The sequence below is a fragment of the Sebastes fasciatus genome, chromosome 1 (genome assembly GCF_043250625.1).
Source record: "Sebastes fasciatus isolate fSebFas1 chromosome 1, fSebFas1.pri, whole genome shotgun sequence".
Taxonomy (NCBI): domain Eukaryota; kingdom Metazoa; phylum Chordata; class Actinopteri; order Perciformes; family Sebastidae; genus Sebastes; species Sebastes fasciatus.
The window spans coordinates 18,689,281-18,823,334 of NC_133795.1; the positions used below are offsets into that span (position 1 = coordinate 18,689,281).

The following is a 134,054-nucleotide window of genomic DNA, read 5'->3' on the forward strand; positions in this document are numbered from 1 at the left end:
AATATATTTATCTTAATCATATTGACTATTCACCAAACAGTTCACCAAAGGTCATTGTGCCATGTTTCCACAGTCTGTGGTATATCATCCATTCTCTGATGGGGTTTTAATGATTGATTTCCTAACATAACAATTTATAATTGATCATATTACAATATTATGTTAATTTTGCTACATTTAAAAATTGGGTAATTACAGACATAGGCAAAATCGTTGGTACCCTTCCGTTAAAGAAAGAAAAACCTTAAACTTCTGAATAATATGTGCAGCTGTAGTCACAGGAACATCAGGCTGCTTGGAGATGGTCTTATAGCCTTTACCTTTAACATGAAGGTCTATAATGTTCTTTCTGATCTCCTGAGACAACTCTCTCCTTAGCTTTCTGTGGTCCATGTTCAGAATCAGAATCAGAATCAGAATCAGAATCAGAATCAGAATGGTGTTTATTGCCAGGTGTAAGAGGTATACACTAGGAATTTTCTTTGGCATTTTTGGTGCGAGACAAACTGTATAATAACAAAAGAATAGATAAAAACAAAAGAATAGATAAAAAAACGTTAGAATAAAATAATAAAAATGTACAATTTACAAATTACAAATAAGCTATAAACATGATATAAAGATAGTGCAAATATTGAGAGAGGGGGGAGAGTCAGTGTCGGCAGGGGGGGGGGGCAGTAGTGTGTGTGTGAGGGAGAGACAGTCACAGGGGGGCGGATGGGCTGTTGGAGAGCCCCACTGCCATGGGGAAGAAACTGTTTTTGTGACGTGAGGTTTTGGTCCTGATGGACCTTAACCTCCTGCCAGATGGCAGAGTCTGAAAAAGATGGTGTCCAGGATGGGAGGGGTCGGCCACAATCTTCCCTGCCCTCCTTAAGGTCCTGGAGGTGTACAGCTCCTGGAGGGAGGGAAGGTTGCAGCCGATCGCCTTCTCTGCAGCACGGATGACCCGCTGCAGCCTGGCCTTGTCCCTGGCGATGGCAGCGGCGAACCAGACGGTGATGGAGGAGGTGAGGATGGACTCGATGATGGCCGAGTAAAAGTGCACCATCATGGTCTGTGGCAGGTTGAATTTCTTCAACTGCCTCAGGAAGTACATCCTCTGCTGGGCCTTACTGGTGAGGGAGCTGATGTTTAGCTCCCACTTGAGGTCCTGGGCGATGGTCGTGCCCAGGAAACGGAACGACTCCGCCGTGTTGACTGGGGAGCCGCGCAGGATGAGGGGGGGGAGCGGGGCTGAGTTCCTCCTGAAGTCCACTGCCATCTCCACTGTCTTCAGGGCGTTCAGCTCCATGTGGTTCTGGCTGCACCAGGATGCCAGATGGTCAACCTCCCATCTGTAGGCAGACTCGTCACCCTCGGAGATGAGGCCGATGAGGGTGGTGTCGTCTGCAAACTTAAGGAGCCTGACAGATTGGTGTCTGGAGGTGCAGCCGTTGGTGTACAGGGAGAAGAGCAGTGGGGAGAGAACGCAGCCTTGGGGGGCACCGGTGCTGATGGTCTGGGTGTCGGAGACTTTCTTCCCCAGCCTTACGTGCTGACTCCTGTCAGTTAGAAAGTCAGTGATCCACCTGCAGGTGGAGTCAGGCACGCTCAGCAGGGAAAGCTTGTCCTGTAGCAGAGCTGGGCTGATGGTGTTGAATGCGGAACTGAAGTCCACAAACAGGATCCTGGCATAGGAGCCAGGGGAGTCCAGGTGCTGGAGAATGTAATGAAGGGCTAAATTGACTGCGTCGTCTACAGATCTGTTAGGTCTGTAGGCGAACTGCAGTGGGTACACTGCAGTGTGGTACACACCATGATACCAAACAGCACAGTGACTACTTTTCACCCTTTAAATAGGCAGACTGACTGATTACAAGTTTGAAGACACCTGTGATGCTATTTACAGGACACACCTTAGTTTAACATGTCCCTATGGTCACATTATTTTACATCTTTTCTAGGGCTACCATCATTTTTTGTCCAGGTCAGTTTCATTAGTTTGTTTTTTAAAATGATTCTGTTGAACCACAATTAAAAAACAATGTCTGATTTTCATTAGTTCATTTTCAGTAAATTTTTATTTATTATTACTTTTGTCAGTTTCAAGTTATTTCAGTGACCATTGTGGGTTTTTCTCTCTTTAACGGAACGTTACCAACAACTTTGCCTACGTCTGTATATGGTGGTAATTCCAATTTACCCCCCTCTGGGCAACACATTCACATCATGCCCACAGCAGCAGCAGCAGCTGGAGGGCGCAGTGTGTTTAGGTAGAGAGGTAGAGAGGACCCACCCTGGTACCACACACACACAGAGAGACAGACAGGCTGCTGCTGCTGCTGCCGCGTCGCTGCGGAGGAGGACGCTGTTCACGGAGCGGAAGATGAAGATGGCGACTGTTTGGAGGCTGCAGAGGAACCTCCGGAGCTGATACCGGAGAGAAGAAGATACACAACTCAAGAGCCCCTAAAACACCACATCTACAACAACGGTACTATAACGAAGCTGCGACAGTTCAGCGGTGAAACTGACAACAACATGTATCAACATTAGAGGAGCTAACTACTGCAGCTAGCTAACGGTAGCATAGATTAGCAGCAGAAGAGCTAGCATGCTAGCATGCTAGATGGGTGTAACGGTAGCAGAGACTGTTGTCGTGTCATTAAGATACTTAAGAAGTTGGGGGTTAAACTTAAAGGTATTTATACGTAAACACGTGTAATATTGTTTCTATAACGTTAAACTATAAGCTAAACATTCACGTTAGCTTGGATGCTCATGATCAGCCAGCTAGCGTTAGCAGCCAGAGCTAGCAGCAGATACTGTCTAAAGGATCAAACGTTAAATCCAATAACATCCACATTGTATGTTAGTCAGTGTGTTTTTAGCATCCTTGTTTATGACTTATCACTTGTGGTTTCCTAGGTGGTTATCGTACCATAGATTTAGAATAGCACTTAGCATTAGCAATCCCACATTTGACTTGGTGTGTGATAGCTAGTCACAGCTAGTTAGATGTAGCTTACTGGTATCAGATGGACGTGCTGGATGTGGAGGGACCAGCTGCTAGAGAGTCTAGAAAGGGCACCACCCAGGTTTCAGACAATGGATGTGACAATTAGGACTGCTGAGCACTAAATGTACACTAAAATGTTATGCTGGTTTTTAGTTTTGCAGTGTCATTGTTTGTTTTTTTGGGGGGGTAGGAAGAAATCTTTTTCCAATTTTGTTTTTAAGAGTTCATCCTTATTTAATTTTGATTTGCAGAAATCATATAAATAATATATATATAGGGGCAGATGTGAAATGGGTGAGTCTATTAGAATAAATGGTGAATTTGAACCTGCTGTTACAGTAGTAGTTAATTGTTACCAGATGGTCATCATGTTCCTGAACATTAGTACATACATTTACTAGCATGTCTCCCCCTGTCTCAACAGACAATAATGTCCCGCTCCCCTGATAATGAGGATGGATGCTTTGTTGCCATGGATACAGAGGACGATGGTGGAGAGCCTGCTGGGATAACAGAGGAAGAAGAGGCAAACATGGGGTCCTGCCGACAAGAAGGGAACATGGACAGCGGTGCCAAAGGAGGAGGGAGGACAATGGTGGAGTTGCCAGAGGAAGTTCTTGAATATATTCTGTCCTTCCTCTCACCTTACCAGGAGCACAAGACTGCTGCGCTCGTATGTAAGCAGTGGTATCGCCTCATCAAAGGTATGCTTCATATTTACATAGGCTTGTTTAAAACTGAATCGTAAGGTGGACTGGTTAATCTTACAGTGGGTGGGAGTGAGCATTACACTATGAGCAGAGCAGTGAAATGGAGAGGGAACGTTTAAAAACTCATTTAAATGCGCTGTTTGTCCACATTTTTTGTGTTCCTGTTGCTTACAAATATTTTATCTGATCTAGGTGTTGCTTATCAGTGCTACCACGGTTTCTTGAGAGCTGTCCAGGAGGGGAATATCCAGTGGGAAAGTCGCACATACCCATATCCAGGAACCCCGATCACTCAGCGCTTCTCACACAGTCAGTATTTGCTGCTTTACAACACTTTCATGTCAAAATAAGTTACACATCATTTATACGCTTTTTCACAGAAGTAAAAAATACAGAACTTCAGGTTATGCATCTAACATTTGAAGATTTTTCAGTGCGGTTTTAGGTGTGGATCAGATCAGTGTAAGAAATAGGTATTTGCCCCATAAAACACAATCAAGGGGGCAAAAAAAATTGTAATTGTAAATGCCTCCAAATTTCAAACATCAGGGTAAAAACTCGCACAAAATCTCTCCTTGAAAATATATTTTATTTTCTACCCTGTATCAGATTATGAGTCCAGTGTGCAGCATTTTAAATGGCTTCTGCCTTGTGCCAAGATTAGTGATTCATGAAAAGAGCAACATCAGACACTTAATCAATTTTGCTATCTGATGGATTTCAACAACACTTAAAATAGATTCAATGTTAGGGAGACAACGGACGCTTATGTTTTCAGTATCAAGCTGATGCAAACCTTTTTACCACCAGCTTTTACATTTTGAACAGAAATGCTCTTTAGTCATTTGTTTTTTGAGCTTTAAAAACACTGATTAGTGATAAAACATTGAATTGTGCATGTGACATCCAGTTTCACACAAACAAAAGATGTAAAAAAAAAAACACTCAAAAGCTCACTGTTTGCTTTTACATTGTGGTTAACTCTTCTGTTTTTGGGTTGCAGGTGCATGTTATTATGACTCAAACCAGTCCATGTATGTGTTTGGGGGTTGCACTCAGAGTAGCTGCAATGCTGCCTTCAATGATTTGTGGAGACTTGACCTCAACAGCAAGGAGTGGATCCGCCCTTTAGCCTCAGGTACGAGCAGGTTGCAAGCAGTAAAGGCCGACAGGAAACACAAATGGGAGCTCCTTTTACGATATGGCGCTCCGGTAAAAAAGTAACTGCAAATGGGGCTTATGTAAGGGGAACTGTGGGAGGACGAACCACATTAAGTGAATATAGTAGTCAGATGCTCAGCAGCAGCAGCTGAGTACACAGTATTTGAGGAGGTGGTAATAAAAAACAAAGAAGCACTGATGAAATGAGATTGTAGTGATTTTTACTACTTTCATTTTATTGCTGCAAAGCTTATTGTGCCTTTTTATGAAATTGCATGCCAAGGCTTAAGAGGTCGAGATGTTAAAAGATAAAGAGCATTTAGTGTGAGATATTTGGCCTGCTGCATCATAAAATTAATGTTCATGTGTTTTTAAAAAAAATTGTCACTTATATGTGAGGTGGCAAAATAATTACATAGTCTTACTGTGTGCCATGTTTTCCATTTCTGTTCAGCCATTTTCACTTATGGCATTAAGTAAGAGTCGTCTTAAAAGCGATCGGTCAAATATTATTGATGTATACATAAATACAACATCAGGCATATTTAGCTACAATGTGAGTCATATCTTTGCTCTTTTCTTTTTCCAGGCTCTTATCCCTCTCCTAAAGCTGGGGCAACTCTAGTGATGCACAAAGATCTGTTAGTGCTGTTTGGGGGATGGACTCGCCCCAGCCCATATCCACTGCACCAACCAGAAAGGTTTTTTGATGAAATCCACACCTACTCTCCTTCGAAGAACTGGTGAGAGAGACTTCAATACCGGGAGTTAAAGGATGTAGTTGTGAGAAGTGATGGACAAACTTTGTACAGTTTGACTTTAGCACTCATTATCTTTTTCTCCCTTTTTATGATTGGCCTTTTTCTGTTGTTTCAGGTGGAACTGCATAGTAACAACACATGGACCACCGCCTATGGCTGGCCACTCTTCCTCTGTGATTGGAAACACCATGGTGGTGTTTGGGGGATCACTAGGAGCACGGCAAATGTATGAACATTTTACTTGTATTTAATTAGACATTATCCAAAACTGAGCTGCACAAATTAAAGATGAAATCTGTAACCTTGCAAAGGTGTTAAACCTCGTTTGTAGACAGTAAAAGTGTTATTGACTCCTCAGATGACAGGTTATCGTGAGTATATGATTTACTGAAGGTGATGAAGTTATATCACCTTCAGTAAATCATATACAATCACTAGTTACGCAGGTGAAACGGGGAAAAAGACTTGAAACCTAAAAAAACAAGTTACTCAGGACCTGTTAAACATCCTGTGTAGACGGGCTGTTAGAAGACCTGGACAGATCTAATTTGACAAATCTGATCAACATTCCCAAAAGCGAGTCCACAACCACCCTCCACCATATAAATGGATGAAATGATATTTTAAGCCTTAAACATTGTAAATGGAAGTGTATTAGTGAATAAAATCTTTGGCTGTCACACCTCACCATGTTGTCGTCCCCTCTGATGGTTCTGATCAGGAGTAATGAAGTCTGGGTTCTGGATCTGGAGCAGTGGTCCTGGTCCAAACCACCCATATCTGGCCCGTCACCCCACCCGCGAGGAGGCCAATCACAAGTAAGGCTTCAGCATTTACACTTTTTAAGGTCTGACAATAAAGTTGTTATTCAAGGTGTGAAAAATGTTTTTAAAAATGAAATGAAATAATACCTTTTAAATGTTTTCTTATTAGATTGTGATTGACGATCAGACCTTGCTCATCTTGGGAGGCTGTGGCGGTCCTAATGCAGTAAGTTATTTTTTCACTCTAGTATCAGAACAACACACAGTATCTATATCTCCTAGCAAATATTCCATGTGACTATAAGTGACTACAGTTTTGACTTATCCTGTTGGCTTGTGTGTTAAAGCTCCTTAAAGATGCCTGGCTCCTCCACATGGATTCACCGCCGTGGACGTGGCAGCATCTGCAGGTGGAAAACGAGGACCACGGGGCCCCGGAGCTGTGGTGTCACCCAGCATGTAGAGTAAGTGTTTATCTTAGCTGTCAGTCCTGTTCTGCATGTGTCTGTGTGTGATTATTAGATTGATCACTAATGTATCTTTTTTTCCTCCTCTTGTTCATTTACCTCAAGGTGGGCCAGTGTGTGGTGGTTTTCTCACAGGCTCCGTCTGGCCGTGCACCACTCAGCCCAAGTCTTAACTCTCGGCCCTCCCCCATAAGTGCCACGCCTGCCCCTATGGGCCCCGAACCGCCTTCCCTGCGCTCTCAGTCTCCCGTTCGGAGCGGCGCTGCCGGTGTCGTCCTGGGAGCTGTTGAAGAAGCTCCCTGTGTAAACGGCCGATGGGGCACGCTGAGACCTCGGCCTTCAGCGAGAGGAAGTGCCAGAGAAGGGAGCCCATCCTCTCCCCAACAGCCGTCTCCGTCACGAGGCCCAGACAGCCCTCCTCTTCCTCCACTTCCCCCGTTATTAAATGGATCCTCCCCTTCACCAAGGACCAGCCCAGCCCAGGCTGCATCTCCTTCCTCTCGCCCTCTCCCATCTGCCTCCACAGACTATGGCTGGGAGTCTCCCCCCTCTGCCGCTCACCACCCTGAGGTGCCCAGCACCAACGGCCTGCATACACCTCCTGCAGGCTCCCCACACACTCCCCCAGGAGCAGTGTCCCCCGCTGCCTTACGACGAGGTCTGGAGGCAGTGAAAAACAAATCTTCCTCCTCTATACCGTCCTCATCATCATCGTCTTCCCTTCAGACGCAGGGGGCTTCTCCTGGAGGAGGAAGTGGTGGTAGTGGTAGTGGAGGAGCGGGTCCTTCTGGAACCCCTCCGTCATCATCCTCCAGCCCTCCACAGGCTGCTGCAGCTGATGGACACGCTATCCCACCTATCGCACGGCGTCTTGGCCATCACCCTCCCCAAAGCTTGAACGTAGGGAAGCCTCTGTATCAGTCTCTCAACTGCAAGCCCATGCAGATGTATGTGTTAGACGTGTCCAGGGCCAAGTCTGCCGGGGTGGTGTCCTGGAGAGTTTACGGGAACGGGACTCCCGCCGCGGTTACAGGGCCTCCTGAGACCAGCCTTCACACAGTGGTACAGGGCAGGGGAGAGCTCATCATTTTTGGGGGCCTCATGGACAAGAAACAGAATGTGAAGTACTACCCTAAAACCAACGCCTTGTACTTTGTACGAGCTAAAAGGTAGTGCAGCTCCAGGCGGGATTGTGGGAAGACAAACGCTCCACCCTGTGACCACACAAGGGAATTGACACACAAGGCCTTTTTCCTTTTGAGAGGATTATGGGAAAAGAACATAATCATTGTTAGATGTTCCACTTCATAAATTCACTATTCTCCCTTCTGCCTACTGCAAGCATTCAAAATAAAACACTTTAACTACACTTTGATAAAAAAACATTTGATTGAAAGAGAATCCTGGCTGTGTGTACGGGTGTGTCAGTATGTGTGTGTGTTTGTGACTGCAGTGATTAGAGAGAATATTTTTTGTTGTTCCCCAAAAGGTGATCAACCAACCAATAACATTTCTGTTTTTTCTGTGTCGCCCTCCTCTGAACTCTTGAAAGAGAGGAACTCTGGGGGAACGGGCGTTTGACTACCTTGCTTTTTGTATCACTCTTTAAGCCTGCAATGTTTACAATGAAACGGTGTGGGTGTGTGTGTGTATGTGAGTGTCATGTGTGCACGGCGGTGGTTAAAAGTTGTTGACTAATGTGTGTCGGAGGCCATGGAGGGTGAGAGACGTGGCACTGTACTATAAACATAGTTAAACAATAAAGGCCTCCATGTCTGCTCTGTCACAGTCCTAATATTCCTGCTCTGTGTGAGTTTTGACTATCAAACATTTCTGCATTTGTTGACAGACAGATGTCACCATAAGGTCCATTCGTGGCTGCTCTGGAGCTTCCAATCATATCACAATCTTCTCAAATGGAGTTTGCAGAGTTGTAATTGATATTGAGATGTTTATACTTCCATATAAACTTTCAATCTCAATTCATAAGTCAATGTGGGTGAGAAGTATGGAAGAAAAGAAAGGCCATAATAATTTGAATTGTTATGAGCAACTGAAAACCTAAATGTAAGATGTAATAACTACTCGGTGTTAAATGCTCCTAAATTAAAAGCATTCAAATATTTTCCTTTGAAAACCATCTCTGAAGTTCTTTGGTTGAATTTTTCTTCTTTTTTTTAAATTCTTGGTTTGTTTTCACAAATTAAAGTATCCAATGTTCAAAGAACTGTTTCAATTTATTCGAATTCAGTCATTTTTGGATCTAAAAACTTTAAGTCGAGACAATAAAATCAAGTTGCTCAAATTGGTTTGGTTTAATTTAGACACCAGAATTAAAGACAAAAATTGCCAAGCCTGAATGTCCTAGCTTCTGATGCGTTCATGTCATATGGGAGTTTTTGTCATTACAACTTGTAAATAGCGTTTACGTCACATTAACTTCCAAGTTGTGATTACGACTTGGAAACGCCAAACAAATATGGACGCCTCACATCAGCCAAAGCCCTTCGTTCAATGTAATTGAGCCCAAATTTATGAATATGTTGTATATAGTTTTTTAATTCTCACACGACCAACTCTGTGATCATACAGCCCTCTCTGTGACGCTCATAAGTTGGGGAATCTTTTGTTATTCTCTACCGTCCATCCCGTATGACCTGTACGCGGCTTTTCAGTCGCTCATCTGAACTCTTTCTTGGATCATGTGACTGACGGAATTATCCTCGGTAGCCTGGATGTTCAAGTTTGAATTTTTCTAAATTGAAAAATTACTTGGAACTTTGAGACCCAAAAAATATTTTTTTTTTTAATATACATCTGAATTTTCTTTCTGAATATGTGATAACAATAATAAATAAATAAATAGTGATTTTGCAATTTGAACTTAAAATAACCTTGAAAATTCAAAGAGGAAAATTCAATTAGGGCGGTCACAATATCAGATTTTCCCTAAATGATTATCTTGGCCTTGAATTCATGATTACGATATTATCGCGAACATTTGAAAATAATAAAAATGCTATGTCAAATTCGCCGTTAAATTGTTTATTGTGCCTTTTGTCTCTTTTTGGCAAAATAATTGCACTAAAACATACAGCTATATATATATATATATATGTATATATATATATATATATACACTCACCGGCCACTTTATTAGGCACACCTGTTCAATTGCTTGTTAACACAAATAGCTAATCAGCCAATTACATGGCAACAATTCAATACATTTAGGCATCTAGACGTGGTGAAGACGACTTGCTGAATTTCAAACCGTGCATCAGAATGGGAAAAAAAGGGGATTTAAGTGACTTTGAATGTGGCATGGTTGTTGGTGCCAGACGGGCTGGTCTGAGTATTTCAAAAACTGCTGATCTACTGGGATTTTCACGCACAACCATCTCTAGGGTTTACAGAGAATGGTCCGAAAAAGGGAAAATATCCAGTGAGCGGCAGTTGTGTGGACGGAAATGCCTTGTTGATGTCAGAGGTCAGAGGAGAATGGGCAGAGTGGTTCAAGATGATAGAAAGGCAACAGTAACTCAAATAACCACTCATTACAACCAAGGTATGCAGAATACCATCTATGAATGCACAATACGTCGAACCTTGAAGCAGATGGGCTACAGCAGCAGAAGACCACCCGGTACTAGCAAGGTGTACCTAATAAAGTGGCCGGTGAATGTATATATATATATATATATATGTATATTTTAGTGTAATTATTATATATATAAAAATGATTTAAGAGGCACAGGATTATGTACACAATATTATCATATGTGTATTATTAACATGATATCAATAATTCATTTTTAAATGTCACGGTTATGGTAAATACCGGTATATTGTGATACCCCCTAATTGAGAATATAAAGACTTTTTTTTTATTTTATTTTTTTTCCAATTCCAATGCTATAAATCCAGTGGTATTTACATTTTAACATTAAGTATTAAGTAGTGATTACATGTCACAGCATTACGTGTTTAGTTTATATTGTCAAATTATTATGGCTGTTCTTTGCTTCCATAAGAAACCTTTAAAGTGCTAAACCACTCTATCTGCTGAGGAAGATCATGTGAAACCATCGAAAGCTCCTGAACAGCTACACATTGACCCTTGTGGTGAGATTGTTTTAGTCCGCTGCTGTTTCCCAAGATCAAGAATGAACTCTCAATTGTTGCATTTGATTTGTTCATAAAGAGGCATTGGGAGTCATATTTGAGTAGTTGTTATAGAGCTGTAGAAGAGCGCACTCTAGTGGCTCTTCTGCATGCAGCACATCAAGAAAAGGACTCATACATGAGTCACCTCAACAAGAAGCATCATGTTTTCCAAATGTAATTTATAGCTGACACATGCTTCTGAGCAATCTGGGAATTTTTAACAGCTCTACCACATTATTTCCTCTGTTAACTAAATTTTTGTGCTCAAAATGTCTCTAAAAACAGTTGTTACTGTAAGAAAGTTTAATGTGGTGCAGGAGTAAAAGAGAACACAGGTTTGTTTGTTTTGTTTGTGAGATTATCCACTCTATATCCTCAGCAGATTAACCTTGTTTAGACACCATTTGGATCCTTTCCCCCCAGACACTACACCTCCCTCTTTGACCAACAATAACCTTTTACCCAGAGAGCTCCTATAGGACCAGAGAGGGGGGCAGTTCAGAGCAGAGCTGTGTGATTGGTGCAGACCTGGGATGTGGCGATGTGGCAGACAGGACTGAAGCTGTATTGGCTCTGGCAAGAGGCAGTGGGAGGAGACTCTGACAATGAATGTGCTGAGGACACATGTTTACAATGATGGGGAGAGAGGAAGAATGGAGCTGCACAGGACCTCCAAACACTGTGAGTTTCTGAATGAAGTCACCAAATTCAAAAGATATGTTATTACTTTTTCAAAAGGCATGAGAGAGGAGTGTTTCTATTGGAGCGTGTTTAACCTCTGGTACTTGTTCTGTGCTTGGCTGTGTAGCTGTTTGTTAGTTTGAATGAATTTGACTGGAGAGGTGTTAGACCTGTTAGTGTCAGGTGTTCTTGTGCACACAACTCAACTTAAAGATGTTGTACATCTGTTTTTTTTGTGTTGTTGAATTTTGACATGCTGCAAGTTTAGCGAGTTAAAAAGCAGGAAATGTTTTCTGACATGTTTTAGAATATGTTAGTCATTTGAGTTTCCACTCTGAGTCTTTCTCTTGACACTGTGACGTCATACGGGCTTTTGTAACCACACCTGAACCTGAAATGTTGCTTTCAACGTGATTAAATTCTCTTGCAGATGGTGCCTCTTTTGAACAGACTGACAGTCAAGGAAGATCCATGAGAAAGTCACAACAGAAGGACACCAAAGAAGCGCATTGACCTGCATTGTCACAGGAGCACCATGCAAAACACATTTGTTATCACAACAGCTGATAGCGTTTGTTTCTGACTTCACTGTTCTGTACCAAGTGTGACACACTCTCCCTGTTCCCTAACAAACTGACACCGGTCGTCACAAGGACAAACTCTCCCCAGGGATGACCAGCGCTCAGCTGCTGAAAACTTCCCCAGAAGAGTCTGTGTTCGGTGCCCAGCCGTCCCACAGGATGGCATCCACCGTGTCCACTGTACCCTGCGGTGTCCTCGGACGCTCGCCGCCCCCTCCGGCCGTCTGGCCTCCTCTGGATTTCGCCCTGGGTGCTCTCGCCTGCTGCGCCGCCTGTGTGTTCACCAACCCCCTGGAGGTTGTAAAGACCCGTCTGCAGCTTCAGGGAGAGCTGCGTGCTCGGGGGTCCTACCAGAGACACTACCGTGGGGTCCTGCAGGCCCTCTGGGTGGTGGGCCGCACAGACGGGCTCCGGGGCCTGCAGAAGGGGCTCTCGGTGGGGCTGATGTACCAGGGTGTGATGAACGGCGTGAGGCTGGGCTCCTACTCCTACTGTGAATCTCTGGGCATCACCTCCTACCACGGGGGCAGTCTGCTGTCAGGGGCCGGGGCCGGGGCGCTGGGGGCCCTCATTGCCTCGCCTGCCTACCTGGTACGTTTACTAAAGTTTCTCTTTTTTATTGCATCCTTTATTGCAGGCGTTCCCCACATTTTTGACCCCTCATCACATGCAGGGTGCATGTCTGAGAGTGCTGAGCAGTTCATTTGAAGTGATTTTTACCCTCTTAATAGTTAACTTTAATACATATAGGTGATGTTAGGAAGGCAGCTTTGAATTAATACATATAGGTGTTGATGGGAAGGTAAATTTGAATTTATACATATAGGTGCTGTTAGGGAGGTAAATTTGAATTAATAGTTTTTGGGACCTTGAAGAGGTAAAACTACACAGTATTTGGCAAGAAAAGAGCAAATATTAGAGAAAGGTTTGAAAAAGATGCAATTTTGTGTAACACTGTTAATCGTCTTGCGACCCCTTGATGGGTTCTTGGCTTCTATTGGTCATTATAAGTCAGCAGCTCTATAGGTTTTTGGATTAAATCGATATAGGTGTTATAAGCCATTTGTAGTTAAAGTTATAATGTGGCCAGTTACTGTATATTACAAAGATGTATATGTTCAAAAGATCACAGTCACAACAACGATGTGATTTCTGTGTTTTTGTGTACATTCAGGATATATTGATGTTACTGTTTGCGCATAATGTTGAATGTATGCGAGTCAGAACATTTCAAATAAGTCCCTCGAATGTTTGTACGAGGTGTCAGCCATGATGTCATTTTGTAGTATCCATGTGAGACCAGTAGGTCAAAAACTAGGTTTAATAGGAAATTGAAACCCCATGTACCACTGAGAGGGGATCATCCGATTCGGTTACACTCAACCTCACACACACACACGTTACTAAATAAGTTAATTAACAGCCAAACAGCTGACATTAAGAAGACAGGGGAGCTCCTGTGGAAAGACGATATGGGTAATTGTTTTCTGTGGCAAGTTTCATATATATTATGCAAAAGGTTTCATTGTAACACTCTTTTTATTCAAACAGACCGTACTGTTTGAATAACGCCAACACGCTGGGCATCATCATCTGTGACCAGATATCAGACCATGTTTGCATTTGGTGGTTCGACTTCATACACACGTCAGCTTTGTAAACAGATTAGTGACGGGCACTACTGTAACGTTAGATTACAGTATTAAATTACACACTACAAAGATTGTGAAACTTTGTAAAGCAAGAGGTGTTCATAGTTCATTCATATCAGTCACTATTGGACGCACTTTATACGCTACATTTCAACAGCTCACATTCACTCACTTACCCAAACAGTATGTACACTGGAAGATGCTCATTATATAGACATGTGAGTATTGTTTGACGATAGAAATGTCAACCTATCCTTTAACAATAACTCTTTTGAGCCACTAACGGGAAATATAAAGGGGAAAGTCACTAAAAGGAGTTTGAAGGGGAGAAATATGGAGAACAACAGTAACTTCCTAACTGCGTCAAATAAATGAGGGGTGTCACATTTTTAATGAAATGAAAATTGGAAAGCCTAAATTCAAACGTGACATCGCAAACCCTGAACAACTGCGTTGTAATTCATCACAATCGGAGACAGGAAAGCGAACCAGCTCAGTTTCAAAGGCGTGTCAAATGTCCTACGTCTATTTTTATCCAGCACGAGGGCTCGTGAGGCAAAGTGACATTATATGGGCGTGTGTGTTTAGTCACAGATGACGTCTAGTTTAATATCAAGAACACAAGATGGAACAATATGATCATTAAGCTGACTTATCTTGTCCACATGGATGAGTGATGTATCTTTTCATTATCCACCTGCTCCGCCAGCCTGTCCACATCCAGGTCCCGTTCAGCTCTGTTTGTCAGATTGGACACAGATTTAATGTGCATCTATAAAACAATCAGTCTCTTGATTTACAGCACGAGTTATGAACGTCCTCTGCATGTCCTTGTTCATACGACAGCCATAGTGTTGCTGTTTTCCTGCCTCAGCTGTCGGTCAACACATTTAAAACTATCTAACCTTTTGCACCGTCATGGAAAGAAAATATTGTTTTACAACGCGTTTGTCTTGGTCTCTAAATATACCCTGCACTCTGCTTCAACCTACCCACTGCTGCTAAAAATATACAGTATCTTGTGGCCCCTTGCTGTGTGTGTTGGCAGTGAAGGAAGGACGGCTGAAGGTTATTTTATTGACACTGTATGAAATCAAGTAGAGCGGCCTCTTGGTTTTGTGCTATACCTGCTGTTTGATTGTTAAGGTTTGGAGCAAATTAATCACCGAGGTGTTTGTTAAGACACGTTTGTGACTCATACCTGGTGAACATTAGCACAGTTACCTGCAATTGTTACATAACTCATCCTGGCATCTGACTCAGACTTTATCCGACTTAGCGACAACAAGTCTGGTTTTGTCTGCACTTAATATCTTGTGCAAACTGAATGCACATTAAACCTTGTTGTGTTTGGCGTTTTCTTCACAGGTGAAGACCCACCTGCAGGCTCAGACTGTGGAAGCCATAGCAGTAGGCCACCAGCACAACCATCTGGTAAGACGGACATGTTCAAAGTAAGACACATGAATACATTATACGTTTTTTTTATCTGGAATTATGTCATACTCTAACTACGTATTATACTGTTTAATAATGCATCATGTTTTATAGAGTGATCTTATATTTTGTATGCAAAATCTAAAAGCACCTGCAAACCCACAGTCCACCCAATAATATGGAGAACGGAACCTGCCAAAATAAAAAATTAATTAATTAATAAAGAAATTACTTAAATATGTCATTAAATATAGCAAAAATAATATTAACAATAAATGCAGACATTAATTAATTGATAAAATGTGATCTTAATATTTCTGTTTTAATTTGCACCTCTATTTATTTATCTTTGCATTAATTCCCTTATTTATTTATTTACTCTGCGGTTTATTTTTCCCATTTATTTATTTATGTATCTATTTTAATACAATTTTAAAATGTATTTATTTTAATCTATTTTTGCATTTATTTTTAAATGTATGTATTTAATATTCACAGGTGCTTCCAGTTATACTAATTAGATGTCCTATCAGGACTGTATGGGTGTGTGTATACACTGCGCTTGATTGACAGCTCCCCCACCCCTCTGTTGGTTATGTTGAACCTGTTAAAGCGGGACATCTTGCCCTTATATCGTTCTCATCTGTCAAATAAATGCATTTTATTAAAAAGAATAATATTTCCCTCTGAAATATAGTGAAGTAGAAGTATGAAGTTGCATAACATGGAGATACTAAAGTGCAACTTTGAGATATTTGTACTTGAGTAAATATATTTAGTTACATTCCACCACCATATTTTGGTTTTAAACTTTGTACTGATGCCACATAATGTTAATGTATAATTTGTAGGGGTGGATAAATACAGCAACATACATTTATACACGCAGTATTAAACTTCTGTTATAAGCAGACTACTCTGCGCTGGTATGACTCAGAGTTAAATGCATGAAAAAGGCGTTTTAATCCATCAGAAACACATTTCTATCGCCACATGATAGAAAGACATGCAGAGTATCATTAGGTGCCAATGCGTTTGTTTTCTTCCATTACAGGGCGCGTCTGATGCCTTTGTTACCATCTATAGAAGAGACGGTTTAATTGGTCTTTGGAGGGGTGTGAACGGGGCCGTGCCTCGAGTCATGGTGGGATCAGCTGCTCAACTGGCAACCTTCACCTCGGCCAAGGAATGGGTGTCACATTCCCAGGTAGACGTGATACACAGCTGACATTGTAACACAACAGCTGCCACCGCAGCGTCAGCCAAAAGTCAGACCTCCGTTAAAGGTCCCATATTATAAAAAAGTGAGATTTTCATGTTTTTTTATTATAAAGCAGGCTTAAGTTCTATTTAAATACTGTGAAAGTATCGAAGCGCTCAATCCACAGGGAAATACACACAGCCCGTATTCAGAAACTCTGCATTTGAAACAAGTTGTCAGAATTTCTGCCCATTCGTGATGTCACGAATATACAATATTTAGACCCTTGACACAATTTTTTTACGTGAACATTCTAAATGTGTCCCAGTTTATTCCTGGTTGCAGTGTATGTGAATGTCATCAGCTGACAGGACAGCTCTGTTGCAATTCTGTCAAAATGCGCTAAAACGGAGCATTTCAGACATAGGGTAAATACAGGTATATTCGGGCAGACAGTATGAGGAAAATAAAGTTTTTTTTTAACATTACAGCATGTAAACATGTTCTAGTAGAAACACAAAATACAAGTATGAACCTGAAAATTAGCATAATATGGGACCTTTAATAATCGGTTTCTTTCTTTCCTTGCAGTGGTTTAGTCCAAACAACGGGCTCACGGCTCTGATAGCCGCCATGATCAGTGGAGTCGCCGTGGCGATCAGCATGACACCGTTTGACGTCATTAGTACAAGGCTCTACAACCAGCCGGTGGATGAGTTTCGTAGGGTGAGTTCCCCTAGAAATTTACCTCTTTTCATAAAATTTGTTCTTGCTCAATAATCATACAAAAGCTTGAGCCATTGCTCTGTACATAATGTTTTCTTTCTCTTTTCAGGGGCGTCTGTACCACGGCTTTTCAGATTGTATGCTGAAGGTGTGCCAATCCGAGGGCCTGCTGGGCTTGTATAAAGGCATGGGTCCTGTCTTCGTGCGCTTGGCCCCACACACAGTGCTCAGCATGCTGTTCTGGGATCTGATGAGGCAACAGACAGTGAAGGACAACCAGAGCCAGGGAAGGAACTAAAACATCCCAAAACACCTGCACTTGATTGACTGGACTCAGCTACGACTACTGAAGCGGTCCATCAATTAACGAAACACTGAATTTAAAGCAAATGTTTGACATTTTGGTTAATGTGCTTATTCACATTCTTGCTGAGAGTTAGATGAGAAGATTGATACCACTCTCATGTCTGTACGGTAAATATGAAGCTACAGCCAGCAGCTGGTTAGCTTAGCTTAGCATAAAGACTGGAAACGGGTGGAAACAGCTAGCCTGGCTCCGTCCAACTGTAATAAAGTCCACCTACCAGCACCTCTCACTAATTAACACGTTGAAGTCTAAAAATGTTAATTTGCTGTTTTACGAGATGTTATCACAACAGTGACTTCCTGGAGTCTCCGCTGGTTGCCTGGCAACTGCTCAGAGCCAAGAAACAGGCACGTAACTCGCCTCCATAAAACATTGAATTGTCGTTTTTATACTTCTTTTTGTGAGCTGTAAAGGCGCTGGAAGGTGGATTGTGTTACCTTTGGACAGAACCAGGCTAGCTGTTTCACCCTGTTTCCAGTCTTTGTGTTAAGCTAAGCGAAACAGCAGCTTGCTGTAGCTTCATATTTACCGTACAAACACCAGAGCGGTATCATCTTCTCATCTAATTCTCTGCCAGAAACTAAATAAGCGATTTTCCCAAAAATGTGTAACTATTCCTTTAAGTGAGACTCACTCTGTCCGAAGTGAAGAAGATGGATGAGCATTGAAGCACTTGATAAAATAACGATGCACAGACTCTAACATTTTCAGGAGTTCCTTTCAAATTTCTCAAATATATTAAATATATGCTGTTGAACTATCAGGTTTTACTTTAATACCTCAAATGATGAATTCACAGTAAATGTCCTGGGCTCTCACATGTCGGCTCGCAGCAAAGCTGAAATGAGAGAAGTGAGACCCACGTGACTTTCAGGCACAAATGAAGTGGCGATGAGACGAAGAACAAGTCTGGATTATTAAAACATATAAACTCTGTATTTACATGTTTATAATCCAGTGTGGCTGCTGTGATTTGTCACAGTTTAATTCATAATTCTAGTTGCCTTGTCTGTTATATGTAAAGAAAAACACCTGATAGGAATGTTTTATTTACTGACATATTGATTTAGGTTTTTATGTACAGAAATTGAACCTACGGGTACGTCAAGCCTTTGAACAGCAGTTGGTAATAATAACAATAAAGACATTTTTGTATGAAAAGCATTGAATACATCTGTATCCATTTCTTTGAAATACATGATATCTAAGACGCATTATAAGCAAAGTGTGATTTTATTTAGAGACATTCAAAAAAGTGTGTGATTGCTCTGTAAACCTAATCCCATTTTTGAGAGGACTTCCAGCCTCTTTCATCAGGAAATGATTAGACAGACAACCACACTCCTATCACCTTTGACCTTTAGACCTAAAACATGGAGCACACAGACCTGATGAGCTTAAGGAAACAAAGGCAACGTGACGGTTTGGCTCACAAGAATTCAGCACTTGTAGTTTCTGATCATTGAAGCAGCATGAGTGAGAGATCATAGCACCTTTTTGTGTGTGTCCTTGTTGAGATATTACAAGGAAAACATGTTTTTTCCCTTCTCCTGGATCCTGGGAGCTCCTGAATGGACGTCTTTTGATTCAAACCCAATTGACTGTTTTTTTCAAGGTGAGTTGACCGTATTTTTTTCTTCTTTATGGAAATAAAATAATATTAATTCTCAATTTATGAATAAAGTAGTTTCTTTTCATACTTATTTCTGTTGCTTCAAAGGTCTTGTGGGTGCATGTGGAATATCAGTGCTGTGCAATTTGATGAGAGTTTACAACTTCATCCAGACATGCAGGTGAGTTTATTCTATAAAAATTAGAGAAAATGTATTGTTTTTTTATGTGCAGTATATTCGTTGTCTAATTTTGCTGTCCACGCAGTGATTCTGATACTGAAACTGAAAGCAAACAGAGGTCATCCTCACCTGGCCATTTTCTGAGAGGGACCTGGACAACAGCTCTGCAGTTCTGGTCCTTGACAGTCCTCCTGTCTCTGGTGGGCTCGAGGGTTTCCTCTCTGATAGTGCTGGAGTTTTCTCTCAGAGCTGTTTCTGCCTGGGTATCAGCAGGACTGGTGAGTCTCTCAAACACATGAACAGCTGATAACACATTGATTTAGACTTGTTTTATGTCTATGTGTGGATTTACTTTAAGAGTTCAACATATAGATCTTTCTCACACTGATCTGACATGTTTTCATCCATGCTCCTGTATCAATCTGAACTCAGGATGCCAATGGCAGAGGCCTAGACCTGCTCCTGATCCAGTGCCAGTTCTCCCTGGGCTGCGGCCTCACCTGTACTCTTGACTTCCTCCATAAGGGGGCTCCACGCAGCTCCATCAGTTTGTTTCTGGCTGCTGCTCTCAGCTGGGCACTGGCAAGTGTCAGCCGCAGTCTGTGGAGCCATGTGGCCAAACTCTACCCACTGCATAGCAGAGAGCGTTACTGTGGGAAGTGCATCACCCTCCTGGCCTCTGGACACACCATACTGGCCTCGCTACAGACAGCGGTTGTCTTGGCCTTTGCTCTAGCAGCTGCGGCTTCCACCGCTACGGTTTATGACCACTTCCTGTCCCAGAAGGATGCTCTAAAGTTTTGGATTCCACTGACACTCTGCTACACCATGTTGGTGGTCTACATTCAAGGTGAGCGTCTGGACGGTGGTCCTTTAGGAAGACTTCTGGAGAAAGAAACATTTTTAAATGAGATTAGATTAGATTATTAATCCACCTGTGCACAGTGACAAATCACAAAACAGACACAACTCTGTCAAGTTTCAGCAGACATCAAATGAAAGACACACTGCCACAAAAGTGTTTATATTAACATACAAACTAAAGATATAAAGCAGGTCATAAGGGATGCACCTGGAAATGGGACCAATAAAACAATAAGTATGAAATGAGACCATAAAAAGCGATACATATGAGACAACGCCTTGCAAATGATGTCAAAAATACAACACATATCTCATAAAACAATCATTATACTGTTGCGCAGAGCCGACCCTAGGCATACTGTAGGTGGTATAGGCGAATGCTAGGGGTGCCATCCATCCATACTGTAGGGGCGCCCCGAATGAGGGAAGAAAAAATAATTCAAAATGTATACATTTTACTTTTTTTTTTACTATTTTAATACTATTATTTAAAAATATTAACCACAACAACATAACTATGTAGCCTATTAAATAGGCCCTAATAAATAACAAGTGTTAACCTTAAATTCATTATAGCGGAAGTTGGAAAGACTGTTCAGGTGTTTGGGGAATAACCTACAACATACAGTATTTCTTTTTAGTGTGATCTGTGTATCTTAATCTCAAAGACATAAAGCTAAGCAGTTTCTGTGTGAGTGTATGAACACAATGATTGGTGGTGCAATTGAGCTGCGATGCAAAATCAGCTAAAATCTTGCCGTTAGGGCCGGCTCTGCAGCTGCAGGCACAAAAGATCTTTTAGCATTATTGTGTAACTTTTTGTGTATCATCTTGCACAGAGGACCAGCAGCGGCACACTGGCACACAGGCCCTGCTGCACACTGTCGTGCTGCGACTGGGAGCCTTACTGGTGCTCATGCTGACCGTGGGTGAGTGGTCGGATGTCCTCCACGTCCTCATCACGTTCCTGGGTGAAGCAGTCTGCCTGCTGCCCTCTCAGGACCTGCTGCAAGCCGTGTTACAGGTCTGTGTCAATCATCTCTTGCACTCATAGGGATTTTACAAATATATTTTATGGCTACCTTTTTTTACATTTAAGCTGCAATTTCTACAACATGACTATTTCTGTACTCATTATATAGAAATGTGAAAATTACATTTAATTGTAATGCTTTACCTTTAGGAAGAAGAAGACACAAGCTTCAGAAAACATGAACAGAGCTCCAGTCACAAAACAAGAAAACTCACAATGAAAACATCATCAGATGACAGTTGAACCCGAAATCTACCTCAAATACCAGACACTACCTCGAATGTAAAGATGTGCAAATACTTGATAAATAATCAAATAATAAAAGGACTATTGTGGCCACACTTGGCATACGTTGTGTACTTACTGTTATTGAGTCTTGTTTTAAACAGAAAGAATGAGGAGTTTGCAATGTTGCACCATATAGCAGCTGCTGTTTTCTTGCTAGTATTGACTGTAAGATTAGGAGCTTTAGTGATTACCGCTATAATGTTGCACTGTTTCTATGCTTCATGTCATGAAAAACTAATACATGAAAAGGGATCGTAAAGCCGTTGTAATACAGCATAATTTAATCGATGAATAGCAGAGAAATTGGTCAGGAGTCTGTGTACATTTTAAGATGATAATCATCAGGATGCAACATTGGCATCAATGGCCCACTGAGAGAGACAATATGTCACTAATTAAAGGGATACTCCACCAATATTACACATGGAGATCAGTTCATACATCATGAGAAGTGCTAGTCAGCCTGTGGAAGCAGTTGTTTAATGTGTAATTATAGATTATATAATCCTGTGATTTAATGTCATAGTGATGTCATCAGGGTTATTTCAGGTTTAAGATTTATTTATTTATTAACAGGAAACCTGCATTACAAACTGGAGGTGTGGAGTTTTAAAGAAGTGGGCATGTAAGAGGCAGGAGGGTCTAATGAAAGACAGTGGCCAATTGCATTATGGGAAGTGTAGGATCCTGCTTTTTTGGAGCTGGACCCTTGAAGGTGCAAAATACGGGATTGGGAGCATTTCTATTGCCTCTAAACGGCTCTCAACATCAGTTTACGTTGCTAACGGTGCAAACAACGGTGAAAGTGCTGAAAATCGGTCAGGACGGAGTTATCCGCTGAGACCGCCGTGAGCTAGCCAGTGGGGCACGCTCACATGCACAAACATGCACTAAAAGCATGGGCGACCGGCCCGGCGATGTCAACAAAGCACGCAGAACCTTGGATCACATCACACACACAGAGGGAGAGTGACTTCATTCTCTGCTCAGGTAGACATTACTCCTCTATATCTTTATATATAATAATAGACATTATCCTTTAACACCCTTAACTAAAAGTCAGAATATCTCAGCCTCTGTCTCTCACATTTCCTTCAACTTTATTGCTTAAGTACTCCTTTAACTGTTTCTCTAAGCAGTCTACTACTTGAGATATTTGGGTAAAGTCCCTGAGAAGTAGTTTATCTACCCCTGCAGATGTTTGCAGTTAGGAAATCAACATCAACTGTATTTGTGAACATGCAATTGTCCTTGTTTTTTCCTATCTACTGTGTTTCTTCCTGTTCCCTTCGTTCTATTTCAACTGTTGTCTGCTCACCCAAGTAGATAAAAACTGAAGATTAAAGTTTTAAAAAAAAAAGTATTGTGATGTTGGTGATTAAATTGAAAAGTTGTGCTGTAGAAGCAGTGAAGAGGTTCAGAGGGTTTAATGAGGATTTTGGCTGTAAGGAGGGGCGGAGCGTGGAGGTCTGTGGATTGTGTCATCAGTAGGCATGCTCCCTCCTGCAACCGTGACATCACTGCAGCATTCCTTTCCACAGAGCTGGAACAACAGAGACCCCCATCACTCTCCTCATCTCCGTCTCCTGTTAACCCTCTCTCTCTCTCTCTCTCTCACACACATATTCTCTTCTTCCACACTGACCCACATCTATTAGGTTTTATTCCACATTCAGTTTCTCACTCCATCCTCCCCTTTTGACTCAGGAGGGGAGTAGACCCTACAAGGTTTGGCTCCGGAAACTAACCACAATATTTGCTGATCAGCGGACCTGATATTGCTGAGACTCACTCTGGTGGAGAGCACCAAACACAACAAAGCAGCTTTTTCATAGCTCTCACAGACATCACTCACTGTTCCCCCCCTCCCCTGCCTTTCCTAATACACCAATATCTCCTCTTGCACAATGCCCTGATTCATTGCACTGTAATGCTGCGGCTCCTTTACGGCCACTTTCAACCACAAAAGCTCCATCAGGAGAGCCTGATGAAGCCCACCACATATTATCAGACATCGGTGGGGTACAAATGGGAGCAATGCCATGTGACACTGATAGTGAGTCAAGGCTAAAGTGATATAATGTAGTGGGGGGAAGGGAAGAAGGAAAGAGGGAGAAGAAAAAAGGAGGCAGACTCAATGAGGGAGGTAGGGAAAATAAAGCTGACAGAACAATAAGACAGAGCTGCACAGGAGAGAAAAAGAGGACAGTTTGAGATAGAGAGTTGCTGGAAAAGGCAGGTACAGTCACATCCTGCTGCTGGCATGCAAAAAGATAAAGGAGTGGGAGTGGATGTGTGCCTATTTGAGAGCAAAGACCTTATGAGATACTTTATGATGCTGAATATGTAAAAAGTCTGTGTGGGTTTGGTTTGATTGCCCAACTGTTGCATGACTTCCTTTGTGTGTCTACGTGCATGCCAGGGTGTGTGTGTGCCTGCCAAGTTTTCATAGTGGATGAATGTGTCATGTTTTTTACTGCACTCTGCCAGAGATTAACTGTTCACCTTTTACGGTCGGGAGGGAGGTGGTATTGTCATTCAGCCAGAGAAGGAGGAGGGGTCGACGGACGAGAGTCTGGGAGGGAGGTACAGAAGGAAAAGGAGTGGCCTTCTGCTGATAGTCGCTCTCTCTACCGGAGTAAAGTCTTCTCTCAGTGGCAGCTTACAGGAGGGAAAACAAAACCAGAAGTTTTGAGATACAGAGAGGAGAAAGAAACAAGTCTTCAAACCACATTTCCTCCCAGGTATGTAATGGCAGCTCACAGCCAGAGTGAGTGAAGGAAACAAATGATTCAGATTTGTGCTTTCTGCCTCTAAAACCATTCATTATGGGTAATGAGAGCTGTGAGTTTGCCTCTATGAAGTGAGAGTGAGTGCTCCCACAAAGTTGACTGAGAGGGTGTGTACACTTAGAGTCAATATTATTGAGATGATAATGTCATGTTCAATATTAGTTTTATTCTTACGCTCCAGGGTTGCTCAAAAAGATCAAGTAAGGTGATGATGTGTTTCTATGTTTCTACAGAACTATAAAACAGTAGATAATAACTGTTGTGTCTTCTCGTTTAGGCTGTATGTGGGTTTTATACAGTCATGGCGTCAGCAGTTCCATCAAAAAGGATGGTGTCTTCGTTTTTCATCACTCTGGCGTCTCCTCACAAAGCTACCGTGACACAGCAGCAGCAGCAGCCCGTCCTCCAGGCTCACAGCGCCCCGGCCGGAGACAAGCAGCACGCCGCTGTACGAGTCAGCCCAAGTGACAGCATCCCCTCCGCCGTCAGACATAAGAGAGAGGACCGCTCACAGTCTGAGTCTTATGGCAGTGTAGACAGCAAAGGCCAGACTCGTACGGGGACCTCGGCCCGAACTTCAGACCCTCAGAGCCCAAAACCTGTCCAAACTTCAGACCCTCAGAGCCCAAAACCTGTCCAACCTGGACCCGGCAGAGGAAAGCTGCAAGAGGACGACAGAGGTGATGCAGGTATTCATGACAAACTCTTTTTTTCCATCTTTCTCCATCTAACTGATGGGGCCTGGCTGACCTTTATTATATGTTTTTGACCTGTCCATCTTTGTTTTAGAAGTCCTGACTCCTCCCTAGATACAAATGAGATTATATTGCTTTCCTATAACCAGACCTCTGATACATCAAAGTATGTTTACAAGTCTTGGGGAGCAATACTACATATTGTAACAAAAAGTTGATAATTGGCCTCAGGTGATGTCCCTTGGGTCAGCCTCAGTTGGGGCTGAAGACAACAAGTTTGAGAATTAAAAGAATCTGGAGGTGTGGAGTTAGAAAGAAGTGCCAGACCTCTGTAGGCCGCTCCTCATCTCTGATTGAGGCTAGCAGACAAGTTGTATTGTGGGTAATGTAGGCAACAGGTTTTGACAAGGAAGAAGAAAGTGTGGAATAAAAGAAAATACGATATCTCTGGTTCTGCTACATCAATTTAGATATATTTTTAAACTGTCCATTGTGAGTCCGACAGTGTTATAGGAGTGCAACGCTATTACTCTTTTAATTGGAAACAATTCTTAACCCTCTTCTCACACTCACTGGATTCAGGATATATTGTATGCTATCCGTCTGGTAAAGATAAAGTATTATCTCTGAGGAACAGCTGCTGAATTTGATCACATGAGGCTTTCTCTTTTAGGAACATGCAGAAGAGTTGTCACTTTATTTTGACTCTGAGGAGCAAAACACATGCTGAAGACATAAACTCATAGGCTTCTATTTCTCCCCTTTTTATATTAATTTCTCATTATTATTATTAGTAATCTATTATTTTCTCTTTTTTATTTGTTTTTCTAATTTAATCATTTTTTTGGGGGGGGTGGTGGCATCTGTATGCAGGCATACTGTATGTATGCATGTGCAGGCTATGTATTTGTATATATATTTAGTTGGGTTTTATATTAATCCTATCCTTAATTTCAGTGCTTACTTGAAGCTTAAATAAAAAAGCATCTGTGTAAGTTGCTACAAAGTGGTGTTTAATAGTAAATTTTCTTGCCAAACAGAGCTCTTCCCTCTTCCTCCTCCTCCTCCTGCTGCACTGCCTTCATCTCTGGGAACGTCGCTCTCTGACGAATCAGCACTTCCACCACTTCCTCCTGCCCAGACGCCTCTCTCCCGCCCTCTGACCTCAGGCCAGCAGCCAGTTTACAACAGAGAGGTATGCAGACTTCTGTCATTTACTGTTTTAAAGCACTTGATCCCAATTTTCCTCAAAATATTTCACCAGAAGTAGACAAGTCATTTATTTTCCCACAGTGAAAGATTACAACCTTCCACAGCGTTTACAGATACTGTATTATGTTGAATCATCTGCAAAACACATCATGAAGGAAAAACAGCTGTCTTTTAGATATGACTGAATGATCAAAAACACTTTGTGAAGGAAAATGTGACGGTTCATAAACAGAGCACTTTCCAAACTGTACATGTCTTTATAAGAAACTTTTAGTTCCCATCATTACAGCCGCATCTGTGTAGAAATAATGAAAGTTACAGCAAGAGGTCTGATAATACTTTCGCTTTCATCACTATATACCTATGTTTTTTTACAGTGTGTACCTACTATACCTATATAGTGTACCCGATGACTTATAGATTTATTGTTTGTGTTTTATGTAATCCCTTAAGAGGCACCTCATATCTTAATTTCTGCATAGTTGAATTTAAAATAGTGTTTCACCTATTTTTCACTTTGGTAAAGATGTTACAGATTTAGGGCTTCAATGAGTTAAATCTTCCTACATTTTCCTTCTAGCCTCAAACATGACCATTGTTTGTTCGAAATCAAGCTAAATTGTGTGGTTCACCGTGTGTGAGGCCAAACTCAAATGTGAACTTGTGAACTGTCTCAGTTTAAAGTTTTCATTAACATTGTTCTTTACATTTGAGGTGGAAACAAGTACACCATCTAGTGGGTTAAAACAAGATGAACTATCCCACGGGATCCATAAAAATGGCCAAGACGCGAGCAGGGAGAGTAGAGGTAATGTGATCTCTATTTACACATGTACCACATACACATATTATTATAATCCGCTTTGACATTTTGATGTCTGTGTACGTTGCAGATGTGTGTGGCTTCTGTCGGAAGCCCGTGGCTCTTTCTGAACCTGCAATAGAGGCCTTAAACAGGACGTACCATGACGGTTGCTTCCAGTGTCGATCTTGTCACAATCCCCTGGCTGGTAAACAGTATTACAACAAGGCAGGAATCCCACTCTGTGAAGACTGCTACCAGGTAGATCAAAGTCAAAACGGCCTCCACCATAGGATGTTATTAAAGCTGCAAATATAAATGCAAACCAATGTTTTTTGCATGCTCATTTACTTCAAATCATGAATGCTTTACATGAATGCTAACTGTTGTAATTAGACTGCTGTAATGTTTTACATTTTTGAATTGTGGTTTTCCCATACCTTCCATCATCCATCCATCAGTTAACATTGTGTCACCTGTTTTTAGTGTCAATGTTATCATTGCACGGTGTAGTTACAACTGGAGATTGAATTCAAGTCTGTCTGTAGCCTACCTAATGTAAAAAATAAAGGTAGAGATGATGTTCATTGTGATGGATTACCTGCAATCTGATTTTGATTTTTTGCAAAAATGATTGGAAGCCAATGGTTGCTTGGAAAGTGGGAAAAATATAATGCAAAAATGTAAACACTGTGCTGTGTTTTGTCATATATCATACATACATGAGGTATAAGTGGTTTGTAAATAAGTTAAACAGTGGAAAATGTTGGTATTGTCTTTTAAAATAGAAATGTATTCCACTAACCATTTATGTCTGTCTCTTAGGCCAGCCTGGAGCTTTGCTGGGCGTGTGGGGACGCTATCACAGATCATGTGATCCGTGCACTGGAACGAGCGTACCACCCTACTTGTTTCACCTGTGCGACGTGTAAGAAGCAAATCGGAGAGCAAGCCTTTGCTCAGGGAGAAGTTGGAGAAGTTTATTGCCTCCAGGATTATTACAGGTATGAGAGTTCAAAATAATGGCATCAAGCATCGCATGATAATTTACATAACTCAGAGGTTTTGTGTAACAGGCCTGAGATAACACATCAACAAGAGGACCTATTATGCTTTTCCCCTTTCCTTTAGTGTGTTCTATAGTTTTTTTTGTGAATGTAAAAGGTCTGCAAAGTTACAAAGCCCAAAGTCCACGCCAAAGGGAGTCACTCTCCCCCACAGAAACCCTGCTCCTGAACTGTCTGAAACGCCTTGATTGAAGTCCCGCCTTTTCTTCCGTAACGTGGTGATGTCACCAAGTAACACATTTACCTAGCGACTAGTTTGGCACGCCCTCAAAGAAAGCTAGTTAGAGCGGAGCTGGAGCGGAGACCGAAGAGTTTGGTTTGGTGGACCAACACAACAGTAGGCCAGCTGACAAATCAGAGCAGACTGGGCTTTTCGGGAGGGCTGGTCAGTCAGAGGCTGAAAAGAGGTGCTGTAACACAGCCGGTATGAGAGAAGTGAAGCGTTTTTTGAACATTAAAGCATGTAAACATGTTTTAGTAGAAACCCAAAATACAAGTATGCACCTGAAAATGAGCACAATAGGTCCTCTTTAAAGTCCTTTTAATGAATTCTTCACTTTAAACCACTTTCAACTCAAGGTTGATTTATTGTCATTGTACAACACTTGGTTGCACAAGTAACTGTGTTTGAAAGGTGATATATGAATAAAGTTGCCTTGCTTTGTCTAATATTTTCTTTCCTTTAAAATGTTGTCCATAAAGGAAGTATGCTCCAAAGTGCAACGCCTGCAAAAAGCTAATCATTCCAAAAGAAGATGGTACCGACAGCTATAATGTTAAATGCATGGGACACTCCTACCATGAGAACTGCTACAGATGTGAGGTAGGTGTTCACTGTGCGGACACACTCACAACTATGAAGACACATTAATTAATAAAACTTTCTTATTGTCTGCAGGTCTGTGTCATCCAGCTCTCTCCTGAACCAAATGAGCACGGCTGCTACCCTTTGGATGGGAAGATGCTCTGCAAATCTTGCCATCTGAAGCTGGTTTCTGGCGAGCAATAACACTGGACTAACAGCCCGGGATAAACTGCAACTGGTGGAAAAGTCCAAGTTCAAAGAGATGGGACACGTTGCATGTGCATTTAAGACTCTGGCATTACAAATGTCACACATCTTTTTCCAATAGAACAATAATGAAATATGGCATTTTTTTTTCAATATATCATGCTTTCTAAAGATCCTCTTTTTCTACTTTTCTACTTGATAATTTTGCACTCAATAAACTACAAAATGCACCAAATATATTTATGCAACAGCCTTTGCAATAACGTATGGCAAACATTATTTGAATTTTTGTACATCTCAATCAGTATACTGTTTCGCGATCACATTAACCTTTTATAAAAAAAAAAAACGTTATATAAAAAAGTGTCTATATAAAACTAAACTAATATATTTTATCTTGAGGCAGGCTCCAACATTACACTTGTTAAATTTACACATACATTATCAAATGAGTATTAAGATGTGAATAAAAAGATTACAGAGCACAATAGAACATCCTCAAGCGCTCATTACGGACCAAAACTAGAAGGTGCTCATGATGTGATTACATTCACATTTTTTTTTTTACCACATAAACATCTTTACTGGACCACAGAGCCTGTATTGTCTTTTTTGCCTCAACAATAGAACTATTCACATTGACTTCACATTACAATATTAAAGTCTCATTCAGATCCCAGCCGAATTATTTTTTATTATTTATGTTCTGTATCTCAAAATGACATGTTTGTGGAATTATATTGCTTTGTATCAAAAACATTTATTAAAACATTTTCTGGAAAACTAATTTTGGCATTTCTATTTTTATTCACCACACACAATTTTACTCAGTAAATATCGCAATAGTGGTTTGTTAACCTCTTATCTTTTCTGTCTGCTCTTTAAAGTAGATTACTTTGAAAGAAATGAAAAGTTGAATTCATACAAAATATAAACACTGTTGCTCATTTAATAAACTCTGGGTCTTTTCTGCCACAGTCTTACTTGGTCTGGTAGCTTATGGTGGCTAATATTAGCTAATATTATCAAAGTTTAGGTAGATATTGCTGTGAAACATTACTGAGTCTGTTTGCTCACTTTATGAGTCTTCTCTACTTGTGAAACTAATATATACCATTATCCCACAATTGTCACTTGTGGCTACAGTGTCTGTTGTTCAGCAAAACATATTGTCTCACTTTAAGTGGTCCAAGAGGGACGTGTTTGACTTTTCCTTAAATTGAAGGACAATTAATTAATTATTCAGTATTGCCATCAGTGCACAATGTTTGCACAAAACAATACTTTTCTATGGTTCTTTTTAGTTTTTTGCTAGTGCTTAATAAACAGTAAGTCTATTAATCGGTTTTGACCATCGATTTTGAAATCATTGATCAAGCAAAAATGACACACATTTGCTGGATTTCAGCGCCCTGAGTGTGATTTGCTGCTTTCTGCTCTTTGTCATTAGCCCATAAACTTAATATCTTTGGGTTTCAGCCTGTTTTTGGAAAAAACAAGCCTTTTAAAGACATCATTTTGGGGTTCTGGAAATGTGTGAGCAACATTTTTCACTACTTTCTGACATCTTATAGATTTACCAAATAATAGATTAATTGAAAAAAAAGATTGAAGATTGATATTTAGTCAAGCCTAGTTGTAGCCCTAGTTTCTGCTTGTGTGCACAAACTATAGCCTACTTTGAAAAACATTGACTGGGGTTGCAATGATCAGCAGCCTTATATTCAACTTTAAAGGAATAGTTCAAGTTTTATTAAATAATTCAGCAACAGTTAAACCTGCAGTAGGCAGAATATTTTTGGCATCATTGGGCAAAAATTCCATAATAACCTTTCAGTATATTGTAATTCAAGCGTTCTGAGAGATAACAAGACTTCTGCACGTCCTCATGGCTCTGTTTTCAGGCTTATGAAATTTAGCCCGTGACGGGAGACTTTGGCTAATCACAGGTCATTTCAGAGAGAGAGAGCGTTCCTATTGGCTGTGCTCCGGCTGGTGGGCTGTGCTTGGTATTTTCTCAACAGATCTCAACATGGCTGCTGGGTCACAAACTTTCTCATTTTACAGGTAAACAGTACACTACAAGATGTTTCTGAAAACATTTGAGGTGAGAAACAATCATTACAGTAACAGAATATTGATTCATATTTGATCAGCGCTGCCTAGTTTGATCGGACTTCGTGAGTGATTGACAGCTGCTCAGGGACGGCAAGGCTCCAGCTCGGCTCTGATTGGTTGTTTCCTCCGGTCTGTGAAATCTTGCAGGACACCGGAGGACAAAGAGGCACATGATTTGTTTCAGATTACCTGTCTCATGCACTACTATCAGGATATAGTGACAGTTTTATAAAAAATAACTTTTTAAAATCATATTTGCTCCAATTCTACCCACTGCAGCTTTAAGCATGTATCAAATACTAGCACATTATAGTAATGATAATAATGACTAAGCTACTGGAGTTACCCTGCACTATATTCATTTTTAACAGTCTCTTCTGCACTATATTCACTTTTTTAATAGTCCTGTATCCCAGCTGTTACCCTGCACTATATTCAGTTTTAACAGTTTTCCTCATCTCCTTGTATTTTTATATTTGGTATATTTTTTTGTACTTTATACTTTGCACTACTAACTTTTTTACTGCCTTTTTACTAACATGTTTTGCACTATGGAAATGTGATGCTGGAAACTTGAATGTGCCTCGGGATCAATAAAGTTACTATTCAATACAATATTGCCAATGCGTCAATTCAATAATAAATAAAAATAAAAAAAGAACAAAATAAAGACATATATATACATATATACAATTCATTAAGCAAATTACAATATATAGATATTTAAAAAGAACATGCATGTAAATGGAAGAAAACAATAAAGAAGTAATTAATGTTTGTTGTGTCAATAAAACAAACAAATAAAAAACAATTAATAACAATATATTGCAATATCAAAGGATAAATGTAAAAAAACAAAAAAACAAAAACAAACATGATATCTATCTATCTATCTAATAAATCAAACAAACAAACAAACAAACAAGCAAATAAAAAACAATTAATAACAAATTTATTGCAATATCAAAGGATAAATGTAAAAAACAACAACAAAAAAACTGATATCTATCTATCTATCTATCATTAAGATGATGGAATCTCCTTTTGTGCCACTGGAATAATGTATAATAATCAATAACACTGCTTACCTTGCTTGCAGACAACAACAACATCTCTGCAGACAGACAGCTCGTGTTGCAGTTCTGTTCCTCTTCCTCTTGAAGAACTCGCGTGCTCACTCACTGTTGTGTGTATATCGAGCACGCGCACCACACCGCGAGCCCCCGCGGGGCCGCGCAGCTCGTACCCAAAACCACCAGGAGCTAGTGATGGGAAGTCCGTCTCTTTATAGTGGGACAGATCATTTGGCTCATCTCACCAAGAAGAGCCGGCTCTTTCGGCTCCCAAACGGCTCTTCATTTTACCACTTCTGCCTTTTATAATTCAGCCAAATTTAGCGCTGTTTTGACCTATGATTAGTATGTGTGCACATATGTCACTTAAATTATTCAATATAATTATACTAAACCTTATAATTTCCAGAATACCATAATTTTACATGCTGCTTCGTTTCCGACTGTCACTCATCTTGTCTGCTATTCGCGCACCGTACTCTTCTCTCTTTCTCTCCTCCTCTCCCTCCTGCTCTGTACCTGTAGACAGTCAGCGCGCCGCACACCCCCGCCCCTCCCTGCTTGATGGTATGATTCTTGTCTTTCATCACCTGATTGGTCGCACGGACGTCAATAACACAACATTCAGTCACAGTCAGTGCATGGAGTGCCCGTGGCGCGGAGAAGATCATCCTATCGAGTGACATAGATGTTCATTGTTCCTTCTGCAAATCACATCCTGAAACTTGCTCTCGTTTATTCTGGTCCTGTAAATTTACATGTGAATTGTGGAAAGATGTCAACAATTTTATACTTATATTTTATACTATAGAAATATTATATTTGGTTACAGTGACAAAGACGGTAATGCATTTTTTCTTATCAATTTGATTTTAATTCTCGCGAAGTTTCACATTCAATAGTGTAAATTTACCAAAAAAAAGCCTAATTTCTTTGTATTTATGAAAGAAATGGAATTATATCCGTCAACAATTTCTTCCTCAGAAAACGAAAAAGCAATGAAAACAATGAATGTATGCAATATCTTTAATGTTTTTAAGTGAAATTATTGTCATACTCTCGCGTTATCTTGTTGGTTTCATTTAATTTCTGTTGTCCTTTATGTTTGGCACAGCTCTTTGTTTATGTTTTCGCTAAGCTTCTTCTGTATGTAAATGTGTTTAATGTTTTCTGCTGTTACTATGGATACTGTCATTTTGAAATAATAAAAAAAAAAAAGTGCCTTGAATTAATGATAATAATTTAAAAAACGTCTCTCGGACGGGAGCCGGCTCTTATCGTTCACTTAAAGGAGCCGGCTCTTTGAACCGGCTCGTTCGCGACCGACACATCACTACCAGGAGCGAGTCTCTCCGCGCGTTCCCGTGCGCGGACCGAGGACGCAGCAGCAGCAGCTAAAGCTAAACGGAGCAGCAGCAGAAGAGCTATCAGCTAGCAGCAGGCCCAGATTACTATTCACGGAGTCCTCCGTCGTTCATTTTGTTCAGGCGGAGACCTCCTGACCGACCGGACCAGCAGGGATTAGACAACGTGCACCATCATATGTATGAGTGTGGAGGGGGGAGGAAGAATAGCGCAAGATGGTTCGGGAAACCAGACACCTTTGGGTGGGAAACTTACCCGAACACGTCCGCGAGGAGAAGATAGTGGAGCATTTCAAACGGTAGGTCTACCGTTGGTACCGTTGGTAGGTGACGCAAGAAGAAGGGAACGTCCGTTTGGCTACAGCAGCGCGCGCTAGGTGGCTAGTAGCTAGTAGCACCGGGCTGCAGCTAATGCTAACACGGCTAAGTTAACGTTAGCATGTTTAACTTTTACAAGTCTACGGGTTTCTTATAGTGCTTGCTTGCGCTATGTTGCAACACAGCGATGTTTGTTGAAGCGAAATGTCGAGATTGAAACCACTTAAGTGTAAATGTTTACAGTTTTTATAGCATTTTGGCGAACTTTTAGTTAGCTAAAGTAGCTAGGTGTAGCTAGCCATCGAAGCTAAGCTACCACCCAACCAACCAACCATTTTGTGGGAAGAAGTCGAGACATGATCAGTGCGAGACCAAGAGGCAGCTAAGTGTGGACAAGCAGGGTCAAATAACATGAGATGTGCTATTTTAAACACTGGAACACGTGTGACTCGTGTAGTTTATATCGCTGCTCAACTGGGTTTGTTGGATTACATATTAAAATGTAAATAATCTGCGATCAGTGAGCTCACCGAGCTGATTAAATCAAATGTTAGCAAGTTGTTTAGCAGCTTGACGTCGACAGCCATGCTTTAAAAACACGGCTAAAATATACTCTGTTGTTTTCTAATTTGGCCAAGTAAATTACAAACCAGATGTTGCTCCCTTTAGTAACACAACACAAGTATGTACTAGTTGGATTTAAAGAGAGATGACAGCATAAATGCTTCACCGTGGAACTAATTTAAACCCATGTAATGTTATATATCTATATCGTTTACTTGAGTAACACATAAACAAACTCATAGATGTGCAACACAACAAACAGTACAGTCATAGTTAACAGGAGGTATTGTAGTATAGCATTACTAGTGACAGCTGTGTTTGTGGATTAAATATTAAAATGTAAATAATCTGCGATCAGTGAGCTCACCGAGCTGATTATATCAAATGTTAGCAAGTTGTTGAGCAGCTTGACGTCGGTAGCCATGCTTAAAAAACATGGCTAAAATATACTGTTTCTGTAATTTGGCCAAATTTACAAGTAAATTACAAACCAGATGTTCAGACTTTATTTATCCCCAAGGGGGGCAATTCATTTGTAGCATTCCTAGTCCATACATCCATACATACACCAGACAACCAATAATTAGTTAAGTCAAAGGAAACATATTAAAGGCATGGGGCAATTGGAGGGACACATTACAATAAGAACCATATAAATACATAGGATTATGGCAATAAAAGCCAAAAAATAAGAAACAATATATGAGAACAACATATCTTAAAGTTCCTCTAAATAACAGTCATTTAAAATGGGTATGGTCTGTGTTCAGCAGCTTAACAGCAGAAGGGATAAAGGACTTGGAGATGTTGCTCCAGCTAGTAACGTTACACAAAGTATGTACTTGTTGAATTTAAAGAGAGCTAACATAAATGCTTCCCCTTGGAACTAATTTAAAACCATGTAATGTTACATATCTATATTGTTTACTTGAGTAACACATCAACAAACTCATAGATGTGCAACACAACAAACAGTATATCCAGTCATAGTTAACAGGAGCTATTGTGGTATATAGCATTACTAGTGACAGCTGTGTGTTTGATTGTGCTTTTTATAGTTTTTAAACACTGGCATTGGGACATGTGTTATGTCCCCCAGAGGGGCTGTTTGATTAACGTTAGTACATTAAAGTTTGTTTGGAAAACCTCTCAACACAATAATTGTACCAAATGTGGTCACGAGCATAACAATGGCAGAGACTGTTTCCTGAAGTTCACAGTTCATTCCTGTTTGGTGGCCTAAAGGGAAACTTCAGTGTTAACTTGCTTTTGGTTCATAACTAGAGGTGAATTATTACTGTTTTGCCTTTATTATCAGTGCTGCTTCTGCTCTCTTTACCATACTCTGGCATACAGAGAAACAGCTGCACTTGTGTTAGTATGTAATTTCCTCTTTTGTTTTCTTTGTAATTTCCTCAGGTATGGACGTGTGGAAAGTGTTAAAGTTCTGCGGAAGCGAGGGTCAGAGGGTGGCGTTGCAGCCTTTGTGGATTTTGTGGATATCAAAAGTGCGCAGAAGGCTCACAATGCAGTCAACAAGATGGGAGACAGGGACCTTCGGACTGACTACAATGAACCTGGGTCAGTCCCTAGTGCTGTCCGGGGCCTTGAAGAAAGCTCCCCCTCGAGCAGTCGAGACGTTACAGGATTCTCTAGGGGAACAGTTGGTCCAGTGTTTGGCCCACCTGTGTCCCTTCACACCAGAGAGGGACGTTATGAACGGAGAATAGATGGGTAAGTGGACACGGCCTCCCCTTTAAATCCAGGGGATTCTAAGTATTGGATAGGTGTAAAACCTAATCACATAGTGGGGTTATTCGTGAGGAATAGATGCCTCAAGGGGGTTGCACAAAGGTAATTAGGGATCGTTCCACTTTTCATCATAATTGACTCGCCTTTCCCACGGGATCTCTAAGTAAATTAACTTACACATTATCATTTGGTAAGGTAACTATAATTCAAGGTTTGACATCTGGTTTGGATATTACATCTGTGAGGAATATCCTGGTGAGTTTTGGATTTATTACATTTTGTGGGAAACTACCGTGGGGAGCTTTTGGATACTTTTTAAACATTTTCCTACTAAATATCGGATCTAACCTCGATTTTTACTTGGAATCGCTTGAAACTGGAAGTAAATCCCTAATTATGGAGGATGTACTTTTCTTTGAAGAATCTATTCAGGTAAGGATGTCCCATCTTGTGTTGTCAATTTTTTTTCATCTTGGCCACAGCCAATGGATGGACTACTTTTACCATTTTTTGCAACTGTGGATACGGCCTGTTCTGGATTTAAGTTTTGAACAAGTGGATAGAAGAACTTTACATTTGTTACACATCACAAGAAAGACCAATGTAGTGCATATATCCTAGGCTATCTCAGTCATTTTAGGGTGAGATTAACTATATATAATAAGCACTTTTTGTCCCAAATGTGGAAGCTATACCAAGAAGACTTTGCAAGAACACGGAGGATCCAAACAATAAGTTTGTGGAGCTATTCTTGTTTTGGATTGATGGCCATGAAGACCCATGAAGACCGCATAGTTGGGATGTACCCTCCTGGATGTACGCACCGCACCCCATGTTGGATGTACTGATGTGCCCATAGTATGGATAGGTGTAGCTGCCATTCATTTGGATTACTCGAGTGTGGATGTAGCTGTGTAAGGCCTCAGCTCAGTGAGTAGAAGAGCACCTCGAGTATGTTACAGAGAGCTGAAGACAACTTTTTCTAAGTAACTTGAAATATTGCTACAAAAAGAAGAAGCCTTCCAGTATGAACAAGCGACAAGATCCTTGGATTGTGGAATTAAGACTTGCCTGTGAGCCCATGAGGAGTTTATGTGCTGTGATCATAGTGTCTGTCAAGCTTGTGTGATGTTAAACTACTTGATATTATCAGTGGAATACATTTTTCACCCCTTTTTTTCCAAGTAACGTAACTTTTGGAACATACTGTTTCCCCATGCTACAAGACAAGATCCAGTTGGATGTATTTTCCATTCGGGCACCAACTTACTGTTTAGTCAACCTGGAATTCCCTGAATTACCGTGAAGTTCATCATCTTTTTTTAAAAATCCATATTTATTTATTAAAGTCTCATGTTCCTATAGTTTTTTTTTGTTTTTTTTTAAACCACATGTCCAGAAATCCATAAAGAGGTCCATTTCTGTGATTGTTTTGTTTTTCCCTTTTTCCATCCAGTGAAGAGAATAAAGTAGCCTAACTGTGGATTATACATCAACAATCTACTGGCCTGGTGCTCCACAGTATTTGAAGATAACGTGCAGTGTGAATCAAGAGAAGCGTTTTTGCCTAATTAGATCAATTGATTTTTCCCCTTGCTTTTTCATTCGGGCTCTCACATTCTGATCCACCTAGATTTTATTTGGATTAGTTTCGGTAACTTCTTTTCCAAAAGGTTGGTATTGCTCTGCCCTCTGCATATTTTCTTTCTCTAACATGCCTTAGTGCTTTGTCTAATATTAGGGTTTTGCACTGCTTTTAGGGAAAATATTAATTTGATGCAAGGAAAAATATACATTTTATAAAATGCATATATACAATGCATATATGTATTTGTCATTTCTTTATGCAAGTGCCTCTTTTTTTTCCAGCATCACATAAATACTACAAAGTATAGTTTTCACATTAAATACATTGATCTGAACTGCATGGCATTTTAAATTTCAGTACCACAGAGCTCCTGGATAGGTTGAATATTTAAGAGAAATGTTTGATTTTTACATTTTCTTTTTTTACAAGCAATAGTTCATGAACAGTCAGCCTCTGAAATCAACACCCCTGGACACCCAGAGGAGCCAAAAGTGCTCAATGTTTTTGTTTTTGCAATTGAAAGAGATTAAGAACAGAATTTCAACATTGTTGAATTATGTGATTGTATAAGTAGATCTTCAAAATGAAACCAAGAACATTGTAGTGACAAAGTCTGGGATGGCTTTGTTTCATGTGACTGTTTATGAATTTACAGTATAGAAAACTGTGCTTGTTGATGCTGTCGGATAATTAAATGTAACTTTAGGCTGACAGTTTAGCAAGCGGAGCAGCGCCACACAAGTAAAGTCAGTTTTATTTAAATAGCCCAATATCATAAATCACATATTTGCCTCAACTGGCTTTACAATCTATACAGCATATGACACCCTCTATCTGTAGACCCTTGTCTATATTAGTGTTTACAGACAGTGCCAGCATTTGATAGGTTGACCCCATTATGTCATGTCTTGAAGAGTCAAATTATTCGGCCTATTTGTCAAGTTGTGAGGAATTTGGTATTGTTTTTCTAATCATTGTTAATACTCCTCTAGTGCCGAAAACCGTTTATACTCCCAAATGTGACATTTGAATGAAAATATCATGCAACTTTTGTTGTGAAACTTGTTGCTGAAAAGTTAAAAAGCAGTTCTTTAAGTAAGGGATGTACAGCGAGCCGGTCATTGTTGTGAAAGAATCCCCGACAGGGCGATTTGGACGCCGTCTCGTCGCCCTGAAGGGGATCCTTTCACAACAATGACCTGCTAGCTGTACATTATCCCGCTTATTACACGGCTACTTACTGAAGAAATCAATATTTTGACACAAAAACGGTCTGCCAGAGTCTGACATCTGAACTGCGCCCATAGCAACGGTCTGCTATACATAGCAACAGTCTGCTATACATAGCAACGGTCTGTTATACAGAAATTATAGACAGTGATTGACCATTTGGAATCGAGTATTCAACACAGCCGTGTCATAATTTACGTTTAGCGCTTCTTTCTTCTTAGTTGATCAACTGGAATCCCATAGAAGAGACCAGTTTTTGGTTTTGATTGTAACAAATCCAAATTGACAGAGACATACTAATGATTTTTTACCAAGGCAAGAATGACAGGATCTCTACATTAAAATACCGGCACTGCTCTTTATAAGAGTATTAAGCTGCACAGCTTATCTGGCCTGCTCTCAGCTGTGTCCTTGCTTTACCGACCATTTGGATTTTCACTATTGTGCACTTAAATGCCAAATAATTTAACAGGAAATTGTTTGTTTTGCCTTTTTTTGTTTTGAATCATAGTAACTCTTTCCCCCCCTCTCTACCCTGTTCTTATTTCACAGTACCTCAGAAAGCCGTGAACGTGCATATGATCACAGCCCATATGGACACCATGAGCGCAGTGGCACTTTCGACAGACCGCGTCACTACAACGCCGAGTATTACCGAGATCGTTCCATGTTTGCTGCTGCTGGCCCAGGGAGCAGTGCTATCGCGGGGAGCTTTGAGGCATCAGACCCACATTTTGACTCTAGAATTCGAGACCCCTTTACCCTTACTACTAATTCTTCACGACGTGACCTATACAGAGATGACAGAGGACGACGGGTTGACAGAACCTACCATCACCGTCGGAGCCGATCATCTCATTCCTCACAGTCAAGGCATCCTTCTCCACAACGGACCACGGGACAAACCCCCAAAACTCCTCATTCCCCCAAAAGAGCTCCTTTGTCCCCTGGGAGAGGTCCCCGATCTCGATCTCGCAGCAGATCTTCCAGCTCTGATTCTGTCAGCAGCACCAGCAGCACGGGCAGCGGCAGGTGTGTACATTTGTTTTGTTATGATATTAATGCTTCATGTTTCATGGGTTTGTTGACTGGATTTTGTCATTGGACAAACCATCAATGGGTATCAGCAAATATTTTTTTGACTCAGACAGACAAGTGTCTAATCATTGTTCTCTTTTTTTGTGACAACAGCGATTCAAACAGCAGCTCAAGTGATGGATCTCGGGCGCGCTCCGTTCAGTCGTCAGCCACACACGCGCCTACTCAGTCTTCTATGGGGCTCGACTCAGATGAGCCACGCAGAAGCTTTGGAATTAAAGTGCAAAATCTACCAGTGCGCTCCACAGGTGATTTTCTACAGCCTCTCTCAAAGAGTCATACCAATAACCATTTACACTTTTCATACTTAAGTGTCAGTGAATTGTCATATTCTGAAAGGGCTAGAGAACACCGTCTAGCACAGCGTGATCATGTCCCCATGTTCAGAAATGTACATTTCTGTTATACACAAATCTTATTTTAATCAAATGAACTTTGTGTTATGGACTTTAATGGTTGCCAGAGAGCATTGTTTAAAATTGAGGAAGGAGATTCATCACCTGAACTATTGGTGGAATTTCTAATGCAGATTATATACAACAGTAGTCTCCATGTGTAGTCTCATGTGCCGTTGATAGCCATTTGTATACATCATTAAAAGAATATTTCCCTACTCCTCAAATTTTAAATCACTCTTCAAGTTTGGAATTGGGTAATGTATAAAATATGAAATAAAGAAGCTAAATCTGATAAACATTTTTTATTTATCTTTCAAAATCAATGAATTTCTCAATTATCATTCACATATGTTTTTTGTCTTGCGCTGTATTTTGTGTTCTTGGTTACTTCGTTATAGCCATCCATTTTGGATGTGATCCCACTGGTGTACAGGTCACTCTGCTTCTAATATTTCCCATAGATGTGCTCTTGGCAGTGTACTCATGTGATTATAGCAAAGGTTCCCAGGCCACAATCTTATATTCTGTACCTTTTAAAATCTTTGAGTTTAAACTATACAGTACAAGTATTTACAGTCCAGTTTCAGTAAGAAATTGAGAATCTAGAAAAGTGTAAGCAGTGACTGGTGGAGGAAACAATGAAGTCAGCACTGTGGACAGTATCATTCCCAGGTTTATGCGCAAATTAATTCTTATTAAAACATCACTTTAGATAGCATTTAGACTTTGTCGCTGTTATGATTTTAATTCTATGGAAAATCTGTTCTCAGTACTCCTTTTGAAGATGGGCATTGGATAGTAATCTTTTTTTCCCCTCCACAGACACAAGTTTAAAAGATGGACTTTTCCATGAATTCAAGAAACATGGGAAGGTGACCTCAGTGCAGATCCACGGAGCATCAGAAGACCGCTATGGTTTGGTGTTCTTCAGACAGCAAGAGGATCAAGAGAAAGCCCTTACTGTCTCCAAAGGAAAGCTGTTCTTTGGCATGCTTATTGAAGTCACGGCCTGGAATGGTCCTGGTAAGTGATGGCAAATAAACAAAACAGTATTGTGATGAATGGTTGGTGCCAACAAATGAATTCAACAAACAATATTTCATAAAACCATGTCTTTGTGCTTATGGTGGAGAATATGAGTTTGACATTTAGCAGCATGTCAGTAATGTTAATGATAAACCTCTTCCCTCCCTCAGAAACGGAGAGTGAAAATGAGTTCAGGCCCTTGGACGGGCGGATAGATGAGTTCCACCCAAAGGCCACAAGGACACTGTTTATAGGCAACCTTGAGAAAACCACCAGTTATCAACAACTCCTGGACATTTTTCAACGCTTTGGAGAAATTGTGGTATGCTACCATTTGACTGTACTGTGAATTGGTACGTTTTACGATTGATAATGGTCTCTAATTGTTCTGGGTTTTCTCCTCAAGGACATTGACATCAAGAAAGTAAATGGAGTTCCACAGTATGCCTTTGTGCAATATTCTGATATTGCCAGTGTCTGCAAGGCCATTAAGAAGATGGATGGAGAGTACCTGGGGAGCAACAGACTAAAGGTAGTGTTTTTACAGTTAACAATAGTAACATTTCTGCTCTGTGTAGGTTTTCAATCTAATGTATTCTGTGTATATAATATGCATTTTCTCTTTCTCCTTGAAGCTTGGGTTTGGGAAGAGTATGCCCACAACGTGTGTTTGGCTTGATGGGTTGGCAACCAGTGTTACAGAGCAATACCTCACACGGCATTTCTGCCGCTATGGACATGTAGTTAAGGTAAGATGTTATATTTTTTCTTTCTAAAGATTTGCATCTTTTTAATTTAATGCTGTGTAGTTTTCAAAACTCTAAATGTATGTTTTTGTGCTTTTATTTAGGTTGTCTTTGATAGATTGAAAGGGATGGCCCTCATCTTGTACAACAACACAGATTTTGCTCAGGCAGCTGTAAGGGAGACCAAAGGTTGGAAGATTGGTGGCAATAAAATAAAGGTAAACAATAACAATTATTGGGTTTATTAATGAAACATATTTTTCATGTGTGTATGTATATGAATTTATGTGTTGACAACTTATTTATTTAATTTAATTATGAAAGGTGGATTTTGCAAGTCAAGAGAGTCAGATGGCATTCTACCGATCTATGCAGACATCTGGTCAAGACATTAGAGACTTCTATGAAATTCCTACTGAACGACGGTAAATTGCTCATTGTTTATTGCAAGTGATAATGTCCACAACTAAATATATTTTTCAAAGTGTCACAATTCTGTCAGTTAATGGAATGAGATTGCTATTTTGAACGGTTCTTTCAGATGAAATTAACCCTAATAAAATATGTCTGATGTCAGGTAATCTTTCTGATGTCAGGTAATCTTTAGAATCACAATTGCAAAATATTTAGGCACTTCTTAATCTAAAAGTGACAATTTTGCGACAAGTGCAGTTTTATAAATTGATAAATTATTTAGGTTAACAGAATTCATTCTTTTCCTATTCTCTCCATTCACTCGACAGAGAGGAACGCAGACCTCCATACCATGAATTTACAGCAGAAAGGGCTTACTATGAGAATATACGAACCCCTGGCATCTATCCAGAGGAAGCTCGAAGAGACTATGCTGCTCGAAGCAGAGAGCGTTTTCCTGAACTGGAACACTATCAGGGGGAACACTTTGACCCACGTTATGAAGACCCAAGAGACTACAGGGACTACAGAGACCCCTTTGAGCAAGACATCCGAAAATACACATATATTCAAAGAGAGCGAGAAAGAGAGCGGGAACGTTTTGAGGCTGACCGCAGCAGGTGGAGCCCTTCCCATCCAAGACGACCTGTTACTCCTACAGTATCGCCTTCACCATCTGAGCGTGCTCCCAGAGATTCAGAACGGCGGGTTTACAGCCAGTCCTCTGAGCGAAGTGGTAGTGTGAGCTCAATGTCACCACCACACTTTGACAAATCTGAAAAGACCCTGCTGGAAGTTGCCTCAAAGAGTGACAAGAGTGACAAAAGCAGCCAACCAGATCGTGTGGCAGGTGCTGAGAAAACCAAACGTGCAAAACGAAAAGAGAAAGGTGATAAAGACAAAGCTGAGAAGATTAAATCAAGGAAAGCAAAGGGGCAATCCCCATCCAACCCACTACCTGAAACAGAGCTTGAGACTGGTTTTGATGGAGGGTCTGGAAGAGGAAAGGGATCAGACCAGGACGCTCATGATAGGCAAAAATGTAAGGGGGATGTTGAATCTCTTACTGGAAGTCAGTTGGCAACTGCTCATCATGACTCTGTAAAAAGTGAAAGGTCTGAAATGAGTAAAGCTGAGAATTCAGACTTGGATGGAAAGAATCGACTCAAGAAACATCTAAAGCCTGATATTGGAAATGATGGGAAAGATTCATCAGCAGACTCAGATCGCCGTGCTGCAAGAAAAAGGCGCTTTGCTGATTCAGGTGGCAGGACTATTCGTCAGAAAAGAAGCAGGCATGAGGAGGAGGACGCTATTCCATCCTCTGACTTTGGCGCTAGTGCCACATATTTGAAGGAGTCGGATCCAGACAAAAACAAAGATTCACAACGGAGAGATTCAAGACTCAAAACCGATAAAAGTGGCACTCAGAAGGATGGTCAAGAGGACCTTAGAGGACAAAGGGAGAAGTCGGAGGGATCTTTGGACCCACTAGAGTCAAAACGACATCCAGGGCACACTTCATCCAGGAGGTTTTCACATGAGGGGATTACAGACCAAAGCAGTATACGAGAACAAGAACACCATGCTGTTTTCAAATTTGGTGCTCAGAATGCCGACACTGACAAAAGTGTAAAGAACAAGGAAGACCATGTTGACATTGACCTCTCTCAGAGTTACCGCAAGCAAATGGAGCAAAATAGACGGTTGCACCAGCAGCAACAACAGCGCGAGTCTGACAAATCTGACAAACCAGGAAGTCCTCAAGGAAGTGAAACAGAGGACTTGGAACATCGCAGTCTTGTGCATGAAGTTGGTAAACCTCCTGAGGATGTCACAGATAATTTCCCGTCACACAAGCTAAAGAAACTAGACCAATTTGAAACTGATCCGGGAATTAAGAGGGAGCGTGTCTACAGGAGCTTTAGACAGAAAAGTGAAGATCCTGACTGGAACAACATCTCCTCTCCAGGACATCAGCACTACCCTCACCATGCAGATGAGGACTTTGTGGACCCTTCTCAGAAGGAGTTGAGTAGAAATGAGGAAAAGATTCACCCAGATCTGGAGTTATTAGTCAAAAGGACACAACACACACAGGTAAACAAGCCAAACACGCCTTTACTTACTGTGGAAGAAGAGCGACAAAAGAGATGGGAGAGCAGAGTAAAACAAGACTTGTTACCTGACCTGAACTTTCCTAGGAGTCTAAGTAAAAACATTCACAATCGCAAGCGTTTGGAATATGGTGTTTGGCATGACTTGGAGCCTGGGGAAGTACGATCCGACTCTGAGGAGGACAGAGAGACCAAACCACACTCTCCCATGCCCTCCACATCTATGCCTTTTTCCGAGAGGCCAAGGGTTGACAGGTTTTCAGACCCCAAACTAGCACAGCTTGAAAGGAACAAATTCTACTCCTTTGCACTTGATCAAACCATCACGCCTGACACAAAGGCTCTGCTTGAACGTGCAAAATCTCTCTCATCTTCAAGAGAAGATAACTGGTCATTTTTGGATTATGATTCTCACTTTGCAGGTTTACGCAACATCAAGGAGTCTGAGAAGGTAGAATCAGCACCACGACCTACGCCCTCCTGGTACATGAAAAAGAAAAAGATTCGAAGTGGATCTGAAGATAAACTTGATGACAGGAAGGAGGAGCCTAAGCTGGAGGAACCGGAACGCAGTGAGCTATTTGCCTCCCGCTTCCTTCACAGCCCTGTCTTTGAGCTGGACTCTAGGCGACTACAACACTTACGCAAACATGAAGAACCTGAGCATACACAAAACCAACAACCTGGTCAGCAAGGGTCAGTAGATGGTGAACTTGACACAGGGCCAGTTGTCCTTTTCCACAGTCGTTTTTTGGAACTCACACGACTGCAACAACAGAAGAATAAAGCCCCTCAGCTGCAAGAGGCAAAAGTTGACGCAGTGCTCACGGATGAGAATAAAGTGGAAAAAGCACCTGTTCAAGAGCAACAAGCTTTGCTGTCACCTGAAACAACAGAATCTATCATGGAGCCAGAAATTAAACCCATCAGTCCTGCTGAAGAGCTGATTTCTGAACCCCGACTCATATCTACTATCGCCCATCTATCTGTGGTCAAGGACTTCCCTCCACCAGAAGAGAAATGTGTTGCAATAAATCTAGCCCCTGATCCATATACCCCTCTGTCTGTCATAAAGGAAGAAGTAAAAGAAAAGTTAAAAGAAAATGAACCTGTTGTACCCATGCACCACCCATTAACTGAGGTGTCATCTGATTCTGAACCTGCAACAATAGCAGCACCCGAACCCAGTTATTCAGTGGATGGATGTAAACCTTCTCCATCTGAAGTGAAATTGGAAATTATTACTGAGGATGTAAAACCCCTCTCTACAGAAATACCATGCCGTCGTGATTCTCGTGATGAGTTTGTTAGCATTTCAGAAGCAGAGCTGGAACCTGAGACAACACAACCAGAAGTGCCTGAGGCCCCTAGTCCTGTACCACCTAGTTTTCTAGAGGAAGAAAAAGAGACCCATTCTGTTTGGAAAGCAGTAGCAGAGCCTGAGGGAGAGAAGAAACCTCAAATTAGTAAAGTACAGATGCCCATTGATAATGACATAAATGAGGAGCCAGTCTCTCCTCAGAAAGAGCATAAAATAAAAAATAAGAAGTGCAAACAATCCCCTGCTCAAGTTGCTCAAGTTGCTCCAGTTCCCGTCACATCTACCTCTGGTTCTGAGAAACAAGCAACACGCAAGAGTGAGCGCATTGACAAAGAGAAGCTGAAACGTGGATCATCCCCAAGAGCTGAATCAAAGTCCACAGGCAAATCTCCTATTCACGGATCAGAAACTGATATGTCAGAGCCGGGCATATCGGCAGGAAGAGCAAGACGAAGAAATGTTAAATCTGTGTATGCCACTCCTGTGTATGCCACTCCAGTTGAAGATGATGCGCCAGTTCGTTCTGGAAAGGAAATTACAGAGTCACCGCGCTCTGCACGAAAGCGAGGTACAGACAAAGATGCAACACAACAACAAAATATCGAACAAGATCCACCTGCTCCAACCCCTGCAAATAAACGGGGCCGTCCTCCCAAGAATCGCAGACAAGGCGACGAGAGTTCAACAGTTAAAGTAGAAAAATCAAAAATGGACAACAAAGACACAGATTCAAATGAATCAGAAGGAGGGGAACGAATTCCAAGAGTGGCAAAAGGTAAAACCTCCCCTCATGGCACAAAGGGTTCATTAAATCCAATGTTCACAGTCCTAGGATCTGGATCAACAAGGAAGGGGGAAAAGACTGATGTGGCTGAGGATGATGATCAGGAAATGGATTTCACAGATGAAGATTCTCTGGCTTTGCAAGAGTCATCAAGTTCATGTAAAGAAGATCCATCAATAAAAGCTGACCAAAAGAAAGAGGAGAAAGACAAACAAGGAAGAGAATTGGGCAGAGATAAAGATGTTTTCCATGAAAAGGCTTGTGAAGAAAAATCAAATGGAAAAGATGCAGATTCCCCAGTCTTAGAAGAGAAACCCACCTTGGAAAAAGACAGGAGTGTTAGAGGAAAAACCAAGCTGACAAGGACTCCCAAGTCTCCTGTTCTCAAGAACCTCAAAATCAGACTAAATGTGACAGAGGTGAAAGATCTTCTTCAGTTAGGAGATGATGAACTTGGGAATCAAGAGGATTCTTCAAAAAAGTTAAGACCTGGCGACCACAGTGATCATGTTTCAAAGTGTGCTGATGCCAACAAAGGAGACTCCAACAATGAAGAAAAGGAAAATGACACTTTGGAAAAAAAGGAGCTCCTGGAATCACCAAAAAGCTTAATTTCACAGGCGCTGGAATTGGAGCAGGCTGTGGAGAACATTGCTAAACTTACAGATCCAACTTTTCCAACAGAACCACCGACGCCGCCTGTCCCGCAAACAGAAGTAAAAAGTGACCCAGAAGAAGAAAAATCTTCTAATCCTGCTAGTGAGACAGAACTCATGGCTGCTATTGACTCGATAACTGCAGAAGCTGGAACTGTAACCTTAACCCAAGCACCTCCACCGAGTGCTGATGTAGGTCCCGAACCTGAGATACAAGACTTGATTCCGCCTGCCAAGGAAGATGAACCTGAAACAAATACACCTGCTATACAGGAAGAACCTGTGTTCCCTACCACACCCAAAAAGGGCACCAAGGGAAGACCTAAAACACCAAAACGTTCTAAAGGCCAAAAGCAAGTAAGAAAAGATTTAAAAGAAGGACCCTCAATAAGTGAGGAATTGACAACTCCTTTAGCAGATAGCCCACCTTCCGGTGTAAAGACTGTTCCTGCAACAACTCCATCAGCAGCAACTCCATCAGCAACAACTCCATCAGCAGCAACTCCATCAGCAGCAACTCCATCAGCAACAACTCCATCAGCAGCAACTCCATCAGCAGCAACTCCATCAGCAGCAACTGCTGCGGTTATTACTCCTACTACGTGGAAGCCAGAACCTGAGCCTTTAACTGTCAAGGCTACAGATGTAAACGCAGAGGCAGAGTCATCTTCTGAGGAACAGATTCAACATCTTAAATCTGTTAACCCCCAGTCTAAGAGTCAAATATGCCCGAAGCCTCAACACGTGCCACCTGAGTCCATCTCCCCTTCCCTTTCTCCACCAACTAACAGGCCAAATATCAGACCCATTCAAACAAGTAGAATTCCTGTTTCTCCACCAGATTGGCACCACCAGTCTAAAGATACAGGAGTCTCCTCTTCACCTCTCATGCCGTTGGCATCCAAGGAAAACCAGCCTTTACCCTCAGACTCTGACAACATGGATACTGATCATGGCACAAGTGACTTGAGACAGATTCTTATGAAACACAAAAATATTTCATTGCCAGGAAGTAGTTCTATTCCGAGTAATCTACCCACTCTGCGAGATCAGAACCTCTCTGAAAGTAATACCCCATCAGCTGTTGTGCCAAATAAGTCACCGCTACCCAGTAGTGGAATGGCAGCTCATCCAGCTCCATCTATCATTCGACCTCCAGCCTCACTACCATCTACTGAGACAAAGTCTGTGATCTCTGTTATTGCATCCACTGCAACCTCTGTTATCAGTCGTGTTTGCAACCCTCCTGAGCCCGAGGACAAAGTAAGCATGAACATTGGAAATTCCTGTGTGGACATGACTCTACCCAAAACAACCTATAGGCCCAGCAAAGATGATACTGGATCATACCATGGGCCATCTGGCGATGGCGGGGGAAGTGCTGCGCGCTTCATTGTTGAGAGCCCTACTCTTGGTACAGGAGCTTGTCCAGGTCTGAGAGTTCATACATCTGAAGGAGTGGTAGTATTGAGCCACTCGGGCCAGAAAACGGAGGGACCACAGCGGATTAGTGCAAAAATAAGTCAGATCCCACAAGCATCAGCAGGTGACATGGAATCTCAACAGTTGGTATCCATGCCCCAGATAAAACAGGAAATGTATGGTCATTCTCATTTAGGTCTTCAAAAAGGGCCTTCATTGCAGACAGATCATGGGCATCCTGGTAAGACGCAGTCAACTTTGTCTTCTATTAAACAAGAAAGCACTGGTTTGGAAAAGATGGAATCTACTTACCAATCTGGACCTCAAGGTGTAGTGAAGCGTCTCACACAGGGTAACCAGCAAGTCATGAGTTACCATCAAGAGTACATGCCAATAAAACATCAAAAGAAAATGGACAGTGCTGATCCTCACAGTACAGATGGAGCTAAACCACCTTGGACCTCCGCTATAAGTCCTGCAATAAGCCCCCATTTGCCCTCACCACCTGGCAACCATGTAGGTTTTGTTACAGCGGCTGGTGACAGAGCTCCCTCCCATATCAGTGGTATCAAACAGGAACCGCGATCCCCTCGCAAGTCGGGTCATCCACACTCTCCATTTACCAAGGTGTCCTCGCCCGTAGGCTCCTCGTCACCCAAGGGCATACCAGTGATGTTATCCACTGGCCTTCCTGCCATGCAACAGTTTATTACTGGTGTACATCACCAAGAGCAGTCGGTTATCATGCCAACTCACAGTGTGCCTGGAGGCTTGGGACGGATGTCTCCCCACCGTGTTACCCAGTCAATTCCAGTGGGGCATCTTGTCCAAGGAGACGTTCGGGTCAATACTCCACCTCTCTCTGTGATGAGCTATGGGATGCATAGTGAGCCTCTTGCCTCTCCCTGGTCGGGTCAGATGCAGTCACGGCCCACCTCACCCCAGGCTGTTGGCAGAGACAAGGTTCTCAAGGTGAACCCCGGTTCTTTGAGGGGTCATGAGGGGGAGCAAGAAGAAACCAGACGCTTCCACCAGACTCCAGGAAGACAATCTACTGCACAGTTAAAACAGGAGGCTATGCAGTCAGATCCTCGCGGGCCTCTGCGGAGTAATGTCCAGTTAGAAACTTACATGGCACAAAGAGACATGCGTGTGCTCTTGCACCAGCAGGGAGAGCGTTTGGCCACAGACCCTCATTCTGGACACATTCAAGAGACTCTTCCCTCCTCTTCAGCGCCTCCCAGCCTACCATTATCCTTGTCTCCAAGAGCACATGTTTTGCCAAAAGGTGTGTCTGAGAAGGATATAACAAAGCCATTAGAGGCAAAGAGGCCACACTCTCCTCTTCCTAAAGATGGTATGATGGGGATCAGACAGTCTGGGCAAGCAATGGCATCTCCCCAGAGAGTTCAGCTAATGCCACCAGGACCCAGTGGCTCATTCCAAGAGTACTCAGGGATGTACTCAAACCCAAGAGGCATCCATTCTCAAATACCAGAGGTGTCTCCTGTTGGACTTAACCAGCCACCACTGAACGTCACACCAACCATGGTGAGTTCCCTGCACTTAACACTCCATTTTAGTAGGTACACCTAGCTAAAAGTAATGCAGGCTAATAAACAGTCCTGCAATAAATCCTACCATCTTTGTTGAAGCTGTTGATTAAACTTCATGGTCATTCTTAATGCTGCTGTTTGTGGTGATAATCGGGATGGACAATAATAAACTGGCCAACTGAGTATATATGCGATAGTGGGTTGATGTCTTCATGTTAGAGAGACTGTTCATGACACATTACACTATTGTTTCAAATCCCTAGGGTGCAGACCTCCAGACAAAACCAGATGGCAAGATGACGCAGCCTGTTAATATGGTGCAGTTGCTCACGGTAAGACGTAACTCATTACAGCAGTTTAAATTGTGTTCAGGATAATTGGTCCGAACATGACCTGGCTTTGTCTGACACACTTATCTTTGTTTTGTCTCGCATATAAACAGAAATACCCTATTGTGTGGCAAGGCCTGCTGGCACTGAAGAACGACACAGCTGCAGTCCAGTTGCATTTCGTCTGCGGCAACAAAGCTTTGGCTCATCGATCACTGCCTCTACAAGAAGGAGGCGCATTGCTTAGGATTGTCCAGAGAATGAGACTAGAAGCTTCACAATTGGAGAGTGTAGCCCGAAGAATGACGGTATGTGTCTTTTGTCTCACTCCCATTGAGTAATTTTTCTGTTTCATTAAATGGAGCCTAACAACATTTACATTTTTCCGTCTACAGGGGGACACTGACTTCTGTCTTCTCCTCGCTCTGCCATGTGGACGAGATCAAGACGATGTCCTAAACCAAACTCAAGCTCTTAAGGCCGCTTTCATCCAATACCTGCAGGCAAAGTTGGCTGCTGGTATCATCAATATCCCCAACCCAGGTTCCAATCAGGTGAGACTGTTTATAAGGGCTGGGGGAAAAAATCGATTCACCTATGTATCGCTATTTGTTTTTTACGATTTTGAAATTGATTTTTTTAATGCTAGAATTTGCTTCATTTGAGTCTATGCGGAGGAGGAAGTTACCGCTTTTATTGTTGCTTTACATACATTTAAGTATGGAAACACTTTGGGTTTCACACATTGCCAGGAAAAGCAGAGCTTGACATGATGGCTAAAGCTTCATGCTAACTCTGTCATGGACAGGAAATGTTATCATATTGCGGTAACGTGCGGTCAAGCCTGCAGTCACTCGTATCTCCGTAGTCAAATCGGCCGACTTTACAACTGTAGAGCACCCATATACTGACATTAATGTTAAATGCATTCAAACGGCCCCGATGGAGCTGACCATGGACGTATAAAGAGAACGGAGCTAACGGGAGAGCTAGCAACGGACTCGGCGAAGTCAGCGGATGTATACACGCGTGACTACGTCAAGTTTTCAAAATAAGGTGTTAATAAAGGGAACTGTATATACAAAATACATATGTGGAAATAAGATTGATTAGATTATATTCACCAGAAGTATAAAGCATTACATGACCCCTATAAATTATAAAGAAAATACCACTAATCTGTGAAGGAAATGTCTTTATTCTTTGATTTTTTGGTTGCTGGAATTTTCTTTTTTTTTACAAATAATTCTTGACAATGACTGATATTTGACTTCAGAACATCTCTGACAACATACATGTTGAAAATCAAATATTTTTACTGTATTCATTTAGATTTTTTCAAAACTTAAACTAAAAGTCCCTAGAAGTGTGTGATTCAACTTTTCCCCATGGTCTAGTGTTAAAAAAGTAAATCGTAATATCGAATCACAATACTTGGTAATCGTAATACATATTGATACGGCACCCAAGTATCGTGACAGTATCGAGTCAGGAGATAGGTGTATCGTCCCAGCCCTACTGTTTATGTGTACAGGATTTTCGTCTCTAATCTGTTTTCATGTTTTTTATTTTTGAGAGTTTAATAATGATTTGATGAAAAGAGATTATTTTAACTAATGTAACATGTATGTCTCCTTTAAAACTATTATCTGTTTTCTGTGTGTTTTCTTTTCATTCACATGACCAGAAGTATACTCTTTATACTTTATGAAACACCCCTCTGGTATCAAATCGTTTGGATTTCTCTGTAACTTCATATGTGTAATTGATGTTTTCTTTGTTTTTCCAGCCTGCCTATGTGCTACAGATTTTCCCACCATGCGAATTTTCAGAGAGCCACTTATCCCAGCTCGCCCCCGACCTTCTCAACAGGATCTCCAGCATCTCACCACACCTCATGATTGTCATCACCTCTGTGTAACCTCCACTGCTGGGAACTGTACCATCCATGGATGTTCTTGCTGATGAGCCTCAGGAAACCAGAGGAATACTGAATGAGAACTTATTTTTTTTTCCTGGACACAATGGGAATGTGTAGGATATACCCTATCAACGCTTTTTTCAGTCTTTTTCTTTTGTCTGGTATTTTTGTCCTTCTCAAAAGAACTCCGGGATGGACCAAACCAGAATCAGTCTTATTTGACCATTTCTCTGCTGTATTTCTATTTATTGGAGTTTTATTTTAATGTTCGAAGATGCTCTGAAGAAAATAATCAGGATGTTTGATGAACAACAATGAGTGACTATCTGGGTGGCCTTTTTTTCTTTCATCTGTCTTTTATTAATTGTCATATTCATTTCTTCACAAGAGTGGATCATGGAAGCTGTTGCACCGCAACAGCAAAAAAGACATTTCAACATGTAATTTTAAATGATTATGTACAGACTTCCTCGCCCAGGCTTTCTTTTAGAGGACGAAGAATTAGGTGTAAAACTATGGAGACCCTGTAGAGGACCATGTTCGTTTAACAGCTCCTTTAATTCCACCAGCTCTGCTCATCTTCTCACAATACTGAAGCGGTCACACTTCTGGCGCCTGCCTTTGCATTGAACAAGCTACATTATGATTTGGGAGTTTTTGAATACAGGACTTGTAAATATTTTAAATATTTAAACTTTGACAATGGAACTTGGACAACTGAACAGAGACTTGAACTCTGGGACAAACCAGGATGCAGAGTGTGGAAATTTAGATGGATATCCTTGATTTTTGGGTGTAAATACTTGTAACACAAGAAGGTTGGCAAACTCTCCCGTGGAGTCTGCTGATGGCACTTCATATTTTGTAACTCAAATAAAACAAACTCCAGAAAACTTGAATATTTAAGATATAATCCTTTATTTTTTTATGTCATGTGTGTTATTTGTCAAGATTCTTCATCTTTGATGTGTGATTTCCTTCACTTAATACTCGAGACATGTTATTAAAACCAAGGTTAGATTTCATACCATACAACAAAGGTTTAAGTAAACAGAAGGGTTAACAGTTTGCTGAGTTTAAATGTAAAATGGTACAGGACATTATTATTAAATAATCATACGGTGATTGACCAGTACAATAACAGGAATTATGTGTAGGTGAATTGACAATTATAAAACATTTTACATATAATTTGGAATCGAAATTAAATTGTACCTCAGTTGCATTTGTTCATATATGAAAACAAATGCATTTATTTAGTTTAGTTCCAATGTATTTGATCTTGATGGGTCAGGAACGCCACCGATTTCACCCATCAGTCTGTATACAGGTCTCGAGTACTACTACTACATGTGTGGAAAAAGTTTACTTTTATGGCTCCAGAGGGAGCTGTGTGAAATCTGATATATTGCCTCAAGTGATGTCACTCGAGTCGGCGTCGGTTTCTGTCTTAAGACTCCAAGTTTGAAAATGAAAAAGATCTGTGAGGAGTTAGAAATGAGTGATGTTATCAGAACTCTGTAGCCTGCTGCTCATCTCTGCTTGAGGATACGTCAGCTGCTAATAGCATAACACACCTCAATCTAGCTAACTGAGCAAGATGCATTATGGGTAATGTAGTTTTGACAAGGAAGAAGAAAGCATGGACTAAAAATGGCGATGCTATGTTCCAAATCACATACTTTTAAACTACAGCTGCCCTTACAAACTACGTACTGTTGCCTACAGTATAGATACAACTAGGACACACTACTTCCTCATAACATTGCCCCTTGTACTTTGACCCTCTTGCTCATATATTCGCTGCGCAAAGGATTGTGGGTCAGAATAGTCAGAAAAGTATGATGGCTTGCATACTGTAAAATACAACCAGATGTACTGTAGTAGGACATCCTGGTATTTTTGGCATACTAAATAGTGTTTTAGTATGGGTATTGGAACGCACATGATATCTGCTGCATTCATTTTGCTATATTATTTCAAACTGACCGACAGTGTTACAGGAGTACAATACATGATGCTGAATATAAAAGAGAAGGCTGTGTGTTACATTTACCTCAAGGGGGAGTTCACTATGTACTTAAAATGACATGTCCTAGTGTTTCACAGCTACACTGGAGCCAAAAAGTGCCACCCGCTGGTCTTCGTACTGGGAAATGTTCCTCTTCATGATGTCCATACAAGGTCCCAGCAAACGCTCAAACGCCTGGATGTCAATTACTGAAAGAAATAGAAAGTAAATTAAGATTATGTCATCCCATTGCAGGCTTCTGTGTTACTGTCTAACAGATGGGAGTATGAAGTTTCCAAAAAAATGACTGAAGCCGTCTAAAAACAGTTGAAATTGGTGCAAATAGTGATGTAACAGACAGCCTGGAATTTAAGACAGTGCTGGGATTTACATTTAAGTCTTGTCATTATTGGGATCCACTACACACTTCTGTTGTCGAGGATCAATATGATGTCAAACTGGAGGTTAAAAGGAAAACAAACAGTGTATTGGGAGGATATTTAAATAATGAGGATCAGTGGATGTAATGTTTTTAATCACAGTGAAACAGCAGCTATCCAGATTAATTGTATTGATTTGTCCAACCTGCTTCTGTCGAAATTTAACCTCTAATCCACTGCAAACTGAACAGCTTTAGTCTTTCACTACTGCTTAATTGAAATTGGAAATCAAGACATAAGTGTGAGAGTCTGCAAAGCTGTGATACCGATGATGATGATGATGATGATGATGGGAGAGCTGCGATTTAAATGTCAGGAGGCGGAGCTCAGTTCTGGTGTTGTATAAATACTGTTTCAATTTAACTCTGTGGTCATACGCATTGCTTATTTTAATATTTGCTCAGGTAGTGTGCCTCTTGACCCTGTCGCTTTGTGTTGTTGACAAGCAGGAGCACCTGATAAAACGGCAACTGGCTGTGTGCAGACCATGAGTTACTGTGTTTGCTCTGGTCTCCGCTGCACCACCCCTCCTACACTCAGAAACCTAAGATGACTGTGCTGCTACTCCCGACACAAAGAACAGACAACACTGGTGTTTTACCTAAACATTTGGTTTCTCCCACAGCGTAAACTGATGCCGCACGAGGTTTGTTGGTGACCAGAGCCAGCTCCCCGAAATACTGGCCTCTAGAGCAGCGAGCCACCTCCACCTCTGTGTTATCCTGCTGGCCTGCCTTCGTCTGTAACACACACATAAAGGAACCGGTGAGTGCTGCAGTCATTTAGTAGATAAACATCACACATTACCAGACGTAAAAAAAACAAAAAAATGTTGTCTACGTAATGGAAAAAACGAGCAATCAAATTCACAGATAAAATCATTTTAAAGAGGCAACTAAAATAGATTCAGTTCTAATACTCACTTTGCTGTTTATCGTTATCTTCACCTCTCCTGATTCCACAATGTAGAAACAGTCGGCCTCCTCGCCCTGCACGTACAGAGAGCAGCAGAAACACCACATTTAGTAAGTCTAACTAGGGCTGGGCGATATGACCAAAATGTTCTATCTCAATATAGGTAATTTCATATCTCGATAACAATATATAATCACGATATAGCATGTTTTTTGGTAATTCAATAATTAAATACATAGTCTATATGGAATAACCACATGGTAAAGTCTATTTTTGTATACTTGTGTGTCAAATAAATACTTGAAAATTATGTATTTTCTCATTTAAATAAGAACTTTAGTGCAAAATGATAAAAAATGTAATACATATTTGTTCGATAGGTTTGCACCTCTTAATAAATGTCTCTGGTTGTGGAGTTTATAATCACTGTGGTGTATCGGTTAGAATACATGAGAAGATGCTTCAAAGGTTTCTTGTTCTTTTACTAGAAGGCTGTGCAGGTTTACACTTGAATGAGTGTACAGTAGTGTGGTTATCTTAATTGATGCACATAATATCTTATACAGCCAGCAAGACAACCTTCATCCCAAACATATGCATTGAACTCACTGCAGTGAACTAGTAGACCAGACTTCAAAGCCTAACGAGCCAATATACCCCTTAACCACTCCAAGTAGCCGATTGGCTCCCGGCACGCCCGCCGACATGTCGTCCAATGAAATGAAGGGGCTGCTGTGCCTGAGCTCCAAGTGAACTGCAAACCTTCTTAACAATATTTCCTGCTATACACTGTACGTATAATATGGAGTAAATAGATTAAGACGATAGTTTTATTTAATTACACTTGGGTATTCCTATAAGCAGAATTCTTAGCAAATCAGAGAAATATGAGTTAATATGTGCTTGTTATTATCAATTTAGACGACATAATTGTGTATCACGATTTCTCGTCATATCATCACGATACAATTCCATTGAAAGACGATAGATTATCATATTGAATTTTCGCCCACTCATAAGTCTAACCTATTATTAATTAACACAACAACACTATACCTGCGTTATTAAGCGCGCTCCATCTTTGAACCCTCGTGCTCCCAAAACATCCACAATCTTCATCCTCTCAGACAGCTTTGTGAAAAGAAAATGAAGCATGATGACACAACAAATACACTGCTGACTAACCTGAAGTATAAGATGACTAAATATCCACTTATTCTACTATTATCTTCTTTGTGTTTCCAATACAAACCTCAAGACACTTCAGAAGGGGAACACACTCGATGAAGGCCTCATACATCCTCCTCTTCTTCGCATTATTTCTAACAATCAGTCTGTGAAATGTGGCTCGATCCTGAAAGAGCACCAAACCAAAAACGTGTTATTATTATTTTAGCCTCAATTCTACTTCTTTATTCATCCTCCTTTGTGGGACTCACCAGGCCCCACAGGGCGCCTTCCTCTGTAGCAACGATTGTGGCAGCTCGCGGCGTGTTGTACATGAGAGCCAGCTCACCAAAACTGCCCTTATTGTCATACTTTCCAACGCACACACTCACTCCGTCCTTCTGCACAAAAATATCATACACACCCCTAGAGAGGATATGACACACAGACGGGGGAGTAGAGGTCATTATAAGACGATAGTTATAACATTATATAAAAACATTTAGAAATCTTTCACTCACATCTGTATGACATAGAAATTGTCTCCGTCCTCTCCTTGGTCTATGATGTGCTCCTGAGGTTTGATCAGCACCTCGAACATGGCGTCCAACACCTCAGAGAACTGCTCCTGGAGGACATTAGGTGAGGGAAGTTTATTTGTACAGCACCTTTCAAGTCCTTTACATACAACATATAAAACATTAAGACGAGATATAATAGTAGAATAATACACACTAAGTTTTTAAAATAGTGCAATGAAATAGAAGATAAAAATAAGTGGAGTAAAATAGAACAAATAGGAGGAAAACATTGTGGTGCAGCTACAGTGCAGTGTAAGATAGGAATTAGTATTGTGGCAAACCAGAGGAAAAGCCTAGTCAATCAAGCACAGGGGGCTGGATCAGGTTGGAGGAGGTGATAGAGGGAGGGTTTTATCCAGATCAGGTGTTGCAGCCATTTGGCACATGGCATTGGTCACACCTGCAGCCCATCAGGTCATCAGGGGAGGCATTTGTTCACTAAGGCCCTGTTTACACGTATACAGATATTTTAAAAAAAAAGATATTTTCCCCTCCGTTTAAAAAACTTCCGAGTAGCAGGGACGGACAGTTTGAGCAGAGGACCGATCAGGCAACACCACTTGGGCTTCAACCAAGACGCTGGTGCAGGCAAACCAAGCGGATCTCCCTCCCTACTGGAGACAAGAGTGATCCCCACAGAGGTAACCACAATGTCTCATCTCTCTCTCTCTCTCTCTGCTCGACCCCTCAGGATAGAGAAACAGCCCCGCCTTGACAGAAGGCTGAAGGTCAAAGTCCCCGAACAGGAGAAGTCCTCAGTTAAAGTTTGATCCCAACCTCTTTCCCCTTAATTCTTTATTAAAGGACACTTAATGTCTCTGAGTCTGCTATGCTATTGGGGATCTTATCCCGAAGTCCCCTGGGTTGCCACAGTATTCCCAAATTGTATTTAAATTTTCAAAATTCATACATATTGTTCCTATGGTCTAAGACGGTCCAAAAAATATTAGCAAACATGAACAACTCTCTCCCAAATCCAAAACTAGAGTGCTAAAACTCAAACTAGTGATGTCATCGGGTATAAAGTGACAATAAATGGGGAGAGATGTTATAGATGACGCTGACACATTTCCTGTTTCACAATGTGAACACTAGAATAGATTAAAGCTCATTTGGGTATAAAAAAAGAAAAACTTTCTGTTTCCCATTCATTGTCTATGGAGCAGCTCCAGACTTTACACCCTATGACATCACAAGGTTGATATTTACTTCTCTGGTTTCTGGCTTTGAGAGAGAGGAGCTCATATTCACTAATATTGATTGAACTTTCCTCGGCCATGGAAATAACATATTGAAATTCTTCATTTAGGGGTTGTTCCTCCTGCAAAACTGAAAAGTCTTCAGCCTCGATTTAAAAGAGGGGAGAGTTTGAGTAGAGTTTGTTCGATGTGTGGAGCATACCAACCGAATGCTGCTTCTCCATGTTTTAGTTTGGGGACAGTAAGCAGAGCAGCAGAAACCATTCAGTGCTTTGTAATCTGTAAATCATTGTTTGACAAACACAGGAAGCCAGTTTAAAAAAAAACTTTTGTAGTGAGGACTCTGGCAGCAGCAGTCAGAACAAGCTATCTGATGTTTTTTATACGCTCACATTAGGTGCCTCTGTGACCAATTTGAGTTTTAGACCTAAAGAGTGAGGACATTTTTGGAAAGTGAGGACATTTTTGCCGCTCCTCAATTCTTCAAAGGCCTGTTTGAGGGTTCAGACTTAGTTTTAAGGTTCAGATCAGAATTAGGATTAGGGGACTATAATAATGACTCAGAGTCAAAGACACTTTGTTTGTGTACTTGAAATAGATACACCACTTGCAGAGGTTAAAGAGGAAACGTCCATCGTCTAAATGTCCAGTCTCCAGCCCTCGCCACTTTGATCACCTTAACACTGGTCCTTCGAGCCAGAGATCTGGACACCCTAACAGAAATATGAGTGAGGATAACCAAGGCCAAGCCTACTCCTGTGGACCTTATAATGTGCCTGAGTCCACTGGCCTACACCAACAACTTGGAGCCAGAGATGCTTTACAGTCTGATAATGGAGCCAGACTTAAAACGGCATCATTAGGCCTTGGGAGAGGAAACGGGAGATCAGCCCCCACCTACTTAAAAGACTATATACCAGATGCAACAGGCTGGCAGCACAGCGGCAGAGAGCAGCCTACCTGCTCTCGGACTGCAGGAGATGGACGAGAGGCGAGGAGTTCCCGACATAGCTCCTCCTCCTCCTACTCTTATAAGAGCAGAGGCTCTTATAAGTCCCCTGAGAGATGCTACACAAAGGGCTATGCTGGAGGAGAGGCTTAAAGGTACGGAGCTGGATGAGCTCTATAAACAGCAGCAGGAGAAAGAAGAAGCAGAAACTTATTGCAGGCCATTTGATGACCAAGCTGGTAATGACTCAAGCCAAAGTTCCTGTTCTGCTCACCACCGGACCCACCGACTGCCGAGTCTTCAGTCGCTGACTGCCGAGTCTTCAGTCGCCGGCTGCCCTACCTGGCTTCAAGACCCCATGGCCATCTTCCAGCGGGGTCCCGCCACCATGGTCCTGCCGCCTCTGTCAACCATGGTTGTCCTCCATAGGAGTTCTGCCACCTCTGTCAAGATCTTCATCCTCCTGAGTGATATGGCTTCTGTCTCCGTCCTGCTGCCGTTGCCGACCTCCACAGGGGCCCTATCTATCATCCATCTCCTCCTAAACACGTCACACCAAATATGCTCCTGATGGCGCGGCAGGATGCAACACTGAACATTATGTACCACAATCACAAGCTCAAGGTGACAATGTATCATGAACAGGTTCAAAACTGCAAGCAGTTTTTGGGGGTGGCAACGTTGGAAAGTCTTTCATGTCTGCTTACATCCCTAATGAGCTCTGAGAGCAGCCACCGGCTCACCTGTGCCTAGTTGCCTCTGAACTAGGCACAGGTGAGCCCAATCAGCACACAATCAGTGCTCCTATAACTAGGAGGACTGCCCTGCTAACAACCAGACCTGATCCCCTGTCTGCGAGTATCAAGCATACTTGATATAGATACACCACTTGAGGTTAAAGAGGAAACACATCGAAATAAAGTCTTCTTTGGGGGAATTTCCTGGCTCTCTCTCCCTAATTGTGGTTGCCTCACGTCCATGGCCTAAATGTCCAGAGTCTCCAGCCCTCGCCACTTTGGTCACCTTAACACTTAGTCTAGATAATAGTTACTCTTTTTGTAAGGAAAACAACTGCCAAACGTGTTTCAGCCCGGGCTGGGCTGGGCTCGGGACTAAATTTGATATTCAAATTTAGTCTAAAAAAGAAAACCGTCACCATCAGAGGGACAACCAGTGTGTTGTACCTGCTCCAGTGTTTTAAACAGTAAAATGTCTCTGCACGCATCCTGAAGTCGACGACGCTGCTCGTCCGTTTTGGGATAAACAAGCCGAGGCTCTGCGTCATCGTCCTCGTCGTCATCGGGGTTGTACGCCTCTGCACAAACTGCAGCGGGACAAAAACAAATGAAAATACTCTACCGTGATCGACATGAATTAATATTCATCACACATACTGTTCCAGTTACTGACCTGAAACTCTGCGGTTGTATTTACAGGCGGTGGACTCTGCAGAGAGACACAGAGGTGGACATATTAGACTAGATTTCACAGGACGCTCCCATCATACATTATTATAGTTCCTGGGACATGTGTGTGATGTTTTTTAGCCAGCGTTTTGTTCACATGGACGTTTGCCTGACTGTGACCTTGTAGGTCAAAACTTTGCATCAATACAACATTGCAAATTTCACGATCTCAATGTCCTTTGTGTGATTTTGACACCATTTGGGGTTTGAAACATCCACAAAATGGCATTTCTTAAAGTTAAATCTTTCCTTTGGAGAACATGAAGCAGAAAACAAACACAAAATGATGTAATAATACTCACTAACAGTGTCTTCTTCCTCCTCCTCCTCCTCCTCTTCGTCGTCCTTCTTGGGCTTATTTGACTTTGTCTCAAAGGTCACTCCTTTCCGTGCAGATTTGGCGCTGCGTTTCTTGGCTCTCTGGTCGTTTCTTTGACCCTCAAGAAGTCGTGTAAAGTGCTGAACCGCAAATTCAACCAAGTCTGGCGGCCCGCGGCGAAGCACCTCCACCGTGTATCCCTGCAGCAGCTCTTTCAGACCAGCCGGTATCTCCACATTACCCATCGTACGGGTTCAGAGGTCACGGGTTGGAGTTTGATAGTTCACAAATCTAAATATCAAATATTTAGATTTGAAATATCAACTCTAAGCGTCAGCAAACAAACATACTTCTGCACGAAGCAAACTGACTCGACCTCCTCTCGTCCCACTCTCTCCAACATTTCAGCAGCTTATTGATTTCTTTATTTAGCACGGCCTGTCGGAAAGTATTGACCAGGACTTTTCACGTCAGATGTAATTAAAGGCTGTCAGATGGATTACGACTCAGAACTTGATGATTTGGCAAAGTTTCAAATAGTTACATTTGTTAAATGCTGCCAGTAGAAAAACAATTACTAAAAACACCTTCAATTGATGATTGAAATTGACATTTATTACATCTTCATGACAGAAAGATGAATTGGTTCTACTTACTACATTCTGTGTATTTTCATTACACATTTGAATTCTTATATCTTATTATTTCTTTTCTCTTTTTATTCATTCAACTTATTGTCTTTATATTAACTATTTTCACTCAGTTTATTATCATCTTTTGTTGCAGTTGTTTAAATAAGCTAGGGATGCACCGATACCGGGTCGGATATCTGGCTGATACGGACTCAAATAGCTTGATCGGGTATCGGCTACAATGGGGCCGATCTATTCAATTCTATGTTTATATACTATGTACATTATATACTGGAATTTTAATTCCTGTTTACGTTTTGACTCATTTTTTGTTTCATTAAAAAGGTTTACACTTGATCTGTAATTCCTTAATTTTCAAGATTTTTTACCAATTTGCCGATGCACGATTTATTTGAATGATATATAACAATTCAGTACATTTATATCTACGTATTTATTAGTTACATTTTGTTTTACAAAGTTAGGAAAACAATGTTTAAGTTAGGCTGATGTTGTCTCACACATAACAGAATGATCCCAGTCACTTCCACACAGTGACGCATAGAGCTTATTATTTAAACACTGGTATCGGATCAGTACTCGTATCGGCCGATACCCAAAGCCCAGGTATCGCTATCGGGATCGCAAAAAGTTGGATCGGTGCATCCCTAAATAAAGCATGGATAGTCAAGTCTTCCATGTTTTATAACAAATAAACAAATAAAAAAAGTGCATGACAGTCTAATTTCTAAATATGGATTCTGTTTTTTAATTTCTCTACATGAGGACATTCATATAATGTTCAATCAATCTCATTATGACTACTTTCATGGTTTCACATTAACACAAACAGAAAGTGTAGCGAGCATCGGTGGTCACGGCGTGGAGGGTGACCTCACGGGAAGAGGACAGTTTGAAAGGCGTGTTTGGACTTTTTCAAACTTGACAACATAAACATCCTAAATGGGTCTCTTTGTGTTTCCTGTTGCAATGGTTATTAATGCAGTAGCTTACAGGAAGTGATCTTGGACCAAAGCTGTTGCCCTAGCAACAGAATGGCAATGAACAGGTCTATTGCTGAGAGACTGAACACACACAGTACAACATAAAGCACCTTTTCCCTGATATGCACCCCTGCTCGCAGATAACAAAAGGTAAGGCACGGCATGTTCACTTCACTCCTTTTCTTCTATAAAAAAATAACACAAAAGAAAACATGTAAAAGAAAAAGGAGTGAGAACATTCAACAGTCTTTGTGTCTGTGTATGTTTGTGTTTGTGTACTGGTACCGAGTCATCCCAACATCTCTGGTCTGAACCCTCCGCAGGACTGAATGATCCACATGCTCTACACAGCACCATGAGGATTCAAAGATAATCAAGCATATTATTGGAAAACTGTTAAAATCTCTTTGTGAGTCTGTGTGTGTGTGTGTGTGTGTGTGTCTGTGTCTGTGTGTGTGTGTCTGTGTGTGTGCCGCTAATAATAAACAGTTCTGTTCCTGGGATTGACATACGAGGCGATGCCGAGTCTTCATCACAGGTTCGGAGCTGACCAGTTCAGGAACTTCATTGCGAATTCAAATCCTAAGAAACAAGCCTGAAAAAAAAAAAAAGGTGTACACAGACAAAAGTCTTTAGTTTGTGTATAATAGTGAATAAATAACATTACTTTGTTTTCTTTGACAAAATGTACAGTTTTTAATATTTATTTTTAATTGCAGCAGAGCTAAATAAAGAATTAATGTGCCCTTATTTTGTATTTACATCCTTTATTGCTGTGTTAAAGTACTTTTTGATGAATCCAGATCATGAAGTGGCTTTAAGTGTAGATCTGACCTGTAGCAGCAGGAGTTCACTTTTACTGTGAGCTGATAACAGCTTTAAGACGCTGGCGATGTCATTAAAACATCCCAGTTTGCTGCATGATCTTCCCGTCACTTCTCTACTCTCCACTAGGGCAGCAATTAACTAACTGATTTTTATTATTGATTAACCTTCCAGTTATTTTCTTTGGTCTGTAAAATGTCAGAAAAGAGTAAAAATGGCCGTCATTCTTTCCTACAGCCGAAGTTGACCTCCTAAAACTGCTTGTTTTGTCCAAAACAAAAACATATTCAGTTTACGATCACATGAGACAAACACAGGCAAATTTAAATGTTTGGCATTTTTCTTTGACAAATGACCCAAAAGATTCAATAAAAGTAAAAACGCACAAAAAATACTGTAAATTATTCTAATTGGTGAGTGTTCGCCAAATGCACAATGAAATATTGTCTGACAAACATATGATTTTCTAAAGATTTTTTAAAAGTTGTTATGGTAAGAAGTGTAATTTGTTTTAACATTCTCAGAAAAAAGCATGACAGCTATGAGCGCAAACATATTTGATATTGTGACGACATCAAACAAACATGCTTGTGCATCTCTACAGCAGCTGAAATACACTGATGAGGGCCCAGAGATGCAAAGTTACCGGATTGGAAATTGGAAACATACTTCGATTCCTTGAGCATTTTTAATCTACTCAAAAATCGTTCTGGTGGGAGAAGGAAAACCGATTTTGGTAATTTGAGGTGTTAAAATGTGGCACATGCTATTAGCACCCGACCCAGGCACACAGTATGTGTATATATACTGTATGTATATTTTTCCTGAACCTAACCAAGCAGTTTTGTTGCCTAAACCTAACTAAACTGCGACTGAAAACTGAAAATGATAATAATAATAAAAAAAAAAAAAAAAAATAATAAGTCAACTAAATATAAAAATAGGCTTCTCGAGGGACTCGGACTCTGTTAAAATCTACTGTGTGTTGGTGAATTAATTTACAGTTTGTTTTTGGTCTTAATCTCAAAAAGCTGTCACTACAGATTGGTGTAGTGATTGGACTCAATCCGATCTATAGCTTAGTGATACAGATGTATGTCATTTTCTAGCATCCATTTCTAACATCCTGCTGCTACTAATGATGAGATTTATTCTCATTGCATGATATATTTATGAGCACATCTTCTTTCTTCCTGAACTTCTCAAACTGAACACTGCGTGGTGTCCAAATGCAACATCGGGCTTCTCTGGGCCCTTCACAGTGTTACTGAAACAGAAGAATAGGTCAAGTGTACTCACTGCGTTTGCAGGGAAAGCTCTGAGCATGACAGCGTTGAAGCCTTTATACAGAGAGCGCACGCCCTCCTCTCGGAACAGCTCCCGCAGAACGTCCCGGAAACCGTTGGGATATTTTCCTTCAGGAGCTGGGGGGGGGGCAGTGGGGGGGAACACATCAGAAAACTCACTCACAGACTCATTTTTAAAGACAAACCTGCTTGTAAAAGACACTCAACAAATGTAAAAAGTTAAAATATGCCTTTTTCAGACTGTAATATATTCATTTAGCCTGAACAAATAGTAAAATCTAAAAACAAACCTGTTTGGAAGCGGGACTTGACTACGTCGGCTGGAATTGCGACCGCCCAGTTAAAGATGCCAGCCATCCCCCCAGCAAAAAGAATACTGGGAACGCTGAGCTCATTATGGCTGCAGGGAGACAAACAACAGGTTCAACTACTCAGACGAGGATTTTTACAATACAGCAGGCAGTCAGAAATACTGTGAGGAAAGAACAAATATTCACCTTTTTCCTGCTGGTGTGAGGAGGTTCTTCAACCACTCGTAGGACGTGAAGTACATCCCGCTCGCTGGAACATCTGAGTTACAAAAAAAAAAAAAAGAGTGACTTCAGCTGCATTATAAACTATAAACTATAAAATATAGTTATATCTAACTGATCAATAACTAAATGGATACATGTGAATGTTTTCATATGTAAACATGGAGTACTTTACTTCTTCTGACAGAATAGATGGGTGGTTTGATATGGATTTAAAGAGTCTAATCAAATCCGATGACCTACATATACACCATGTGTTGTTCTTAATACAAGAACACAGAGACGCATTAACTGAGACACTGTGATAACAACCCTACAGGAGGGTAGACAAAATAATAACACTTCATGAACATGACCTTAAACTCAGAAAAACACGTAATCAAGGTTACAAACGCAAAAGAGGGTTGTGTTAGATTGCATGTCAATGAAAACTGCATAATCCAGCGAGTTAGCGATGTGCTCCTATAACAATGTCGGACTCACGATGGACGGTTAAATACAACAAGAATAAAAACTGATGTAGCAGAACCACAAATATTGTCTTTTTTTATTCCATGCGTTCTTCTTCCTTGTCAAAACCTGGCTCCTACATTACCCACAATGCAACTCGACCACCGCCATTTCTGTTGGAGATGCAGGTGTTTTATTCTAGTAGCGGCTAACGTGGCCTTGATCCGCTAGCCTCATGCAGAGATAAGGATCGGGCTACGGAGGTCTGGTAAGCTCACTTATTTCTAACTCCACACCTCTATTTATTTCATTTTCAAACTCGTAGTCTTCAAAACCAACCGACGCCGACTCGACTGACATCAGACTTCACGCAGCTCTGGAGCCACAAAAGGTTTTATACAACTTGTTTCACATTATGCATTAGTGCTCCCCAAGAGCTGTAAACAAACTTTGATCAGTGAAATCAGCAAAGTTCCCCTTTAAAAAGGTACCATGTGGAGTTTTTAAGCCTCTAGTAGCTCTGTGGAGTTTAGTTTTTATGAGTGACTCCCCATTTTTGTGCACACATGAGGTCACATGATGGTTTCACACTACTCCACTGAGCTGCAGGTGGTAGAAACGTGCCAAGAAATGCAACGATGCACCAGCAAATGCAAAAAATACTTAAACAGTAACAGTGTTTGTTTACAGGGAAACTCCAAAGGGCACTTTTAAGTGAAGAGTTCTCAATATTTTATCTAGCCGCTGTAAATGTCAAACTTAACAGCAAGTTGTGAGCTCTGGTCTCAGGTTTAGTGTGTATCAGAGCAAAGCAGCACCTCTCATGAGAGTCAGAGCGGTGCCTTTGTAGATCCCTCTGATCCCAGACTGTCTGTACAGCTGTTTGACACAGTCCATGGGTCCCGCATACTTCACCTCTCCTGTGGAAGCCTGGATCTGCACACACAGAAACACACACACACACACATATTATTTTACACTCACTGTCATTTCATTTTGGCGTGTGGAATCTACTATTATTCAGTGCTGTGGACACAGTGATTAGATCCTGTATTTATGTTTAAACACATGACCTCTGACCTGTAGGAGGCATTTGATGCGCTCTCCGGGAGCCATGATGGCGGTGGTGAACACGCCGGATAACATTCCCGCAGCAAACAGCTGTGGATACCTGCAGGAGACAACGTACTCACATATTATCACCCATAGAGCGTTTGTAACAGGTAAGTGAAGAGTGCGACCGCCTAAGACAGAGCGATCACCTACGTCAGGATATCATCAGGGGTTTTCTGTTGCAGTTTCTTGCCCAGTCCAAACCCAAAGAAACAGACAGCAAACATGGGCGTGACTCCGATGATCGGGGCCGTCATACCTTTATAGAGTCCTTTCACACCCTGCGAGGGAAGACGATGACGAGGAAACATCAGCATGAGAGGAATGACATTGTATGAAATATATCCCGGATATTGAGGCAGCATGCATCCTCACCTCTTTGGCTAAGGTCTTTTTAAGACAATCAATGGTTCCAGCATACACGAGGCTCTCTCCAGGTTTGGGTTTTGTCTGAGTCTGTAAACGCACCTGAGAGAGGAGAGAGGATGCACTTTGTATTGACCTCACACACACAAAAATACACAGAACCAAGCATCAACAGTTTGGACCTCATTTTGTGCACTTTGAAAGTCCATAAAGACATGGATTGCACAGAGAACCTGACCTCAACCCCACCCAACACCTTTAGGATGAGTCTGAGCTCCGACTACTCCAGCACACACCGATTACAATACGTACCCACCACCCTATTTTTTTTACAGAAATGAAACCCATTTAGTTCATTGTGGCATATCAGCGGCATGTTATCGATCGATAGTCTGACGACGGACGCTATAATCTGAAAGTGAATGCATCTGCTTCGTAAGGAGTCAGCTCAGAGTAGCAGGGGTCAGATTTCACATACACACACGGGACGGGAGAGTTGACAGACCGAGAGATGGCAGAGGATTTGATGTCGAAGCGAAAATCAAACACGCCTATTTGGCAATATAAAACACAGCCACTTGACGTTAAAGTTTATTAACTGGTGGGAAAATTTCCTCACCGTCACATCCCTATCAGGTATCATGTAAATGTGTTACTTGGTGACATCATCACGTTACGGGAGAAAAGGCGGGACTTCAAGCGAGGCGTTTCAGGCAGTTCAGGTGCAGTGTTTCTGTAGGGGAGAGTAACTCCCTTTGGAGTGGACTTTGGGCTTTGTAAATTTGCAGACTTTTGTACGCACAAAAAACAATATAAAGCACAAAAGGTTCCCTTTAAGGTGATCATTTTGTGCTATGTTTACAGCTTACTCTGCTCACAAGTGGCCAGGTATAAAGACTCGTTACCATGGTGTGAACTGACCAGGAAACTTTATAGTGATAAAATAAACATGATGAAACTCAAATCTATCTTTGGCTTTTATAAACTGCAATTTCTTCCAACACATACACCAATATATCTGGCATAAGCTAATATCAGCCACTGACTGCAGTGTAGCTAAGCTAATTATCTAATTACTGTAGTGTCTAAGTCAGGGGTCAGTAACCTGCAGCTCCGGAGCCACATGCGGCTCTTTAGCTCCTCTCCAGTGGCTTCCTGTGGATTTAAAAAAATGGAAATGAATAACTGTTTTTGTTTTGTTTTATGACTATATTCTCGTAATATTACGACTTTTTTCACGTAATATTATGACTTTATTCTGGAAATCTCAGATGTTTCTTCCCTCAATGTGGCCCTAATACTCCGTCGTACATTTGCTCTTTGGCCCTCACTGCTTTAGACTTATATACTATATACTTAAACTATAAACTGTGTCACAATGCTCAAATGTTTTGCGGCTCCAGACAGATTATTACTTATTATTTTTTGCCTATAATGGCTCTTTTGATAGTAAAGGTTGCTGACTCCTGGTCTAATACAGTGATAGTGGATGGCAACATTCCTGCATTCAGGTGAGGTCAGGAGGACACAGCAGCAGCAGCAGCAGGGAGCTGAGTCATGTTAACACAGTGAATGTGGGTCAGAGGTGCTGCTGGTCCTCTGAGCTCTCTGCAGCACAGCTAATATTTACATGAGTGAGTGATACAGTGTGTTTGACATTATGTTGGTCTCTGGTCTCTGGCTCTCTGCAAGGTGACCGGATGAACTCTGGTGGTTGTGTCCTGATGTAATGTGAGAGCATACTGTAAGTGAGACACACCAAGGTGCAGTAATCACCTTAATGGTGTCGAGTGGATGTCCTGTGAAGACGAGGCAGACGCCTCCGAAACCTCCTGCGAAGAAGTTCTTCATGGGACTGATCTGCTGCGGCTGTTTGGACATTTTGACTGAAACACAACAGACTGGATCAAAAACAACCGACACCGGAAACAAACTCAAACACACACTGAGACAGATTTAAAAGAGAGGAGGTATAACGTTATGTGTTACCTGGTCGACGGTGAGTCTCTGAGGTGTGTTAGTGTGCTGCTCCGCCTGTCACTACTGACTGCTGGACCTTTCACCCACTTATCAACCCGGACCCGTTTGAATGCGACACAGGTGTACTCTGGTACGTCTCTGTTTGGTGTCCGGGGGGAAATTAACAACTTGTGTTTGAAACTTGAATAACATATTCCTTTATGTTGATATATATATATATATATACTGTATATATATATACAGTATATTAGTATATATATACTGTATATATATATACAGTATATATACTGTATATATATATACAGTATATTAGTATATATATACTGTATATATATATACAGTATATATATACAGTATATACAGTATATATATACAGTATATATATATACAGTATATATATATATATATATACTGTATATATATATATACAGTATATATATATATATACTGTATATATATATACATACATACATACATATATACATACAAACATACATAGATACATACATACATACATATATATATACATACATACATATATACATACATACATACATACATATATACATACATACATATATACATACATACATACATACATATATACATATATACATACATACATACATATATACATACATACATACATATATACATATATACATACATACATATATACATACATACATATATACATACATACATACATATATATATACATACATACATATATACATACATACATACATACATACATATATACATACATACATATATACATACATACATACATACATATATACATATATACATACATACATACATATATACATACATACATACATACATATATACATATATACATACATACATATATACATACATACATACATATATACATATATACATACATACATACATACATACATACATACATACATACATACATACATACATACATACACACATATATATATACAATATTTCAATCCTGTTCATTATATATGTATTTTTCTCTCTCTATGTTCAACAACAATATTTTATTACGATGTCCTGTAGGTAGTTGATGATCTTTTTTTGGAGGTGTGATTCTGTTTTGAACAGGAATCCTTATATGAACTGAATAAAATGAAATGTCATTTTAAACAATTATTGCCATGTAAAATGTGTTGTTCAAACAATACAGTGTGCCTTGGATTATTTTTGAGGGAGACTTGCATTTTGTACTTTTTTCCACCCATTCAATGAGCCCTTCACAAGAATGAGCCCAATACACCTGAAGGATCCAAAGAGCACCTGTATGTGATTACCACAGAGACCCAGCAGCACTTCTACTCCAATGTCTCCTTATATGAATTGTTCAGCATTGAGTTTGTCAATGTACTTATTTTCTATGTCCTATAAATAGAGTTGCATATAAGAAAACTTGAATAAATAAATTAAGTTAACTGATACAAATGAAAACAAATAAAATAAATTAATATATACATAAAGAAAACTGTTTTATTGTGTTATTATATTATCTAATTAATACTGTGCTAATGTAAAATTCAAATTAAACTTTATTCATGTTTATTTACATAATAGAACTGGCAAATGCTCTGTTTATGTATAAAATTAATTCCATTTAACAATTATTATCTTTTAGTTTTCATCCATTATACCTCCATTGGTGTATATTTAGATAATGAAGAAGAAGAGGAAAAAGACGGTGTTATATAATTAAAAATGTACATTACAATTAACAATTTATTACATACAGATGAAATAAAGATACTAAAGATAAATAAAATATACTGTATGAGCTCATTAACTGTATATATATATGACACTATACTGTATATTTGAACAAGAAATCATAATATGTTAGGCCTATTTATGTAGCTTGTGCAGATTGTGTACAGTATGTCTTTGAATTTCACCTGCAGTCAGTGCTCTTCTCGTAAATCTGTGTTCTTTCTTTTTGTGATGCATCATTTTCAAAATTACAATATTCATTTACAATATTTTCCACACCAGTATATATCTTTTTCCTTTCTTATACATTATGTATAGTATAAATCTAAATATAAAATAAATATATACATAAGAATGGAAACAGAGGATTGGGTTAAACTGGAACATGAATACAATTTGTTTGTTTACAACAGTTTTACCTACAAACATATTCACAAAACTCAGATTAATGTTTTACTATGTTGTAAACTTTACCAAAATGTACGGTCGCACAATCAAAAACAACAGATCCAACCACTTCCACTGTTAAAATATAGCTTTATTAGTTTTATTATAACACAGTCGCAGCACTTTAGCAGACAATGTTAATCATGGAAAGAACAGACCCTCATCTCTCTCTCACGCACTGTAAACAGACACACAAATAATCAATGAACGGACACTTGGACATTAACTAAAAACTGATATCACTGCTGGATTGCTTCTACCATCTCGATACGGGGTAGCCATGCCAGGGACAAAAACAGATATGTTAAAGTGTGAGATGAGAGAACATTAATCACAACATCATGGGGAAGAAACAAGGAAAGGTACGTGTTGCCGTTACAGTATTAAAATCACAAGGAGATAAAAGAAATGCCCTGTATTCCCTCTCCGTTGTCTTGATTTTCAGCAGGAGCATCAGATAATAACTGGAAATCAACAATACTGACTAATGCATTATTTTGGGTAACAACGGCAGAGCACTCTTCCCCTCCAGGAAGCCAAGACTCAGTATAATACAGCGATATTACAAGTTGCTATGTAAAGCCTTATTGCAGCACAGTTAGTTTGAAAGTGAACGCAGCATACAGACATGAATCTGTAAAGAGTCAGTGACTTCTGATGCTAGAGGAGCTTTGCATATATAAGTACAGAGCGATCATCTTAAAGTGTTTGAAAAGCAGTAAAGAGACAAAAAGTACCAGAAAGAAACTGCAGACGGAGCCACAGGAGAGACTCAACATGTAGCAGCGAGTTACTCAGCTATAAGCTTAGTAATGATAACACATGAGTCGGTGTGCTTTTTTCTCACTAGAAGAGTAAACTGGTTCAACTCGTTCTACTTGACTTGAATTCTAATTATAATGAACGAAGGGGTGAATGAAAGAGGAAGTCAGTTTTTTAAGAGTATTATACTCTATTAAGGAAATGATGCTTGCAGTAACACACGGTAGTTTGGTCCCACTACAAGGGAAGCACATAAAGTATTCTCACAACACTTCAAATAATGGCACCTTTATCTGTAACATGACTTCAAATCAGTTTTTTTTCATTCAAAATATTTGAATTTGTTCTAAAATTCAATTTGGTTAAAATATATTTTGGTTAGAATACGGTTTAGTCGTGGCTGCTGTTACTTTTAATTCAAAATACTATGAGTACATACAGTTAAGTCTATGGTTTTTAAGGTAATTATTGCTTGAAATTCAGTGTGAAACAGCTCCACTGTTTGGCCTATATTTTGGCTATTTTTAATCTCCAAGTATAACTAAACCTCACAGGTTTATTGTGCATTTGTCTTGAAGAACAACAGTGGAAGAAACCTCCCACTCCTCTAAAAAAAACAAAAAAAAAACTTCACTTCAGAAGGGAGACGCTGTGAAAAACAGGAACATCTTTCTGAAATCAACATCACATGCATGCTGCAGCCCCTGGACTACAAGTCCAAGCAAACATTGGCAAAACTGATTAGCTTCTCTCAGCACAGGCTGGCACAGATTAATACAGGGCGTCCCATCGGTTCTTCTTCTTTCAAGCTTTATTGTACCTCCCTGCAGTAGACAGGAGCAGACTACAGTGTGTGTGTGAGCGTGATACTGATATGGTTAGTCCTGGTTCTCGCAGATCTGTGGGAACTCCTTGTAGATCTGCTGTACAATTAGTTTATCCATCTGTTTCGCTGTAGCGCTCCCTTCATCCTCTCCTGGATCTTCCTCCTCCCTGAGAATCCTCTGCAGCACCCCCTGCAGGTCAGACAGGCGGTGCTGGTGCTCGAGGTAGTCCGTCGAGCGGATTATGGAGTGCATGAGGGAGAGATACTCCATCCTCACCTTCACAGGGAGGGCAAGAGAAGAGAATATAATCAGACATGGTAACTAGCTGGTGATTAAGCAGGTACCATTAAAAAAATAGTTTTACATTTTAGGAAAACCGCTTAATCCAAGAGGTATCAATCTTCTCGTCTAACTCTCAGCAAGAAAGCAAAATAGATTGTTTCCCAAAGTGTGAAACTATTCCTTTAAAGGCTGAGAACAATCAGTAGCTGTGCGTTGTGTCCAGGTCTCACCTTGTCTCCAGGTGAAAGGTCAGATATTTGTCGAACGGCGATGTCAATCATCACCATCATGTCAGTGCGGTAGAAGATGTCGGCGGTCTCTCGGCTGGCGAAAACATCCTGCAGAAACTTGAGCACTGAGTGCGGTGCAGGCGGGGTGTGTTTGAACATACACACAGGGTCGTCTGGAGAGGAGGGGGGGGCAAAGAGTGAGTGATGACGTCAGGAGACAGAAGGCATGGATGCAAAATGAGAAATATGACAAATGGTGGTATTTTACCGCCTCTGTTCAGAAGCAGCACCACTTTCTCTGACAGGATCTTGACATTTTGCTTCTTCAGCTCCTGCATGATCACGTTGTTGCCGGGTGCTGGGTGACACAGACAAGGCACAGAAAAAAACATGACAGATCAACGTCGGCTGGTACACCATCCATAATTAATACTAACATGTATATTTGTGATAAATACATATGTTAGCTGTTTTGTTGAGTTGTCTGTTAGCGTCTAGGGCTTTTATTGTGAAAGGTAAGAAAGGCCATTGTCAATATGGGGGCAATAAGCGTATTTTCCCAAATCAATAAATACAAAGTACTTTGTGGCATTGTGTTCTGATGCGCTGCTCTGCTCACATTAAATACATTATTTTTGCGCCGCAACTAAAGATTTGTCTCAATCGCGCTGCTCTCTCTCCTCTCGTCTGTCTGCCATTTTTGTCCTTCAGCGCAATGCATGATGGTATATTAGGCCCGGTTAGTGACCATCATTGTACACTGCTTTTTAAAAGGCATTTTGGGATACTTTAAGTCCACTATATAGGGTATACTAATTCTCACTATACATTCGGACAGCACTACAAAAACTCGCTATATAGTCCACTATATAGTGAGTGATTTGGGACGCAGCAAACATACATTTCCTGCTATGAGAAGCCAACGTTTCTGTTCTCACCTGTGTGGTGCAGGTTGAAGGACAGCACGACGTTCAGGAAGATGTCAGGCAGCTGCTCTGTGGGATCAGAGGGAAGCCCGTCCTCCACCACACCCAGCAGAAACTGGACAAAGTCGTCATTCAAGTGTTCTGAAAGCAGAAAGAGTCAGGATTATTATCTTAAAGTCTCTGAACACCCACACAGGTGTTTTCAGTTATCCTGACTGATTAGACCTCTGCCCAGGTTGAAGGTAGGCCGCGGCTTTGATGGCAATTTATAGGGTCACAGGAGACTGGTTAGAGAAAATGTCTATACATGCCCACACACACCTGAGAGGAGGTCAAATCAGCCAGATTAACTGAAAACAACTGTGCGGGTGTTCATAGGCTTTAAGTAAAGAACTCATTAATGCATGCATGTCAGGAAAACCTTTTACAATCTGTTGGATAAAGTGAAAAATGTATCGTCATGAAGCTGAACATAAAGACGTTTTTCACTCTTCTGGAAGCATTGTAAATCAGTGACGCTCTGTTTTTGTGTAAATAATGTTATATGCAGAGGTACAACTGAAGACATACCGTAGTGATGATATGGCACCTGTTCGCCCATGGAGAAGATCATAGTAAGAACCAAAGCTGTGTAACACATCTTCTGGTGCTCTGAGGAAAGAGTTAAAACAGTTAATATTACGCTTGGGGAGCACTACAGATGAACAGTGAAAAGTAAATGTGTTCACCTTGTGTGTCATTCTGCAGGTCCCTGGCCAGCTCCATGGGGAGGATGGAGTTGAGGAGGGTGGAGATGAGAGAAGCGTCCAGGCTGCACATCGCCCCAAACACTTTGAGCAGCAGCAGCCGCAAAGACACACGATGCTCCTGCACGGTCACATGATACACTGAAAATCACCAACATGCTCACTAACACTGTAACGACACAACTTACCGTATAAAGATGATGATAATAATGAAGAATAAACGTTTAAATTCATGTTTTTCTTGAAATAATTTTAAGTTAAAAGCATATTGTTATTATAATGTCTCACCATCTGATAATATGAAACCAGAGACAGCACATTCTCATAGTGGTTGTCCTTGCACATCCTCTTACACACCTCTGGATCTGCATCAGTCTGAAAAATAAAACAGCTTTTAGTTGTAACAGCGATGACATAATAACATCACAACTATATAACTTCCTAATCTGTTCGACATCGTTGTGGTCCCTGGACACAGCAGAGGAGGATTACGGAGCACATTAACAACTCGTCTGGACATCCCTGAGGTTCGGGACAAACTGCCAACAAAGAACATTTGGCAGCCCGAGGCGTTTACAGATTCAGTCTTTGACCACACGGTTGGATTTGTAAAGTCGTCTGAGCCGGTCTGATCCCATCAAACATGTCTGGTATTTACAGCACGACAGCTGGAACCGGGTCCTGTGGTCACATCCCAGATTCATCCCGAGAGAAAACTTTTCATATTCGTTACGATGAGGATAAAACTCTGGTCCTATGATGTTTGTTAAATAAGTAGCTTAATATTTTTTCCAGCTCTCACTGAAAAGTGTCTCACCTGCATTGAAACACATTACTGTGCATATCAATACATAATGACTCATGCTGGATTGTTCCCCCCTCCTCTCTGCTGCTGTCTCTCAGGGGTTCCTGATCTCTGATCAGTGGGCGACCCTGCCCTCTTATTGAAGGGAGGCTCGAGGAGAAGGATCTCTATTCCTCTAGACCAAGCAGCCTTCTGCATGTCATGTAGTTTTCTGGGTCATTAAAGGTCAGAGGGTGATGTATCCTGTACAGATTGTAAAGCCCCCTGAGGCACATTTGTGATTTGTGATATTGGGCTAAAAATTGACTAGACTTTTCCTGTTGTTGATGTTGCATGGATCACAAGAGTTCTTGTGTGTTTATAAGCTGATTTTTTTGTATGTTATTCCTGTTTTGTAAAGTATATTTTGTGTTCTTGTGTAACTATCCTGCTTGTTTGATATTTAATGTGTGTATTATGTAATATGTTACTGTGTGGCACTTCCCGGCAACCTATTTTTTGAAAAGTGCTATATAAACAAATCATAACTTATTTATGACTGACAGACATAAATATCCCTGAAATGTTCATGTTTGACAACAGTCAGTCAGGACTTCAGTCACATCTTCTAACACTTCTGAAAACAGACTGTTTCAAACATGAATGGTAACAGGAGGTCAGAGGTCACCGGCTCCCTGCATCATACCAGTATCTTCAGCAGCTCCTCGAGGTAGCAGGCGATGAGAGCGTGGTCTTCATGAAGCGCCCAGCTACGCTGCTGAGAGTCGTCACGGTGACGGGCGAGGTCGCTGAAGATCACCTCCAGCCTCTGCTCATCGTGACACACCTGACCCTGCGGCAGCGCTGCACTCGAAACCTACAGAGACAGCAAACATCGTGACACACCTACTTCTGCTACAACTTGAAATACCAGATCAGAGGAACATCTTCTCTGACATAGAAAGTATCTGCTCGACTTAAGTGTGGTGATAAGTTCGTCACTATGAACGACCCCTTTCACATTATAAATAGTAATTTCATCCATTGGTAATATAAAAATATTGATTACAGCAGCTTTAAAGGATAATACCGGTGTTTTAAAAGTTTGTGTCAATCGTACTGGATGCTTCTCTGCTCTGTCTGCAGGCAGGCAACATAGTTGGAGATATCAACGCTTCAGAAGAGGCTGTTCTCTGTAATTCATTTTTAAAAGTATTAAAAAAACAGATATGTAGGCATGAAAGTGATCTGAGCTACAACCCTCAATTAGGTTTTGTTTAAAACTCTTTGTATTATCAGTGTTTTGTTAAGCCCCAATTGAGTGTTAAAAGCACACAGCAGAGAGCTCTAACAGAGCACAGAGTACTTCAGGCTTTATAACTGGCTGAGCGGGGTCAGAGTGTGCACACGTGTCACCATGTAAATAAAGGATGCAGCCAAAAGCTTCCAGCATTTGCTGTTTGCGGTTACATGACACACTACCCATCATTAACCACCTTGCACCCACAGGAGGAAATAGAAATGTCTGCCAGGAAGGAATCAGTTCAGCAGTTAATTTCAAGCTTGGTCAAACTAGGGTTTAAAAACAGGAAGTGAGTGAGTGAGTGAGTGATACTGTCTCCCCCTGCGTCTCAAAACGACTCTGGGAAATGTCAGCTAAATGCAGACTGAGCTGTAACTCTAAACGCCACCGGTGTTCTCCTTTAAGCTGGTGGCGCTCCATGATGCTGAATGAAAACAAATCTGACCTTGCTCTGCACCAGTGAGAGGAGAACCTGCTCCAGGTCAGAGGAGGCTTGAGGTAGAGCTGTCTGCAGATGGCCGACCACCACGCCGACGGCGACCCGAGACAGCTCGTAACTCAGGCCCGTGTTCTTCCGCACCAGCTCGATCAGTTCGGCCCCGATGGTCATGGGAACTAGATCAGGGGTAGTGGGGCTGCCAGGAGGGCTTTCAGCGACAGACGGGGGGGCGACTGGCCATTCAGTTTCTGGCTGCTCCTCCACCACGGCGGGCTGCGAGGGAGGAGGGGTGAGCCGGGGAGGCTGTGGAGCCGGGCTCTTCTTTGCAGGAGCCGGCTGAGGAGGGGAGTCAGCGGGAGGCACGTCTGGAGGCGGCGCAGTGGGCTTCACGCGGGATGGCACGGGAGGAGGGGGGGTGCTGGACACACTTGGCAAGCTGACATCAGAGGAGACCAGTGAGTGGGAGGAGCCGGACTCTATGGAGGTGGTGCTGATCGAGAGGGAGGGAACAGGGGACGGAGCGAGAGAGGACCCTCTGGAGGGGACCTCCGGCTCAGCTGAGAAAGAGAGAGAGAGAGAGAGAGAGAGAGAGAGAGAGAGAGAGAGAGAGAGAGAGAGAGAGAGAGAGAGATCCAGTTACAGAGAGGAGAGTGAACAGAAATGACCGGACTAAGAATAGAGTGTGTTTGTGAAGTGTAGAGCATCAACGCTGCAATCTGTGAGACTGTAATAAACTTGTAAGTGATGTTGTGAATACTGAGTAGAAAAACGTGCCCACAGCGCTGCTCTCTGAGTTCTCACCTGGACGCCGGCCATTTCGCTGTTTCTCAGGGGGAGGTGGGGTGATCGGAGCCGCACGCCGAGCTTGAGGAGGCACCTGCAGGAAATGAAACTGATTATATATATACAGTGTGTGTGTGTGTATATTGTTCTATACTGCACAACATGAGCATATTTAATTGTCTCTACTGTCAGAGAATCATTCCTTAGTGATGTCAGGATGGTTTAATATCTCATGATCTATTCTGATATAAAACAGAGAAAAGCAGGAAATCTCCGTATTTGAGAGGCTGAAAAATATGGCACAGTTAGAAACCGACGTTATTAGTGCTTTACTGGAAGATGAATAAGGAAACAGGGTATACAATGTACTGCTCATAAGTATCCAAAAATGTATATAACCTCTAAATTTTTGAAGCCTGCATATTTGATCCAATTTGTGGTTTCAAATCAAACGTTTAAATACCTGATAATTGCCCTGTTCTGCCTGTATGTTGTCCACGCTTCCCGACAGCGGCACACTCCCCTGTCGTCCGTAGTCTCGGTTAAGGCCGTTGGGTGGAGGAGGAGTTTGACTGAGAGATATTTCACTGCTGGAAGATGGGAGGCCTTGTTTGGGACCGGAGGACGAGGAACTTCGTCGTGCGAGCGTCTCCTTTCTGTGATGGATCAGCTTTCTGCAAGAGAAGACCAAACAATTATTCATATACAATAACATATAAATATAACAATATAGTATTTTATAATCGACTCACTGTAGAACGTCTCTCTGCTCCAGATTGTATTTGCCTCCATTTTTTAAGGCCACATTGTGGATTCCTTCGATTGCTCTGTCAATAGACTGCAACACCTCATCCTGCTCTGGAGCCTAAAGAGAGAGAGAGAGAAAAAAGGGGACAAATTAAATATTCATTATTATCATTAAAATTTAAACAAAAAGGGGAACAGACTTGTGCCTCGGGGGGCATGTGTGTGACTCCAGGCAGAAACAAACTAGGGCGCTTATCTAACAAAAACAGCCTTTTAACCAGTGTCACACGTGCTCAGCGAGGCCTCACATTCAGGCCCATTAAGCCTCCACAGACGATGTCATTATCAACAGGAGAGAGCATTCCTACCCTGCCAGTCAGTGTATATGAGCTTTGGATTTTCACAAAATACATGCTCTGACTAGTTCACTGTATGGACCCTTGGAAACAGGAGACTGCAGAGTACAGGTGGGTGTGTCTGAAAGAAAAGTGGAAGGAAGAAGCTACTTGAAACTGAGGCTAAAACTGGTCTTCCTCAAAAATGGATCAGACAGCTGCAGCTGATCAGAACCTGCTGCTGCTAGAGTCCTCACTAAGACCAAGAAAGTGGATCATATCAGTCCAGTTCTGAGGTCTCTACACTGGCTGCCTGCCTCTCAGAGAATTGATTTCAAAATACCCCTGCTGGTTTACAAAGCACTAAATGATTTAGGGCCAAAATACATTTCTGATCTTCTGCTATGTTATGAACCATCCAGACCTCTCAGGTCATCTGGATCAGGTCTGCTTAGTGTCCCCCAGAGTCACAACTAAACATGCAGAAGCAGCGTTCAGTTTTTATGCACCAAATATTTGGAACAAGCTCCCAGAAACCTGCAGGATCAACTCCAACTCTGAGTTCTTTTAAATCAAAGATTAAAACGTTCCTGTTTGCTGCTGCTGCCTTTTATTAAACCAGATAATGATCTTATACTGCACTAGAGCTTTTACTCTTGTGTGTTATATTCTATTTTAGCTTCGATCCTAGCTATTATTTTTAGCTTGTTTTTATTTTTTCTCATCTTTAATGTTTTTATAACTGTTTTAATTATGTCTTAATGCTCTTTTGCACTTTGTCGCAATGTTCTTGAATGTTTATGTAAAGCACTTTGAATTGCCCTGTTGCTGAAATGTGCTCTACAGGGAGGACGGTCTGCAGGACAGATAATGCACTATATTCATTTTTAACAGTCTCTTCTGCACTATATTCACTTTTTTTAATAGTCTTTCATCTCAGCTGTTACTCTGCACTACATTCAGTTTTAACAGTTTTCTTCACCTCCTTGTATTTTTATATCTGGTATATTTTACTAACTTACTAACGTTTTTACTGCCCCTTTACTAACATGTTTTGCACTGTGATGCTGGAAACTTGAATTTCCCTCAGGATCAATAAAGTTACTATCTGTCTGTCTATCTATCTATCTATCTGTCTATCTATCTATATATCTATCTATCTATCTATACAAATAAAGCTGCCTTGCCTTGATAATAAAATAGGAGGAGCAGATGAGTTTAATTTAAAAACAATGTCTTTCTGTCTTGCTGGTCTTTGGATCTGTGCTGTCTCATGTTATAATGTATATCATCCTATATCCTGTCATCCTTCCCTGACTGCTCTCCTATATACCTCCTCTCTGTCGCAGTGAGCAGCTGCAGTGCAGAAGGCCATGCACCTACATAATGCAACCTTTACAATAATTCATGCTTTCTTCTGCAAGCATGCATATGTTCCTCCTGACAATAATAATTCACCCTGCAGTACATAATACAGCACAGTTACATGGGATCTGTCTCTCTCTATCTCATCACTTCAACCTTTAATGTTATGCGCATTCACTTCATTTCACTCCAGGATGCGACGTGGTGGTCACGTTTTGTACTCATTGAGACAACAAACAAGAGACAAACAGGGTCATGTTGTTGTTGTTTACCTGTATTTTCTCGATGTATGATGACGGGATGTAGCCGGTTTCCCCCGAGCTGCAGCGGGAGCCCAGCCACCAGTGTTTGTTGCTCCTCTCCAGGATTAGGAAGCTTTCTCCGGCCGCGAAGTGCAGCGAGTTGGGCTCCGCGGATCGGAAGGCGTACAGAGACCGGTACATACTTTAATAACACACTTTAATAACGCAGAAATGAGCCGAAACAGCGTGAGAACCGGTGTCAGGAAGATACGGGGTGTCAGAGGGGTGAATCTGCTCTGCTGGAGGAGCTTTAGAGAGTGTATTGAGGCATGGCCCCGGTGGATCGACGCTGTCTATTTACAATGTAGCTGCTCCGATCATCTGACCTGTGACTGTAACCAGGGACAACCGCAGGGGGCGCTGTTGATCCACGAACACCAGGATGAACACGCCCCCCAGACATCTTAATCGATGGCAGAGCCAGATTGTTCAATATCAAGTCACTCTTAATGTCCTTCATGTTAATACCAAACACAATCTTTTCTCTCTTGTGAGAGGAGCAAGTAGTTGGATTTTGGTTGACAGCCAGTCCTGCAAATCTTCCCAGAATGCCCCAGAATATATACAGAAGAAAAACAGATGATCAGTAGTTTCAATCTCAGTCTCACAAAAGTTGCAGTTATTGTGATCAACATTAAAGGGACTGTTTGTAAGATTCAGAAATGCTTGTTTAACAGCGGCACCTGTGGCCGTTAAGTCAACGAAAGTCAGCGTCGGGCTCGAGCTTGTGCTCGCTCTAAATAGACATGAACGAGCATCGCTCAAAACAGTGAGGCGACACACGTCAGCTAAAACCACAATATCACTCTATATTTCAGCTGCTTGGCAGTAATGTTAGCTGACCAGACGAAAGTCTCTCCATGAATCACTGCTGATCTTAGTGTTGGCTTTTCCTGCCTCAGCCTCCCGACCGCGGCCGGAGGGAACAGGGGAGACACCGGCACCCGGTCGGAGACGATAACGTTTCTCGTTGCGGAGCCCCGTCACTTCACAAGACACGGAAAACCTCTGTTGGTCTGGAGGAGCTGCAGCAGTTATTTCTGCACAAACGTCCACTGTACATTCACTAGATATTCTCAGAGCTACTAACTCTTCTGCAGTGTGTAGTGTGCGTGCATGCACGTGAGGTGGAGCGAGAACGAGCGCGTTGTGTGAGAGAAGGCAGGCAGGCAGAGGAGCAGAGACTCCGGCCCTGGAGACCAAAGCTACGGTCTCCCCCGCATCCTCTGACCTTGGCCAACACTGTTTTGCAAGACGGGCTTCACTAGATATAACTTTGCGGTTTTGGTGCTTCTGTGTAGTTTGAGTCTGCAATAAAGTTTGAATTGAATTGAATATCTGGTGATATCAGATAACTGTCATTAAAAAATATATGATGTTACTCTTCCCTTAACAAACGCTGTCAAATTCTTAGTGATTCTTTTGTTTAACATGATATAATAATGCATATATCAATGAGGAATACAGATTATTATACTTGATCGATTTAGCAGGTTACACAACACCGGAAGCAGGCGGCTGGTGTTACACAGAACTCAGTCCCCCCTGTGTGTTGGTGAAGTCAGTCGGTCAACATGTCCAGTGCGGTTTGTGCCAGATTCCTCCTCCAGAGATCAACTCAGGGCTTTCTCTTCTCCTCCAGAGCAGCACCCGCTCTCTCAAGGTATGGTAGTTAACTCATTTAAGGTTTATGATTAATTTAAACTGAATATTTAAACGCAGTGTTTTTAGCTTCAGCTACTGTTCCTCACATAACTGTCAGCGGACGAGTTGCATCATGGGTAATGTAGGCGCCTGATTTTAATAATGAAGAAGGATGAAAGCATGAAAAAAAAAAAATCTGGTTCTTCTGCACCGATTTTGATACTTTCCTTTTTTAACTGTCCATCTTGAGACCGGAAATATTATAGGAATGAAGTGCTAAAATTGTGGAGTACTTTTTTTTTAATGTGAATCAAACCAACTTTTAAAGAAATTACATTTCTAAATCTTGTATTGTGATATTTGGTGAAAATCATTTGACTTTTTTCATAAAAAAAAAAGTGGATGATCTAATAAACAGAAAAAACAACTGTCCCTCATCTTGGCTAGTTTCATCCCCCCCCCCCCCCTGTATGGAGACGAGGACATTAAACAGTCATGTTATTGTTATGAAATGCTTAAACTATCACAGGAATTTGAGATGCTCAAATATACGTTTTATTAAACAAAAGGCAATATTGGTTTAGAGACATATCTTGTATAGCATTATCCCCATAAAAAACAACATTACAATCACTATCACAGTCATGTTCTTTAGACTATAGGTCATACTATGTCATTGGTTTGGCACCGGTATGTTCTCTTTATACATTCATGGTTGGCACAAAGTTTGAAAGTAGTTTTGTGCCTGATGAGGATCTGACTGATTGAAACATTGCTCAGCAACAATGAATAAAGAAATGCTGAGGGAACAAAGAGTGCTGATTCTACTTTTTGCTGTGTCATCTCCTGTGTGGAGTTGTTTTTCTCTCGATGTGTGTACTTTTCTCCAGTCCATTATAACTCCCAAGATTCCCATTAGGAGAGCATCTCTGGCTCCATCTGGTGGAGTCAACTGTTACAATCAGTCTTCAGGCGTGTCACCTCATGAGTCGACTGCTGCTGTGCTGCTTTAAAAACCAGCAGGCGAGACAACATTTGAGTATAAAGTGCAGTGTCACATATCCAAAAAGTAGTCAGGAGTGTAAGAACAGGATCAAATTTGCTGCAGCTCTTTAGATGAGCAGAAACGTTTGTGTCTCGGCTGCCTCTTTTCTGCAGAAACAGGCCTAAAGCTTTTGGCTGTCAGTTGGTTGGCATTCGATTCTTGGCTTTTAAACTGGGTCACATGGCAACAGTTCTGCAGTGCGGCCTGTCTTTTGTGAAATGTGAAGTGATGGAGAATGTGCAAAGATGAAGAGTTGCCCAATAATTACATAATTAAAGAGACTGTTTCATGCCACAAGCACTGTTGGCTCTATTAATACTCACAATATGTAATAGAATTGACCAGTCTTGTGTACTTAATACGGCATCGGTTGACAAATTTACCTGTCTTTTGTTCCAGCCCATTTCTGTGTCGTGCACATAGACTGGGTCCCAGCGATGATGAAATGTACCAGCGTACCTCGGTGTCCGTCATGCAGAAGGAGCCGGGCACAGGGGCCATGATCCACAGCTACAGCTCCAGAGGATTCAACATCGACGGCAACAAGGTGTTCGGGCCCTGTGCTGTGCTGCCTCCTGCTATCCTCCAGTGGAACGTGAGATCAATATCCAAACTGCCTTCACAGTTCGTAATTTGTTGTGTCATCTACTGCTTCGTATTGAATTTAAACAACTATCTGTGTTTATCGTTTTAAATATCTCTCTCTCTCTCTCTGCAGGTTGGCAGTCATAAAGACATCACAGAAGAAAGTGTCTCACTTTTCCACATGCTGGAACCAAGAATAGGTAAAAAATAAAAGCACGCACACATACAGATGGGTGACAAATTAAAAGAAAAACCAACATAAAGTGTGATGAACAGCATTCATCCAAAAGATATTCACTCATTTGGTGTTTTGATGATGGTGCTGGTGGAGAGTGCGGTTTAACATGTTGGTCCAAAACCCCCATATATGTTAAATTTGGTTGAGATCTGGCGACTGTGAAGGCCATAGCACATGATTCACATCATCTTCATGTTCATCAAACCATTCAGTGATGTGTGTCCTGTATGGAAGCATGGTGTATTTAACTAAAACAAATCCTGATGTCATTTGACTTATGTTCTTGTGGTTTATGCAGAGATTCTTGTGCTGGGCACAGGTGCACGTGTTGAACGAATTAACCCCGCAGTCCTCGCTCTACTCAAGCGTAAAGGCATCGCTGTGGAGGTGCAAGACACGGTAAAGTATGCTCAGTGTCTCAGTGAAGTGCATATGTTCTTCCTGACGGCATGAAAGACTTTCAACAACACTTTAAAGGTTCAATGTGTAGGATTTAGGGGGATCTATATGCAGAAATGGAATATAATATTCATAAGTATGTTTTCTTTTGTGTATAATCACCTGAAACTAAGAATCTTTGTGTTTTCATTAGCTTAGAATGAGCCCTTCATATCTACATATGGAGCTGGTCCTACAGTAGCCCAGAATGGACAAACCAAACACTGGCTCTAGAGAGAGCCTTTCACGTTTTTACGTTGAAGTGGCGGCTTGAATTTGGTGGTGCGATTGCACCCGAAGACCACCGTAGGTTCTTCTACACTCTTGGAAAGGGAGGAGGGGTATTCAGGTAGTTGCAATCTGTAACCTCACCACTAGATACCACTAAATCCTACACACTGGTCCTTTTAAAACTTATCGAGCTGCTCTAATATACCTTACTTTTTCATCTCTGCTGTCTTTGCAGCCAAATGCATGTGCAACCTTCAACTTCATGATCAGTGAGCGAAGAATGGCGGCCGCTGGTCTGATCCCTCCGCCCGTCAGCACGGCGCTGGAAGTGAGACATGAATGAAGGTGTTGCGATGTCAACAGAAACTAGGACTGATTTCTGCAGATGGAGGTTAGAGGTATATGAATGATCCCAGGTCCGTGGGATGTTTATTCTGCTTCTGCACAAAGCTTCCAAAGGAACAAACTCCGTGACATCCAGCTCTGAAGAATCACTGTGTTTAGTTACAACTGTTATTTTTTGGAAATGAAGGTGTTAAAAGCAGCGGCTGTCACCAGGAGATCTGAGCAGTGAGCTGGTTCTTGTATAGAAATACTGTGTTATGTGTATGTAATATATGTATTTAAAAGCTTTACATGCGACTAACAATAACTCAATTGTCATGAATTTAATGTGTTTTCGTGGAATATTTATTATTTTAAAAGATGCTATTGTCTGTGAAACAGATACAAGGGATACAGATACATATGTTAAAAAAAAAGTTCAAGTTCTTTGTGTATGAATCTGTCCCAGCGCTCTACCCGAGGTGTTGGTGGTGGCTGTCCTTCATCTGGATAAGCCTCTTTACTCTGTGCGTCTGTCGGCCTCCTGCAGCGCTGCCACCTACAAGCTGCCTGTGTGCAGCACATGACAACATACAGTGGCTTTGTCCTTCTCACACATAAGCTGCCATAGATAAGAGAATCCACAAATCCTCTACATATCACTGGGATTCATCTCTTAATCATCTGCCTCTGTGCCACATGCCCAGTGTCGGTCTGAATGTTTAAATCCCCGTCGTTCACATATATGATTACTTTCATCTGCTGCTGCTACTGCTGAGAAATTGTGTCACAAACTGGCTCTAGTTAAATACGTGCAGTTACTTAAGAGTTAATTACATTGTCAAGTTAAGAGGTAAAGTTGACAGGAATGAATATGAAGCTGCCTTTACTAGATACAGTAATAATTTAGTAATAATAATAATTTCAGTCAGTTTCAGCTGACAAAAAAGTTGTATTGATGGTTACAGAGCACCAACTTGTCTCATACCAAAACATTGCAAATGCAGAAGATTGAAAGTTAAAAGGACAAAAGAAAAATCTGTTTTCCAAACTGTCAAAAAAATGAATTTCACAAAAAGGAGAAATGGCAAACAAATTAGACACCCAACATGTACGTTTACTCACAATTCACCCTACATGCTACTTAACACACCCTCTGCTTCACAGCCGTGTCGCAGTATAATCATCCATAATATCATCATGGCCTCCCAGCTGTTGAGTTATTAGGTCTTGATGTTGAGAGTCCTCCTCAGTCGTCATCAGAGGTGTGAGACGCGTGTCTCTGTGATCCTCCGAAGCAGAGCTCTGCTCCTGTGATCCGGCGGTACATGTCTCTGATGTCCTCACATTCAGCCTCACAGTGGTTTATTGCATCATATGAGCGGGACACAAATATCTAGTGAAGACGGAGCAGAGAGGAGAAATCTGTCACCAGCAAGGGACCCACCACATTTCACCCCATTTAATTATTTTGCACATAAATCTCCTCATTACCTGACTCTTTATTCCATCTTCATTGGGAACTAGCATTTTGCTGACTTTAACAAATCTAGATTCAAGGTGGTGACAGGAAATGACATCAATTAAATGTTGTTTAAAATGCACTTTTACTGACACACAGCCATGAGAAATAAAAATGAAAGATTTAAAAGCGCCACTAACTTTTGCATGATGGGCTCGAGAAGCTCCAGGCCGGGCTGAACTTCTTTCTCTGGGTTTCTTGTTTCTGCAGCCGTGCTCACTGTGGCGATGTACATCCCGTCTGAGGCCACATTGTGGACATAGGACACTACAGATATGTAAATGTCTGCATGGACAAAACAGAAAGAGTTTCCATAAGATAAAATTCAAACAAAATAATTTATTTACAAAGAATCTGTGGACTGCAGCGCTAATATACGTGAATACATGATTTATTTGTCATGGTTTGTACCAGATTTCCTGTTGAGTTGCGTTTGAGGGATGATGATTTGACAGGAGTTGGCCTCGTGGGTGTTTTTAACCGGATGATTTAATAAACAGATGACTCTTATCACACGGCCCACTTTCCTCACTCGACTAGGGACGTAGCTGGGGTCGCAGATGAGCTGTTTACAGTGGAACACCTGTTAGAGAGACAGAAAGACAAAATCACTGAGTGCACATTACTGTAGACCCGCAGGCCTTTTTCATTAAAGACATTTTGACGTGTCACAGTAGGAAAAGCAAAGGTGTAAATAATAATATTAATGGCTTAATTTCATTTAGCTGCTTTGATTTCAGGTTCCTGGTATCATGCATGCTGGCTCACTGACACTCACTGGAACACTTGAATAGAGCAGAGCCATCGTTAGTATTATTAGTAACACCTGTGCTTTTCCTACTATGACAAGTCAAAACGGCTGCTGTGATGCCATTGCATGGTAAACACAGGTGTAATTGATCAAATTAATCATGGTCCAGTGAGCCAGCATGAACAATACCAGGGTCCTGGCCAACCTCAATGCAACAGGGCCATAACTAATGTTATTAAATGTGTTTACAATGCAATGAAATGTCAAAATGGCTGCTGTGAAAAGGGGCCCATTGTTGCTGCTAGACACTTCCTCCAAACATCCCAACTCCTCCACTCGTCCTCCACGTAAACACACTTGCCTTCCCCTCAGATTTCACAGCTTTCACTTTGCCGTTGTCCATCACGAGCTCGTCCACTGTTCTGTTCAGGAGGAAAGTTCCTCCGTACTCTGCACTCAGTCTGAAACACACAGAAGCATTTTGGATAAAATGAACACAACATGATCCATACTATTGACTGTATTCTCATCTAGAAGGCCGTCATCTGACATTGATATACAGTAACTGTTTCAGTGTGCAAAATCACACGACATGTTTCCTACTTGATGTTGGTCGCACTGCACTGAGAAGACAAACTTTTTCTGAAAGTATTCATAGAGAAATCTGATTATTTTGTAACCTGGCAAATCCCTGTGGTAGTTCTCCCAGCCCGTACACAGGGTAGATGTAAGGACTGGTGTTGTGGCGGGCCAGAGACTCAGAGTACAGCCTGATCCGTCTGATGGTGTCCCCACACGGCTTGTCCAGATAACTGCAGGGTCACCAGGAGACAGTAAACCAGATCGGTTTTAGTTTAACGGATCGCCAGTCATCATTTGTTATGTAGTTTATGTATGTTCCTGTGACTGACCTCTCACTGCCGTGTAAGGCTATGGCATGACCTGTGAACTCCATGACATCTTGTCCCAGGTCAAAGCGGCAGAAGAGGTCCCGTGTGGTCATATTGCTAGGATCCACGTCATGGCAGGTCCGAGGGTTTCTCTCGTCAAAGCTCTGGGCGAAGAGCAGCAGCTTCCTGAACCTTCTCTTGTCAAACATGCCCAACAGATCTGAAACAGAGATGTTTTATTGAACATTATTAAAAAGTTAAGAATCATGCTCATTTTCAGGTGCATACTTGTATTTGGGGTTTCTACTAGAACATGTTCACATTACATTAATGTTCAAAAAACGCTTTACTTTTCTCATACCGACTGTGCAACCGAACCAAACTCTTTGGACTCCGCTCCAGCTTTGCTCTAACTAGCTTTGTTTGAGGGAGTGCCAAACTACCCACTAGGCAAAGTGTGTTACTTGGTGACATCACCACGTTACAGAAGAAAAGGCGGGACTTCAAGCAAGGCGCTTCATACAGTTGTGGAGCAGTGTTTCTGTAGGGGAGAGGAACTCCCTTTGGCGTGGACTTCGTAACTTTGCAGACCTTTTTTATGCACAAAAAAACTAAATAACACACTAAAAGAAAGGGAAAAAGCCCCAAAGCTTAAAAAGTCATCTTTAAATGGAGTTAAAATTCATCCTTAAGGTTTAAACAATCTTCAAGTTCATCACCTGAAGCGTGCATGGCATCTTCCTCTGTGCAGGGGACTTTGTGCACTTTGCCTGCTTTGTATACGTAGCTGCCTTCAACGACTTTGAAGTCCAGATATCGAGTAACATCAGTGTGCACCAAGATTTTCACCAGCTCACCTAATGCAAAGACACAGCAGAGGGTACAGAAAATGACTCATTTATAGTACAATAATGCACAAAGCAGATTTCAGATGCACTCTTCTCACCATTGGCAAGGAAAAATTTGGGGATAAGGTCGATGTTCCACTCTTTTCCACGGCTCATAGGATTATCAGGGCCTGGAACCTTAAACTTCTTGTATAGCTGTAAATGTAGAAAAATATTAAATAGTAAAAACCACAAATGAGCGATGCAGCCGCAGCTTTGTCAAACTGAGGATATACATGATGTTTGTGTTTATGTGAACACACCTCCTCAAGTGGAGAAACTGATGCACTCTCTCCTCCATAGTAAGAATTCTTGTCAATGTGAAGAACCTTTTTCCCACTTTGAGACAATAAACCAGAAAGTACGCATTCCTGAGAGAGACAGTGGAGCAGTTAGTCACACACTGTGCATCTGTAGATCAAGACTAGCACAATGACGCCATTTAGTTGTTGTAAATCCCTTTAACAGCAAACGGGAGCTCAGGAGGTCTGCATGTGAATGACCAGTACAAGCTCATGAACAAACTTATCTCATAAAGAGTAAGACTGGTTTAGGGAACACATGAAAGTAAAGGTCATCCAGTATATCTTTAGGTTCTCAGTACAAAATGTTAATTGTAATGTAATTATAATTTTTCCTCATACAGTAGACTACCTATTTTACAATAGATACAAGTTTTCTTACCTTAAGTCCAGTTCCAAGCACAATTATATCATATTCCTCCATCCTAACAGCCTCTCCACTCCACTGTTGGAGCCTGTTGCAGTATTGTGAATGTGTCTGGGTGCATACTATGTGAATACAGATATGATAATTATGAGTGACACACACGCAATAATCCTCTTAAGACTGGCACTTCTATGCTTGTGTGTGTGTGTGTGATTGGCTTTAAGAGGTGGGGTTTCCCAGTCACTGCAGATTGAGGTATTAAGGGAAGAGGGTGGACGAAGTATTCAGATCTGTCATTCAAAATTCTACTTCAGTAAAAGTACATAAGTATTATTAGGAAAATGTCCTTTAGGTATCAAAGTAAAAGTATTCGTTCTGCAGTAAAATGTCCCCTGTGACTGATGTATTTATTATATATGACATTATTAGATTGTTAATACTGATGCGGCACTTTGTACACAGTTGGGTAGTTTAATCCAAAGGTTTCCGACCTATAGGGTCAGGCCCCTCCAAAGGGTCACAAAATAAATCTGAGAGGTCATGAGATGATTAATGTGAGATTAAAAAATAATAAATAAAGTTTTGATACATAAGTGTGTGTTCATTTGTTTTGACTTTTTATTAGCTTTTTGGAGAAATATTGAAACAGTTTGGACCTGGTTATTTAAATGAAACCAAGTGAGTTTATAGGGGAAATGTTTCTTTGGTGGAGCTGCTAATAACTCTAGACATCTGAAATGTGACAAGAAGCCACAACTGGTTTAATCTTTAACAATGTCTTTTTTGTATTTTTTTGTATTTCATATGCTAATTGTACTTTTTTTTAAAATCTTAAATCTTAATCTGTATAGTAACCAGTATCTATTGCTGTCTGATGAGTAAAATGGAGAAAAAAGTACAATAATTCCCTCTGAATGTAGTGGCATAGCAAAAGTACCATAAAATGTACTGTACTTGGTTATGTATCACTGGGTACCATTATATAAAATAAGATTAAAAAAAAGATAAGATAATCCTTTATTAGTCACACAGTGGGGAAATTTGCAAAAAATATATAAAATAAAATTATTAAATATTATGTATATACTGTATATATACACACACACACACTTGCAAGTAATAAGCCAAACACTAATATGAGCAACATGCATGTAGTATTTTAGTTTCTCTTTCCGACAGAGTCTAAATTATAAATGAATTAAATAATACATTAATTCTCAACAACAACAATAAAGAAAAGCATCATAATTTACCATAATATAAGATAAGATTAAAAAAAAAGACAAGATAATCCTTTATTAGTCCCACAGTGGGGAAATGTGCAATAAAATATAAAAATATATAAAATAAAAATATTAAATATTATGTATATACTGTATATACTGTATACACACACTTGCAAGTAATAAGCCAAACACTAATATGAGCAACATGCATGTAGTAATTTTTGTTTCTCTCAACAACAACAACAGTAAAGAAAAACAGCATAATCTAGATAATATCAAACTAGCGAATGCAATTTCTGAAGAAATTGCTGTGGGATTGCTGGCTGCTGGAAATCTGACGTTGAGCTGCTAAAAAAAACTCCATTACCCATCATGCCTTGAGAAGAACGTGTAGGCCAGGAAGTGTATTTGGGGTTGCGCCGGGTTGCGCTTGTTAAGTACGCCGGCGCACTCGGGCGGCGTGGTGGAAAACACGTTGGATATATTGCCTCGAATCCGCCCACCCGGTTGGAGTTCCGGTGTGCGCCGGGTTATAAGTGAAAGCGCATCCTGTGTGTCATGAACAGTTGATGTTTCTTCCAGTCGCTGCTGCTCATCTTCATAAACTACAATTTTAACTACAGTTTAACTCCGGAGTTAAACAAGTCAGAGAAATGTCTTCAGCACAGACAGTAAGTGGTTATAGTTATAGTTATAGTGAGTTGTTTTTTTTACGTGTTAAACAATAACTGTTCCTGCAATTAGCGTTACTGCGAAGTTAGCACCTTAAAACTAGTTTCAGCTGTCGTTAGTTGTAGTACTGGTAATGGCATGCAGTCTAACAACACTTAGTCTCAGTTTTCTGACACCTTCGACTTCTCGTTGAGGTAAAATTAGCACAGAACAGAAGAGGTGTGTCAGTAGTCCACGCCTAGCTCTCTGTGACATGTAGCTACACAATAACCTTAAACTTGGCCAATAGCCAGGCTGACTGTCACCAGACCAACTAATGCTGAGTTAGTTGCAATAAATCTTAACCTTATCTACTTTTGTATCACTTTTGCCATGTAAATACTGTAAATCTACTGTTACGTATATGTGCAATAACATGCTGATCACTCTGTGCAATAATTATAGAATTATCTGACGGACACTTTGTGCAATAATCTGGCAAAACTGTCATCTCATCAATATACATATTGTATTTTTATATTTTATATTGAATTATCTTTTATATTTTTTATATTTATATTGCACTCTCTTTTTTATTGTATTATCTTTTTTTAGCACCTATGGGATTGTCACAATCTAATTTAGTTGTACTACACAATGACAATAAAGGGCTTGAATCTTGAATCTAATGGAATTAATCTTTCTCACTAAATAAGCATGGATAAAGAAGGTGACATCAGTCATTGTCCACAGCAGATTTGCAAAGATCAACATCACTGTTTTTAAAGTTAGCTACAGCTTTTTAAATGTTATACAATAGCATATATAGCTAAACAAAAACAAAAAAAGATCTTATAAATATGAATGGGTGCAGCCAGTTTGGCTCCACCATCCACACTACTTGAGATGTGTCAGGTGAGAAAAGCAATACTTGACAGTTTTATGTTGTTAGTAGTTAATAAACTGTATCTGGGTGACTGCTAGGGAATTCTTTTATATTGCTATCCACTGTTTTTTATTGATTCACATCATAATACAATAGTTATTTGAAGTTATCATGACATACATTGGTGTTGCTGTCAGGGGCTACAACTCTCACTTGTTCCTTTAGTGTAGGCAATATGAACTTTATAATATTGAGAAAAGAGTAATAAGTGTTCCACTCAAAGTTAATAATGTCATCCATCTGTCTTCAGGATATTAAGCTGTGGTTATAGTTGGCATTCAACCTCAGCTGTTCTTGCATGTTTGTCTCAGTTTTCAGACCCAAACCAACACAAGCGTGTAACTGTTCAGTCCAACCCTGGATTCCTGGAGCGATTAAGTGAAACTGCAGGAGGAACAGTTGTTGGTGTCGGACTGTTTTTCCTCTCATTCTATGTTCTCTTCACCAATGAGGTAAAAAGCATGCACACAGTGGAAAACAGTTGCGTTCATGTATATCATGTCAAACCCACAATGCACACTATTAAAGTCAAATTGCTGTGTTGTGTTGAAGTAACAGCAGACTAACAGTGTATGCTCTCTGTGACTGTTTCTGTTCTCAGGGACGGGCTCTGCAAACAGCATCTTCCCTGCATGAGGGTCTCTCTCAGGTTGTGTCTTTGGAGCCTTTCTCCAACCTCGACCTGCAGAACAACAACCGTTTAGTTCATCTGTCTACAGAGCTGCGCACCTCACAGGTAGACTGTACTCTCTGTTGTGTCAAACTACTCTCTCCAATCACACAGACACAATGACTTGACCGTTAATTATATTTTTAATTTAATTATATTCTCAAGTGAATAACTGGGATCAGACTGAACACTTTGCATATACTTACGTTTATTATTTATGTACACGCTGTTTATTTTTATTTTTATTTTCTACTCTTCAGCTTCAGCAATCTGTAATTTATTTCTCTTAAAACATCGTACAGTTTTTTGATGTGTATAGTGGAACATTGTTATTCCTATTGTCTATCTGTCTTTTGGATGATATAAAACCTCTAGTCAAAAACAACAAATCCCACCTGTATGTGCATTAAATAAATCTATATACAGTATGTTGATCCAAGTTTCTGTGGAGAAAAGAGATCAATACAATAAAACACACAAATGAAACAGTAGGAACTTGTGTATATGTGGACACACTGCGATATGGACATATAGTATATATATATTTTTAAATATCATTACTTAATGTGCTCTAATTGTAATAAAGCAATCATATTTTTATTATCATTTTTAAAAGACATTATATGAACTATTTTTTTTATTGAAAGAGAGAGAGAGCAATTTAAGAGATGTTTATGTTTCAATAAAACAATTAAAATTCACTATATTGTTTGTGTGTTTAAACCTCAAAAATTAATATCTGAAAAAAAAAATCCTGTATCGGTCTGCCAGCTGATATATATTCTTGTAACAAGTATAGTACAGGTTGGGGGGTAAAACAGGTTGTAGTTTTCAAACGTCTCAATTGTTCTGACCATGTTTGTTTTATTCTGTTGCTGACAGTTTTATTAAGTGGCTTGCTAAGCTGCGATAATGCGCTTCAGTACATTTTACGACAGGTGATTAATCATCTGCACCTGTGTCTGTGTAGCCCCTCGTTGACCCCAACTACAGAGTGGTGGTGCAGGCCGTGAAGCTGAAGAGGCAGGTGGAGATGTATCAGTGGGTGGAGTACCACGAGAGCAAGTGAGTCTGTTGTCTGCATATGTCAACATTCAGGGTGGGGTCAGGGGTGAAAAGTGTGGCTTGAATACAGAGCATTATTCACCTGAAGTGAGTTTGTTACTGTGTGACTAATTTCAGGGACTATCAAGAGGACGGTGAGACCAAAACCGAGACAACGTACAACTACAGTGAGTTGTTCTTGTTAGTATTTGGTAACAACATGGTGCGCTTGACTCTGGTTGAAGCTGTATGAATTGTGTAGATGTGCAGTGTGAATTGAAGAAGGGCTGACCCGAATGCTTCGAAGCTTCGACAATTACCATGGTAATCGACCTCCAAATCAGTATTCAAATGCTTCGTTTCTTGTTTTTATATATAAGGATGTAATAATAAAGTATAAATCCCCAAATCGCCCATGAAATAGGTAATAATCAACAACATTATTCATATTCAACATGAATTATTATTAGATATTCTCAGATGAATAGATGGATATTGTTGTGTGTAGAGGTGCTTGTGTGTGTACAGCCCTAAATTGAAGCAACGTGATTCCTTTTCTTTAGACACCGAATGGAAATCCGAGGTGGTCAACAGCCGTCATTTCGATAAAGAAATTGGTCACCAGAACCCAAGGTACTCAAATGTTGAGATTATTCTGTTCTATTCGTGACATTAGAAAATTACATTTTTTGTGTGTTTGTGTGCAGTTAATCTTTAATTTAATCTTTGAATCCTAGTGCCATGGCGGTTGAGAGTGTGACAGTCGAGGCTCCTGAAGTCAGAGTTGGACCTTTCAGACTGTCTAAAGGTATCTTTACTGACATAAACGCACTACATACAGAAAGTACACAGATACTGTATTGTGTGTCACATCGTTTTGATTTTACTCCTAATGAATGGACTGATTGCTCGCTCATCCTCAGGCCTGGTGGAGCAGATAAAAGACTTCCAGACGCTGAGTCTGAGGGATTTTTCCGCCTTTGACGTGGTACCTTTCCTCAGCATTGATGACGATTATTTCTATCACACTCAAACCCCTCGCAGGCCGGAGGTGAGCATTGTGATGTCTTCTCCCAGATACTTAAACTTCTGGGCTCTGATGGGTTATGTATTCTACGTTGGTGCAATTATTGTATTTTATTCTGTATTTAGTTGTTGTTGTTTTTTTCATGAGGTTGGGGATGTGCGTGTGAGATTCTCCTTCGCTGGACTGAGTGGCGAGACGTCTCGACTCGGCCCGGCTCAAACTGTGAGTGCCGCAGATGACTTGTTAAAATATTAATTTCACTTGTGATGACGTATCAGTGGATCATTGACTTTAAGTATTTTCTGCATACATTTCCACTGTGTCCTTACCATGTAAAACCGATATCACGGTATTTATCACACCTATCAAAATCTTTGAAAAATGAACTACTGTTCAAACTACTGCTGAAACAATTAATCCTGTGGACCAGTTGATCAACAGAAACATTCATTTGAATAATAAATTGATTGTTTAAGTAATATAACAAGTGTTCACTTGTCCTAGTGACTCAAATTAGAGGATTTTTTGCATTTTGCAGTTTTATATCCTGATGAGAAGTCTTCAAACAGCTTCTTTTGTCTGACTAACAGTCCAAAACCCAAAGATGTTCACTGTCCCATGACAAAAGGAAAAGCTGCATATCCTCACAATTGAGCGGGAATGTTTGACATTTTTGCTTGAAAAATGACTTTAACGATTAACTAGTTCTGACGATGGAATAATCGACCGGTCGTTTCAGCACCAATTGAAACTATTAGTTTATTCAGTGCACATACTGTCTTAAATTGTGATCTTGTTCATTGTGATGAACAATAACTTGTTTTTCAGGTCAGTGTTGTGGCCATGCAGAGAGGGGAGCAGCTGATGTCTTTCAAAACCAAGTCAGGAGACACTCTGGAGATCCTGTACCCGGAGGTGCTCTCTGCAGAGGTCAGTGTGGATCTCATTTATTGGACACTTGTGATGGTTTTTATTATTTAATCGTGATTAATTGCAAATTAATAATTTTTTTGGAGGGGAGGGAATTAATGTTATAACATGCATATCCATATGTGTCTAGTTAACACATATTTTCCATTTGCTCTTTGGTTCTGGTAGTTGATGCAGTCATGTTGTTTTCTGTAGGAGGTTTTTGAGAAAGAGCTCCAGTACAACAGTATGAAGACATGGGGACTCCGGGCTGCAGGCTGGGCCCTCATGTTCCTCAGTATTCAGCTGACCATGCGCATCATCTACACACTGGGTAAACAAACACTCACTGCTGCACTTACACATCACACATGGGCTTCTTTCCCTGCATCTCTCGTTCATAACACTCTCTGTTGTGTGCCTACAGTGGATTGGGTTCCCATTCTCAGAGAGCTGGTGTCCGTGGGACTGAAGATCTTCGCCCTGTGTGTCTCCTGCTCTCTGTCTCTTCTCACCATCGGAGTAGGTTGGATGTTTTACCGGCCGTTAGTGGCTGCCGCTCTGGGAGCACTAGCTCTGGTTCCGGTGTTTCTCGCCCGCTCACGACTTCCAGCCAAGAAGAATGAATGACTAGTAAACTGATGACTGGCTATAGCTATTCATCAGAGGAATGAGAAGGTATTGTATATAAACGTTTTTTTTCACAGCAGGGTTACAAAGCATACTGAACATGGGTAAAACAAATTCTATGGTGATAAATGTGTTTTGTTCTAACAGGTACAGTATTAAGTTCAATCCTAAATCAATCACTGTTCAAGGGGCTTGAACATAATATTTTTGTAGCTACAGCGGGCATCACTTCATCACCCTGGAGCAATATTCATGGATAAAAAGAAATCACACATCAACCACTGCAGAGGCCTGTACTACGAAGCAGGGTTTAGCGTTAGCGAGGTAACTTCAGGGTTAACCCTGGGTTTTCCGTCCTACGAAGGTGGATCGCTTCTTACCGGGGTAGATCGCAATGGTAACTTATGCTGAACAGCTAACCTGCTCCGGAGCTAGGTTCCAGATAAGAGATCAACTCGTATAAAAGCAGCGCCTACTGACCAATCAAAGCTCTGTGCGGTGATTGTATATTACACACATATATATTTATTTTTTTACTTGCTCTTGAGTCTGTTTCACACCGCCTGAGAGGGGGGGTGCAGCTGAAAGAAGGTTGAAATAGTCATACACGGCAAGTCAGTGCCACAGGGTATAAAGAGGTGTGATCCATTCATCTAATACACTACTAAAAGCCATTTATAGCTATACAACTTTATCTGACTTTTGAGTATTCTGTTAAATTAATAAGTCTGTTAATTTACGCATTCATACATCGGGAGTTTTTTTCTTTTGCCAGCTGTCCTTCCTGCATTTGGCAGCTTCAACTGTGTTAATTTTAGTCTGGATTATGTGTTTAACTTCTTCGTATTTGTCTAATATAGTTTGCTCTTCCTTTGTAAAATGTGCCGCTCTGTCTGTGGACTTGTCCATGTTTATGATTGGTCAGATGCTGCAAACGCCACCCCGTTCATGTGAAAGCTCTCGCAGCCAGACTGAGAAACCCTGGGTTGATTTACCGAGTTGTTAAACCCCTTCGTAGGACCGTGGGGATCTCGTTTGTTAGGGTTAGTGAAGCCAGTTAACGAGAAGATACCCTGGGTATGTTGAACTCGCTTCGTAGTACAGGCCTCTGATGTTGTCCCGTCAGACACAAGAGGAAGCTGTTGTTGTTGCCGTCAGACTGCAAATGTTATCAGATGTTTCAAAAGTTCATCCACCCATGAAAATCCTCACTGCCTCACACCCTCGTCTTGATATTTTGTTGCTCACAATGAGCCACATAGGATTACTGTTTGACTGCAAATATAACTTTTCAAAGACTTGTCACTCCCTCCACAAAACGTACTCAGTTTACAGGTTGTTGGGTATATCTCGCTAAAACATATGCAGTCTAACAAAACAGCCCTACTAGAGTTGTTCCGATACCGATACCAGTATCTGAACTGCGTCCGATACCGCCCAAAATTCTTGATCTGGTATCGGCGAGTACGCCAGTCTATGCACCGATCCGATACCATCATTTATGAACCCAGAAAATAATCAACTTGTTTAACTGGAAATCAATTCTTCTTCGCTGCTCCAAAACAGTAGCCTTCACTGTGCTGTCGCTCTGGATGTATCTGGCAAATACTATCCACTATCCATACATGGTCAGTAGCAAACAGCTGTTAAACAATAATAATAATAACTGTAAATGATCTTTATCACGCTCGTATCGGAAGTTCACGTATTGTGAAGGAATAAATGGTATCGGAACATCTCTAAGCCCTACAGTTACTTCTACCATCATGAAGGTTATAATGTTCAGATTTTGTTTAAATAGTTTTAGAGGTGTTGATTCAACTTTACGGTAATTGTGGAGGGCTGTAGTTTGTGGTGCCGTTGAAATGTGTTATGTTATACCGAGAGGTGATTATAATATGTGGTCTACACTCATTGATGAAAATGAGGTGGACAAAATATTTGTTTAAAAAAAACATAACCTTCATGTTTATTAGACTGCATTAGTTTTTAACACAAGTAATCATGATATTTTTTTATCTGCAACACTTGAGGAAACATTTTGTTTCATTTTCAAAATATAACATTGCTCATATCATCAGGGATTTGTTCACGAATTACCAACTGAAGGACTTGAAGTGATGTGTAAACATTTTTCAATTATATTCAGTTTTCATTTGGAAAATGAAGAATGTCACTGCTTTGTCTAGACAAAAATACCAAAGGAGAGAAACTGCAATTTTGTTGTATTATTTGCATGTTAAATAAAGCACTTGTTTACATTTCCTGTTGGGTTGCAAATCAAAAAGGCCTGGACGTACAGAGGCCGACAAGTTGAGCCTGAACGTTATCAGCTCACAGAGATAGCCCAGCAAATATCTTCATCTTAATTTTGTATTAACCAAATGAAATGATGGTTATGTTGACAAAGTATAAAAAAAAAAAAGATTCTTGTAACTCTCAAATAACAATATCACCTTAAAAAAAATCCTGCATCTGTCGGACCATATCGATAACCAAAGATCGGCTTGTATTAATCTACAATGCCACTGTGACTGACCCCAACTCTGAAATACATAGTGACTTAGATGCTTATGAAAACAGGCCAATGTTGAATTGGCTGTATGCTGAAAAATGTTTATCCTTGGAAACATTTTGCCTGAAACCTGCTTTAAATCTTTATTCTGTAGCCCAGTGGGACTATAACTCCCTGGGTTAAGTGTCATTCAGTGTTTATCACATAAGTGATGCAAATTATCAAGATTCTTACAAAGTAATTTATTACACAAAACACTAAGTTTCCATTTGCGTTTTAACAAAATGAGTTTCCAGTCTCATATTGTGCACGTGATCATAATGCACATAGGATTTGTATATGAAGCACACAAACAAATTTCGACTTCATGTGTGCGTCTTGTTTGTTGAAATAATTAAAGGACTATTGGTCACAGTGTACAGGTACTTCACCCTAGTTGGCTGTGGAAACATTCCTCAGATCAGCAGGCAGGGCTTAAGCACTTAACTGTAGTTGGCAGGTATGACACAGCGGGTCCCCTGGCTGACCTCTTTGATTACATAGTACATGTTGATAAAGGAGGTTTCATTATGGCAAATTTACTCATGTTAAAGTACAAAAAAGTATCTTCCATAACCTCAAAATTGAATACTGACAGAACCTGACTACTTTTGCTTAAGACAAAAAAAGTAAAAGCATTACACCTTTAGTAAAAACTGGGGAGAACAGTCTTTTTGTGTGGGTGTGTTTGGGGGTAGGTTTGACCTAATGCTCCTTCTTTCCCCCCCGTAGGAAGCAGTCCTCGCGCCCCCGTTTACAGTAGGACACATTTATTGCTCTTCTTTCCCCGCCTGGCCTGTAGTGCAGCCCTGGTGGCCATCTCAAACACTTCCCTCACGCCATCCTTTGTTTTTGCAGAGCATTCCATGTATCCAAAGGCACTGATCCTGTTAGCCATGTCCCGTCCGTCCTCTGGTTTCACAGGTTCCTTAAGAAAAAGGTCAGTTTTAGGAAACAGGCATTCAACACTAGAAGACTATTTATGTGTTTGTTTATAATTCTTTTTACCTGCTTCATTTTGGCAAGCTCCCTCCGGGTGTGCTCATCGTTACGCAGGTCCTTTTTATTTCCCACCAGTATAATGGGAACATTGGGGCAGAAGTGTTTTACCTCAGGAGTCCACTTCTCAGGGATGTTCTCTAAATGAGGGGACAAAGGACACCATCAGTCAGCACACAGACACCGCTACATGGCGCACGTAGGTGAAGTTTGTTACAAAAGGTTACTCACGAATTCCATAATGCGATAAGTGTATTTGTGCAGTTGCAAGCAAAAACTGACACATGTGACACGACACGAGGAGTGAGCTAATATGCTTCCCCATGTCCAACAAATGTGCCTGTTTAACTGTTTTGTTTGTAGCTGGTTTTTAAGATGACATTATTAGAGCTATTTTTAAATCTCAGACTGGTCTGTCTACTTCTCTCCTAAATCTAATGCCAGTTAATTTAAATTACATCTGAACTGTTTACTCTCTAAATAATCCTTTTGCAAAACCTTTGCTGGCATTTAGATGAAATGTACATGTAAAAGAGAAAAACTCTCTGTTTCAACTTACCAAGACTGTCAGGGCTGTCGATGGAGAAGCACATGAGAATGACATCAGTGTCTGGATAGGAGAGCGGGCGCAGTCTGTCGTAGTCCTCCTGACCTGCTGTATCCCAGAGCGCTAACTCGACCTGCCATAAGAAAAGGTAATACGTTATTCAGGTCTATAGGTTTGACATTATGCAGACTTAATGAGTGCATACAAATCAATATCCTGTATTCAGAAATACTCATGTATTACACTGCTACTTATTTGGTGTACATAAAAAACATCTAATTTACAATGATTGATTAACCATTTTACATGAAACAACAGTTTAACATGTATATATTTACTTTAGCGAAGACATAATGTTGCTCTTAGCAATCACCATCTATGCAACCATTTTTAAATAGAGACTGGGATACTGGTATTCACATTACAACGATAAACATTCACTATTCCCAATATAATAGACTCATCAGTATTCAAAATTAGGGCTGTAACTAACGATTGTTTTCATAGTCGATTAATCTGTTGATTATTTTCTTGATTAATTAATTAGTTGTTTGGTCTATAAAATGTCAGAAAATGGTGAAAAATGTCGATCAGTGTTTCCCAAAGCCCATGATGACGCCTTCAAATGTCTTGTTTTGTCCACAACTCAAAGATATTCAGTTTACTGTCATAGAGGTGTAAAGAAACCAGAAAATATCACATTTAAGAAGCTGGAATCAGAAAATGTTTACGTAGAAAAATCTAAATAGTCGGTGATCAATAGTTGACGATTAATTGATTAATTGTTGCAGCTCTATTCAAAATCTCAATGTACTGCTCACTACACAGTAAATTACTGAGTCATTGTCATTTTGCAGGTGTGATTTTTGCATCTATAAAATCAGACATGGCATTGTGGAATTGTTAATGTGAATTCTGAGTGTGAAATGTACGCACTATGTAGTGACTTTAAAAACTCCCACATTTGAATGAAAAAGTAGTGTTTCACACAGAAATCAGACAAATAAAGTAAATAAATGCAATATTCATTAAGTAAGAGTTATGTCAGACAGAGCAGTGAAGATAAATTTGTGCAATGTAAACTTATTTAATTTTTCTTTAAACCATATTATTTAACAGTTTATCCAAAGTATGAACCTAACTTGAGTAAGAGCTGTTATTGAGACTAATATGTGCTTACCCATTACACTCATGCCTTCAACAAGCATTTAATCAAAACAAACCCTCAAGATAAGTCAACTTTATCCTATTAATCAACACATCAAATCACATACAACCTGTACGATTGTTGGTAAGAGGGAGTGGAAAGCGAATACAACCAGCACTCCAGCTGTTGTTGTAAGTTACTGATGATGATGATGAAGAGCAAAATGATTCATACCTGTTTGCTATCAACTTCAATGTCAGCAACGTAGTTCTCAAAGACCGTGGGCACATAGACCTCTGGAAACTGGTCCTTACTGAACACAATGAGCAGACAGGTCTTCCCACAGGCTCCATCTCCCACTATGACCAGCTTTTTCCTGATTGCTGCCATAGCTGCAGACAGTGGACAGAAAAAAAAAACAGTTTACAACATGAGCACACTTTATCTTAACAGGGAGGTCGATATTTATTGCATTCAGGCATTATGCAACTGCTACCTCTACGCCTGTGAGAAACGATGAGCAGCCACTAACCTTCAGCTGTGTTGACACAACCCGTCTGAAACCGACACCTGAGGCTAACTATTTAGCTTACTGTGGCAGGATCAACATCACGGCCGTTTATAGTTTATAGTTTTATACCAAATTACGGAGTAGCTTTTCACATCTATCAATAACCTGTTCATCTGTCAAATGTTTCAAAAGTCACTTAAAGGGTCATTTAATTGCTGTTTTGTAATTGCTTTTCCCCATGTTGTTCATGTATCTGTTTTTATGTTTTCCCACTCACAATGTTGTTTGGTTACGATTGCCCAGAAGTCTTTATAGATATTTAAATCAATACCCTCCTCATAAACACTAACTATACACTTCCACGCAACACACACACGTCTTTTTTTTATATATATTTACTGTATTGTTATTGTTGTTATTATATATCTTGTCCTAATTGTTTGTTATCACTATTAAATAAACCCACTGGGCTTATCTGAAGCCTCCACCTAGAGACAAGATTAATATAAATAAATAATATGACTACATAATAGTGATGACAACAACTAGAATAAGATATGTATAATAACAATAACAATGCAGTAAATATATCAAAAAAGACAAGTGTGTGGGTGTGTATGTGAGTGTGTGTTACGTGGAAGTGTATGGTTAGTGTTTGTGAGGAGGATATTGATTTAAACATCTATAAAGACTTCTGGGTAATCATAACCAAACAACATTGTGAGTGGGAAAAAATACAAAACATAAAAACAGATACATGGACAACATGGGGAAAAGCAATTACAAAACAGCAATGAAATGACCCTTTAAGCGACTTTTGAAACATTTGACAGATGAATAGTTTATTGATAGATGTGAAAAGCTACTCCATAATTTGTTCCCCTAAATCTTATCGAAAATTGACCTCTACTAGTGAGGAATTTGGGAGGATGAAGATCTAGGTTGTTTGCCTCTTTCTGCACTGTATATTATTAATTTATTTAAATGTTGTTATGTTGTATAGTCTTAATTTGTGCAAAACATATAAACAAAATAGTCAGTCGATCAGCTTATACAGTAGGATTTTATACAAGGAGGGACACGTGTTTGCAGCATGCACAGTCATGTTGATTTAGGGCTTAACATGTAAGTCAGACTAGGAACTCTCCTCCATGATGATACATTTCCTCTCCAGTGTTTCTGACCCACCCTGGATCAAGATTGACAAATATACTCCATTTATACCGTTTCTCCAACATCACAATTACAGCATTGACTAAACTAACCTAGAAGTTAAACATGTATCTGTCTGGTACCAACAATAGTGAATCATAGTAGAGTAGACTGACCTAGATATCAGTCAGCTTGGAGGTTCTGTTTACAAAAGACTAGACGCCTAGCTACAGTAGCTAACCAGCCAAGGCTTGTTAAAGGAGGTTAGAACACGCGTCATATCTGCACATGCGCAGTAGAATCTGGTCGCCAAAATTGAGCCAATCACAACGCACGATCGCAGCTTCAGTCACACTACGCATGCGTCACAAGGGAGACTAGTTACCCATCCTCTTTTAATAGGCCTTGTAACCAGCTAGCTAGTGTTAGCCGGCTAGTGCGCTAAGTTTACATCTTTTATGATATCATTTCAAAGGTGGTGCAGGATACATGTGAGATATTTATGATAAAATACATCTAATAGTGGTGTTTGTGTTCTTTACTAACTACTCAACCTAACCTTTTTTCCTTAAAGCCACAAACCGGTACAGCTAGCTTAGCTTAGCTTAGCATAACGGAAGTCCCTCTATCGGTCCGTTAGCTAGCTGGCTAGTGGCAGCACAATATCTGGTGGAAATATAGGTTAATAATATATATAAAACTATGTTATTGTTAATAAAACATACTGTCAAGGTACCGCACACACATATGTGCTTGTAGATGTAACAGGCTTACCTATTGATTGGTTTAAAATCTATCCACTTGATGTTTAAGTTGGTGCTTTGTTGGCCTCCGTCGCTGCTCCCTGACTGCTGCTGCTGCTGGAGGATTAACAGGAGGGAAGTGAGGGGGTGGGGAGAGGAAAACAATACACTGCTCTACAAACATTACAACATTATACCTTACAAATGTACTACATTATTATGATTATCATAATAAATATTATTATTATTGTAAATGTGTTTATTATTGTAAATATGATTATTATTTTAAACATGATAATAATAATAATAATAATAATAATAATGATGATGATGATGATGATGATGATGATGATGATGATGATGATGATGATGATGATGATGATGATGATGATGATGATGATGATTATTATTATTATTTTACACTTAGAGAATTTATTGGATCTTTTTTTGTCAAAAATAACAATACAGAACAGCACCATCATTTACAGGAGGGAAGTGAGGTGGTGGGGAGAGGATAACAATACACTACTGTACAAACATTACAACATTATACCACAGAAATGTACTACATTATTATGCTTATTATTATAATAATTATTATTATTATTGTAAATATGATTATAATAATAATAATAATTATTATTTTACACTTAGAGATTTTATTGGATCTTTTTTTGTCAAAAATAACAATACAGAACAGCAACATCATTGACAGACATTACGGCATTCACAATATCCAGACATCAAACTGTATATTATGGATTATAGGCAGGGGGTCTTTATACAACATTTAATTATAATCTTCCATGACTTTCAAAACATTAAAAAATATACCATATATTCAGTAAATTATGTTTTATTCATTTATTTATTTTATAAAATTCATTTTATTATTTTATTTTATTATATTTCTATTTTTATTATTATAAATTTGATTATTATTATTCTTTTTTTTTTTTTACACTTTTTTTTACAGCAACATCATTTACAGGCATAATGGCATTCACAATATCTAGACAGACATCAAACTGTATATTATGAATTTTTGGGCAGGGGGTCTTTATACAGCATTTTTTTTTGCATATAATTTTCCATGATTGTCAAAACATTAAAAATACACCTTTTATATTAAGTAAATTGTTTTTATTCATATGATTATTATTATTGTTGTTATTATTTTAAATTTAATTATTATTATCATTATATTTAATTTTTTTACACTTAGAGATTTTATTGGATCTTTTTTGTCAAAAATAACAATACAGAACAGCAACATCATTACCAGGCATTATGGCATTCACAATATCTGGATAACATACATAAAAATGATGGATTATGGGCAGACGGTTTATTATTGTTATTATTATAAATTGTATTATTATTATTATTATTATTATAATTATTATTATTATTTTACAATTAGAGATTTTATTGGATCTTTTTTTGTCAAAAATAACAATACAGAACAGCAACATCATTGACAGGCATTATGGCATTCACAATATCCAGACAGACATCAAACTATATATTATGGATTATGGGCAGGGGTAAAAAATACAGATTTCTTAAAGCACATTGTATGAGACATGAGGGAGGCAGAGCTCTTACACCTCATAACAACAATTATATTGTACATAAATTAAGGAAATTAAGGTAATAAACATAATACACATTATGTATTACATATTACATATTATTATTGCACAACTAACATTCAGAAACAACTCATGTGCCACAACGTCTTATGTAATTATCCGTGAAAATCCTAATTATTAACAGATAGATCAAACTAAACCTGCAGCATACAGCATTTCATTTTTTGCATATAATTTTCCATGATTGTCAAAACATTAAAAAATATACCATATACGTTTAGTGAATTATTTGTAATCCTATGATTATTATTATTGTTATTATTATACATTTTATTTTTGTTATTATTATTATTATTTATTTTTTTACACTTAGAGATTTTATTGGATCTTTTTTTTTTGTCAAAAATAACAATACAGGAGAGCAAGAGAAAAACAAATCAGTTTAAGTGGAGCTCCATTCAAACTTAATAAGCATAAGCATATATCTTTACTAACATGACCCTATAAATTAACCCAGAGACAGTTTGTCTATAGAAGAAAAATAATGCACCACAACCTTTGAGCTTTGTGATGAAGGTAACACAGTTTATAGTCTAAGTATATAGTATATAAGTCTAATGCAGCGAGGGCCAAAGAGCAAATGTACTACGGAGTATTAGGGCCACATTGAGGGAAAAATCATCTGAGATTTACAGAATAAAGTCACAATATTACGAGAAAAAAGTCGTAACGTTATGAGAATAAAGTCATAACTTTACAAGAAAAAAGTCATAATATTACAAGAATAAAATCATAACTTTACAAGAAAAAAAGTCGTAAGATAACGAGAATAAAGTCATAACTTTACGGGAAAAAAGTCCTAATATTACAAGAAAAAAGTCGCAACGTTACGAGAATAAAGTCATAACTTTACGGGAAAAAAGTCCTAATATTACAAGAAAAAAGTTGTAATATATCAAGAATAAAATCATAACTTTACGAGAAAAAAAGTCGTAAGATAACGAGAATAAAGGTATAACTTTACGAGAAAAAAGTCATAATATTACGAGAATAAAGTCATAACTTTAAAAAAGAAAATAACACGTAAAATTATTACTTTATAATCAATTATTATGACTTCATTCTCATAATATTACGACTTTTTTCTCATAATATTATGACTTTATTCTCGAAATCTCAGATTTATTTTTTTTCCTCAATGTGGCCCTAATACCCCGTCGTACTGTCGTATCATAGACCTACAACAATGATGAATAAAAATGAAAATGTAAACAAAAAACAGTTATTCATTTCCACTAATGAATGTCCGCAGGTTGCTTAGAGACCCCTGGTGTATGTGGACAGCTCAGGCCTGTATTGAAGCTCAATGCCTGTAGAACTGATGTAGAACCACATTTCCTCCACTAGGTGGAGACATAGACCGTGTCTTCACCTGGACGGCTGTTGGCTGCTGGATGGAGGCAGACTGCAGATGCTCCTTCATGTCCTGCAATTGAATACAGACGGCTGGAATCGACCCAAACAGCGTTGATATGAACCTCAATCACAACTTTTGATCACAAAACAACACAGGTAATACACCATTTATGATTATGGTTGTATAAAGTGATTTTTTAATGTTATCAATTACACCTGGGTTTACCCTGCAATGGTCTAAATGGCTGGTGTGAAAATATGTCAAAAAGACATTTACCAGCTAAAATAATGAAGGTTTTTTAAAAAAAAGATTTGGACATTTCAAGATCAAGTAATGAAGCAGGACCCACCTTAATGCTGTTATCATGCCAGTGCTTTAGTAGTGCATGTTCTCATATTTCCAAGACAGGGCCTGCAGGACCCACCTTGGCAGATATTGTACTGTAGTGGTGCTACGCAGCTAATAAAATGACCATAAACCAGTTTAGGTGCAGTGAACCTGTGGCTTGCAGGGCCCCTATTGGTCTGGATCCCTGCTGGGGCAGTCACCTACTTTGTCCATAGTAATCCACCTACTGTATGTGAGATACTTGTACTTAACTTGAGTATTTCCATTTTTACTCCTCTCCATTATTTTTAGGGCAATATTGAACTTCTTACTCTACTACATATTTATTTTCTTGGTATACTGCAGTTACTTTGCAAAATCAGATTTTATGAAACACAGAGCTTATAAAAAGCATTGTGTAAAGAAGTCAAAAATATTAGCCCCACCCAAAGGAAATGCTGTTTACACATTGACACATCTATAATTAGAATCAAATAATATAATATATAATAATATAACACCCTGAAAGGGGCTATTGCATCATGAGTACTTATACATTTAATACTTTTTGCTCATAGAAAACTGCTGCGTATTAAATCAAGTGCTTCATAAACTAACAGCCAGCCACTTCACTTTTGGGTATAGATATTTTCTATACAACCAATGTGTTTATGATTAAATTGAGAGCATAAAATTGTTTATCTATCCTCTTATTGTTGCTAATTTTGCTAAAGTCAATGAATAATCGTGAAAAATATTCGTGATTATTATTTTGGCCATAATTGTACAGCCCTAGCCTTGACCGGTTGGGTTATGAGAGAGAGAGAGAGAGAGAGAGAGCGTTGTGGTATTGCTTCTTTTACATAAAGTAAAGGATCTGAGTACTTCTTCCACTACTGTATGTATGAGGTAAAATCTGCATAAACGTCAGCTACTTATCCTCTGTCAGTTGTTGACCTGGTGCAATAAAGAGGATATTGATCGCAGGGCAGAAATGTCTATGCTTTCCTGAACATGAGAGAGATTTATAAATAATGATTTAAAAAAATGGTTTGAATGTTTCAGGCTGAGCGGTTGAGCCAGGCAGAGAAAGAGAGCCCGTTGTCAGTTGCTGCAGCAGTGTATTAATAACTGCAGCTCTTACTCTAATCCTGATAAGAGGCTTTCTCAGCAGCACTGCTCAGTTCCACCTCGTGGAAACACAACTCAGGCGTGTTTCTGTGAAAACAGCAATACTAATACATCCCATTCATCTGTATGTCAAAGTGGCCAAACATTTTTTTCTGAGGTTTATTTCTCTGAAATCCACAGGCATGTAAGATCCTCTTCTGAGAAAAATAAAAAATAGCTAACAGCTTTTTTTTTCCAAAAACAGCCTTTAATGTTCGTGCTAATTATTTTTAAACAGATATTTGATTTTAGGAAAAGTATTCTACACATATAAGAAATACAAAATACACACTTTACCTTGTCTTTTATTATATCTTTTAAAATGACTTGTCACCCACGTGTCATGTCATGTGTCATGTAGTGTCAGCCTGACCTCATAATATTGGTAACAACATGTCTTATCAATGTACCCTTGAATTTTTAATTATACTGTGATTGGATTTGTCCAATAAAATCCAGACATGAGAGTCATTACAGTGACACTCAGCAGGGAACAAACCTCTTGTGGCTCCAAACTAAATAATGATAAAAACACATGCTGTGTCAGGTCAGCCACGACATAAAAAGGAGGGTGAAAAGACAAGAGATTGTGTGATGACTATGATAGTGCCCAAAAGTGTTACATGAGATCACTGTTGACTTGCCTGAGGAAGAACTTACAGATCGAAACATTGCCTTAAAAACCGTGTGCGGACCTCCTCGGTGTCCTGTGTATCTCTGTTGGCTCAGCCGTGGTTCATCAGGTTCATTGATTTTGTGAAGAGTGAATAAACATTGCTTTGTTCAACACTCATAGCAAACCTCGGGGCCCCGCACGATAAGCTCCAAAACAAAGGAAAACAAGACATAAATCCAAATCATTCCGATGATATCTCTATGGGAACAACAAAACAACCAGTGGCTGTTTTGTTTTTTTACTGATTTATGGTCTGAAACATGCAAAAACCTATGTGACTCTGTTCTTACTGGTGGGAAATAGGGCAAGGAGACACATATTGGCATTGTAGAAACAAAATCAATATAAAGTAGCTGAAACAAACAGATGAAAATAATAAAAATATTACTCTCAGTAGCACTGTAAGACTGAGCTAATTCATGTCAATGTTCTTCCTCTGGGCAGCTTGTCGTTGCCTGGGTGTCAAACTGTCCCAGATTTCCAGTGTGTGGTCGTGGAGTGTGACCCTGACTGACCCACGTTACGGTCTCTGTGTCCTGCACCAAAAGGACTGAGACCCTCATATGTGGAAGGGGTAGTCCTGCAGGTAGCGCAGCAGAGGCATCGGGAGTGGCAGCAGGTCGGGACAGCTAGTGTGTCTGTTGATGGTGAGGCGCGTCAAGTGCTGCAGAGAAGGAGAGGCCTCTGGTTTGTGCAGCGGGTGCGTCAGCTTCAGAGGCACTCCGTTGTCCTTAGCCGTGTGCTTGGCAGGGTCACGCTTTGTTTGGGGATGGACGCCGTTAGACGCCTGGCCCTGCGGCGTGCTGCCTGAGGCTGTGTAGTGCTGTATGAGGCTGAGAACATCTGGGAAGGACTGCAGGGGAGGCAGGCCGGGGGAAATGGAGTCCAGCCAGAAAGAGCCCCGGCTGTACTCGATGCGTACGCTGGTGGGTCCGCAGCGGGTCTTCACCGACAGGGCCAGCATGTACCGAGGATGACTGCTGTCCCGCACCAGAAACGAGCCTTCAGACTGTTCTAGGAGAGCTGCCCGAGCTTCACTCGCTGAGCTGGAGCCCCAGTACCAGCCTGGGATCACACACATGGATATTTTACTTTTACATGAATGTAGCTTTGGTAAATATAGCCATATGACTGGTGTTACTGGTAGTGGGGTTAGTTGACACAATGTCACCCCTCCCCAAATGTGTCATATCAAATGAATAATATATGAGATGGACTCAAAACAAAGTCAGGTATTGTATTTCAATGAATTCAAAGTCAGAATCAGTGAGCCTGCTGGTGTACCTGACGTCTGTAGATAGTGGAAAGTGGTGGTGATGCAGCGGAGGTCCTCTGCTGGGTCACAGGGTGGAGGAGAGGGATGTGGGCGGCAGGAACCTCCTCGCTCGTCATGATGGACAATGGCCAAAGCCCGGGCAACCATTTCTGACTGACAGCAGTGTCCTGTTAATATACATGTAACATCACATGTTAGTCAGCGGCAAGGGTGGCAGTAGCTCATTCTGCTGAGACTTGGCTTGGGAACTGGAGGGTCGCTGGTTCAAGTCCCCCCAGATTTTGAACTGGTAGCAGTTTTCCTCCTGGGCACTGCCGAGGTGCCCTTGAGCAAGGCATTGACACCCTAAAACTTCTCCCCGAGCACTGTATAGTAGCTGCCCACTGCTCCTAATATACTAGGATGGGTTAAATGCAGTAGCTAAATTTCACTGTGTGCTACAATGTGTGACAATACAATTGGATTTACATTACAAAGTTTTTTGTGCAAGCTTACGGGTATATTGTATTCTGTTACTCTCTCAAGTAAAGTAAGTAATGGACATTTTTAATAGATGTTAAATATATTTTGTGGTTGCCTTTGTCCAAAATGAGCAAACAGGCACAAAACCAACCAACCACCATGGTGGAAGAAGTACTCCGGTCTTTTTTTACTTAAGTAAAAGTAGCAATACCACAGTGTAGAAATACTCCTACAAGTTCTGCGTTAAATTGTTTATAGTATTAGCATCAAGATATACTTAAAGTGAACCTACAAAAAGTAAAAGTACTCGTGCAGAATGACCCATTTCAGAATATAATAATGTATATTATATTGTTGAATTATAATTATTGATGAATTAACGTGCTCATCACTTTAATGTTGCAGGTGAAGCTAATTTTAATTATTGTATATACTGCTGGGTAGCTTGTGAATTTCACCTAGGGATAAATGAATCTTTTCTTTATCCATAACAATACATCATAATTTATTTGTTGGTTATATTTTGTATTATTAAGTAAAGTAATTAAAGTAATCAAATAAATGTAGTAGAGTAAACAGTAGTACAATGTTTCCCTCTGAATTGTGGTATAGAAGTATGAAGTAGCAGAAAATGGAAATACTCAGGTAAAGTACATCAAAATGAAGTACATTACTTGAGTAAATGTAGCCTTAGTTATATATATAAATGGTAAAACAACCAAAAGCACACACAACACAGAATTAAAAATAACTAATAAATGAGCTCCAGCAGTCTAGCAATCATTCAGACAATTACATTATTTGTATAAATAAACAGACTTTGGAAAAACATGAACAAATACAGTATGTATGTCACTGGTTTAAAATAATCTTACCTAAAATCAAAGAGAATCATAAATCCAGTTTGGTAAACAGTTGAAAAACATTCCAGTGAATAATCCAGCAGCTCCTCACAGTAAATAATAAACCATCATGGCTGAATAGTCTCTGATGATGACGAAAAAGAGAAAATATTCCTTTTTACTCTCTGCTCTACTCATAAAAAATGAGAAAGAATAATATCCCTGTGTGTTGCCTGGTGGTCTGCTGTAAGTGAAACTGAGGCTGTGAGCTTTATATTCAGTCAACTGCAGAAAACAGCTCAGTTCAGTTTGTAGTTCCAGGAATCAGTTTCCAGGAAAAGGTTTTGTGTTTCAGTGCCCGCAGTGACAGACAGGCTGCTGCTGCTGCTGCCTGCAGCCTCACTGAGCTCAGTCAACGCACACAAGCAACACACAGCTCTTCCTATACGGATTTCAAAATAAGATGTCACAATGTGGTTCCTAAGTGGCACCTGTGAAGAAAAGCTCTTATGCCTCATAAAGCAGGATGAAAATGTAAAAAAGGAGTTCAGGTGTTACAGACAAGCTCGTCCTAAACCTGCTGTGAGAATTAAAACTAAGTTATTTGATCATTTCGACTTTGTCTGTTATATTTCATCACACATTTTGAATAAAAAATGGCTGGAATTAAATAAAAAATGACTTGCAATTGCAATTTGCTACTGTCAAATAGGATAGGATAGGCAGGATAAAAGGTCACAATAATGAACTGAGTTAACTTAACTTAATTCATAATTTCACAGCTATATATGGTTATATTACGACTTATTAGGGCCACATTGAAGGTAAAAAATCTGAGATTTGGAGAATAAAGTCATAATATCACGAGAAAAAAAGTCATAATTTAATGAGAATAAAGTCACAACATTTCAAGAAAAAAAAGTTGTAATATTACGAGAATAATGTCAAAAAAAGTAATTTCCTCCTCCACAAAAGAGGCAATTTCTCCCAGGCACAATCTTTTCCATGTCCTGATACTTATGATAATGTGGTGCTGATGTGCCAAAATATTAAGTATTTTGTTGTTTGGGAAACCTTTACTAAAGTATAACTTCACAAGATGCTCCACGTTCCTCATTTTTACACAGGCTGCTCTATTTCCCCTCTAAAATAACATGTAACATTACTTCTTTATAATATTATGACTTTATTCTCGAAATCTCAGATTTTTTCCCCTCAATGTGGCCCTTAAACTCCGTTATATTATATACCCTCAGTTGCCAGTTTATTAGGTACACCTAGCCAAAACTAATACAGTTTAATACAACAGACCTGCAATGAATCCCACCTTTACATAGTTTTTCTTGAACATTAAAACCTTCATCAGCTAGGTGCACCAAATAAACTGGCACCTATATGCATGGGGGCAGCTGTGGCTCATAGTTAGAGCGGGTCGTCCTCAACATGTTTGATCCCCAGCTCCTCCAGTCCACATGTCAAAGTGTCCTTGAGCAAGATACTGAACCCCAAATTGCTCCCGAAGGCTGTGCCATCGGTGTGTGAATGTGCGTGTGAATGTGTACAAAGTAGGCTTGGTTTACTGTTTTCATTTAATCCAGAATTAAATCTGATTGTAGAGTTTTCAATATGATTTTGTTTTGTGTCTACCATCACCCGTTGTTCCTTCTACACTGACATTTTTCAACATTTTATGTTGAAGGTCCGTAGTCTTACTTCCGGTACTGTCTGAGTTATCTCTGTCTGTTTTGACGCAGCTGCTGGCAGTAATGTGTTTAATGTTGCTTTTGTGTTCAATGGAAATACTGTTTATTCAGCCTCTGCATATCTGTGTTAGACTGTGTAAAGATTTATATCTATAGGTCACTTTCATCATTATTTGGTTATTATTGTGCAGTAAACCAAACATTAAATTATTAACATCTCTTCCCACCATGCTGTGAATAATAACCTTTCAGCCAGTGTTTATTTATTTCTCTCTTTCTGTATATTATCATGCAGAAAATTGCCTGCAAATGGTTTATTTGTTTTCCTGGAAATTAACTGAACCGTGTCGTGTCAGAAGGCTTCACGAAGTCAAGGTTCACCATCGCCCGCCACACAGCTCCCATGTACAAAGAAAATGACCACTTGAAAGCTGCCATTCAGCCGTTTCCAGGAAAACGTGTTCACATCAACCGTCTTTCCCGAGAGGTTTGAAAAGAGCAGAACTGCACAGCTGAAGGCTTCTGGGTAGAGAGACTTCCTGGAAAACACACACAACCAATTGACCTCTACTGATCCCCGCTGCTGCTGCTGCTGCTGCTGCTGCTGGCCTGCATGACTACAGCATATCACACACACACACAGAGTCAGAGAGAAATGAGGACAGAAACGCTACAAAATAAAGAAAATATTTTATTGTAGGACCATGTAAAACAGCAGCCTTCAGTTGAGCGTAGTCAAACCTCGCTCAGGTGACTGAAGAAGGCAACTGTAAATGTGATGTGGATGAATGTGAATGTAAACCTCGGGTAAAGGCTGCCTATACCAGGCAAAATGAAGGATAATCCACCCTAAAACAGAAATGTCATAGCCATTTCCCGATGATTGTGAATCAACATTAATGATATTAATAATTCCAGAGACAGGAGAAGGCAAATCAGATGGGAAATGTTGCCTTTAACTTGGACACTAATGGGCAAATATTACTTAATCAAGAAAATAGTATAACTATAAAAAGCATTTTAACCCTTTAACATCTTGTTGTTATCTGAGGGCTCTACACTTTGGCTTTTGTACGGATTAAACAAACAAGATATAATGTGTTAATTAATGAGCTTTAGACGTGCTGGTAGGCCAATTTTGGTACCTTTGGACAGAACCAGGCTAGCTGTTTCCCCCTGTTTCCAGTCTTTATGCTAAGCTAAGCTAACCGGCTGCTGGCTGTCGCTTCGTATTTAAGGTTTTGTGAGATTGGTATCAATCTTCTTATCTGACTCTCAGCAATAAAGTGAATAATTGCATTTTCCAAAATGTCATATTCCTTTTGCAGTAATCTCCACACTGTCTGGCAGTAACATACTTGTTGGGTATCAGCTTGTTAAAAGTCTTTATTGAAGCTATATTCATGTTTTTATTATATATTTTGACATATTCAAACCTAAGACTGCATGTTTTTAATGGCTTTCACCATTACATGAAATGGAAATATTATAGATGTTTTGTGCATCATTTTTTTTACAAATTTACCCCAAATTCAGCCAGACATATTTGGTACCTCTGGAAAGTTTTGGATCTCCACTACAAGTGAAAATAAATATCTGTGGGTTTGACAAAAGTTTGGCTGCACAATAGTTAGTAATGTCTGACCCGCTGGTGGGTGAGTAGGGTTTAAGAAGATAAGCAAGGCTTGTTTTTACAATTATCTACCTCAGAATACTAATAATATTGACATTTGATCATAACTTCATCGTGTTTTCATGTACAATTTAATTATTAAACCAAAAGATGTGTCCACATATCAGCCAATCAGCCGGCTAGACTCAAACTACCAACAGTGTTCAGGTTTGACAAAGCATTTTAGTTAAAGATTATTTTTAAGAGAGTCTTAGCTTCACTTTCAGAGAGATCTTCACATTTAGAAGCTTTCTTTCGCCACAGGAAAATATATATGAATTCTGCTTTATGGTGGATCTATGTTTTCTACGACTGCAACTAACGATCATTTTCATTGTCGATTAATCTGTTGATTATTTTCTCGATTAATTGATAAAGGAGTAAAGAAACCAGAAAAAATTCACATTTAAGAAGCTAGAATCAGAGAATTTTGACTTTTTTTTTCTTAAAAAATTACTCAAATCGATTAATCGATTATCAAAATAGTTAGCAATTAATTTAATAGTTGACAACTAATCGATTAATCGCTGCAGCTCTAATGTTTTCCTGTTTTCAGGGTGAAACTTGTGTCCGCAAGTAAAAAGAAGAACTATCTAGAAGCTAAACAGTCAAATAACAAGTCAATTCATAGATATTGTGTTAGTGTATTCGTGTGTGTGTGTGTGTGTGTGTGTGTGTGTGTGTGTGTGTGTGTGTGTGTGTGTGTGTGTGTGTGTGTGTGTGTGTGTGTATAGTGTCTAACTATCTTCCCCGTTCTCCCCTGCACCCTTGATGAGGCGTTTGTTGCCTCTCTTCCCTCCTGGTCCGCGGGGCTTGGCAAAGGCCTGCTTTAAGGTGTGCTCCATTGGGTGGACCTCCTCGTACAGGAAGTCTTCTGTCAGGCCGTCGCCATTGTCTATCTCCATCTACACACACAGAATAACACACAGATTAATGGCTACTCTAGTGGCCTTGTTTACTGTTTATCTCTACAGTGATATATTATTTATTTAAATTTAATTTGTGGGTGATTTGTGTGACCTGTACCTTTTTGGTGACCTCCAGCTGGTAATCTCTCTCCACCTCGTCCAGTAGTCTGTTCTTACAGCTGGAATACAACATGCGCTCCTTGATACTACAGGTGTACCCAGGCATCGAATATATGAACACTGGAAGAGAGATGAATTCGTCACTTACGCAGCTGATATTTAAGACTTCACTGGATCTGATTTACTGATCATTTCTGCTGTTAAAGCAAAAACCTGTCTCAGACGCTTAAAAATACACTCGCAATCACTCCAACCTTTTCTAAACCACACACTACTCCAGGGGTGGATCACAATGGGTTTATCACTGATAACAGATGCATGCATACATCCCGGTCGCACGAAAAGCCGTATGAATGACACGATAATTTGCAAGGCATTTAGCGTGCAATAAGAAAACCGTTCTTGCTTTATGTGTGTCATTTGTACGCCATGTAGTCTGTAGTGAGTTCAATGTGAACGCATCCGTGTAAATAAGCCACACTTAGAGCTAGTGACGTAGAATAAAAAGTGAGAAAGACCGCTTACGGTGGGTGTGAGGGGAGGTGGATGGGTCCAACAAACACAGGACTTTCAACCAGGAGATCGTTGTTTTGTTTTGTAAGTTACGGTAGTGACGTTTGTCTCGGGTTTTTTAGTGACGTTTGTTACGTTTTCCATACTTATGTGACGTTGTGCGTATTTGACTTAGTTTACGTACTTATTTTAAGCCCAACCATGATGTTTTTCCTAAACCTAAGAGAGTGGTTTTGTTGCCTAAACCTAACTGTGGTCGTTACTGTAGTTTTGTTGCGTGGCGTACAAATGACACGCAAAACGCCTAAAATGCGTTCTCGTGACATGTGAAATGTCCTTGTAATGTTCTGCTATTTATACATCTTCCCATGAGATCGGGTTGAGTGATAAAATTGTCACGAGATCCATTGTTAATATATGTAAAACTATGGATTTGTGCAGCTTTAAGCTTTGGTTTGGGACCCACATGGTGTCGCTTGATAAATTATGTGAGGTTAAGGGAGATTCTAAGACTAACATACTTTTTAATAAAAATATATTCAATTGACTTTATCTTAATTTCTGTATTATTCACATGGAGCTCCCTTCTGTCTCTTGAAAACAGAGAGCTAAATGATAGTACTTGATATGTCGATATGACAAGTAGACAGCATGATGTTACTGTCCCTCCCTGCATTAAACCACCGCTCTGCTCACACCCGCAGTGAGACTACTGACCCAGCGCCTCCTGCAGCTGGCCCTGGTGGGAATGTTTGAAGACGAAGAAGTGGTATCTGGGTGAGTCTGAGGGAATCCTGTAGGGCAGCTCGCGGGTCTCTGTAGGTTTGGTGTGAACCAGCTCAATGGTCTCTCTCTCTACATCCAACCTCTGTAACCCAACACACACAAACAAGCTTTGTTCAGGGGTCAAGTCACGCACAGCCAAAAAATATCCCGACAACGTGTTACATGTTGCAGGCTGGTTTTGTGTCCGGGCTCACCAGCTGTATGTAGTTGATGCGTCTCTGCTGGAGTTGCTGCAGAGCTCGTTTGGCTTCTTCTTGTAACGGGAATGCAAGACCTTGAAGAGTCTGTGGCCTTTTGTCTAAGCCAAACTCCATTGTAACCTACAGGATAAAAAAAAGACATAGAAGACTCCGTGTTGATTTGACCCGACACATGACAGAAAATGAAAAGCCAGTGAGTTAAACAGATGTAACAAACCCTCGCTCGTGCTGTTGGAGTCCCAATTCGTCTACGTTCATCCTGTGGACATAAGAGACCGTTTTTAAATCTCTCTCTTCATGCACGCACAGTTGAATTTGTATTAGAAAGAAATTGTACCTACCCACACAACTTTATCCTGCAGGAAGGAAGTAGAAGAATGAGTACACATAATGTACGTATGCGGTTCATGTCATATTCAGACAGTTGTTTAAACTTTTACCTCTGTGACTCTAATTCGTTGTAACTCCTGCTCGGCTGCAGTGAGCGGAGCCGGGGAGCAGCAGGAGGACATGTGTCGCAGGTATCCCTGGAAGCACACGTCATCCTGCAAACAGCCACACAAACAGGATGATAGTTAATCACGTTTAAGATTCAATGATCAGCTGTCATGCTGGAGGGATTTCTACTCACCTCAACCGTACCAAACATTTCATCTTTAATGTGACCTCCTCCAAACTCTTTCTTCAGCGTGGCACGGGTCGCTGCATACACCATCTTCTGCCTCACCTAACGGGTGCCCGAACAGACAGGATGATATAATGACATGGTTTCGTATTTTGCACAGCTGTGCAGAATGATGAGTGTGCAGAGTTTGACACTAGAAGGCCGTTTTTTACAACAATCTGCTGAAGGGGGAAAGTTTCTCTGTGCTGAAATCTGTGTGTCCAGCAGTTTTAACTTACGATTCAACAATATTAGCATAATCATAGATTCTGGGTTTTTCAATGAGGGAGAAGTAGTAGATATAATAGAATGTTTTTATATCTTCAAACATGATTATATTCTCTTATACACAATGGTGTTTTATAATGTACATGCTACGTTTTTTATTTAGTTTTTGATCGGGTTTAGTCATTTTTGGTAGAAACTGTAATTTAAAGGTGCTCTACGATATCCAGAGCATTAATATAGCTGCAAACAACTATTCACTCTCCTGACCGATGGCGTCGTTGCAGAAGCGTAGCACCCAACCTCCGGTTCCCCCTCAGGTTAAGACTGTTAGCTCTGTCAGCAGTGTTGCCGTTGTTAGCACCGTTAGCTGCGAGCCACAGGCTCAGCCGTCGCCATATTGAGAGCCGTGCAGAGGCAATAGAAATGCTCCCAATCTCACATTTAGTACCCTGAAAGGTGGAATGATGTAACTACAGAACATATATGTTGAATGTTGTGTAATATCATTTATTACACGGCTTTGTTGAATACTCAATTCTGATTGGTCCATCCTTCTACGGTCTGTTATTTCTTTATAGCAGACCGTTGCTATGTATAACAGACCGTTGCTATGGGTGCAGTTCTGATGTCGGACTCTGGAGGACAGTTTTTGTGTCAAATAATTGATTTCTTAACTAAGTACCCCTTCAGGGCGATGCAGAACTCCTCCGCTTCCCTGTCGGGGTTTATTTCACAACAATGACCGGCTCGCTGTACATTATCCCTAACATAAGCAATAAATCATAAAGCATTTTTAAAATTTAAATATTTTTCAATTGTGGTTATTGTTACAATCTTTAAATAATAACAATTACAATCTAAGCCTAGCATTTTTTCTGCCTGCACTTGAAAATAACTTCAAAATGTTACCCAAGTTCAAGTTTTATGGTTTTTCCATAAATTTTAATTTAGTTCAGTTTATGTTTTTTAGAATTAGGGTCATTTTTTATTACAATAATTTTGGCAGCAGACTTTGAATGACTAAATTTGATCAGTGATCAGTGACAACATGTAAATCAGCCGCTCCAGACATACTGGTGATTGGTCAGGTGACCAGGCGATGAAGATCCACTCGTATCCCTGTGCATTCTGGGAGTCCAGGCGGTAGAGGATGTAGCAGGGCTCCTGAGGCGTGAGCAGAGGAAGCAGGAACTGATCGTAATCCTTGTCCCAGCTGTGTGCTGGCTCTCTGTAGGAATCTAACACCAACTCCTCTGCAGACACAAAACATGTATCAGCATCTCAGGATTTAGAACAAGTCAACTGAAAGCTCAAATCCTTCTGAATACTAGAAACATCTTTACCATTTATGATGACAATCTTCATTACTCTGATGGCACCTCCCCTCGCTCGGGCCAGAAACTCTTTCAGCTCAGATGTTGCTAAAGTAATACAAGGTGGACAAGTCAAAACTGAGGATGGGGGGCTGAAAGCAAGTGAGACAGAGTTGGGTAAGTAAGAACCTGAGACTCCACTTCAGGGAGAAAATTTGATCCGCTGCCAGATAGTCACACCATCACCCACAGTGACTCAGACAGGGAACGCATACGTACCAAAGAACCACTGAGAGATTTCAGTCTGAGCGATAAAACAGTCTAATTTCCCCTCAATTTTCAAAATAGCGGCACTGAAAACCAGATTTAGCTGTTTTTTGCACCCACTGCCTCTCTGTCACCATGGTTACCAAACACAGAGGTCTCATAAATGATGTAAGATCAGGTGAGAAAGGTGAGAGAGGTATGCTTCTGCCAACCCGTCCCCCAACGCTCCAATTACCAAATGCCAAAACACACACATATAGCTCTTAAACTATCCATAAATGGTGCTAAATATCATGATTACTGGTATCACAACATAGAAGACAGACATTTTAACTGTGAATCAGTCGTATACTGTACAGGCTAACACTTCTATAGATGTGGAGACAATTATTTAGATCTACAGGTTTATGAAGTCAGTGAAGTTAGGGGGTCAATTTAAGATGATCTTAAAATAGGATGTTATCAGTGAGATTGTGATGATGTGCCATGACACAGCTCAAAAGCTAAAAAGAAAATTTTAAAAAACACTAAAAAACAGGAGACAACTTGACTAATACACAAAAACAATTGGCTTCAAGAAAACTTTCCTTTAAAAAATATGAATTTACCGTTAATTCCAGTTTGGTGTGACATCTTTTGGCCGTCAGCTTCACGCTCCTCTCATGCAGGAAGGACCAAGTCCAGGTCTCTGTGTCCTTGCTCCTCTCGCTCAGCAGGTAGGCTGCCTCTCCACTGATGGCAGACAGATGGACCCATGCGCATCAGTGACATAAACGCCTCGAGGGCGACTCGGGAGACTCCTAACACTTGAAACACAATCTGCGGAACTGCGGCTGATGAGTAATAACGTGCCTGTCAGTGGATATGCCACCCTAACCACTGATCTAAAACTCTCTGCGTATCGATGACCACAACTTTAAAAAAAAGTCTCGGTGGGGGAGCGTCTCTCAAGTCACACACTGTCCTGTACTGTACTGTGTGTGAGGCCGTGTAGGAATCCACCGCTCATGACATCAGTGGTCAGTACAGTGTTTTCAGATGCTGTCAGGGCGCCACATGTAATGACATTTTATCACTCATTCACACGCAGAGCGGCTGATCGGCTCAGGCAGACGGCATGATCTCAAATTCCATTCACCTGGTCACAGAAATGTGACACCGAGCGACAATCTGACCTCTACATTTCAACATTGTTCAATAGAGCAGGAATGGGGAGGTTTCATGTATTCATGGTCAGTACAATTTGACCTAATAATAAAAAAGAAAGTGAGATAAGGGTAGGTACCTGAAGTAACACCAGCACGCTATTAAAACATGAGCGTGTGAGGTTTCTTATGCCAAAATATAAACACCTTTTATCCCAAAGTGTGAGGTAAAGAGCTCCAGATGACTTGTGTGAACACTAGAGGAGTTGGCTCCTGAACAGGCAGTACTAATGGATCCATTACTGGCCACTGACAAAAACACAAACACACTCATCAAGGTAACACAGACTCACAGGATAGTACAGTATGTATGGTAATATGGAGCGAAAGAGGGTGAAAAAGAAAAAGAAATGTGAGTGCCAAATGTTCAAACACCTCATTTCTCTCCCTCCACACAGCTTTCGTGCACAAAGAACGCACATGCGGAGGGAGGTGAGAGAAAGATAAGTGTGTACCTGTGAGGTTACCTGTGATGGGATCATTCATTATTCACTCAGTGGTGAGTACACAACCCAAGCATCTATACATTATTCAACAGAACCCCCACCCCCTCCTCTACTTCAGGAAGACACACTTTATGTGCACAAAAAACACCCATTCATTAAATTGATTAAAACTGCGTTTCTCTCACGCTTGTGTTCACAGATTGGTTTACTGACTGAGGAACTTGTGTTTGCAGCTGTTTAGTGAGCTCATGTCGGTGTACAGTATTATCATTGTTCGGAGAATATACTAATCCCATAATTATCTAAAAAAGTCACATCTATAAAGACTTTGTATTATTCATCGTGTTTAAGGTTGTAATCATTCATATACAATGAGCAACTAATTAATATCAGTCTTTTTTATTGGATAACGTGTGAAAAATCGAAATTTTATAAGTAAATGTGCCCCATTTATTGGTTTATTGGTGTTTAAAACTGAAACAATAAATCAATTATTCAATTGATAGAAAATTAATCTGCAGTATTTTGACAATAAATCAATCATTCGTTTTTTTCAAGCAAAAGTGACCAAACTACCTAGTTACAGTTTCTCAATTTTGAGGATTTGCTGCTTTTCTTCATCTTATATGATAGTAAACTAAATAACTTTGGGTTTCATATGGTTGGTCGGACAAAAGAAGCATATATGATGCTAGTTAAACAACATACTGGTCACTTTATCTTGTTTTTATCGCTCGTCTTGATATATATATTCTGCTTCCTCTGTTGTTTTGTTGTTTGAACTTATTTACTTGTATTTTTATGTTGCACACAGCTGAAGAACTGCTAAACAGATTTCATTGTTCTTAGCAACAAAAAAAACCTAATCTGTCAGATTAATCGATAATGAAAATAATCATTAGTTCAAGCCCTAGTACTGTACATCAAGATCTATTTGCTGTATGATAAAACTAAGGATGTCAAAAAAGGAAAAAAAACGGTGGCTCTTATTTTTTATCTAAAACACTTTATTATCAAATATTAAAACAATAAAAACACTGATTAGTTAAATTTCACATGAAATATCAAGATATAGCATTAAAATGTTCACACAATGTAATGTACCTGAACTGTACTGTACAACTGAGGTGGGATTTTGTTGTCCCAGCACCATCAACCTTTTTAAAAGTTTAAAAATACTTCAGGTGAAAAGTAAAAAAGTAAAATAGTGTTTCTCTGATAAACTATCAGACCACAAGGTTCTTATCAGGCCAAGGAAGGCCGTCAAACACATAATCCTACGTCTCTGCATGATTTACAACGAGGACTCACTCCGGCAGCGTCTCTCTATGAGTCATCAACACACGGGAGCCAAAATGTCTGTTGAGAGAACAGAAGAAGGAGATATTACTTACATTAAATTAGTCCACAGCAGCTGCTGTACATGAGAGACTGACGTGATACGTTTGATCTCACCATGTGAGTGCAGGCACTGGCGAACGTCATGTATCTGGGGTTGAACTGCAGCGTGTTGATGGGTCCAGGATGTTTCCCATCCAGCACGGCCACCTTCATCCCACTCTCAGTGCTCCAAACGTGGACTCTCCCGTCCTCTGAGCCTGCACAACAAGACGCATGTTTATCACAGTCGCAACAGAGAGACCAAAAAGAAGAGACCAAAATATTAAAACTGAGGTGTTCCTGCTCACCGATCATGACAAACTGAGAGTCGGGAGTGAAGCAGGCCTCCAGGGAGATGCCTTTACTGTTGTTGTAACCCTTAAAATAAGCAGATAGGAAACACCTTCAAGTAATCATAGTAATATACAGACAGATGTAATTCAGTAGGTTTCTAATCACTGTGCATCTCTTACAGAAAAAGTGTGCAGCACAGCTCCGTTGAAAGCATTCAGGACACGAATCATCCCTCCATTGGTGGAGAGGAGAATCTGTTTCCCATCATTACTAAACTTGAGTCCAGTCCAGTCACAGACGCGATTAAACCTCGTCTCAAAGGAGGCAAAGGGACCCTTTTCAAAGAAAGATAAATATAACAGAAAAAACATAAAGCAGGTGCATGAAGGTCAAATCCTACTGAACCGCTAACACAGAAATTAGCATTTTACCTTGTCAAAAGCACGGAGGTCGTATAGTTTGATGGCTTGGGATTCCACCCCGGCAGCAAATATCAGCCCATCAGGGTCAAAGGAACATACAGGTTTCCCCAGCGGATTAGTCAAACCCTGAAACACAAACACACACAAATAAATCCAGAGAAAAGTTGCAACAGAGAGTCTGGATTTAGATATTTCAGCCTTGCTAATTAATGACTGCAGTTTCTGCCAAACATTGCTCTTATTATAAGCAATATATATATATATATATATATATATATGTATAAAAACATTTCCAAACTCTCACACAACTCATGCAGCCTAATCCAAGTCTCATTTATCTAGTCGCAGGTGCGCTGCGAGTCCAAACGAGCATGAGACAGTGGAAGAAGTGTTGCATGATGCATGTGTTTTTGGGAGGTAGTGAGCATACGACTGGATAAACGAGACTTGGATTATACTGCACGATTTGTGTGAGAGCTTGTAAATGGATTTTTGATATAGTTTTGCTGTTGTTAAACGTGGCCTCCATTTACTTTAATTCAAGGTAACAGGCGGTGAGTAATTGATATACAAATGGTCATTTTGTGGGTGAAGTATTCCTTAAATGTCTCTCCCTATTTAGTCTTTGTTTTTACAGTAAAATGTCTTACAGTTGAGACGGCAGATCCAAGTGTAGCAGCGGTTCCTAAAGCAGGTCTGGGGACACCCAGTGGTCACAGGACAAATGCTTATTTAAAAGTGGGGTTAGAAACTAAACTGCTGATGTACAGGACTGTGATGTGCAGTAATCTGGGAAGTCCTGACCTAAAGTAGCAGTAGCTGTAATTAAACATTTGAGTAAGTTCCCACAGAGAGCAGAGGAAGTGTAACTTTCCAGCCAGATGACTTACTTGACAGTTTGGAGCACGCAGATCCCAGATCCGTATCGTTTTGTCCAACGAGCCCGAGATAAACGTATCATCCACTGGTGACATGGAGAGAGCAATAACTCTAAAAGATAAATCACAAACACAAACTTTAACCATTAAGTAATAAACTATAATTTTAGAGAAGCTAAAATAAGACAAGAAAAGAGCAGATAAGGTCAGATAAGGACTGGGTGCATGCTAATATTCTGTGTTTATGCCGTGCAGAAATGCATTTTAAGAATACAATTTTCTTTGTGTATTTGCAAAACATTGAGTGAAAATGTGAATATATTTGTTTCCATATCTGTGATGAGCATATTAGAATAACAACTTAAAAGATGTAGGGAGCATCAAAATGTACATGTGTAAATGCACGTTGTATCTTCTTGGTTTGCACTAGGTTTCACATGTCAAGTGTTGGAGCATAAAAATACAGGATGTGCATTAGAGCTGCAACAATTAGTCAATTAATCGATTGGCCTATCAACAGAAAATTAATCTGCATCTGTTTTGATAATAAATTAATAATTTAAGCCATTTATAGGTTAAAAACTCTCAAATGTGATTTTGAGTTTTGGACTGTTGGTTGGACAAAACAAGACATTTGATGTCAGTAAATTGTAATGGGCATTGTGAACTGTTTTCCGATGTTTTAGAGACCAAATAATTTATTGAGTAATCAATAAAATAATCAGCAGATTCATCAATTATGGAAATAGTTGGTGGATGCACCCCTAATGTGCATAATACTGTACGTACTTGGATGGTACTTTTCAACCTCTTTGTGTTCATATTCTTATATATATATATAATTGCTTTGTGAGTGTAAATATTGACTACTTTGTTAACATGCATACCACATTTTATATTTTTATCCTTTCTTTTTTACTCACCTTGCAGTGTGACCTGGAAAATACCGGATGTACTTGTTGTCAGTGAGAGACAGGTATCGGATGGTATCTACAAAAAAACAAAAAAACAATAATGATATTTCATTTTCCAAAACACACCAGAGCACATATATTTGCACTATATTTTAGTTTATAGCCTATTGATTGTTTGGTGCTTTGTGCCAACAGCTGACTGTCAGTACTGAGTTATTACCATCTAGTTTGTTGGAGCTGTAGACCACTGTCTGTGCATCTCCATGTGTGTAGCGGATGAGGTCTACTCCATACTTCTTGCTGTACAGGGTCCCATTAGGTCTGACAAGGGACAGTCACAGATTATTTACACCTGTTAATCACACTGCCATGATCCAGACACATTCATGTGGACCAATAAAGATATTTAGACAATTTAGATATGAAAACGATCATTATTTTCATATATTTCTATATATATATATTTATTTCTCTATATATATATATATATGAAATTAATGATTGTTTTCATATCTAAATAAAAAATGAGTATATGCATTACACACTTGTTTTTGTAATGTAATAATAATATTGTCCACTCACTTTCCTTCTCTGATGTCATACAACACAATGCAGTCGTCGTCGCTGCTTGATATTGCATTTTCACCATTTGAGCTGAAGTCCACACAGTTGATTTTTTGTGCATTTTCTCGATATGTTCTTGCAACCCTGAAACTTCTCAACACGCTGTCTGTGATCTTCATGTCTGCAGAGTTTCATACTATACAGCCTTTACACTGTGTTAAAACACCTCTCCATCAGGTCCCACTGGTTTAATGAAGCCGGCCAGTCATTGATGGTCTAATAATGCATGAACAGTATCATTTAAGAGCCTCCACGCGGAATTAATCCTTACATTTTCAGAAAAACAGAAAATAAAACCAAACACAACATTCAACCAGAGAGCAACCTGGACTTACAACCTGATACACTCGTTTTGTACATCATTATCTACCAGGTGGGCGGTGTTCTCCAATCAACATTACATTCAATAGCTTCAACAACAAACCGGGCAGTGGCGGTGAAACAAACCAGTACACAATACCAGAAAACGGAAATACGTCACACAACCACAGGAAATTGTTGCTGCATAGTTTTTTTTGTTTTGTTTTTTGTTTTTTATTGAAGAAAATTAAATTACAAACATTAAGGCATTGCAATCTAAACTCAATACTTCTAACATATAAGGCACAATTGGATAGGAAAGATAACTTAAATTATTACAAAAATAATATAATAACAAAAATAAAAGAGGGGGAAGAAAATAATTCCAAGGAACATTTTCTAATTTATAACTGATTTTGAAGGTTAGATATATTTTTTCTGCCAGCATTTAATCTTTATTTTTATGTGAAAGCGCAATTTTAGAGCGGGTTGACATAAATTACAACTTTTTTGTGATGTTTAATCCAGTCCACAATTAAAAAAAATTGCATTTGTTTGACTGAATGAGTGTAGATTTCAGCAAAATATTTTACTTTTTTAAATACAACTATTAAAATATCGGATTTTTGTATTTTTATTGCTTTTTTTGTGTGGAAAATATAGTTTGTATAATTTAGTTTAGTTTAGTTTATTTTATTTAGTTTATTGGTCAAATACACATTGATATGGCAGTGAGATTCTTTGTTCCTGTTTGTTACTCTCTCATCCCTGTATAATAGACAATCGATCAATCAATCAATTGAATAACAATAGTGAAGTAAAATATAATCATGCTTTTATTGTGAAAGGTGCGGGCCCGGAAATGTGAAGCCAGAGACCGGAAGCTGTGAGCATGTGTCCTCTGGAGTTTGTTTGTGTCTGCTAGTTAATGTGAACTGTGAAGCTTACACTCCAAAATGAACAACTGTAGAAGAATAGCCTGTAGTGACTGGACGTCCGGCCTGAACACCGTCTTCTCTCGGGTCAGACGGAGCCGGAGCAGCGCCGCTAGAGAGGCTCCAGCTCCAGGCTCCGACCCAGCAGAGAAGCCCCGGCTGAGGGCGATCGACCTGGCTCGGAAGGTCCAGCAGGAGAGGACAAAGACGAAGCCTCCACCGGCCGAGGAGGAGGCGGCTCCTCTGAGCGGCCAGCAGAAGAGGGTGATGGAGCTGAAGCGGTTCAGTCTGCAGCTGCAACATGTTCACCCCAACGTGCTGGCCAAACACCTCCACAGAGGCGTGCTGTACCAGGACAAGGATATAGTGGTCATCAACAAACCTTATGGTGTTCCTGTCAGAGGTAAAACCATCAGGAGCTGAAAGCTGTTAACATTATTATTATTATACACACTGATTTAAGTTTGAGTTACAGTGAAAGAGAGTTTGTGTGAGATTTGGTTAGAGAAACAGCATGTAAGGTTATTTCTTTAGAGCTGAAACGATTAGTTGATTAATCAATTAGTTGATTGACTGAAAAAATGTCAATTAATCCTTTGCCATTTTTCAAAAAAACTGCCACAACTTGTCTGGTTCCAGCTTAATTCACATATTTATATACATTGATCAGCCATGACATTATGACCACTGACAGGTGATGTGATAACATGGATTATCTCGTTACAATGGCACCTGGCAGTGGATGGGATATATTATACAGCAAGTGAACATTTTGTCCTTGAACTTGATGTGTTGGAAGCAGAAAAAATGGGCAAGCGTAAGGATTAAATGGTATCGGAACATCTTTAATGGTAACCACATAGTGTAGTATCTGTATTAGAATGGGTTTGAAGATATTGTCAGACATGTGAGTATCTGGACCTGAATACATGTACATGTGTTGCTCTCAGATGACGGAGGGGTCACATCCATCGCCTCTGTGCTTCCTGTTCTCTCCAAAATGATGGATGGGATGAAGATCAAGTCTGACTCTCAGCTGCTCCCCTGTCTGAAGCTGGAGAAGGAAACACCAGGAGCTCTCCTGCTGGCCAGGAGTGAAGACATAGCGGCGCACATAGTCAACCTTTTAAGAGATAACGACGTGCAGAGAAAGTACTGGTAAGATGCATTGTGGGGTTAAAATGGGACTAAAGATTGTGCGTCCATATTGTCACACCAACATGTTAACATGTTAGTCATTCTTTCACGTGTTCTCTGCTCCTCCTCAGGGTCGTCACAGTCGGTGTACCTGTTCCATCTGAAGGAGTGATTGACATTCCCATCATAGAGAAAGAGGTCACAGGCTCTCGGCCTCACTACAAGGTGTCTCTTCTTCTGACGCTGTAATAATTAGTTGTTAGTTAATCAACAGCCGGAAAATTAATTCAAAATGTAATAATTATTACTGTAGTCATTAGTAAAATAACAAAACAATTGCATAGAGCTGCTTTTTTTTCTTTTCTGTGTTTCATGTTAAACAGTAAATTGAATACTTTGTTGTTGTTTTTTGCTGTTTATCACGTTGAGTTAACCGACTCTATATTGGCTGTTTACAGTTTCAAGTAAATTACTAGACAATGATTAAATCATTATTAATTTTGGTGTTACAATATTGTCGAACTATTCATAATAACTTCTTTTTTTTTATTTCAGATGGCACTCAGTCCTCTCTTCAAAATGAATGAGGAAGGCGACGGCGTGACCAAAGTCCGCGCCCATCGGCAAGCCTATCCTGCTGTGACCAAGTACAGAGTCCTGGACAGCAGCAGTGGTTGCAGCCTCGTTGAGCTCGAGCCTTTTACTGGTAAGACTGGAGCTTTTTCTGTCCCAGGAGTTAACAGCCAATTTAGTTTGTTACATTTCTTTTTAAGACAACTAGACACATTTTTGTCTACATGTCGGCTTCTTTTTTCGAGTCCTCACTAAGACCAAGAAAATGGATCACATCGCTCCAGTTCTGAGGTCTTTACACTGGCGTTTTTCTGTCAAAGAATTGATTTTAAAACACTACTGTTGGTTTATAAAGCACTGAATGGTTTAGGGCCAAAATACATGTCTGATCTTCCGCTATACTATGAACCATCCAGACCTCTCAGGTCATCTGGGACAGGTCTGCTTTCTCTCTCTCTTATTTTAAATCAAGGTTGAAGAGTTTTCTGTTTGCTGCCTTTTATTAAATCAAATAATTCTTAATTTCTTACATTGCACTAACTTTTTTTTCTTGTATTTTATACCTGTCATATTCTATTTTAGCTTGTTTTAATTTAATGATGTGTAGTGAGGAACCCACAGTTTGCTGTTTAGCGGATTATTTAGGTCACTAATTGTATCTTTTATCTTTTATAGTGTGTTTTAATGTTTTTTGTGAAGCAACTTGAATTGCCTTGTTGCTGAAATGTGCTAAAAAAATAAACTTGCCTTCCTTTCTTGTGTCCTCAGGAGTGAAGCACCAGATGAGGGTCCACATGGCACTTGCTCTGACATGCCCCATTCTTGGTGACCATAAATATTCCAACTGGAACAAACTGGCCCCCCAGGTAAAATATGTTTACAATGTACCACAGAGAATCTGTTTACAAGTGCCAGATGCCAGTAAAACTTTAGCGGCAAACTACTAACAATCAGCAGACGCCCCTTAAGCAAGAGTGATATATCATCAGCTGCTTTTTGATCTCTGTGTTGATCAAATGAGGACAAACTGAGGCATATCCGGTGTCCCTGCAGTTCCTTGAACCATTCTTGAATAATTTCTGCCTAATAAAAGCACTACTGCATGATGGGAAAGAATAAAAAAGGTCTTTTACAGATCAATGTTAAGGTATGCTTTGGCATTAAGGTGAGAGTTACAGATATTGTCTGTTAAATATCCCAGTTACATATGCATGATGGTTTTAATCGATTGACAGCCATGGTATATTATTAAACATATACAAACGGGATATGAGGAGCGACATTTCTGCAAGAGCTCAGCTTCTGTCACTAAGTATGTGTCTTCAATATACAAATTTGTTCATTTTGGTGCACAGAAATTACCGGAACGTGTGCTGGGAAAGCTTGGACTGGAACAGAGCAAGATCCGGTATCTTCCTCTTCATGTTCTCGCTCGACAGCTGACACTGCCAGGAACCAATGGAGCCGACATCAGCGTGTCCTGTCCCCTACCGAAATACTTCACACAAACATTGAATCGACTACGTTTAACGCTTCCTGAAAAGGACCATAAATAACCACCTCAGCAATCCAAGGGATGTCTAAATGTGGTTTGCATCGGTTGTGAAAGACTTCAGACTGCAACGTGGGTGAAAAGTGTATCATGTGTACCATTCAAGTTAAATGGAAAATAAAAATATACTGTAATATGACGGGCTATAGAGTGCTACAGGAATGAGTCCTAAACCCAGAAATGAGTTAACATTTTTGTACTTCCGGTTCCATCGTCTCAAAGTCAATGGATTTTTTGAATGGGTTTTTGTTCTACAACATAAAATTCGTCAATAAATACCCCACTAGTGAATTTTTGCCTTCAGTGGATAAACAAGCACAGCCTTTAAAATCAGTCATTTGCTCAGATTCAGCAGCTCTCAGAGGTTTTGTCATCAAGGTGAACGGTCAGAGAAGATCTCATGATAGAAATTCACATCAAGCTCTTATTATGAAGGGCTATTTTTATTGTACAATTAGTTATTAATTAAATAAAATTCTTTATTACATTAACATTATATCAATGTTAAAGGTAGTATACAAGCAGATAAACTGGCAAAGAAGGCTTTTAAAGTATCTGACAAAAAAAAATATTAAAGTAGTAAAATCATTAATTAGAACAGCCATAATTAATGCTTGGTAGAAGGAATGGGATACAGAAAATAAAGGGAAACATTATCATATACAAAAGTCAATTCAGGTTAAACAGTTTAAAGGAATATATTGTTACCGTAGAGAGGAGGTAATCACAATACAACTAAGGTTCAGGCATGCAGGTACCCAATCCACGTTTTATTTATTTGGGAAAAGTCAATCAAATCGGTGTCAGTGGTGTAACACCCTGGGAGATGTAGAACACATTATGATTCATTGGAATAAATATAATTCAGAGAGGGAGACATGAGGAAATAGAGTACATGAGACAGGGCAGGGGTGGAGTTTAAAAACATTACTGCGCACAGGACAGGACTTCAGGGAAATCATCATTTGAATAGA

The 134,054-nt window shown here is 40.2% G+C and overlaps 15 protein-coding genes and 1 long non-coding RNA gene across 22 annotated transcripts; 9 read left to right on the plus strand and 7 right to left on the minus strand.

The window, feature by feature from the left end:
• The first annotated feature begins 2,272 nt into the window (after window positions 1-2,272).
• fbxo42 (F-box protein 42) lies at window positions 2,273-8,657 on the plus strand. The gene is made up of 10 exons (XM_074635350.1): window positions 2,273-2,476; window positions 3,426-3,705; window positions 3,904-4,020; window positions 4,715-4,849; window positions 5,462-5,615; window positions 5,749-5,859; window positions 6,355-6,451; window positions 6,567-6,623; window positions 6,745-6,861; window positions 6,970-8,657. Exons 2-10 carry the CDS (start codon window positions 3,432-3,434, stop codon window positions 8,035-8,037), a joined length of 2,130 nt encoding a protein of 709 aa, XP_074491451.1. The 5' UTR covers window positions 2,273-2,476; window positions 3,426-3,431; the 3' UTR covers window positions 8,038-8,657.
• A 2,841-nt stretch (window positions 8,658-11,498) lies between these two features.
• Window positions 11,499-18,840, plus strand: slc25a34 (solute carrier family 25 member 34). Its single transcript, XM_074635372.1, has 6 exons — window positions 11,499-11,712; window positions 12,143-12,884; window positions 15,314-15,379; window positions 16,437-16,589; window positions 17,175-17,309; window positions 17,419-18,840. Exons 2-6 carry the CDS (start codon window positions 12,384-12,386, stop codon window positions 17,605-17,607), a joined length of 1,044 nt encoding a protein of 347 aa, XP_074491473.1. The 5' UTR covers window positions 11,499-11,712; window positions 12,143-12,383; the 3' UTR covers window positions 17,608-18,840.
• Window positions 18,841-18,967: 127 nt separating this feature from the next.
• On the plus strand, window positions 18,968-21,716 carry LOC141767770 (transmembrane protein 82-like). Its single transcript, XM_074635385.1, has 6 exons — window positions 18,968-19,291; window positions 19,397-19,469; window positions 19,555-19,747; window positions 19,902-20,319; window positions 21,173-21,357; window positions 21,517-21,716. The coding sequence occupies exons 1-6, from the start codon at window positions 19,210-19,212 to the stop codon at window positions 21,607-21,609; spliced, it is 1,044 nt and encodes a 347-aa protein (XP_074491486.1). The 5' UTR covers window positions 18,968-19,209; the 3' UTR covers window positions 21,610-21,716.
• Window positions 21,717-23,994: 2,278 nt separating this feature from the next.
• Window positions 23,995-30,021, plus strand: fblim1 (filamin binding LIM protein 1). The gene is made up of 8 exons (XM_074635360.1): window positions 23,995-24,398; window positions 24,724-25,135; window positions 26,182-26,336; window positions 27,068-27,161; window positions 27,247-27,416; window positions 27,981-28,159; window positions 28,925-29,045; window positions 29,121-30,021. Exons 2-8 carry the CDS (start codon window positions 24,748-24,750, stop codon window positions 29,229-29,231), a joined length of 1,218 nt encoding a protein of 405 aa, XP_074491461.1. The 5' UTR covers window positions 23,995-24,398; window positions 24,724-24,747; the 3' UTR covers window positions 29,232-30,021.
• Window positions 30,022-33,768: 3,747 nt separating this feature from the next.
• On the plus strand, window positions 33,769-53,928 carry LOC141767790 (msx2-interacting protein). 2 transcript variants are annotated; one of them, XM_074635425.1, is made up of 15 exons: window positions 33,769-34,088; window positions 36,091-36,405; window positions 39,794-40,273; window positions 40,433-40,587; window positions 41,560-41,760; window positions 41,934-42,085; window positions 42,170-42,295; window positions 42,399-42,512; window positions 42,614-42,727; window positions 42,834-42,934; window positions 43,253-50,774; window positions 51,043-51,111; window positions 51,222-51,416; window positions 51,504-51,662; window positions 52,898-53,928. In XM_074635425.1, exons 1-15 carry the CDS (start codon window positions 34,006-34,008, stop codon window positions 53,027-53,029), a joined length of 9,918 nt encoding a protein of 3,305 aa, XP_074491526.1. In that variant the 5' UTR covers window positions 33,769-34,005; the 3' UTR covers window positions 53,030-53,928. The 2 variants fall into 2 exon arrangements, with proteins under 2 accessions (XP_074491526.1, XP_074491535.1); XM_074635434.1 differs by lacking the exons at window positions 33,769-34,088; window positions 36,091-36,405 and adding an exon at window positions 37,880-38,096.
• Window positions 53,929-53,951: 23 nt separating this feature from the next.
• Window positions 53,952-63,311, minus strand: prkar2ab (protein kinase, cAMP-dependent, regulatory, type II, alpha, B). 3 transcript variants are annotated; one of them, XM_074635453.1, is made up of 11 exons: window positions 62,060-63,311; window positions 61,702-61,737; window positions 61,476-61,615; window positions 58,084-58,190; window positions 57,835-57,988; window positions 57,648-57,749; window positions 57,452-57,526; window positions 56,404-56,469; window positions 56,082-56,220; window positions 55,086-55,249; window positions 53,952-54,510 (listed from the first exon to the last, which is right to left on the minus strand). In XM_074635453.1, the coding sequence occupies exons 1-10, from the start codon at window positions 62,319-62,321 to the stop codon at window positions 55,125-55,127; spliced, it is 1,206 nt and encodes a 401-aa protein (XP_074491554.1). In that variant the 5' UTR covers window positions 62,322-63,311; the 3' UTR covers window positions 53,952-54,510; window positions 55,086-55,124. The 3 variants fall into 3 exon arrangements, 2 of the variants coding, with proteins under 2 accessions (XP_074491554.1, XP_074491547.1); XR_012593941.1 differs by lacking the exon at window positions 53,952-54,510 and adding an exon at window positions 55,432-55,498 and having other exon boundaries at window positions 55,125-55,249; XM_074635446.1 differs by having other exon boundaries at window positions 53,952-55,249.
• Window positions 63,312-63,453: 142 nt separating this feature from the next.
• Window positions 63,454-70,434, minus strand: slc25a20 (solute carrier family 25 member 20). 2 transcript variants are annotated; one of them, XR_012593944.1, is made up of 11 exons: window positions 70,296-70,434; window positions 70,083-70,192; window positions 68,316-68,408; window positions 68,094-68,221; window positions 67,908-67,998; window positions 67,646-67,763; window positions 66,342-66,414; window positions 66,135-66,244; window positions 65,837-65,961; window positions 64,186-64,307; window positions 63,454-64,153 (listed from the first exon to the last, which is right to left on the minus strand). XR_012593944.1 is itself a non-coding variant. In XM_074635470.1 (10 exons), the coding sequence occupies exons 2-10, from the start codon at window positions 70,185-70,187 to the stop codon at window positions 64,245-64,247; spliced, it is 906 nt and encodes a 301-aa protein (XP_074491571.1). In that variant the 5' UTR covers window positions 70,188-70,192; window positions 70,296-70,434; the 3' UTR covers window positions 63,454-64,244. The 2 variants fall into 2 exon arrangements, 1 of the variants encoding a protein (XP_074491571.1); XM_074635470.1 differs by having other exon boundaries at window positions 63,454-64,307.
• A 2,111-nt stretch (window positions 70,435-72,545) lies between these two features.
• On the minus strand, window positions 72,546-82,645 carry nckipsd (NCK interacting protein with SH3 domain). The gene is made up of 13 exons (XM_074635400.1): window positions 82,272-82,645; window positions 80,305-80,417; window positions 80,016-80,226; window positions 79,571-79,646; window positions 78,776-79,326; window positions 77,734-77,904; window positions 76,532-76,618; window positions 76,226-76,364; window positions 76,068-76,148; window positions 75,510-75,638; window positions 74,840-74,929; window positions 74,572-74,744; window positions 72,546-74,335 (listed from the first exon to the last, which is right to left on the minus strand). The coding sequence occupies exons 1-13, from the start codon at window positions 82,440-82,442 to the stop codon at window positions 74,111-74,113; spliced, it is 2,217 nt and encodes a 738-aa protein (XP_074491501.1). The 5' UTR covers window positions 82,443-82,645; the 3' UTR covers window positions 72,546-74,110.
• A 1,159-nt stretch (window positions 82,646-83,804) lies between these two features.
• ndufaf3 (NADH:ubiquinone oxidoreductase complex assembly factor) lies at window positions 83,805-87,134 on the plus strand. Its single transcript, XM_074635413.1, has 5 exons — window positions 83,805-83,964; window positions 85,390-85,585; window positions 85,709-85,775; window positions 86,112-86,212; window positions 86,718-87,134. Exons 1-5 carry the CDS (start codon window positions 83,876-83,878, stop codon window positions 86,823-86,825), a joined length of 561 nt encoding a protein of 186 aa, XP_074491514.1. The 5' UTR covers window positions 83,805-83,875; the 3' UTR covers window positions 86,826-87,134.
• A 921-nt stretch (window positions 87,135-88,055) lies between these two features.
• LOC141776826 (rab GDP dissociation inhibitor beta) lies at window positions 88,056-91,653 on the minus strand. Its single transcript, XM_074650645.1, has 11 exons — window positions 91,541-91,653; window positions 91,120-91,227; window positions 90,916-91,012; window positions 90,689-90,826; window positions 89,991-90,189; window positions 89,760-89,891; window positions 89,441-89,540; window positions 88,740-88,911; window positions 88,469-88,613; window positions 88,301-88,355; window positions 88,056-88,202 (listed from the first exon to the last, which is right to left on the minus strand). The coding sequence occupies exons 1-11, from the start codon at window positions 91,580-91,582 to the stop codon at window positions 88,056-88,058; spliced, it is 1,335 nt and encodes a 444-aa protein (XP_074506746.1). The 5' UTR covers window positions 91,583-91,653.
• A 1,564-nt stretch (window positions 91,654-93,217) lies between these two features.
• tmem43 (transmembrane protein 43) lies at window positions 93,218-98,871 on the plus strand. Of its 2 annotated transcripts, XM_074635495.1 has the most exons (13): window positions 93,273-93,422; window positions 94,660-94,800; window positions 94,950-95,084; window positions 95,989-96,083; window positions 96,201-96,250; window positions 96,626-96,695; window positions 96,800-96,870; window positions 96,986-97,113; window positions 97,237-97,311; window positions 97,918-98,019; window positions 98,215-98,332; window positions 98,426-98,676; window positions 98,776-98,871. In XM_074635495.1, exons 1-12 carry the CDS (start codon window positions 93,405-93,407, stop codon window positions 98,626-98,628), a joined length of 1,206 nt encoding a protein of 401 aa, XP_074491596.1. In that variant the 5' UTR covers window positions 93,273-93,404; the 3' UTR covers window positions 98,629-98,676; window positions 98,776-98,871. The 2 variants fall into 2 exon arrangements, with proteins under 2 accessions (XP_074491588.1, XP_074491596.1); XM_074635487.1 differs by having other exon boundaries at window positions 93,218-93,422; window positions 98,426-98,871.
• Window positions 98,872-101,361: 2,490 nt separating this feature from the next.
• On the minus strand, window positions 101,362-106,444 carry LOC141767843 (rho-related GTP-binding protein RhoA-B). The gene is made up of 5 exons (XM_074635522.1): window positions 106,313-106,444; window positions 104,110-104,267; window positions 102,741-102,861; window positions 102,191-102,321; window positions 101,362-102,110 (listed from the first exon to the last, which is right to left on the minus strand). The coding sequence occupies exons 2-5, from the start codon at window positions 104,263-104,265 to the stop codon at window positions 101,937-101,939; spliced, it is 582 nt and encodes a 193-aa protein (XP_074491623.1). The 5' UTR covers window positions 104,266-104,267; window positions 106,313-106,444; the 3' UTR covers window positions 101,362-101,936.
• Window positions 106,445-109,318: 2,874 nt separating this feature from the next.
• Window positions 109,319-110,892, plus strand: LOC141767850 (uncharacterized). Its single transcript, XR_012593947.1, has 2 exons — window positions 109,319-109,448; window positions 110,686-110,892. It is a non-coding gene; the product is annotated as an uncharacterized LOC141767850 (long non-coding RNA).
• Window positions 110,893-111,880: 988 nt separating this feature from the next.
• Window positions 111,881-114,219, minus strand: cishb (cytokine inducible SH2-containing protein b). Its single transcript, XM_074635508.1, has 3 exons — window positions 114,080-114,219; window positions 112,751-112,909; window positions 111,881-112,531 (listed from the first exon to the last, which is right to left on the minus strand). The coding sequence occupies exons 2-3, from the start codon at window positions 112,887-112,889 to the stop codon at window positions 112,026-112,028; spliced, it is 645 nt and encodes a 214-aa protein (XP_074491609.1). The 5' UTR covers window positions 112,890-112,909; window positions 114,080-114,219; the 3' UTR covers window positions 111,881-112,025.
• Window positions 114,220-117,136: 2,917 nt separating this feature from the next.
• LOC141767856 (WD repeat-containing protein 82-like) lies at window positions 117,137-129,056 on the minus strand. Of its 2 annotated transcripts, XM_074635552.1 has the most exons (17): window positions 128,542-129,056; window positions 128,180-128,280; window positions 127,969-128,035; window positions 127,058-127,157; window positions 126,177-126,293; window positions 125,925-126,080; window positions 125,760-125,829; window positions 125,527-125,669; window positions 121,915-122,088; window positions 120,580-120,675; window positions 120,389-120,493; window positions 120,290-120,304; window positions 120,166-120,207; window positions 119,943-120,068; window positions 119,680-119,830; window positions 118,448-118,569; window positions 117,137-118,326 (listed from the first exon to the last, which is right to left on the minus strand). In XM_074635552.1, exons 1-17 carry the CDS (start codon window positions 128,700-128,702, stop codon window positions 118,159-118,161), a joined length of 1,914 nt encoding a protein of 637 aa, XP_074491653.1. In that variant the 5' UTR covers window positions 128,703-129,056; the 3' UTR covers window positions 117,137-118,158. The 2 variants fall into 2 exon arrangements, with proteins under 2 accessions (XP_074491653.1, XP_074491644.1); XM_074635543.1 differs by lacking the exons at window positions 117,137-118,326; window positions 118,448-118,569; window positions 119,680-119,830; ... (4 more) ...; window positions 120,580-120,675; window positions 121,915-122,088 and adding an exon at window positions 125,068-125,430 and having other exon boundaries at window positions 128,542-129,042.
• Window positions 129,057-129,733: 677 nt separating this feature from the next.
• Window positions 129,734-133,204, plus strand: rpusd4 (RNA pseudouridine synthase D4). The gene is made up of 6 exons (XM_074635560.1): window positions 129,734-130,221; window positions 130,769-130,976; window positions 131,087-131,180; window positions 131,511-131,661; window positions 132,297-132,394; window positions 132,884-133,204. The coding sequence occupies exons 1-6, from the start codon at window positions 129,840-129,842 to the stop codon at window positions 133,082-133,084; spliced, it is 1,134 nt and encodes a 377-aa protein (XP_074491661.1). The 5' UTR covers window positions 129,734-129,839; the 3' UTR covers window positions 133,085-133,204.
• Window positions 133,205-134,054: the final 850 nt, after the last annotated feature.

Excerpts from the sequence above, each read along its gene's own strand:
- cishb (XM_074635508.1), bottom strand. The coding sequence starts at position 112,889 with ATGGTTGCCCGGGCTTTGGCCATTGTCCATCATGACGAGCGAGGAGGT. Across the intron at positions 112,532-112,750 it reads CCACTATCTACAGACGTCAG|GCTGGTACTGGGGCTCCAGC; the intron begins GTACACCAGCAG and ends GTGTGATCCCAG.
- LOC141767770 (XM_074635385.1), top strand. The coding sequence starts at position 19,210 with ATGTTTTTTCCCTTCTCCTGGATCCTGGGAGCTCCTGAATGGACGTCT. Across the intron at positions 19,292-19,396 it reads AATTGACTGTTTTTTTCAAG|GTCTTGTGGGTGCATGTGGA; the intron begins GTGAGTTGACCG and ends GTTGCTTCAAAG. Across the intron at positions 20,320-21,172 it reads GTTGGTGGTCTACATTCAAG|AGGACCAGCAGCGGCACACT; the intron begins GTGAGCGTCTGG and ends CATCTTGCACAG.
- LOC141767856 (XM_074635552.1), bottom strand. The coding sequence starts at position 128,702 with ATGAAGATCACAGACAGCGTGTTGAGAAGTTTCAGGGTTGCAAGAACA. Across the intron at positions 120,494-120,579 it reads AAATGTTTGGTACGGTTGAG|GATGACGTGTGCTTCCAGGG; the intron begins GTGAGTAGAAAT and ends GGCTGTTTGCAG. Across the intron at positions 120,069-120,165 it reads CTCCAACAGCACGAGCGAGG|GTTACAATGGAGTTTGGCTT; the intron begins GTTTGTTACATC and ends TTTATCCTGTAG.
- fblim1 (XM_074635360.1), top strand. The coding sequence starts at position 24,748 with ATGGCGTCAGCAGTTCCATCAAAAAGGATGGTGTCTTCGTTTTTCATC. Across the intron at positions 27,417-27,980 it reads TCTGTGAAGACTGCTACCAG|GCCAGCCTGGAGCTTTGCTG; the intron begins GTAGATCAAAGT and ends TCTGTCTCTTAG. Across the intron at positions 29,046-29,120 it reads AGAACTGCTACAGATGTGAG|GTCTGTGTCATCCAGCTCTC; the intron begins GTAGGTGTTCAC and ends TATTGTCTGCAG.
- slc25a34 (XM_074635372.1), top strand. The coding sequence starts at position 12,384 with ATGACCAGCGCTCAGCTGCTGAAAACTTCCCCAGAAGAGTCTGTGTTC. Across the intron at positions 12,885-15,313 it reads TTGCCTCGCCTGCCTACCTG|GTGAAGACCCACCTGCAGGC; the intron begins GTACGTTTACTA and ends TTTTCTTCACAG. Across the intron at positions 15,380-16,436 it reads GCCACCAGCACAACCATCTG|GGCGCGTCTGATGCCTTTGT; the intron begins GTAAGACGGACA and ends CTTCCATTACAG.
- slc25a20 (XM_074635470.1), bottom strand. The coding sequence starts at position 70,187 with ATGTCCAAACAGCCGCAGCAGATCAGTCCCATGAAGAACTTCTTCGCA. Across the intron at positions 68,409-70,082 it reads ATCCACTCGACACCATTAAG|GTGCGTTTACAGACTCAGAC; the intron begins GTGATTACTGCA and ends CTCCTCTCTCAG. Across the intron at positions 67,764-67,907 it reads GCATCAAATGCCTCCTACAG|ATCCAGGCTTCCACAGGAGA; the intron begins GTCAGAGGTCAT and ends CTGTGTGTGCAG.
- tmem43 (XM_074635487.1), top strand. Across the intron at positions 96,084-96,200 it reads GTGGAGTACCACGAGAGCAA|GGACTATCAAGAGGACGGTG; the intron begins GTGAGTCTGTTG and ends GACTAATTTCAG. Across the intron at positions 96,251-96,625 it reads CGAGACAACGTACAACTACA|ACACCGAATGGAAATCCGAG; the intron begins GTGAGTTGTTCT and ends CCTTTTCTTTAG.
- ndufaf3 (XM_074635413.1), top strand. The coding sequence starts at position 83,876 with ATGTCCAGTGCGGTTTGTGCCAGATTCCTCCTCCAGAGATCAACTCAG. Across the intron at positions 85,586-85,708 it reads CTGCTATCCTCCAGTGGAAC|GTTGGCAGTCATAAAGACAT; the intron begins GTGAGATCAATA and ends CTCTCTCTGCAG. Across the intron at positions 86,213-86,717 it reads CTGTGGAGGTGCAAGACACG|CCAAATGCATGTGCAACCTT; the intron begins GTAAAGTATGCT and ends CTGTCTTTGCAG.
- LOC141767843 (XM_074635522.1), bottom strand. The coding sequence starts at position 104,265 with ATGGCAGCAATCAGGAAAAAGCTGGTCATAGTGGGAGATGGAGCCTGT. Across the intron at positions 102,322-102,740 it reads CGACAGCCCTGACAGTCTTG|AGAACATCCCTGAGAAGTGG; the intron begins GTAAGTTGAAAC and ends CCCCTCATTTAG. Across the intron at positions 102,111-102,190 it reads AGCTTGCCAAAATGAAGCAG|GAACCTGTGAAACCAGAGGA; the intron begins GTAAAAAGAATT and ends CTTTTTCTTAAG.
- LOC141767790 (XM_074635425.1), top strand. The coding sequence starts at position 34,006 with ATGGTTCGGGAAACCAGACACCTTTGGGTGGGAAACTTACCCGAACAC. Across the intron at positions 41,761-41,933 it reads CACGGCCTGGAATGGTCCTG|AAACGGAGAGTGAAAATGAG; the intron begins GTAAGTGATGGC and ends TCCCTCCCTCAG. Across the intron at positions 51,663-52,897 it reads CCAACCCAGGTTCCAATCAG|CCTGCCTATGTGCTACAGAT; the intron begins GTGAGACTGTTT and ends TTGTTTTTCCAG.
- nckipsd (XM_074635400.1), bottom strand. The coding sequence starts at position 82,442 with ATGTACCGGTCTCTGTACGCCTTCCGATCCGCGGAGCCCAACTCGCTG. Across the intron at positions 80,227-80,304 it reads GAGCAGAGAGACGTTCTACA|AAAGCTGATCCATCACAGAA; the intron begins GTGAGTCGATTA and ends CTTCTCTTGCAG. Across the intron at positions 75,639-76,067 it reads GGTGCCATATCATCACTACG|AACACTTGAATGACGACTTT; the intron begins GTATGTCTTCAG and ends TTCTGCTTTCAG.
- rpusd4 (XM_074635560.1), top strand. The coding sequence starts at position 129,840 with ATGAACAACTGTAGAAGAATAGCCTGTAGTGACTGGACGTCCGGCCTG. Across the intron at positions 131,181-131,510 it reads GCTCTCGGCCTCACTACAAG|ATGGCACTCAGTCCTCTCTT; the intron begins GTGTCTCTTCTT and ends TTTTTATTTCAG. Across the intron at positions 132,395-132,883 it reads GGAACAAACTGGCCCCCCAG|AAATTACCGGAACGTGTGCT; the intron begins GTAAAATATGTT and ends TTTGGTGCACAG.
- LOC141776826 (XM_074650645.1), bottom strand. The coding sequence starts at position 91,582 with ATGGAGGAATATGATATAATTGTGCTTGGAACTGGACTTAAG. Across the intron at positions 91,013-91,119 it reads CAGTTTCTCCACTTGAGGAG|CTATACAAGAAGTTTAAGGT; the intron begins GTGTGTTCACAT and ends CTACATTTACAG. Across the intron at positions 88,203-88,300 it reads AAGATGGAATAAAGAGTCAG|ATATTTGTGTCCCGCTCATA; the intron begins GTAATGAGGAGA and ends CGTCTTCACTAG.
- fbxo42 (XM_074635350.1), top strand. The coding sequence starts at position 3,432 with ATGTCCCGCTCCCCTGATAATGAGGATGGATGCTTTGTTGCCATGGAT. Across the intron at positions 5,860-6,354 it reads TCACTAGGAGCACGGCAAAT|GAGTAATGAAGTCTGGGTTC; the intron begins GTATGAACATTT and ends GGTTCTGATCAG. Across the intron at positions 6,862-6,969 it reads GGTGTCACCCAGCATGTAGA|GTGGGCCAGTGTGTGGTGGT; the intron begins GTAAGTGTTTAT and ends ATTTACCTCAAG.
- prkar2ab (XM_074635453.1), bottom strand. The coding sequence starts at position 62,321 with ATGGGTAATGTGGAGATACCGGCTGGTCTGAAAGAGCTGCTGCAGGGA. Across the intron at positions 61,616-61,701 it reads ATACAACCGCAGAGTTTCAG|TTTGTGCAGAGGCGTACAAC; the intron begins GTCAGTAACTGG and ends GTCCCGCTGCAG. Across the intron at positions 58,191-61,475 it reads TGTTTAAAACACTGGAGCAG|GAGCAGTTCTCTGAGGTGTT; the intron begins GTACAACACACT and ends AATGTCCTCCAG.